The sequence below is a fragment of the Arachis stenosperma genome, chromosome 3, assembly GCF_014773155.1.
Source record: "Arachis stenosperma cultivar V10309 chromosome 3, arast.V10309.gnm1.PFL2, whole genome shotgun sequence".
NCBI lineage: Eukaryota > Viridiplantae > Streptophyta > Magnoliopsida > Fabales > Fabaceae > Arachis > Arachis stenosperma.
In genome coordinates, this window is record NC_080379.1 from 160,574,848 (window position 1) to 160,718,505 (window position 143,658).

The 143,658-nt window shown below is 35.3% G+C and overlaps 15 protein-coding genes and 1 non-coding gene across 16 annotated transcripts; 10 read left to right on the plus strand and 6 right to left on the minus strand.

Moving 5' to 3' along the window:
* Nucleotides 1-20,092: 20,092 nt before the first annotated feature.
* On the plus strand, nt 20,093-22,956 carry LOC130970195 (receptor-like cytosolic serine/threonine-protein kinase RBK1). The gene is made up of 8 exons (XM_057896191.1): nt 20,093-20,565; nt 20,661-21,206; nt 21,295-21,555; nt 21,629-21,780; nt 21,855-21,934; nt 22,021-22,159; nt 22,318-22,467; nt 22,542-22,956. Exons 1-8 carry the CDS (start codon nt 20,559-20,561, stop codon nt 22,698-22,700), a joined length of 1,494 nt encoding a protein of 497 aa, XP_057752174.1. The 5' UTR covers nt 20,093-20,558; the 3' UTR covers nt 22,701-22,956.
* Nucleotides 22,957-23,195: 239 nt separating this feature from the next.
* On the plus strand, nt 23,196-24,176 carry LOC130967888 (uncharacterized). The gene has a single exon (XM_057892927.1). The coding sequence runs from the start codon at nt 23,331-23,333 to the stop codon at nt 23,955-23,957; it is 627 nt and encodes a 208-aa protein (XP_057748910.1). The 5' UTR covers nt 23,196-23,330; the 3' UTR covers nt 23,958-24,176.
* Nucleotides 24,154-30,760, minus strand: LOC130967097 (AP2-like ethylene-responsive transcription factor AIL7). The gene is made up of 10 exons (XM_057891918.1): nt 30,497-30,760; nt 27,455-27,692; nt 26,979-27,363; nt 26,788-26,870; nt 25,444-25,452; nt 25,261-25,349; nt 25,061-25,134; nt 24,915-24,965; nt 24,760-24,836; nt 24,154-24,680 (listed from the first exon to the last, which is right to left on the minus strand). Exons 1-10 carry the CDS (start codon nt 30,758-30,760, stop codon nt 24,328-24,330), a joined length of 1,623 nt encoding a protein of 540 aa, XP_057747901.1. The 3' UTR covers nt 24,154-24,327.
* An 11,997-nt stretch (nt 30,761-42,757) lies between these two features.
* LOC130967099 (putative U-box domain-containing protein 50) lies at nt 42,758-44,682 on the plus strand. Its single transcript, XM_057891920.1, has 5 exons — nt 42,758-43,005; nt 44,041-44,153; nt 44,234-44,358; nt 44,437-44,629; nt 44,674-44,682. Exons 1-5 carry the CDS (start codon nt 42,837-42,839, stop codon nt 44,680-44,682), a joined length of 609 nt encoding a protein of 202 aa, XP_057747903.1. The 5' UTR covers nt 42,758-42,836.
* A 485-nt stretch (nt 44,683-45,167) lies between these two features.
* On the plus strand, nt 45,168-46,527 carry LOC130967100 (putative U-box domain-containing protein 50). The gene is made up of 2 exons (XM_057891922.1): nt 45,168-45,512; nt 45,949-46,527. Exons 1-2 carry the CDS (start codon nt 45,168-45,170, stop codon nt 46,525-46,527), a joined length of 924 nt encoding a protein of 307 aa, XP_057747905.1.
* Nucleotides 46,528-46,737: 210 nt separating this feature from the next.
* Nucleotides 46,738-51,563, minus strand: LOC130970175 (nucleobase-ascorbate transporter 11-like). The gene is made up of 10 exons (XM_057896168.1): nt 50,765-51,563; nt 50,352-50,449; nt 50,097-50,267; nt 48,941-49,041; nt 48,645-48,780; nt 48,490-48,540; nt 48,127-48,414; nt 47,782-48,016; nt 47,362-47,642; nt 46,738-47,265 (listed from the first exon to the last, which is right to left on the minus strand). Exons 1-10 carry the CDS (start codon nt 51,537-51,539, stop codon nt 47,041-47,043), a joined length of 2,361 nt encoding a protein of 786 aa, XP_057752151.1. The 5' UTR covers nt 51,540-51,563; the 3' UTR covers nt 46,738-47,040.
* Nucleotides 51,564-53,841: 2,278 nt separating this feature from the next.
* Nucleotides 53,842-54,519, minus strand: LOC130967909 (protein SKIP34). The gene has a single exon (XM_057892956.1). It carries the CDS (start codon nt 54,463-54,465, stop codon nt 54,163-54,165), a length of 303 nt encoding a protein of 100 aa, XP_057748939.1. The 5' UTR covers nt 54,466-54,519; the 3' UTR covers nt 53,842-54,162.
* Nucleotides 54,520-55,957: 1,438 nt separating this feature from the next.
* Nucleotides 55,958-58,231, plus strand: LOC130969442 (nicotinamidase 1). The gene is made up of 5 exons (XM_057895163.1): nt 55,958-56,211; nt 56,403-56,586; nt 56,813-56,946; nt 57,314-57,499; nt 57,935-58,231. The coding sequence occupies exons 1-5, from the start codon at nt 56,071-56,073 to the stop codon at nt 58,010-58,012; spliced, it is 723 nt and encodes a 240-aa protein (XP_057751146.1). The 5' UTR covers nt 55,958-56,070; the 3' UTR covers nt 58,013-58,231.
* A 2,601-nt stretch (nt 58,232-60,832) lies between these two features.
* Nucleotides 60,833-63,322, minus strand: LOC130967101 (protein NETWORKED 2D-like). The gene has a single exon (XM_057891923.1). The coding sequence runs from the start codon at nt 63,320-63,322 to the stop codon at nt 60,833-60,835; it is 2,490 nt and encodes an 829-aa protein (XP_057747906.1).
* Nucleotides 63,323-65,367: 2,045 nt separating this feature from the next.
* On the minus strand, nt 65,368-67,822 carry LOC130967932 (uncharacterized). The gene is made up of 2 exons (XM_057892984.1): nt 66,547-67,822; nt 65,368-66,028 (listed from the first exon to the last, which is right to left on the minus strand). Exons 1-2 carry the CDS (start codon nt 67,016-67,018, stop codon nt 65,973-65,975), a joined length of 528 nt encoding a protein of 175 aa, XP_057748967.1. The 5' UTR covers nt 67,019-67,822; the 3' UTR covers nt 65,368-65,972.
* A 26,128-nt stretch (nt 67,823-93,950) lies between these two features.
* Nucleotides 93,951-97,014, plus strand: LOC130970298 (uncharacterized protein At4g38062). The gene is made up of 2 exons (XM_057896335.1): nt 93,951-94,041; nt 94,526-97,014. The coding sequence occupies exon 2, from the start codon at nt 94,528-94,530 to the stop codon at nt 96,871-96,873; it is 2,346 nt and encodes a 781-aa protein (XP_057752318.1). The 5' UTR covers nt 93,951-94,041; nt 94,526-94,527; the 3' UTR covers nt 96,874-97,014.
* Nucleotides 97,015-99,576: 2,562 nt separating this feature from the next.
* LOC130969745 (kinesin-like protein KIN-14B) lies at nt 99,577-112,132 on the plus strand. The gene is made up of 23 exons (XM_057895613.1): nt 99,577-99,966; nt 101,133-101,256; nt 101,715-101,801; nt 102,021-102,191; nt 102,285-102,391; nt 102,971-103,102; nt 103,222-103,400; nt 103,724-103,885; nt 104,080-104,171; nt 104,486-104,637; nt 104,915-105,088; nt 105,653-105,799; nt 106,833-107,021; nt 107,170-107,241; nt 108,228-108,283; nt 108,379-108,604; nt 108,694-108,885; nt 109,339-109,530; nt 109,934-110,284; nt 110,574-110,672; nt 111,017-111,157; nt 111,246-111,404; nt 111,510-112,132. Exons 1-23 carry the CDS (start codon nt 99,754-99,756, stop codon nt 111,942-111,944), a joined length of 3,852 nt encoding a protein of 1,283 aa, XP_057751596.1. The 5' UTR covers nt 99,577-99,753; the 3' UTR covers nt 111,945-112,132.
* An 847-nt stretch (nt 112,133-112,979) lies between these two features.
* Nucleotides 112,980-114,223, plus strand: LOC130969746 (uncharacterized). Its single transcript, XM_057895614.1, has one exon. The coding sequence runs from the start codon at nt 113,074-113,076 to the stop codon at nt 113,938-113,940; it is 867 nt and encodes a 288-aa protein (XP_057751597.1). The 5' UTR covers nt 112,980-113,073; the 3' UTR covers nt 113,941-114,223.
* Nucleotides 114,224-114,386: 163 nt separating this feature from the next.
* Nucleotides 114,387-116,538, minus strand: LOC130969747 (uncharacterized). Its single transcript, XM_057895615.1, has 6 exons — nt 116,263-116,538; nt 116,132-116,173; nt 115,791-115,906; nt 115,526-115,631; nt 115,383-115,436; nt 114,387-114,975 (listed from the first exon to the last, which is right to left on the minus strand). The coding sequence occupies exons 1-6, from the start codon at nt 116,518-116,520 to the stop codon at nt 114,817-114,819; spliced, it is 735 nt and encodes a 244-aa protein (XP_057751598.1). The 5' UTR covers nt 116,521-116,538; the 3' UTR covers nt 114,387-114,816.
* A 16,399-nt stretch (nt 116,539-132,937) lies between these two features.
* Nucleotides 132,938-133,019, plus strand: TRNAS-GCU (transfer RNA serine (anticodon GCU)). The gene has a single exon. It is a non-coding gene; the product is annotated as a tRNA-Ser (tRNA).
* A 2,090-nt stretch (nt 133,020-135,109) lies between these two features.
* On the plus strand, nt 135,110-136,363 carry LOC130966652 (mitochondrial uncoupling protein 5-like). Its single transcript, XM_057891470.1, has one exon. The coding sequence runs from the start codon at nt 135,315-135,317 to the stop codon at nt 136,242-136,244; it is 930 nt and encodes a 309-aa protein (XP_057747453.1). The 5' UTR covers nt 135,110-135,314; the 3' UTR covers nt 136,245-136,363.
* Nucleotides 136,364-143,658: the final 7,295 nt, after the last annotated feature.

Below are 143,658 nucleotides of genomic sequence, written 5' to 3' on the forward strand. Positions count from 1 at the left end.
GAGTTATTTCCAACCTTATCATAATTTTCATACGTATTCTTATTTGACTTGGAACCTGGGTATTTTTCAAGACCAATACCTTATTTAAATTTTTCGTATTTCTTTTGGGAAGTGAATTCATTCCTTTTTCAGATTGGAATATTATGAGACTAAAAGCTAAGCGAACTAAAACAAGTATAGTTATTAATATTCAATTTTAAAGGTTTCATATTAACTAGGAAATTAGTTATGATTTTTTCAAAGTCGAATTATAAAATCTAATTTTCTGCACTACTCTTAAACAAAGTAAAAATTTGAAAATCTATAACTAATTCTGTGATGATCAAAATTGCATGGGACCAAGTCTAGATTAAACTTGGAAATATAAGGGGCTACATTGGTGAATTTGAAATCTTTCCGTTAAGTTTATGATTTATGGTGAATTTTAGAATTGTGGATTTCAAAATTGATTTTCTGCAGAAAGTTTAATACAATAGCAACTTGTTTCCTTTACTAGAAATTCTCCGGTTTGAATTTTGAAATGAAATTAGTTTTAAATGAAACTTTAGTCTTATTACTTTAATTTCATAAAATTTCGAAATTTTTGGAGTTGTGGTTTTAAAGGTATGGATTTTTAAAATAAGATGTATTATGCAGTAAAAATCGGGTTCTGTTTTCTAAGTCAGTAAATTCTAAACTTTATAATCTTTAAGTCTGGAGTGATATAGAGATGCAATCAATTGGTGGTGAAATTTGAGTATGTTTAGTATCTATGATTTAAATTTCAGGATTTTCCATGTTTCAATAAGTGAGTTATGGGACTTGGAAGGGGTTATGTTCAATAGTTTCTACAGAATTCTGCATAAAATTACTCAACTTCTAAGTTACATAACTCCTTCATTAAAAATGATATTGACCTGAAATCAACGGAAAAGGAAACCTGAATGAGTGAAGTTGAACTATATTAATTTTTAAGGTAATTGGATTTAACATGAATTTTATATTGAATTTTAAAGATCATATGCTACTGTTGTTTTCTGGTTTTTAAGCACTACAGAGTAGTCACGGTTTTTCTTCCATTCCCGAAGCTGGAGTAAGCAAAAAATTATGATTTTTGGTTTAGTAGAAAACTTAATCCGAGACGGTCGTATAGATATAAAGTTTGTGCAATTTCGAGTTTATTTGATATTTTAAAAACAAGGTTGTAATTTGGATGCCGATGATTATTTTGGTGACTGCCTTGGGTATGAGATTCAAGAATTGACTTCTAGGATTACAACTTGATTCCCGACCAACCTCACTCTTGTTTTTATGAAAATTCTTACTTCATTATGTAAAATGTCTTTCAAGGTTTTCGATGAAATATTTTACCATTAGTCTAACTAGTTTTCATTTCATAAATCTCGCATAATCTAGTTCGACTTAAAATTGTTTTAACATGACACAATATTTATAATTTTACTAATTCTCTTGAATTTTGTAAATAATCGCCCTGTTCCCTTTTATGGTTTCTATTGGAGTTCTTTGAAATCAAAATTCTTTCCTATTTGCATTTCGAATCTTTCTTCTAACATACTTCACGACCTGACCATTCTAGTTTGTTGGTGACATAAACCAATCCTTCATATTCTTGTGAATTTTATGCTTCTCTGATTTGGTTTCAGCTTATTTTGATCTAATTTATGATTACCCTTTTCTAGTTTGCTTTAGAATTCTTAAATTCAATATCTCTTGTTAAGATGCAAAATGACTCTTTTTGAAATATTTTCTCATACCCGTACATTGTTGTTTAGTTGTAATCCTACGTCTCCTTCTGAATTAATGTGAATCTTATCTTTGCCGCTTATTCTTCTTTTACTGAGATTCGTATCTCTTTGAACATACTTGCGCTTATTTCTTTGAGAATTGTTTGGGCACGACATAGGTCCTTAAATCTTTGAAAATGTTCAGTGCTCCTTTTAATTAGGCGGTATAGGCTTATGTGTTCTAATCGTGCCATGTAATTTAATACGTCGTTTGTTCTTCTTCTTTTCTTGAGATGTAATTTATATTTCTTTACTTCACAATCTGTACCTCATGCATCTCTTTATTTGTTTATATTTTCAACTGTGTTAAAATTCTTGCAACACAATTGTTGATTTTATATTCCTCCACGAGCTATGAAACCTTTGTGATTATTTGAAGTTGTTCCGCTACAATGTGTCACTATGGTTTTTAAGCATTTCTCTGCTATAAAATCTCATACTTTTTCAACTCAGCCTGAATCTGTTTCAAACTAATGCGCTATTTTTCTTAATAATTCTATCGAGTTTCTCTTATTCGAGAGTTATCCTCGTAGTTGTCAGTTGATTCTCTTTTCAGCATTCTTTATTGCTTGTACATCTTTGTTTACTTGTGATCTCAACAACTCATTCAAACTCCTGTGAATGTTGTCCTTCTTTTCTAAGGTTTTGTATCCTTCTGAATAAACTCGAGATTTGTTTTGGTGTTACGTGCGATCTCTAGGCATAGCGAGCAAATATGATAGTTCCTTAGGATACGGTTAGTGAACACGAAAAGTGAAGCTTGTAAGTATACGATGTTGCAGGGAGTTGTGGAACCTTCTTTCATGTGAAAGAGTTTTGTTGATATTAGGCTTGTGACCGGTTGTGGGTTTCCAAAGTGATTGATGAGATTGAGAACTTTCGGATGAGTCGTTCGATAAAGTGCAGTTGGGAGTTGTGATAGTAAGGCATTTTAAAGCCCTTGATATTGACACACTATAACCCCTTTATTATTGAACCTATCTAGTAACATTTGCTTTATACCACACTTTTTCCTTATATTTAAGTCTTATATATATATGCGCCAAGATTTCTTGCTTTTTGCCATCAATTCATTAGCTCACTTATCCAAATAGCCTTACCTTTTATCTTCCATTGTTAGCCAACTTTGAGCCTACGCTTAACCCACTTATTCTTATTTTAGCACATTACAAGCCTTAAAGCGGAAAATAATAAATGTCCTTAATTTGGATCTTTGATTGGCTTAGGCTAGTGTGTGTGAGTATCATTCAAGTGTGGGAATCTTGGGATATTGGGGGAATAAAAGGATAGTTTTGTATTTTATTGAAATTATTGGGAATTAGGTACATACTCATGTATTGATCAAATATAAAACCTTATGCATTGATATTCTTGTACATAGAAAGAAAAAAGAAAAAATGAGAAAAACAAAAAGAAAAAAAAGAAAAGAAAAAAAAAGAAAAAAAAGAAAAAAAACAATATGGAAAAGAAAAAAAATATAATATAGGAAAAGAAAGAAACAAAGAAAAAGAAAGAAATAAAAAGGGGACAACATGCCCCAAAGCAAAGTCCAATAAAAATCAATGCATAAGTATTGTGAATTGAAAAGAAAATGCATGAGTATGTGAAAAAGTGAAAAATGGATAGTTAGGTTAGAACTTAATTGTATAGGATGTCATAGGTTAGGTGGGAAGTTTAAGCTTATCAAATATTCAAATTTCAAGCTCACTTAACCAAATATGCATCCTACCTTGACCCTAGCCCCATTACAACCTAAAGAAAAGACCTCATGATATATGTATGCATGCATGAAATATTTGTTGATTGTTAGAAGAAAAACAAATCTTAGAAAGCATGATTAGGAGAGAATTGAGAGAATCAACCCTAAACACTTGAGCGAATAGAATGCAAACACATCCGGTGAGGGTTTGATGCTCAATTACATGTTTCCACCTATGATCATAATTTTCATGCAAGTTTGTAAAAATATTTAATAACTCAATTCAATTGCGAATTAGGCTTGCTAGTCCTTAGCCCTTGTGCATATATGCTTCTTGGGAATTGATTTATTTTGACCAAGCAATTGCATTCATCTAGATAGTTGCATATAGGTAGATTGCATTTAGTTAGTTTCCCTTGAATAAATGCCATACTCTTACTTCATTCTTGGTTTAAGCATGAGGACATGCTTGGTTTAAGTGTGGGGAGGTTGATAAATCCCGTTTTGACGGTTTATCTTGTATTGATTTTAAGAGATTTTAATACCTTTTACCCTCATTTATTCAATGAATTAGCATAGTTTTGTGATTGTCTCCTTATTTGTGCTTAGATGTGAAAACATGCTTTTTAGACCTTAAAGTAGCTAAATTCAATTCACCTTTGATTCCACTAGATGCCTTGATATGTTTGTTAGTGATTTCAGATTGAAAAGGTTAGGAATGGATCAAAGGAGTGAAGAGGAAAGCATGCAAAGTGGAGAAATCATGAAAAGTCAAAGAAGTTGAATTCGCCCATGGACGCGCGCGCGCACCTGGCGCTTGCGCGCACCTGCGAATCACCCCATGGATACGTACGCGTGCTGTGCGCGTACGCGTTGGTGCTGGTTTATGATTTTTTAATGAAAACGTGACCAACGAATTCTCAAGGGTTGTGGGGCCCAATTCCAACTAACTTTGGCGCCTAAACTGCTATTTAAAGCCAATGATTGAAGAGCAAAGGGGGATTCTAATCATTTTTACACTCATAAGGATTAGTTTAGAAGTAGTTTCTAGAGAGAGAAGCTCTCTCTTCTCTCTAGAATTAGGATTAGGATTAGGTTTAGTTCTTAGATCTAGGTTTTAATCTTTGCTTTCTTCTACTTCTACCTTTCAATTCTTTGTTGCTACATGCATCTTCTCCTATTCTTTTGTTATAATTTCCTTTATGTTGTTCTTATGTTTCGTTATAGATCTACTTTTGTTTCCTCTACTCTCTTTCAATTCAATCAAGGTAATTCATAATAAATGTGTTTCTTTTGATTGTTGTTATTAATTCTTTTCAATAATTGTTGTTAGATTCTACTCTTGTTATCAATTTACTATGCTTTTCTTTTGTGCCTTCCAAGTGTTTGATAAAATGCTTGGTTGGATTTTAGAGTAGAGTTTTATGTTCTTGGCTTGGAAAGGTAACTTAGAAACTCTTGAGTTACTAATGTCCAAGTAATTGATAATTGGGATCCATTAACTCTAGTTCTCACTAATTGAATTAGTGGAGAGTTAGGACTTATGGAATAGGATTGATATAGCTCATTTGACTTTTCTTTACTACTAGTTAGAGGATGATTTAATGAGATTAATCCTTGCCAATTCTCATATTGTGGTTAGTGATTAGGATAGAGATCCTTGACCACCAACCCTTGCCAAGACCTTTTTAGCCATTAGTTTACTTTCTTGCCATTTATCTTTCATGCCTCTTATCAAAACCCAAAAAATAACTCATAACCAATAACAAGACACTTTATTGTAAATCTTAGGGAGAACGACCCAAGGTTTAAATACTTCGGTTTATAGATTTTAGGGGTTTGTACTTGTGACAAACAAATTTTTGCATGAAAGGATTATTGTTGGTTTAGAGACTATACTTCAACGAGATTTCATTTGTGAAATTCTAAACCATCAAAAATCCAAATCATCAGAGAACCATCGCGAAAGAGAAGGTGGAGGACGCTGCCTCACCGTGCGCCGTCATTGCAGGAGCCTACCTCGCCGTCGCCGATGCAATCTCCTCCTCTGGCCTTGGTAGTTTTGGTTATGTTCTAGCCTTGGTTGTCGAGGAATACCGCTGTTGTCATTAAGGTTTTTCCGTCATCATTAGAACCGCTACGGATGTTACTGTCGCTTTATTTCCCACGATTTCCCTTTATTACAGTAAGCATCTTTATTCCGAAACCCTCACATCTAGTGTATATGTGTTATATTAAGAATTTGGTGAACTTCTGAGATGATGGTTACATAGGGTTGAGTTCCGGGTCTTGCATGTTGAGTTTTATGGTTGTCGCATGTAACACCTAGCTTATATGTCGCCATCGAAGCTCTCTGCCACTGTGCGGATCGTTGGGAGTTGTCACCAGAGCTGCTATGGTTCCATTCTCTTGTTCCTCTGGTAAGGCTAATTTAGTTGTACCTTGTGCCGCTATAATGTTTCATTAATTAACTCTGTTCCACATTGCAAAAATGTTCCTTCACATCCTTGCTCCGAACTCTTTCAGTTACTATTCTGTTATAGATTATTGAGTTTTAGGCGACAATAATATCTCAAGGTGGAGTTACTGTTGTTGGCTGGTGCCTTTGTGGTTGTTGCCGCTGCAAAATCTAGTTGGGGTTGACGCCGTTGTTTCCGAGCTGAGGGAAAGGAGTTCAATTGATGCGTTGGGTTCGGGTTTCGACTATTGAGGTAGGGTTTTTCTTAAAATTTCTTTATATTACAGAGTTGTTATAAATAGATATTCATGTGAAAAATACATTTCTGTGAATATGTTTGTCTTATGGATGTGGCTGTTTGTTGGATTGAATTACTGATTGCTGAGAGATGCGTGGTTGTTGATAAAAACTTGATTTGTAAAGTCATCTGGTTGAATATTACAAAAAGTGATTTTTCTTGATTTTGGAGTTAATTTAATAATTTAAATGGATAAGTTTTGGAAATAATTTGAGATATGAAAACGAATTAATTTTGAAAGCGGCTTGATTTTGAGTTAGTCTGATTTTACAAATGATTTAGTATTTGAGCTAGTTTGATTTTAAAAAGAGATTTATTATTGGCATTGATTCAATTTGAAAATAATTTGATATTGGAACTGGTTGAATTTTGGAAAATGATTGAGATTTGGAAATGGTTGAGAAAGAGTTTGAGTAATGTTTGGATGGGACCCGAAAAGGGTGGCAGAGTCCGAGTTTGAGGAAATGCTGTCGAAATTTTATAAAATTTGAAGTTTCGTTTGAAGTAATTATTTAAAGAGATTTTGGTTTTAAATTTTGTAAGATTTAAGATTGATTTATTTAGAAAATAAAGAATTATGTTTTGGATTGGGATTGTTGATGAACGAAATGGAAAGAAGGATGATGAGGATTGACTTTGAAATATGATTTTTGAATGAATTTGGAAATGAGATATGGATTGACGAATGATGATGATGATATTGAGAATGGCCTAGATATTGATGAATGTTGAAAGAATTATTCATATGGCTTATGAATTTGAATTATCTGAGACACGAGTTTCTTTGGATAGACGTAGTGGGTTGCCACCACTTGCTCCACGTTGAGACTCGATACTCTGTTGACCCTACGACGTAAGGATGACCGGACACTTGTAAATTCTTGGGAATGTTAACCCCCATTAAGAAATATTGATTATTTGAGAAAAATGTATGCATAGACACTACAAGAAAAAGCAATATTTGTAACCAAAAAAATTGTTACAAAAAATTGAAATTTTGAAACAAAAGAATTTTGTAACAAAAAAAGGGGCATTGCAGTATGTCTCGTTACAAAAAGTTTTTGTAACAAAAAACAGAACTGTTACCATTTAAAGTGATATTTTGTAACAAAATTTTCTAATACAAAAAACCAGAAGTTGTTACGAAAGTGGTAACAAATTTTGAACTTCAAGGTATTTTTTGTGACAATCTATTTTTTTCTATCATAAAATTTTGTTACAAAATGTAACTTGATTTTGTAACATTTTTTTTCTTTAGTTACAAAATACTATTTATTTTGTAATAATTTTTTTAATACAAATTACACACATAATTTATCAAATTATATTATTTTTAAATTAATTAATATATTAACTAATTTACTCAACAAGTCAATATTTATATAATATATAATAACATAGATAGTTCAAATATCTTTCATTAACTAAGATTGTTTTATAAATCTTCAACATATAAACTTTAAAGTACAAACTAACAAGACACATTGAGGAACCCTAATAAATTAAATAGATACATATGATAAGAAAAATAAGGAATTATAAATCTCCAAAATATAAACTACAAATTACAAACTCCATCATGTTCATACAGCTCCTTTCTCATTTTTCTTGGAGAAGTTCTAATAAATGGCACACACCTGAACAGACCACCAAACAAAAAACACTAACTTAAAAAACAAGATTTGTTTTTTCTTTAAAAATGCACAGGAAAAAACAAAAAACTATACTCGTATTATTCAACAATGAATACAAACTCTAAAATTTTTACCATGAATAACCTTTGGAGAGAAGTACAATAAAATAGGACATGTTGATACAATAATCATGACTCAGATCTAAACATGCATTTTAGTTTAAGAAATTTATTAAATATAATAAAAGTATAAAACAATGGAACAATAATCAAGACATTTAGAAACATCTTTGCTTTTTGCCTTTATTTATTACCTTATAGAAGTTAGTGAAGCGAGGACTACCAGTAAAGCAATACATAGGAGTAATATTCTAGCAGACAATCAAGTAGTTCAAAGAATAGCTGTAGGAGGAAAAAAAGAGGGTACAACCCTCTAAAGGGGGGACCGATAAGCACCATCCAACATGATTAATGAATAAAATTTATCTTAAACAACTGACAATAACCTCCATAAAATGTATACTAATATAGAACTCTCTAAAGGGAAAGACTTGACTTACCTAAAGAAAATAGGGAACAAAAATGTGTAATAACTTAATTCAATGAATAACTTGAAAGTGGTTTTTCATAAAAGTCAAAATTCTTATACATAATCCAGCTAAAATTTCACTTTATTTGGATGAATATGAAAGTTCATGTTAATATACATTCATGAGCTTCAAACAATTTTATAATTCATAAACCTCTCAAAGTGAATTCCAACAACAAACACAAGGATCATGAAGCAAGCTGGATGACGAAAATTACATACCTTTTTAGACTCTGCATAAAGTCCCATGCCGACAACAAAGAGGCAAATATCTTTGATGATTTCACTAACAATTTTTATTTTATGTTGTCTATTAGAATTCATCAACAGTTCATGGTGGTATGAACTCAATCATGGATAACAACTCAAGAGTAACAACTCAATCGATGGTATGAACATGTAAATAATTATTATTATTATGAATGAATTTTGTTGGGCATCAATCTAGCATAAACTAAATTAAGAACAAATTAAAAACAAAAACAAGTAATAATTTGAAGTTCCAATAATACTAAATTACTAATCAGAACAAGTAAAAAAACAAGTAAAAAATCAGAAAAAAAATACATAGAACAATAATTAACAGCCCTAATATTCACAAGTTCTGATAATCAAAAACAATATCCTTAATAAGAAGTTCTAATAAATTAAATCCTAGACTTTCATGACATTACAGTTAATGTCAAAATAAAATCCCATACCTCAATTAGCCGAAACTCGGTAATTAAACGCAACTCCGGCAATTCTTTATCACAACCAGCTAAACACAGAATTTTCTAGCATTCTCAAACATTTAACAAATCAAGCACATATTCATAATAGTTCACCAGCTACCAACCAAGTTTTCAAGCATGCCCTTATCATTATCAAATCACATAACCAATAAAAAACATCCTCAAACACAGCAACAAATCAATTTTATCACAATCAATCATATTTGCTATTACCAACAATTCTGACTTTCATCAATTAGCCATACATAACATTTATAAGTTATTTGCATTACTCAATAAAATCTTTGAGCATTCTTAATTTAAAAGCTTTCATTTTACAAACGAACCCCCTACTTTGATGTCGAAATAGCAAGATTTGACACAGAAATCCCCTTTATCCCCAAGGGCGGCAACGCCGAACAATGACAATAATGACTTTGAAAAACTAAATGAATCAGAAACAATTGCAGAGCAAGGTGATACAGGGCAGAAACAGAGCAATTTCTTCATAAGCTTACCAAAACGGAAGGTAATAGACACAGCGTCTCCAATTTGGTCATAGCTTGGTGGCTAGCTGGCGATGGAGGAACGCCTCTTTCCGCCTCTGGTTTGTGATTCCAATAACGATTAGGGACTTGGGCAGAATCAAAATCGACAATGTCATCTCCTCCTCCCACATGCAATGGTGACGGTAGGGGCTCCGGTGGCTAGGGCTCCGATCGGAGGCAGCAGTGGTGGCAGGACACCGCGGCGGTGAAACCTTTTTCCCTTCCCTTCATCGATCGCGTCTTCCCTCTCTCACGCACCTCTGGTTCTTGCGGCTGAGCCTTTCTCAGCTTCTCCCTCTCACCCACACGACAGCAGTGGTGGTGGCTGAACGGAACGGACGCGGTATGGACGGCGATGGCGCGGCGCAGGATGCGACGGAGCTGGCAGCGGCCGAGCGCGACAGCTCCTCTCATTCCTCGCGTCGTCCCTGGCTCGCAGCACTCTCTCCTCTCTGATCGCAACCTTCTTTCTCTCGTCTCCCTTAATCCTCGTTTTCTTTTCTTTCCTTTTTGGTTTGCTGAGGCTGTGTTGTGTGTATATGGGGAGAGGGGCTGGCAGTGTGAGTGAGTAACGAGGGCTAGGGTTAAATGAGTGGGGTTAGGGTTTAATTTGGTTAAATTTAGGGTTTGGATTTAATTTGGGAATTAGAGTTTAATTTGGGTCAAAAAATGAAATTAGCAATTTTGGGAAAATTGGGGTTTTGGATTTATCTGAAAACTAGTTAAATCTTTAAAATTATTCTAAAATATTATTTATTGTATCAAAATATTAATTGATTTGAAATCAAATACTCTAATTGAAATTATAAGATAATATAATTAATTTTTTATTTATAAAAATATTAGTATTAAATTTTAAAATCTCAATTATTTAAATCGAATAGTATAAAATTTTTATTATTTTACATTTGTTAAATTTTATAATTTAAATATAGAAAATAATTCGATAATTATAAAATCAGGTAAAACTTTAAATTATTTTAAACTTAATTAATCAAAATTTGATTTAATTATCTTTAATTAAATAATTTCAGGGATTAAAATACTTAATGATAAATAAATCTAAATTAGCTCTGAATAAGATCTTCTAAAATTTATAGATCTTACACAAAGTCTTACATTTAGTATGTTGAAACAAAATTTTTTATTAGTTACAAATAATCTTTGAATTTTGTGATAAATAAATAACTTATTACAAAAATATTGTATTTTATGACAAATTAATTTTTTGTTACAAAATATTTAGAGTTTTTGAAACAAATAGATATTTTATTACAAAATATTTTAAATTTTTGCAGCAATATAATTTTTTGTTACAAACATTATAACATTTTGTAACAAAACAACAATTCGATACGAAAGCCAACATAATTTGTAACAAAATAAATCAAGTTGTTACAAAATATTGAAATATTTTGTAACAAATTTTCTTATTGTTACAAAAAAACTATAATTTGTAACAATTTTAAATTTGATACAATTTTTTTTGTTACAAATGTTCCATTTTCTTGTAGTGAGACTCTTGGGAATACACGTCGAGGGACAGTCTAAAGTTTTCGGACTTGTCGGGTTGGCTAGATAACCGACAGATGAGCTCATTAGCCATAGGACAAGCATGCATCATATGCATTTGTATGCGTTGCTTGGGTTTGAACTTGTTTTGACTTGCCTAATTGCTAAACTCTTCTTAATTGCTACCTGAATTATTTGCTATAACTGCTACCAAAATCTGTGCTTTCTTTGTCTGTTTTGCATGTGTTTGTCCTGGTGTGCTACTTTTGAAAATAAGTTTTGTTGCTGAATTGATGATTGTGTAGGTTGATTGCGTGATTGGTTTCTAATTTAGATTTTTTTACAAGAAAAGAAAGGTTCTGGATTTCTGAAAGATTAAACATTGTTTCTTTGAAAAGGTTTTGAATGATTAGCTATTGGTTTCTAAAAGATTCATAAGGCAATGATAATCACTGAAGTTGAAAACAGTTTTCTTATTAAATATCTTCTTATGACAATTCTGAAATTCCGTGGTGAGACCGTGTAGTTAGGTTCTCACCCCCTACAGCTTTACTTTTTCAGGAATCGAATGAAGAAGCACTATAAAGAGTTATACTGCGTTTTGATTTATATGATGTTGTATTAATTAGATTATTTTTCTTCCCTCGTCTTTGTTATTATAATTTTGTAAGAGGGATAGGAGTTGTATGATTTGTATGCATATAATATGTATAGAGTACTTGAGTAAGAAGTTTTGTACATGTATATGCTTATTTTGTTTTTTTTTTTTAAAGTATTCTTTTTCCGATTTTCAAAAAGAATATTGATACGATTTCGAGTCAAAGGCTCCTATTTTATTATTAAGTATATGAAGTCGTCGTAATACTTCTTTCTATCAGAGTAGTGCAGCCGGAAGCGTGTCATTCTGATCGTGAGGGTGTTACAGTACCTGTATATTTTTTGAGACAATGATAATGGTTGCCATCGACCCAGAGAATTATAAAAGTTTGGGCAAAAATAATTATTTTTTGATAAAAAGAATTGTGGTTGTTTAATATAAATTGTTATTTTTTTTACAAATTTCTTATCTCTCACACAATTTTGGCAAAAGTTTAAAATTAGTTAATTCGAGTTATATTTCTTATAGATTCATTAATTATTGAATTATAACTTTTTGTTGTATTATATAAAAAATAATCAATAAAAATATAATTTGACAGATATGAGATACTGAATAAGGTACTGATATTAATAATAAATATATCACACAATAATGCTAAAACATTAAAATGAGAAAAAATATAGTTAATATAAATTAATATATTTTTAATGTGTTAATTATATTTATTAAAATTTGACTAACTATCATACTATAAGATTTAAATAACTAAATATATTGATATTATTTTTTTATTATTTTTATATATTATTTTTGTCTCTACTATTATAATTTTCCAGGATAAGCCATATGGCGAACTCTATAAAATTTATAAAGTTCGCCAAAAAATAAAGCATACTTGCTAATTTTTATAGAGTTGGCCGTGAATGGAGTGTGACGAACTTGTCTAAATACATAAAAAAAATCGCGCATTTCGATAAATAAAACTGAAAACTAGATTTGGTGAAAATAAATTTTTTTCATAATTTATTATGGAAAAAAATCCAAAGTCATTAACATAATTAGAACTCAAAACACAATTTATAATTAAACAAATTACCACTATAGTATATTAGCTTATGAATATAATATAAGTTGATGCTCTACACAGGAAACTGTTCATGACTTCATGTTATCATGCCAATCATTGAACTCAAATTATATTGCACGTTTAGGGATAAGTACTTTTTTCGTCCCCAAGGTCTGGGGTCGAAATCAAAATCGTCCCTAACCTTTTTTTCTTATTAAAATCATCCCCAACGTTCAAAAACGCTTTAAAATCATTCTTTTTCAAATTTTTGGACCAAAATACCCTTATCTTCATCATTCTCCTCTTCACCACCACCACACCACCACCACCACCATAACCACCACCACCACCACTACCACCACCACCACAACAACAACAACAATAGACACAAACACCACTCCCTCACCACCACCCCCTCACCCCCTCACCTCATCCCCACCCTCACCCCCACCCCTCACTGCCTCCCCCTCAACCACCCCTCACCCCCACCCTCACCCCCACCCTCACCGTAACCCCCCTCACTGCCTCCCCCCTCAACCACCCCCACCCTCACCGTAACCCCCCTCACCCCCACCCCCTCACTGCCTCCCCCCTCAACCCCCCCACCCTCACCGTAACCCCCCTCACTGCCTCCCCCACCCTCACCCCCACCCCCTCACTGCCTCCCCCCTCAACCACCCCCACCCTTACCGTAACCCCCCTCACCCCCACCCCCTCACTGCCTCCCCCACCCTCACCGTAACCCCCCTCACCCCCACCCCCTCACTGCCTCCCCCCTCAACCACCCCCACCCTCACCATAACCCACCCTCACCCCTCACTGCCTTCCCCTCAACCACCCCCTCACCCCTTATCAACAACAACAAATTTCATAAATTCAGAAATTCAGAAATTTCATCAACAGATTACAGAAGAAGAAAAAGAATAAGAAGAAACAGAAGGCAGAAAGCAAAAGCAGAAAAGCAGGGGCGGCGGGTTGGGCTGGACGCAGAGGCGGCGGGCTGGACGCAGAGGCGGCGGCGGCGGGCTGGACGCAGAGGCGGGGGTGGTTGGACGCGGGGCGGCGGGCTGGACGCAGAGGCGGCGGCGGGGGCTGAGGGAGAGGGACGAAGAAATGGGTGTGGGGAGGGGGAGGGAGACAGACGAAGAAATGGGTGTTTGGGGGGGGTTTAATTTTTTTTTAAATATTATATTTAATTTTTTTTAATAATTAAGGGTAATTTGGTCCAAAAAAATAGAAAATGACGATTTTTTAACGTTTTGTAACGTTGAGGATGATTTTAATAAAAAAAAAAGTTCGGAGACGATTTTGATTTTGACCCCAGACCTTGGGGACGAAAAAAGTACTTATCCCGCACGTTTACTATTCATTACTTTACAAATATAAAACAATTATTAAAAATGTATAAGATTATTGAAACTTACGTTCTCCACATGAATTAGCCATAACTGCTTCTTGCTTGGCCTTTTTCATATCTTCAAATCCAACAACCAGTCCACAATAGCATCTGGATGCAGAATAGAATAAATTAGTTCTTGCACATAAACCAGTATTAGCTTTTAAAGTTCAGACTAATACAAAAAAACAAAATGAAAGTGTTGAACGTATCTCATAAACCAAATTAGTTTAATATTTCTATTTTATAAAAAATGAATAATATAATATTAAATGTTAATATTTTATTTATGCATAATCATCATATCCTACTATCTGCACCTGCCTGCAATATATTCGATGTGTCTCTTATTGCATTACAAACAATTCATAGCCTTTGCCTTCGGTAAACAATCTCCATGCCTGCACATTTTTTATACATTTAGTTGATAATAAAACTTAGAAGTATATCAAGGTTGATTAATTATAATTCAAGTCCATGCTTACATGACCAAGAAGGTTAAAGTGGTGATCTTGATGATTGAAGTCTCTGTTTCTCTTCCCACTTATGATTTTCAATACCAACACACCAAAGTTAAATACATTGGATTTTGTCGAGTACACTCCATCGATTACATACTCTAGTGATAGATATCCACTGCACATTCATATTCCAAAAGTTATTTAGAAAAAAAGAAAGAACATAAACATAAAAAGCAAATGAAAAAAGAAAGAAAGCCTTCCAAAAATCTTGGAAAATGAAAAAGATTTGAAATAGGTCAAGGTTGTGCTCTGGTTTTTGTCTTTATGAGATACGCTCAGTACTTCCATTTTGTGTTGGTTGTTGATGTCAAATAAAGATTAAACAATAGAGCTTAGTTTAGCTAACTTAGCTGCCTATTTGCCTTTAGGGATCATAACTCTTTTTGAATTTGATAGGCAAAATTATGACATTTTGGCATGATACGAGAAGTAGAATCACTGAAAATGTATGATAAAAATAAGTTTGGTCAAAAATTGAACTGCAGCAACCTCCCAAATTCAAGACCTAGCCTCTTGATAGAGATGGTCACAAACAAATATTGGATCTTAGCAATAATGAAATATTTAGCACCATTGCAGACATCATAAGCATCATTGGTGTTCTAAATATTCTTATCTTGAAAGGGAAAAACTTATAGGAAACATACCCAATGAATTGTGCAATATTACTAGTGTGTTATCAATTATAGATTTCTCTCATAATAGTCTTTCTGGTCCAATACCTAAATGACTTGGAGATATCAATTTTGATAATCTAGATTTTTTTTCCTGCTGAATTGGTCAAAGGCGACCAACTTTGCTGTATATATGCCATTTGATATAATCTATCATACATTTCAACAAAGTTCCTTTAGTAGTAAATAGTGCTTATATAGTTATGTTAATCATATTACTTATCATCTCTTTTTTCTTCTTGTAGGAGTCAAATATCACTGCATCAGCAAGAAAAAATAACACAGAACAAGTCGTAACTTGGTGTAGACCCTAAACCTCATCCAATAGTCAAATATCATTGTATCAGCAAGAAAAAATAACACAGAACAAGTCGTAACTTGGTGTAGACCCTAAACCTCATCCAATAGAAAAGAAGGGTGAGTCAGTTCCTTTTATGCCAAAAAGAGTGAATACAAATATTATTACTAAAAAAACATAAAAATAGCCCATAAAACATTATTAATCACAAACTTACAATTAACTTCAGTCTCTCCATAAGCTTCATGACAAATTGATCACCCTGAAGCTTGAGATTTTCCAACTTATCATAGATTGAATGCAGCACCTTATCAAGAGTATTTTCCCCCAAATAAAAAACTTGGCAAATGAAAATCATATATATAAACTTAAGACTACAAACTTCAATTGAACATTTAACTAACAATTGTGAAATATTTTATATATACTTATTTTGTCTCGTATATAAAACTAATGAGACATTACAAATAACACAACTCAAAAAATTTACCTATGTTTCTCATTAAGAAGAGTTCTATATGTTTTCAAGAGTTCTCCTCTCAGAAACTACGGAGAATATCATTATTGAACAGAAAATTATGCATTTTATGAAAAACACTAAATCTAGAAATGAGATTATGACTTTCAAAATTGATTTAGAGAAAGATTATGACATGGTGGATTAAAGATTCCTTAAAGCTTATTATGGTCTGTGTGACGTTATCTTTCTTGACTATTTTGTAGAATAGTGAGAGACTTCAGAATTTCAACTCGAAGAGGAGTTTGAGGCAAGGGAATCCCATGTCCCAATATCTTTTTATATTTCGTATGGAGGCTCTTGCTTGTTTTATTACTCATCGGATTTTTCAAGGATTGTGGATACCTGTGTCGGTCTCCAGGCATGGCCCTAAAATCTTTTATTTGATATTTGCTGATGATCTCCTGATTTTCTATAAAGCTACGAAAGCTCAGGTAGGGAAGGTTATGCGAACTATGGAATTATTTTCCAAAGCATCAAAATTGAAGGTTAACCTTAGTAAATCTAAGGCTCAGTGCTCAAAAAATATTTCTAAGAAAAGAAAAGAGAAAGTTTCTACTATTCGTTTTTGTTAGGACTTGGAAAGATATCTAGGGGTGAATATTGGGCATAAAAGGTCTTCCAGAAGGACGGCTCACGATATTATTGAAAATATTCAAAAGAACCTTGCTAGTTAGAATGCTGAATAAGGTAGGAATATTTTGTTTGATTAAATCGGTAATGGCTTCTATTCAAGTTTACAACATGCAAATTTCTCTTTTTTCAAAGTATGCTTGTGAAAAGATAAATTCCTTAATGAGACAACTTTTATGGAGAGGCCAAACTAATGGGAGAAGGTTGCCGTTGGTTAAATGGAATGTTGCTATAACTCCTAAAAGGACAAGTGGTTTGGGTGTTAGGGATACCCACTCAGCTAACATGGCGCTTCTTGGCAAATTGGTTTGGGATTACTTTAATAATAAAGGCAAGTTGTGGGTTCGGATTATGATGCATAAATATTTTTGGAATTCAATTTTTCTTGGCAAAAGCAACAGTTAGAACGCTTCAGCCATTTGGAAAAACAATCACAAAACATTTAATTCTTTCAAGGATGGGTTTCAGATGAAATGATAGGAATGTGCATCAATCTATGTGGTATGATGAGTGGACTCCTTTTGAAAGGCTTTGTGATCTTATTCCTTATATTCACATATTTGAGTCTAATTTTATAGTGGCGGATTTATGACATGATGAATCTTGGGAAGTGGAGAGACTTACATCGACAATTCCTCACGAGGTCAAGCATTTCATTCACTATCTGTACTATCCAACTTTGGTTGACATGGAACCGGGGTGGAGTTGGTGGCCTGCAGGGACAAAAGGGTATAGTGTAAGAGACGGTTGTCGCTGGTTGTTAAAGAATAAATTGAATTGGAATGAAAATAGCAACAGAAACTGGTTTTGCTACTTGAATTTTCTGAAAAAGATCAAATTGACTCTGTGGTTTTGGGTTCATAACGCTCTCCTAACAGAGATCTTCTGCTTGAGACGGCATCTAGCTAATTTGGTTATGTGCCAGAGATGCAATGCGGTTTCGGAGACATTAGAACATTGCCTTAGAGATTGTGTATATTCCAAAGTTATTTGGTAGATGCTAGATCCTCGGATTATTGATTCGGTTGAAGGAATCTATGGAAGCCTCGTTTCGGAAGGTCATGTCTAGTAAGGAGGCTCTTTTAGGGGCCGGAATGTGGTAGTTGTGGAGGCATAAGTACAATGACATTTTCAATGCTGAAAATCATTGGACAGATCGTAAAATGGTTGCTCTCATCAAAAGCACAGTCTTAGATCTAAGGTTACATATGAACAGGTATACTTCTTTTAGTAATTTCAGGAACAGTTTGTCATGGAAACCTCCTGTAGAAAATAATTTTAAAGTTAATTGTGATGCTAGTTTATTTATTGATTTGAGTTGGGCTAGATTTGGTTATCTTACTAAAAATTTTAATGGGGTTGGAGTGCGGATTGTTCTGGTAGTTCTCTTTTCTGATCCATCATCAGATGTGCACTTTTTGCAGTTTGGAGGAGTCTTATTTTAACTTGGAATTGTGGCTTGAGAGATATAATGTGTGAAATGGATTATCTGAACATTCTTCATCTTATATATGACTTTTTTTATGAGCGTAAATTTAAAATTGTTGATTTATTAACAAGATTTAGAAACTGTTATTAAGATCCTGATACGTATAATTTGATTGGATATATAATGAAGCAAATAATGCTGCAAATTGATAGTTAGATATGAAACTAGAAATAATTTTTATTATATTATTTGATTTGAGCCATGTAAAATTTTTTAACAAATTATTATGTGTAATTTAAAATAAATATTTTATTTTGTATTTATTTTTATTGTTTAAATACAAAAAAAAACTAATTCAATCAATAAAAATACATAAATGTATAATAAGACCACTTTAATTTAAAGAGGACGCTGAATGTATTTGCCGAATAAAAAAAAACCGTGAATATAAAATTTTGTTTCCAGCCATCTGTAAAATTTAATACAATAAAATCATACCTCCCCAAAATCATACCTTTATTTGCCTATCTTGGTTTTGGACTTTCTTTAACTTGCTTCATGATAATTTTTTGTAGAGTTATATTACGTATACATTAAAATTAGCCATTAAAATTTAATATACAAATAGTATTTTTATTTTTGTTAATAACAACTATTAAATTTTAGATTTTTTACTTATAAATTTTTTTATAATATATTATAATATTATTTTAAAAAAAAATTAAATTAATAAAAAAATACATAAATAATTATATACCTAATCTAACTAAACTTGTTTGTTCTACTATTTTCATAAATGTAATAAGATATATATTTATCTTGGAATATGTTCGTTGAATAAAAAATTTAAATAATTTTTTATTTTGAGGTAAAAATGATTTTCTACGTCACACCACTTCTTCCTGTTTAATATATATAGGCATTTTTTGTACAAATATAAATCATTAGACCCGTGTAGTGATTTATGTACATTACTAATTTACACAAAAATGGTTAGACTTTTATGGCAATTTTTGACCATTTGCGAAATTAATGTAAACTGCGAGACCCTTATAACAGTTTACGTTCATTTGGAAATCGTGGGATCTCTGTTGCAATTTTCATAAAATAATGAAAAATCACATTTTTGATATGCAATTTGCAAAAGTTATATTTAGATAAATTTGAGGTCCAAATAATTTATTTTAATCATTTGCCCATTTTTATAAATGTACTAAGATATACATTTATCTTGAAGATATTGAATAAAAAATTTAAATACATTTTTTATTTTATTAAATATTTGTTTTTTTTTTTAGTTTTTTCCTTATATTCTAATAAAGTAAAATTTTAAAAATTTCTATTTTACTCTTAATAAATGTGTTATGTGAAGATTAACTATTGAATCAAAATAATAAGAAAACTAAAACAAAAATATTTTAAATTTTATTAGATGAAAATAAAAAAAATTATAATAACCAAAACAGGAAACAAATATTTTATAGATTAGTAAAAATAAAAAGTTTACAATAAATCATAATGGCCATAGCTGCAAGAGTGGTTTTAGTAACAGACCTTGTAAAATAGCAGATGAGAGAAATGAGTGTGTGTACAAATATGAATATATGAGATGGTCAACATTCCTATGACCCTTGAGGTGGTTTTGAACGGTCTTCCCTTCTCAAAGAATATACACCCTTCAAATTTTGCATGTCACCCTCCCCTCATTCATATCATCCTCTCCTTCTCCCCCTCTCTCCCTCTCTTCCTCTCTCTCTATCTTTCTCTACACTTTCTTTCATACCAACACCAAATGTGAAAAGAGGAACCTTTTTTCCTTTTTTTTCCCTTTCTTTTTTTTTTTTTTTTACGTTTTCCAACCAGGAAAATGCTTTGAACCCAAACAAGTTGTTCCTTCTTTTATGAGATTGGTGCTAGCATGGTGGAGTGACTGGGCTCACGAATCTTCTTTGGAATAAACTAAATACCAACAGCCATTATTATTTTCAAACACAGATCAGAGAAGATTCAAAAGCACCGCGTGCGTTATCTTCACAGCTCCATGCAAGTTACCATCCTATCTATCATCATTCGAGAAGAATAGCTAAAAACAAACACAATTGATTACACGTAGCTACCAAAAAAAAAATAATAAAAACAAGAAAAGAAAAGAAAGAAAGTGAAAGAGAAATAAGAGGAGGAAAGAAACCATGCAAGGTAGATTTTGTTGGTCGACTTGTTTCTGAAATTAAACCATGCAAAAGAACTAAGCGTTTTGAATCCTTCTTTGTTTTGTTTTGTTTGTGTTGCAGAATTTAGGGGTAAGTTGCAGAAGGTGATAAAGAAAGCGAATCCAGATATAGATTGGGGGGTTTTCAATAACTACAACAACTACTACTACAACAACAGAAAGGAGGAATCTAAATCAGGCTCCGATGAATTGCCATCGCCTCGGGGGATGTTCGAAGCTATGTCGACTGCTGACTCCGACTACAGCTCCCGCGGGAGCAGCAGCAACTACAGCAGCCTACATTCCCCGGGGAATCGCCCTCCCTCGCCGCCGGGTCCGGGTTTGCCAAAGGCGAACTCGACGAAGGGGGACGTGAACGGGCAGCAGCAGTGGAAGGTAATGATTGACGTGCTGAGGTTCAAGAACGTTAGAAGGTTCTCGAACATTCCCTTGTTAGCCGCTAGCTACGAGATCTCTAGGAAGAACCTAAGGAAGAAGGTGGCTCGCAAGAGAGATGGCGAAGACGATGACGATCTTCCCATTGATCTCGATAGCATCCCAACGAAGCCTTCTTGGCGAAATTTCCCTTACGCTGATCTCGCTGCTGCCACCGATAATTTCTCCCCTGGTAAATCCACGCATCATGCTTGCATTGGTGGTTACAAACTCGATCGATATTATTGGATTAGTATTTTGAACGTGTGATGATTGAACAGAGAACATGCTTGGAAAAGGTGGTCATGCTGAAGTGTATAGAGGATGTTTACCGGACGGTCAAATTGTAGCAGTGAAGAGGTTGATGATGAATGATGAGAAGGAAATTGAGGACCAAGTTGGTGATTTCTTGTCAGAGCTTGGAATCATAGCTCACATAAACCACCCAAATGCAGCACTCCTTCTCGGATTTGGCATTGAGAAGGGACTCTACTTTGTCCTCCAATACGCTCCTCGTGGCAGCCTCTCTTCTTTACTCTTTGGTACGCCACCGCCTCTCTTTCTTTCCCTTGCTTCTCAATTCATTATTCACAGCTTTTCCATCTCACATTTCAGGTTCTCAAGGCTTGGAGTGGAAGGCAAGGTTCAAGGTAGCTTTGGGGGTCGCCAAAGGATTGAAGTACCTCCATCATGATTGTCCAAGAAGAATCATTCACAGAGACATCAAAGCCTCAAACATATTACTCGACAATAACTATGAAGCTGAGGTATATCTACACTTGTAAATGACATTATTCTTAACTTACCTTCACATTTGAACCTTCATCTTTTCCTTCTCTAGATTTCGGATTTCGGATTGGCAAAGTGGCTTCCAGACCAGTGGGAACATCATGTTGTGTTCCCCATTGAAGGCACATTCGGGTTGCTTTAATTATTTCTGTGTCTTACTTAATTTGGTCTCTCTGTAAATCATTACCTCTAATAGCTGCTTGCATTCATGGCTGCAGGTATTTGGCTCCAGAATACTTTATGCATGGACTTGTGGATGAGAAGACTGATGTATTTGCATTCGGGGTTTTGTTATTGGAACTCATAACTGGCCGTCGCGCAGTCGATTCAAACAGCAGGGAAAGTCTTGTGATCTGGGTATGTCTTCATAGCAAGAAAAATACAAATTTAACGTTACATTATGGCATGAACAACTGAAATTTCCTTTTTTATCTCTGAGTAGTCTTGCACAGTAGCTAGGACTAGATTGAGAAATATTGAGAGGGACCGTGGCTTATATATATTGTATGGTTTAGGCAAAACCACTGTTGGATGCAAAGCAGATTAAGGAAATAGTGGACCCAAGATTAGGAGATCAGTATGATCTTATTGAAATGAAGAATGCTATGACAACGGCTTCCCTATGTGTCCACCACAAGCCCTCCATGCGGCCATACATGAACAAGGTAACAATATGAATCCTTTCACGCCATTGCAAATTAAAGACAAAATATTAAATGATGACTTAATTTGAATATAGGTTGTGAAGCTGCTCAAGGGCGAAGAGGTAGCAGTTGAGATCACTCAAAAAACAAAATCCCCAAGATCATTATTGTTAGATGCATGTGATCTTGAAGACTATACTTGCTCTAATTACTTAAATGATCTTAATCGCCACAAGCAATTAATAATGGAGTGATGATGCATTATTTGACCTGCCCTCTGATTTTTTTGTTTGCCTCTCTGTTGTATAATCTTGATATTCATTGGAACTTTGTAATATTTGTAGCTCTGTTGTGTGGGGTTGAAGTTAACAATTGAACTTGCAAGCTTGTCTCAATTTCAAATTTTGCAAGGTAATTTTAGGCTTGTAATTTGCCGTGAACTTCTTGTACTCTGCATTAGTCAAGAACCAAGCAATGTTAATAGTTTGTTTAGATGACTGACATTTTCTAACGGACATACATTTTCATGCAAAGATCTACTTTTTACAGATTTTGCATCACAAGTTGTTGCTACAATTCTTCAATCTTTACTTGCAAACATTTTTACATTCCAAGTTATTCGAACTCGATATTAGAGTAATCCAAAATCTTTGATACCGGTTATGTCTAAGTACATACAATAACAAGTTAACAGCACAAAATATATATATAGGAATTGATTTATTAAAAAACGAAAAGATACAATTTGATTTACTTTATACAAGGACGTGTCTATGTCTTATCTTAAAATCTACCATAGTCTATACAGTGTCTATACACTTGATTCCATCATCTCGCTCAGCAAAAAATAAATAAATCAAAAGCAAGTAGCACGCCATAACAGAATGGCAACGGAGGCGTTGCTCCAAGTAGGAATCTTAATCCTAACATTATCCCTCTTCTTAGTAATGACCTATCTCCGCAACCAAACACTTCACGCCAGAACCCGAGCCCGAAATAGAGACCCTAAGCCAGAGGCCAACCGCCACCTGGCCCAAGCATCCCGCCTTCTCGCTCTCGCTCGCCCCAGAGACGCCAGGGCTGCACTCACAGAAGCCGACCGGGCCCTCTCCCTCAACCCCAGGGAGCCCACGGCACACATACTCCGGGCCCGGGCGCTCCGAATCATGGGCCACCACGCCGCCGCCCTCAGATCCATGGATTCCGCACTTTGGCCTCCGGCGGTACGGCTGCTCTCCACGGAGGATCGCGCGGACGCGCTAGTGGAGAGAGCAGAGCTGAAATTGGCGGTGAACCGGAGGCGGCGAATTGACTCGGCGGTGGAGGACCTGATAGCGGCCGTGGAACTGAGTGAAGGAGAACGAGTTGACTCGGAGGCGCTGTGTTTGTTAGGGAAGTGTTATGAATCGAAGGGGATGAAAGAGAAGGCCAAGGAAGCTTTCCGGAAGGTTCTAGATGTTGAACCCGATTCTATTGAGGCTCGTAATGGATTGGACCGTTTAGGCCCATGAACTATTTTTTTGTTTTGGTTATCCATTTCAAGATGTAGTTCTCTTCCACAAATTCGAATTATATGGATTCTTTGGATAGATTATTTGTGCAATACCAATAAGTATTTAAGTTAATTATAAAAATGGAATGGAAGCACATTCCACGAAGTCACACAATGATGTACTTTGTGATTTTATACTAAAAAAATGTATATGATTTAACTGGGTTGATATGATTTGTGTTTGTTATGCTAGAGTTGCCACATTTTTGCAATTAGAAACTTGTTAAAAGCTATATATAAAATGCACGAGGCAACGCATTGCTCAATGCTCATCTCTGAGATGACAGGTTACTTGCATAATCCTAGTATAACTCCTGCTGGAGCTGCAGTTACATTGGCATGATGGCATCGTTAACGGCATCGGGGGAATGAAATTGGTAGCAATATGGTGTCACAGAATCAAAGTGTGCAGGAGGAGCCGGAATGGTTGACAATGTCATGATGCTACTCTCACTCTCAGTCTTAGGTGGCTGATGAGTATGAGTAGTAGTAGAAGTAGCAGCTTCTTCCTTCTCTGATTCTAGGGAAAGCCTCAACCGTTTGGCTACCCCGCCAACGGGAAGAGAATTATTCATTATGGCTTCCACGTTGTACCTACTCGTCTCAAAATTGGTTACTGCATTTAACCCTCTGAACTTTATTGCCGCAATATCGTATGCCTCCGCCGCTTCCTCTTCACTTGCTGTCACAAAAGTACCATAATTTGTAGATTGGAGATTTTAATATTACAAATTGGACAGAAAGGGCAGAAAGGAACTGACCAAATGTCCCTAGGTATAGATCTTTGTTCCCTGTAACGCGGCCTATTCTCGCTTGCCATCTACCTTGTTGATGATGCCTGCTGAATCCAAAAAAATAAAGGCATGTATGAGCATCAATAACATGTTGAATTGCTAATTCGAATATTGGAAATAACCTTGTAACACCCCTGTATATGGAAGCTCCCCTGGAGAAACCACTACTTCTCCTGCAACAAGGAGGAACAGCTACACAGGTTTAGTTGCTTGCTGCATTAAAATGCATTTAAATATGTATAACAGGCCAACTCAGGCATAGTAAAACCTTCGTAGTGATGCAATAAATTCAAGCTTCCCCACATCTTTCATCTCTTCCAGTTCCTTTATATAATTAGAAACCTGACAAATCAAATAACGTAAAATTGTCAAGTCATATTGATTATTATATGAAGTCTATGCCTTAACTTCTTATGCACACTGATTACTAACAATGATCTAAAAAGAATAGAAGCAAAAGATTATTACAGGGAAGTTAGTGGTAGCTGTGGGGCCCCAGTACTTTAGAGCTGCCAAATCATAGGCTCTTGCGGCCTTTTCTTCCTTGTCATATCCACCTGACAAACCATTTACAAAATCATAATTCAAATAAGTAGATACTATCAAGCTTAGAATGAGAAAAAAAATATTGGTTATAAAAATAATTCTTACCCAAATATACTGCAGTAGTAGTTAAAAGATATCGGTGACGTGCATCGAGCCATAATCCATGCAGGAAAAAAAAAACGAGTAAATCAAATTTGATCTAATAGAGTGGTCAATATATTCTGGCAAAAACTAAACTTTACTAACAGGAAAAAAGGGGGGTCAGAACAAAAGAAAAAGTTATCAAATGCATGCAACCACTTGCTTCCTTCTCTTCTTTTCACTGTGCCATATAGGAGTATATCCATCAATCCCCATTCCCCACCCTTTTCTCTTGTTTAAGACGAGTACAAAAGGGCCAATCAAATGTTGATTTAGAAAGGTTAATTAGCAATACCTAGCTTCCTAGAGGTTAAAATTCAATAATCCCACACTAGCTGTCACATTGTCAAAGTCTATACACCCTTAAGGCCTTAATTAAGACAGCACAGACCCATCCTCCTAAAACCCGGCGAAAAAATGGCCTACTTCTACTTAGCTAAAATGCTAGCTAATAGATTAGGATAAAACACTTTTTTTCTTTTCTTAAAAAAAGTTATCATTATAAGCATTTTTTGTTTTCTCCCTTGTGTTATTCATATTTTCTCAGTTAAAAACACCTATCTATGAATGGAAGAAATCCCGTGAATTTGTATCAGAATCACTAGTAGGATATCATTATGAGAGAGGGGCCACAGAGTCTCAGGAAAAGACAAAAGGACACTCCCACTACATTCATGTAAGTACAAAATTTCAATGTGCAGAGAGCCGAGGGGATTCATCGCATGTGGTCAAACCCAGCTTTTGTGGCGAATAGAAAGCAAAAGTTAAAGTGAAAGCTAAACTCAGCAACACAACACTTTGCATCATCATAATGCAGGGCATATGTATGTGATTGAGAATGTGAGAGAAGACAGAAACAGAGAAAGTGAAGTCTACCTTAGCTAGCTGACATATCTGATATAAAAATTTGTTGTTGAATAATTATCAATTTATTTTTATTGTTAACGGGCAGAGATTTATGACAAGGGAGTTTAAGAACAAAAATGGCGGCACATTGGATATACAAAATCAAGTGAAAGAAAGAAATGACATCTAACATTGAAGCAACAAATGACAGATGCTTTAATATGGTGTATGCATGCATGAGCATGATGTAATACATTGAGAAAGTGTGTGTATCCTACCTACCAACACCACCTGTAATCCATTGAAACACTGTTGAGTCTTGAGAAATAAACCCATCATAATTCATCAGGTGTCCTACCCTACCACCCCACATTCATATTATACTTTTCGCCTTTTATTATTATTATTTTCTTATTAGTTCTATTTAAAAAAAAAAATAGAGAGCGACAGAGAGGATCGGACCTTGACGGCCTTTCCTGGCTTGACCCTCTCGGCGGCAGCTATTATCCCACAGGTGAGCTTCATATCGTCCCGTCCATCGGTGTCTGAACAAAGACAACCAAACCAACAATAAAGAAATTTAAAATAGCAGCTGAAATCCATGACCTTCAAGATTGAGACAGAAGTGAATTGATTATTACCCATATCCGTACCTGGTAACACCTCTGTATATTGAAGTTCGCTGGCCAAATGTATCACCAACAACCTTCTTGGAGTTGGAGGAGTTACCGCCTTCACTAGCGGAGAACGCGAAGTCATCGTTCCGGGATGAGTGAGCATCCAGCACCTGAGAGACCGAATTGGCAGAGGAGAAAGCTAGGAAGGCAGCGTCAGCAGCAAGCACTTTCAGATCTTGGGTGAGGGAAGAGGAATCATCATCATCATTTGTGTCGGTTTGGAAGAAATATTCGAGCTTGGGCAGGAGGGGTTGTGGTGGCTGAAGGTTTGGGTTGATGAAGAAAGAAGGTTGTTGGGACATGATGTTATGATCCAGTTGGGAAGTACCGTCGAGTCCCTCAGGCTTGAGGTCAGTGGTCCCTGTGGAAGGAAGAAATTAAACTTGATTGTTAAATGAGTAGAAATGGAGAAATGAATAGGATATAGAAGTGATAGTAGAGTTATTAAGTACCGTTGGCGTAGAGGAAGTAGTAATGAGGAGGAGGAGTAGGAGGCAGAGATTGATGGTAGATGGAGGAGGAGGTGGTGAGTGTTTCCATTGAAAGGAGGGAGTGGGAGTGCATGGTGCAATGCAGGAGAAGAAGAGGTTGACTCGTTGAGTTTATATAAATGAATGGCAGAGTTTTAGCGGTTTCGCCTCCAACCGGCGTATAAACAAACGACACACGCCACACGCTATCACCGCCTCGCTTTTTTAATTCAAAAATATTATTTATATATTAAAATTAATATAAGTGAATTTTATAGGGTCTATAATTTTGGTGTCTAACTTTTACCTAACTTATTTTTTATGATAATTTTTAAATATTTAATAATTATTTATTTTTATATTTTTAAAATTAAATATTAATTTTTAACCCTTTTTAATAAATTAGACAAATACTTTTAGACACTATAGCAATAACCATAAATATATGTGTGGTTTAATTTATTTTTAATATATATTTATATTTTAACATATATTTTATACTAATAACTGATTTTAATGGCTAATTTTAATATACGTGTAATATTATTCATTTATAATTACTTCTTTCCTCTCCAAATTTTTATATTAAACAAAATAGATTCTAAAATTATTTTCAATTTTTAATTTATCTTTTCAATATTTAAAAGAATAAAAATGTAAATATTATTTTTAAATACATAAAAATTTAGAAAAAAAGTTTAACATTTTTATTTAAAAAATAAAAATATGAGTTAAGATCTTTATTATTTTTCAATGAATTATCTATATTCTATATTTAAATTCCATACATCACTTTTTTAATTAAAGAATAATATTTGATGTAACTTTTCTAAACACCCCCCAAAACAACCAAAAAAAAAGAGTAAACACCTAATCCGATTCCTATCCATTTTTAATTAGGATAACGCGATCCTTCACCAAAAAGTAATCCACGCCGGTCCCTATCTATGCAAAAAATAACTCATCGCGTTTCCTCCCGTGTATTTTCCGTCCATAGTTGACGAAAAAGTCTGATGTATCACTTACCGGCGTTGATCTGGCAGTTAGTCCAAAGTTAAGTGCCAACGTGGATAAGGGAGAATGGATATGGGTCTATTTATCCCCCTATCACATTAAAAAACGACGTCGTTATTAGGTTAAGAAGAAGTAAACGTTTATTTCATCTTTTCGTTCCCCAACCTCTGCACAAAGTATTCATAGTCTAAACAATAACGAAACCCTAGGGGACCATGGTTGAAAGTGGAGAACGTTGCACATCTTCCGACCTGCGAGCTGGTGATAGTTAGAGTTATAGCATGAATTTTAATGAGAGTATTGTAGGTAGAAGGAAGAAGAGATGGGTCTCTCCAAATTGCTGTTGTGGGTCTGATGCTGTTCTGTTCATGTCTGGGACCAAAAGTAATCCGAATAGGTTATTCTTACGTTGCCCTAAATTCAATGTATGTTCATAGAAAATTTTGTGTTGAATGTGTTTGATTCTATACTTAGTTCCAGGTCTGTTCATGGTTTTAACCCTTTTGAATTTATCTCTATGTAGACTGCAAAAGGATGTTGCTCGTTTTTTGTATGACTAGATGATTATATTTCTTCCTTTAATGAGCATGTTTCGAAGACAACATCAAAGGGGATATTGCCGTAGAACCAGCATCGATTTGAAGGCCTTAGTGATGCAGTGGATGACAAAGTAGAAGAGCTGAAAATTAGGTTGATTCGATTAGAAAATCAATTGGAAAAGAGCAAAAAAAATGGGTGAAAGTAGATGCTTGGGGTTAGGTTGTAGTATTTTTGCATTTTTGATTGGGGTTATGGTTGCCTGTTTATTTAGGACAACTATGTATGCAACCTAATGAATAATTTTAAGGTATCTAAGAACTATGTGGCAAGATGAGATTGGATATGTAAATATTGTGGATGTAAGTTATATGAAGATGAATTATTATAATGACTGTTTAAAGTTTGTTACCTGAACTTAATGCAAATTGGAGCAACAAATATTTGTGCATGTAACATACATAAATTGAAGTAAACCTTGTAAAGCATAGCAATTCATACCATTATATTTATATTGTCAAGAAACATGTAATTCATACGTTCACAGTGATAATATCATTGCAGAGGCAACATGGCCCTTATCAAAACTTACACATTTGTAAATATGAAAATACCAAAAGAACAGCAAGACATTTGTTGACATAACTGTATCCTTCAAACTAAAGTCTCAAAATACCAAAATAAAGTATCACATATCTCAGTATCACATATCTAAATCCCTATTATAAGTATCACCCCTGCTTAGGAGGCTTGAGTCCTGGAAGCCTGTAGTCGGGTGTTGGCACAAATTTCAAAAGTCGTGATGCAGTAGTTGAATTTGCAGCTGCCATCGTCTCTTCAGAAATCACATCATGACTGGTTCCTGGAGTAGTCTTCCCAGCTATTGAGTCATTTGATTAGAGCTGTGAGGTATCAGGTTTGGCGCTTGGGAAGGTTGAGATTTGAACCATAAGGTTGGCCCCAGTGTTAGTATGGGTGGAGGCACGAAACATGGAGCTGGAGGTCTAACAATCTGCTGCTCCTCCCTAAATGTTGTAGGGTTGTCATTGGAGTTTTCTCCTGCAGCTTGTAACAATGTAGGTTTAACAGTTATATGAATGAAAACTTTAAGGGATTGAGATGTAATAATTTTTTGGATGAAACAGGTTTTGTTTTTTTTAAACAACAGAAAAAAAAGTATCTTCTCAGCTGGTGGTGCAGATTGCGAAACTAAAATTTTTTCTCTCTGATTTTTGGGTAGTTTCTTCTTAGCTTTTCTGGCTTTGCTCTGTGACAAAATTCAATATATTATAGAAAGCAAGCAACAAAAGACAATTCTCAAGTACAACCATTGTACATAACACAGACATACTCAAGCAAGCAACATATAAACCTAATCAGTACATAACACAGCCATTGTACTCCAATTCTCAAACATAAAGTAAAGAAGTTATTATTTAGAACAAGTTAATTCTTAAAGCTAACACATTGTACCTGATCAGTGTTTGGGGCTGGAGTAATGTTTGTTGCTGGATCAGTGCTTGTTGCTGGATCAGTTGATGATTTGTGAGTTGTTGTCTTCTTCTGTGGTCGTCTCTCCTTTTTAGTCATAGGCTTCCAGTTAAGATCTTGTACTGCATTCGGACATGTCTTGTAGTAATGGCCCGTTTGGCCACACTTAGAGCAAGTAATGACAAATGTCTTCTTCGCCTTGGTGGTGCTCATCTCTCTCTCAACTGGATCGGCTCTTCTCTTCATCTTAGGTCTATGAGCAGCTCTCTTGATAGTGGGAGGCAGTAGCCTTGGTGCATTGGTAGGTGTCTAGTACTCTTCACTGTTGACTGGTTTAATGCAATGTGAATAAGTTGTTCTAATGGCTTCCATAGTTAGCCACTTATGCACAAAATTCTCAACCTTAAGACCCATTTTAGCTAGTGCTGTAACGGCATGTCTACAAGGCATTCCTATGTACAATAACAAATTGATGCAGAATCAAAAAAAGACAATGGACATATAGTGATAAACCAAAAATTATAACAACTAAATAATTATTCAATAACTATATAACCAGACTTACCAATCAACTGCCATACATTGCATGTACATGTCCTCTTGTGAAGATTCACACCCACTTTATGGTTTTGGAAATGAACCTCAAAGAGGACTCTTTCTGAATCACCAGCCTATATGGCTCTCCATTTATGACTCTTAGGTTTGATAAATTGATCTAATTTCTTATGTTGGACTGGTGCAAGTGATCCAATGTGAGCCTCCAACTTCTTCTTTGTGCGTTGCCATTTTTCTCATTATGTAGCACCGCAACCCTTCACACATGGTTAGAATAGGCTTTTTCCTATGCTCCACAATTTTTGCATTCCATACTTCGTCCATATTATTAGTTATGCTGTCCACTTTCGGTTCATGACTAAAGTACGCCTTACACCATATAGTCGGCTCAAATTTTTGCATATACTCCCATGCTGGTGCACTTACTCGCTTTAACTTCTCCATCGCAGCAGCTAATTCAGTGTGTGTGGTGCACCTTGCACATTTCCAAACCAATTGCTTCGTCTCTTCATATTTGAAGTGCTTGATGAAGTTTTTCCAAATATGTAGTACACAATTTCAGTAGTGAGCTCTCGAAAATATCTCCTTCAAGGCTAATGCCAACCCCTGTATCAGTCCAAGGACATGATATGATTAGAAAATTCTAATTAGCAATGATCCACACTTCAAATGCTAAGATTCAAATTAAAGTAACTCAAATTAAATACAATATCTAATCAGGGAGCTGGAATACAACATATTTAATTATCAATTGATGATGAATGAAACAGATTCTTAGCTAACATAAGAATTAATTCATCAACTAATAAACTGAAAAATAAAAAATTTTTATCTCAATGGAACAGAGATTACCAACCAAATCAGAGCGCAGAATTATATATAATTATGATCAAATTCATAGCAGAGTAGTACAAGTCTATGATACAAAACAGAGTATATCATACATAAGTATTCAACACAAGTAACTAAGACCATCTCCAGTAGGGAACTCATCCCAATCCCTGTTTATGACCCACCTGTCATAAAAAGTAATTTCACATCAGCTTTTGCGTCATAAATAGTAAATAGGAATTCAAAACATCTCTCTCTTCTCTATTAGAAGGAACTAACTTTAGTCCTTATTGTGGTCCTACTTAATTAATTAATTAAAATATTTAAAATTAATATAATCATTATTTTTTATAATAATATTATTTAAATTTATGATTTAAAATAATTTAGTATTATAAAATATTAAAATAGATAACTTAAATTTGATTAGTATTTTAAATTTTACAATAAAAATAAATAATCAAACTAAAAATTATTTTATAATATATAAAAATTAAATTTATTTTTTATGTAAATAAATTTAATTTATTATGATTCAATATAACAATATAAATAATATTTGATATTTAGTTAATATAATTATTTATATTAATTATGATTTAATATAATTAATTATTAAATAATTAATATAAATAATTAATTAAATAGATATATATATATATATATATATATATATATATATATATATATCTAATATGTTTTTAATTTTTTTTATTAACTTACCACATGGCATGATTTTATTGGCTGTTGTAAGTCCCTCTTTAGAGGGACTCTCAGTCTTGATCCACGTGAAGAGCCTTCCTTCCCTCTTTGCTCTAACGGCAATTGGGTCCATGTATGTCAGAGAGGAGACTCTATTTTTCAGCATTGGGGTTACTCTAATTAGCAGGGTTTAGAGTTGACCTTTTGTTGATCGGAGATAAAATTTAGTCCCAACTCAGTGCAATCCCCCAGATCCTACTTCAGTATTGACAAAAACCAGCCTCAGGTGTCTTTACATTCGTTCGGAACCACAGCATACGTAATGACAAAAAAGTGGTTGTTGGCATCTTGCCCCACTACAGATAATAGTTATCCACCATAGTAACCTTTGAGGAAGCACCCGTCCAACTCGATTAGAGGCTTGCACCCATCTTTATTACACGCATCCAAACTTATATACAATTTGTCGAACAGTGGCAGCGACTCTGGCTGAGGTATGACATCAATCATAGCTGTGCTCCCTGAATTACTCCTGTGTAGTTCCATCAAATAGTTGCGGAGCTTTTCATACTAAACTTGTTCGTTGCCTATAACTATCTCTCTGGCAACCTTCAGTCCCCTACTTATCATTTTCTTATTAAGATGTACATTGTACTCCTCAATCATATACTCCTTTGTCTATTTAGGCTTTTAACTCAGGCTGAGTCAGTAGCCTCTTCATCAACTTTGATGTCACCCATTTTCTGCTAGTTAGATTATTGCCAAAATCTCTAGTACAGTTGTGCTCATTAACCAGTGTCTTCTGATAACACCCCTAACACTGTTCCAAGAGGTCAGAATCAACCAAGGACAGTTCTCTCTTACACATGTAGCCCTCACCCTCTTCTTTTTATTCTTTAAATACATCACATCCTTCCCTTCATACACAAAGTAGTCCTTTAATGCTTTCTTAAAACTTTTCATTGTGATGAATGTTTGTCCCACCTTAAATTCAACTTTCCCATATTTTGTCTCCTCATTGAAAGCATCAAATGCAGTCCTATTTTCATCATCATCAGACACCGGGCTGTTGAATGCTTCACTCTCATATTCATAAGGTTTGTCATAATCTGAGTCTAGCTCTTCCCCAACAATATCAAAACTTGACGCCATTGTATTCCCAGCCAGTCCATGTCTAGCCTCCACACCACCACCTGCTTCAGGCCCATCAACTACTACACCTTCTGCCCCAGTTTTTTCATTCCTCATAATATGTTTCCTCATCCTATCTAAATACCTCTTGGAAGCCCGTTTCTTGGCTGTCTTTGGAGAATAACATGGACCACATTTACTTGGTCCAGGCTTATCCCTATTTTTTGGACCAGACTTCACCTCACCATCTGGTCCATCCTTCACCTCACCAGTTGGACCACTCTTCACCTCTCCAGCTGGACCCTGACTAGCTCTCTTCCTTGGTGACACCATGTTCTTCTTTTTCTTCAATCTCTCATTCCTTTTCTGTACGTCACTATCGTCACTGTTATGAGTCTCTTCATATTCCGGAGGAGGTGGCTTATATGACTCGTCTTCAGTTGTTTCATACCCATCACCTGAGAAAGATGAGTCACTCATAATAACCTCCTCAGCTTGCATCTCCTCATCCACAACTTTTGGCACACTAACCGGGTGATCAAAGTAGATAATCTCGTTTGTCCCCTTGTTTTTAATCTTATTATTCCTCATGTCATTTATCTTAGTATCACCCCCATTACATGTAAGCCAGATTCCAAGTCAGGTGCCATGCTATCCAACCAAAACATCGTCTTGTACTCCCTATAACCCAACTCATTCAGTAACATTTCAAAATCAAAGAAGTTCACCAAATCAATGTCTAAAAGTAGCCACTTCTTGACTTTTTCATCAACATATTCTAATTTACCTTGTGCATTCCTCTTAAAATTTCTCCCATGATGAAAAACAGGAACTTTTTCAAACTCATCCATCTAAAAATTATTTTTACTAATCAAAATCTAATTCATGACAGTTTAACATCACTGTGTCAATCATCTAAACTACTAACAATTAACATTAATTATTTAATAAATTAACTAAAAAACTTCAAAATTCATTCATGTCCACAACATTTATAAAAATAAACAACCAGGAAACCCATTTTAACCTACTAAACACTAAGACACCAACATGTAATTTAGGAACAAAGATTGGATTAGAATAATGTTTTAGATGCCCAAATTTGTTACTAACCTGAATGCCGACACAGGCTGCCTCCACTACACGACGTCAGTGACTCTGTCAAGTGTGGCATTAGAGGAGTCCTCCAAGTCCTTCCTGGCGGCCTTGTCAGCTCCCTTGTCAGCACCAACACTTGCTATTTTCACCACTCTCTGTCCTATCGCATAAAGAAGGTTGATGGGTTTTGGTTATTCTGTAAATATGAGTTAGGGCTTGGGGGTTATCAAGGAGAGAATGACGTTTGCTTCTTCTTAACCTAGCAACGACATCGTTTTTTAATATGACAGGGTAACAAATCGACCCCTGTCTATTCTCCCTTATCCACGTTGGCACTTAACTCTGGACTAACTGCCAGATCAACGCCAGTAAGTGACACATCAGACTTTTCCATCAACTATAGACGGGGGATACACGGGAGGGGACGCGATGAGTTATTTTTTGCATAGACAGGAACTGGCGTGGGTTACATTTTTGGTGATAGATCGCGTTGTCCTAATTAAAAATGGACAATAACCGGGTCAGGTGTTTACTCAAAAACAAAAGAAACACGAAGAATGTTTACTTCGCCCAAACTATCGCGGTTTGGAAAAATAATTAAAACCGTTACAATATGGATCTCTAATTAAGATAATTTTGGTCGGTACAAATATTAATGGTGAATAGTGCTCAATTTTTAAAATTAGAATCAATATTAATAAAATTTAAAAAGTAAATTTTGGAGGCAAATATAAATAAGTATAGTGTGAGACATACAGCAATAATAATTAAACACTTCTCTCTCTTTTATACAATTATACTACTACATATAATATTAGTAAATTTATATGAATAATAATCTCTATTATTATATTGAGATAATAATATTAATAAATATTAATATTAAAATTTTTTATTTATATTTTTTATTTTATATTTATTTTTTTTCCTTATTTATTTAATTTATAGCACATTATCAACATAAGACTCTTATCTAAATTTAGAAAGACTCAGGTAATAAATTTTTATTATGTCAAAATTTTCTCATCTTAAATATAATACTTTTAATATATTTAGAAACAACTACTTATCATGGATATTAGATGCCAAAATTCATCTTGATTCAATAGATTTTAGAGATATTGTTAACAGGGGCGGAACTATAAATTATTTTGGGAGGGGCTAACATGAAAAATATAAGTTAAAAAGAAAGAAAAATTAAAAATTAAAAAAGGGGTTAAACTAAAAAATAAAAAACTTATACATACACCTTATTAGTTTGGGGGGGCCATTGCCCCCTTGCTCATAACGTGGCTCCGCCACTGATTGTTAAAGTTAAAAATAATGCATTCTAGAATAATAAAATCAAAGCCATGATCTTTCTTTGTCGTTATCTTGACAAAGAATTGAAAAATGAATATCTCACACTAAAAGATCCTACAGATCTGTGGAAGAATCTTGAAGAAAAGTATAATTATCAAAAGACATTAATACTTCCTCAAGTCAAATATGAGTGGACACACTTGTGTCTATAGGATTTTAAATCCATAAATGAATATAATTCAGCAATGTTCTAAATTACCTCACGAATGAAATTATGTGAAAAAAGGATAACTGATAATGACATGCTAGAGAAAACTTTCTCAACCTTCCATATCTCGAATGTGCTCTTGCAGTTGCAGTATCGAGAAAAAGAATTTAAAAAGTATTCTGAGCTAATTTATTATTGCCTTTTTGTCATTGAACATAATAATGAAATGCTTTTAAGAATTCACGAAATGCGCTCAAATAGCGCCGCCCCATTTCTTGAAGCAAATGCGGCAAATTATAACCCCATAAGATGTAAATGGCAAGGATTTGGTAACAAGAAAATTTATGAAAGGAAAAAAATTATGTTCACAATAAAAAATTTTACCAGAAGTGAGATAAAAAAAGAAATAATAGACAAAATAAATCAACAGAGGATAAATGTTTCAGTTGTGGTAGAAAGGGTCATTGGGCACATACTTATCGTATCCCAAAGCACATATTTGATCTTTATCAAGTATCCTTGAAAAAGGATGACAAATAAAAGGAGACGAATTTTATTTCAACGAATATTGCTCAAAATTCACCATTTATTATGAAGTATCTGATTTTTTTAGGATTTTTTAAGGAAATATCAGTCATTTGAGAAATAATGAAAAAGTTTAATATTTAGGTTCGTTAAATATTTATGTAATTAAATAATGTCAAAAAATTTTTGTTAAATTTTATTTTCTATATATTTAAATATAATATATATAAATAATATTTAATAAAATATTAATATTTATGTTTAAGAATTTCAAAATCACTAAATATGTCAAGTTCTATTATAATAATAATAATAATAATAATAATAATAATAATAATAATAATAATAATAAATAGTATATGATACTATTTTTATATACAATATTTTTTAGAAAAGGTAATTTTAATTAGGAATATAATTTTACTGTGCATGTATTATTACTCATTTTATTATTATTATTTGTCTTTGAAAAAATGAGAAGGACATATAATGAAGATATTTGCCTTAGAATAGTGCAAGTTCATATACCATTCTAAAAAATAATATATATTTTACTCATCTTTAACCAAAAGAATGATGTATTAATACTACTATTGACTTAGGCAATGTGATCGAAAGCTCTGGAAGAGCGATAATTTTATTTTCTGGAGGAACAAAATTTATAATAAATAATGCACTATTGTCTACTAATTAAGTCTCTAAAGAACTTGTTAAGTTTTAAAGATATTTGTCAAAGTGGATATCATATTGAAGCAATGAATAAGGAAAATTATGAGTATTTATATATCATAACTCATAATTCAAATAAAAATGTTATATTAGAAAAGTTACCTTCACTTTTATTTGGGTTATATTATACTAAAATTAGTATAATTAAATCACATGCCTAAATGAATTTATAATTTGTCATGATTGATTGGGTTATCTTAGAACAACCATGATGTAAAGAATTATTGAAAACTCACATACACATTCACTAAAAAACCAAAAAATTCTTAAATCTAGTGAATTTTGTTATGCAACATATTTTCAAGGAAAACTAATTTTAAGACCATCTTGAATTTGAGGCTCTTGAATTTCTAGAAAGGATTTAAGGTGACATATGTAGACATATTCATTTACTATATGAATCTTTTAGATATTTTATACTCTTATTAGATGCATCTTTGAGATGATCACATGTGTGCTTATTGTCTTTTCGCAACTTGACGTTTGCAAGATTACTTGCTTAAATTATTCGATTAAAAGCACAGCTTTCAAAAAATTCAATCAAAACAATTCGCTTTGATAATGCTAGTGAATTCACTTTTCAAGTCTTTGATGCTTATTGTATGACTAATAGAATAAGCGTTGAGCATCCAGTAAATCATGTTTACACACAAAATAGATTAGCAGAATCACTTATTAAACGCCTCCAATTATTTGCTAGACCCTTACTTATGATAACAAATCTCCCAATCTCTGCTTGGAGAATGCAATTTTACATGCTATAACACTTATTCGTTTAAGGCCAACATGTTACCATTAATTCTCTCCTCTGCAATTAGTTTTTGGCCAGTAGTCAAATATTTTCCATTTAAGAATATTTGGGTGTGCGATATATATTCCAATTGTCCCGCCTTATCACACCAAAATGAGACCCAAAGAAAATTGAGGATATATGTTGGATATGATTCTCTCTATAGTGAAGTATATTGAGATACAAATTGGAGATATATTTAAAGTCTGATTTGCATATTGTCATTTTGATGAATCAAAATTTTCAACATTAGGAGGAGAGAATAAACTTCTTGAAAAGGAAATTAATTATAATGCATCATCCTTGATGCATTTAGATCTTTAATTAGGACAATGTGAACTAGAAGTTCAAAAGATTGTACATTTGCAAAGAATAGCAAATAAATTACTTGATGCATTTTCTGATACGCAAAAGATAACTAAATCATATACACCAGTTGAAAATGTTCCATTTTGAATTGATGTCCCAATTCGACAAATAGCTATCGAAACAAATTCACGTCAAAAGTTTGGTAGATCTGTCAGTTATAAAGACAAAAATTTTCGAAAAAGAAGAAAGGTAAATACTATTCCTGTTGAAAAGGATAAAGACATAGTAAAGATACTTACAGTTGTCCAAAATTCTGATATAGTTTTGATGCCAAAAGACGTTCAGGTGCTTGAAAATTGTGAAAATAATGAAATTCCGATAAATTATGTCTTTACAAGAGAAAAATAGAACCGAAATAAAGTAGTTGTCAATGAAATATTTGCATATAATATGGCATTACACATTATGCATGAAAGTAAGGATCTTGAACCAAGAACAGTCGAAGAATGTCGATAAAGGAATAATTGGACGAAATGGGAAGAAGTCATGAAGGCTAAGTTAGACTCACTTGCAAAGCGTAAAGTTTTTGAACCAGTAGTCCGTATACCAAAAGATGTAAAACCTGTTGGATACAAGTAGATTTTTATAAGAAAACAAAATGAAAAAAATGAAGTTATACGCTACAAAGCTTGACTTGTAGCACAAGGTTTTTCACAAAGTTTCGATATAGATTATGAAGAAACATATTCTCCTATAATAGAAGCAATAACATTGCATTATTTTGTCAGTTTATCCACATACCATAAACTACATATGCATCTAATGGATGTGGTGACAACTTATTTATATAAATAATTAGATCCTAATATCTATATGAAAGTTTCTGAAATACTAAAGGTATCCAAACCATCTAACAAATATTTGTAGGGGTTATACTCAGTAAAATTTCAAAGATTTTTATATGGTCTAAAGCAATATGGAAGAATGTTGTATAATCGTCTTACTGAATATCTGGCAAAAAACGGATTCAAGAATGATGATATTTATCCATGTGTTTTTATAAAGAAATCTGCATATAGATTTATTATAATTATTGCGTACGTTGATTATTTAAATATTATTGGAACTCCTAAAGAGATTCCAACAATTATAAAAGCTATAAAAAAAGAGTTTGAAATGAGAGATCTTAGAAAGACTAGATTTTGTCTCGGCCTACAGATCAAGTATACAAAAAATTGTATCTTTATTCATCAAACAAAATACATAGAAAAGATCTTGAAGAGATTTTATATGGATAAGTCACATCCATTAAGTACCCCAATGATCGTAAGGTCTTTAGATGTGAAAAATGATCAATTCTGCCCTAAAAAAGAAAATGAAGATATCATTGCTTTGAAGTACCATATCTTAGTGCCATTAGAGCACTAATGTATCTTGTTAATAATACACGACCTGACATATCATTTGTTGTAAATTTACTAGCAAGGTATAGTTCCTCTCCAACCAGAAAACATTGGAATGGAATCAAACAAATCTTTCGATATCTCCATGAAACAGTTTATATGGGACTATTTTTTGCACATGAATCCAAGTCACAATTAGTTGGCTATGCAGATACATGATACTTATCTGATCTACACAAAGGAAGATCTCAAACTAGGTACCTATTCACATATGGTGATACAGCTATATCATGAGGTCCACAAAACAGATGATAACAGCAATATCATCTAATCATGCTGATGAAATACTAGCGATAAATGAAGCAAGTCACGAATGTTTTTAGCTTAGAAGTTTAATCCAATATATTCTATCATCTTGTGGACTAACTGATAGAAAAATAGCTCCAACTGTTCTATTTGAAGATAATACAATATGTATTGCTCAACTTAAGAGTGGATACATTAAAGGTGATAGAACAAAACATATTTTTCATAAATTTTTCTTCACTAATGATCTTCAAAATCAAAGAACACTTGATGTCCAACAGACTCAAGCAATAATTTGACAAATTTATTTACAAAATCACTTTTAAAATCCTCATTTAAAAAATTGGTAAATCAGATTGGGATGCACCGATTTTAATCAAGCAGTTATCATCACAAAGAATATATTGTACTTTTTTTTATTAAAATCTTTTTCATTAGATTTTTGTTTAATAAAATTTCAATGAGACATTTTTTTAATGGACATACAAAAAGAAGTGTTACAATATAAATGTCCAATCAAAATAATTTTAGATGGTGCAAATATTAATGGTGAACGGTGCTAAATTTTCAAGGTTAGGCTCAATATTAATAAAATTTGAAAAGTGAACATTATTAATTTTATTTTTTATAAAATTTAATTTTAATATAATAATAATATAAATAAAGTTTACATACATAATTGTTCAGTTATATAAGCTAAGTATACCTTAATACACAAACATTTTGAATTAATACATGATTTGAAAACTGCATTATTCAAGATGTATTAATTATATAAAATTTATTAATTTTAAAATTATTATTTTAAAAATTTTTTAAATGCGACCGCAGTGTATCAATTTTTTTATTATTAATGTAAACTTGAGTGAATAAAAATATTTTAATGAATAAAAAATAAAAATTCAAATGTAATTATTTTTATATAAAATTGATAGTTAAAAATTATTAAATAATTTAATAAATTTAAATAAATTATTATTTCTAATAGATTTTAACTAATTAATTGTATATAAAATTATTTGTATGTAAATTTTTATTATTAAAAAAAAGTTATATTTGTGCTTATCAGCTTATGCATGCATGATGCATATATAGTATGAAAAATATTTTAAGTGCTCAGATATCAATTGTTTTAACTGTTGATTTTAATTAATATATATTATATATATATTTTATAATTTAGATCAACAGTTAAAATAACTAGTACATCAGTACTTCCGATGCATTTGAAATGTTTTCTATAGTATGAGATGATGAATTGAAGGAGAGGTGCAGCATGGTGCGACCTTTCCGCACGAACATGACTCTGAAAATTCCAACAAACTGCTTTTCTTCTCCTTTGTGTTCTGCATGCATGCTTCTCTACACGTAGCCGAACCTCAAACGTGGCCATGCATCATTTGCTCGTAGGTGTCACACCAGGCCAACACAAGCCCATTTTTCCAAATTTTGACAATAATAATTCGTTTGATTCAACCCAATATATATGGTTTATCTTAACATTACAAAAATAAAAAAGTTTTAATTAAAAATATAAAAAATTTAAATTTTTAATATATTTAATTTATATTTATTAAATAAAAATATTTAAATTTTTTAATAATAATAAATTTATCATGTATTTTAAAAACACATATTAACTAAATCCATATATATAATAAAAAAATACAATTAGTTTATCTTTTAATTAATTAAGACCTAATAAAAATAAAAGACGTATGGTTTCAAGTATATAAAACGAGAAATAATATATATATGTAGTACTTTTGTGTAAATTTTTTTTATATTTTTATTTTTTTTATATTAAAAGTGACTAATAAAAAATAAACAAATGAAAACATATTTTTATAAAAAGAAAAGTAAACATCATTTTTCATATAAAATTGATGGGGAAAATGATTTTCGACTTACTTGTTGGCGCCCGCCGCCCATGAGTCCATCTGTCCATGACACATGCATAGAGGTCGAAAAATAATAATCGTAGTGGAATCAATCATTTCTAAAGCTTTTTTCGAAAGAAAATATATTATATTAGAATTACAACCTAGCTGCATGTTGAGCTGTTGTTTTTCCTTTCTGCATTTGTCAATATATACTTAAGCTAAGTTTTATTTGTGAATATCATAAATTTATAATAAACATTTAATAATGAATGTATTGTTTATCTTTTAAAGTATTTTATAAACAGCATAGCAGTTTAAGATACGTGAATGAACACTATCATTGATAATAACTATATATAGTAAGTACATAGGACAAAAATTGGTTTCTTGTTAATTAGAGGCGTGGAAATTGCCGTCCAAATGCAGCAGATGGCTTGTTAATTTGACAAACGTGGAAATTAAAGCGACGAAGAGTGTCATATCTTGGGAATGATAAGAACTCTCCAAACCCAAACTTCAATTTCTTTTCCTCACATCAAAGCAGGTAAATATGGATGGTAGAGCAGAGAGAGAGAAAATCTATGTCGCCCTTGGAAATAATGTGCTTGAAGGAATTCACACTTTGGCTTGGACACTCAGTAAATGGCACTCTCACCCAATTTCCATAATCATTCTGCATGTCAAATACAATAACACTTGCAACCATCTTTCAACACTACGTAAGTTCTGATCCTCACACATTTCTGTATCATCAGTTTAATCAACATTTTACTTTCTAAAAATAGAGCTGATTGAAATTTGGGTTTTAAATATAGTTTCTTGAAGTTTTCGATGACTATAATCCATAAAAGTTATATTTTTAAATTATTTTAATCAAAATAAATATAATAAGAGTGGTAGATTTTTGGTGGCCAAGATTATAATGACTAAGAGTAGCTAAACTTTGACCGATTAATGTAGTGACTACTCCAGGACAAAAAAGTAAATAAATTGACCAAAATGATGTGTATATCATGTGAGCCTTTTATTTCAAATCGTTCTATTTAAGTTCAAATAAAAGGCCCACATGATATATACATCATTTTGGTCGGTTTATTTACTCTTTGGCCTTGCAGTAATAACTAATAATAAGAGTTTATCATTCTAACTAACAACTTGTACCAACTCTTCACGTCATGTGTTTATTGGTCAGTCAAAATTTGGCCACTCTTAGCCATTATAACCTTAGCCACCAAAGACTTATCCTAAGAAAAAATACAAAATGATTTTAATAATTAAAGGAAAAGTATAGATAACCAACAATATTTTTGAACAATGTGTGAATAATGTGAATTAATATGGTTAAAAAAGTAAATTAATCTTAAATTTAATTAGTAGCATTAAATTAGGATATAGCGTATTTTTATTTGATTGGTGATTGTTCATGTTGTTTAAAATAGTAATTGTTTACCTAACACTCCCCATAATTAAATATGGATTATGCTAAGAAATTAATAACTTTCTTGAATAACATGAACAACGAATTTTAAAATGTGTCCAATTCAAGTAAAACATACTACATTCCAAATTACTCACCTAAATCTTAATATTAGAATGACCATCTACATACATAATAAATTAAACATCCAATATATCTATTATTCATATTATTTAATATTTTTATTATCTACTTGTACTTTTCCATTAACATTATATTGAAGTGGAGTTCAATTGAGTTTTCGCTTATAGCTTATTGTTTTGAGATATTATTTCAGTTGGGAATTTTCCAGAAGGCATTGCATGTGATGTTAAAATGGAGAGAATCCGGAAAGGCGAGGAAGACAAAATCGACAAGATGCTTTCCAAGTATATATCCTTCTGTGACAATGTGAGGAAATTAAATTCAAATTGTAAATGAAATAAAATGATGGAATTATATTATAATATTATACTGAAGCATATTTCCAGGTACCAGCTGAAATACTTGACATAGAGCAATTTGATGAACCTGTTCAAAAGCGCACCATAGACTTAATTTATGGTCTTGGAATTACCAAATTGGTCATGGCATTCTCATTCATGAAGGCTTCATTGTACGTACTCTCTCCCTTGTTCATTCAAATATTGAAAACTTAATTGATATTATTTCCTTTTTGCTATGTATGATTTAGGAAACAAAAAGATGCGATGAACGCAATGTTGTATGTTCATAAGCAGAAGCCTGGGTTCTGTGAACTGTTCTTTGTGTGTGAAGGGATACAAGTGTTCCTCCGAGAGAAGGATAATGATGAGACAGTAATGGAGGATGATAATGGTGTCACAGTTGCAAGAATGAAAGATAATAATAATAATAATAATAAGTCAGTTGCCAAATGGTGCCTAGAAAGACTAATATTCAGTAACAGTAGAAGCATTGATTCCGATCCTACAAGTTCTTCTTCATCCTCCGAGTTCCCTCTTATTAACCAAAACCTCTGGGAATTTTATCTCCGAGAGATTGAAAATTATTATCAGGAATTGCTGTCTTTGAATTTGGAGGAAGAAAACCACAACTCAGATTTTCCACCTACTCAATATGAGAGCCTAGAAGAGGAACTGAATGAAGCATACAATAGGATCCAGACAAAGAGAAAGGAAGCCAAGCAGAATATAGAAAGACATGAAAAGGCTGAATGGGCTATTTGGTTCTGCAACCGTCGGGTATGTTATATATGTTCTATCAGTTTTGTACTTTGTAATTGTAGCACCTGATATTCAAAATTATTTCAATTCTCATCAGGAAGAAGAGCTTGAGAATCGAATCAAGGAAGAGGTTGCTGCAAGAGAAGAACTAAAGAAGGAACTGGAGAGAAAAAAGGAAGAAGTAGATGAAATAAGTGTTGAAGTTGAAGAGACTAAGAAAATGGTAATACAAGTGTCAGAAACAGAAAGACAACAAAGAAAGGTAATAGAAGTGAAAACACAGATTCTTGGGGAGATTGAAGAGTTGAGGAGACAAAGAATAATGGGGAGATCAAGGAGGGTGGTGGCAGAGGCAGTGAATAATAATGGTTGTTGTGTTTTCAGGGAGTATAGAGAGGAGGAGATCATGGTGGCCACACACAGCTTTTGGGATGAGTTGAGGATGAAAGGTGGCGTTGGAGGATGGAGTAATGTGTATAAAGGAAGGATCAATGGTTATACAGTTGCAATCAAGATGCTCAATTCTCTTCCTGCATTCTCCCAACTACATTATTTCTTAGCTAAGGTAACATAATATGAAGGCTTTGAAATGAAATGTAAATTTAGTTTTAGTTCAACCCTAATTGAGAAATCAGTTAGTTAGGTACTGGCTCCAGCTGGCAGTATTTGAAGTCAGTTGCATTAGTTATTTAGAGGTTTTCACCACAATTTCTAACTGCTACTACCAATGCCAAGAAAATAGATTTCTCTCGTGCTCTATCTTCTCTGCAATATTCTGTTGCTGTTTCTTCTCCTTTCATTTCTTGCATTGCAAGTCTTTGATACCATTTTACAGCATGTGATTGAAGCAAGGTGCCAAAAATATCTCTCTTTCAAGTCACTAATAAAAACTTATATCTTAAACCAAAAAGAAAAAAGTTAATAAATTAATTCAACATGGGCTTGGGATCTGGAAATTTAATTCCTTTCCTTTTGCATTTTGTTTCAATGAACATTTTCAGGTGAAGATTCTTGGCAGTATTCGGCACCCACATCTAGTTGATATGCTAGGCTTCTGCTCTGAGCCCAAATGCATAATTCTAGAATACATGGACAGTGGGTGCTTGGGAGACATTCTACATTGCAGGGTAAGAAGATGGTCCTTATGGTGGCATGATCGGATAAGAATAGCGATCGAAGTTTGCTCGGGCCTGGGCTTTCTCCATGAATCTCAGCCCAGGCCCATTATTCATTGTCGCATCGACCCATCCAATATCCTCCTAGACCACAACCTTGTTGCAAAGATCACAGGCTTTGGGCTTCATGGATGTGGTGAAGAATGCAATGTTGGGTCTGATGTAAAGGCGGTAGGGGTTTTGTTGATGCAACTTTTGACCGGAAAAAGAAATTTTCTGGGTATGGTTAGGGAGGATATTTTGGATGGAAGTGGTGGGAAATGGCCATTGGATGTAGCAAAGGAAGTTGAGGACTTAGCAAAGAGGAGCATGTCCAATGAAGACATGAGCATTGCAAGGGTCATGGAGGAACTCAATGAGATTAGAAGAAAGCATGATAGTATAGCTTGGACAAGAATTGATTAGTGGGACTGGGACTTATTCAAGATTTAGAGCCTTTAGAAGCTTCAATTTCATTGATAGGCATAGGTGCAATAAACTTTCTTGTGAATTTACTCATGAGTGCATAAATGGTATGCTCTTCTAAAGAAAAATCTAATGCATTTCTTTAAAGTCATTTTATGGTACTAAGCAAAAACCTTACTACTATAGCTTTACAACATTAAGCACCTGAAATTACAAAATTGAATTATTACTTTGCCCAAAAAAAAAAGTTATAAATGTACAAGTACAATGAATTTCTTCTTTTGTTATATCCACCTAACAATTTGACCTATATGTATTTGAAAGTATGTGTGATTTTACAATCAAAATTAGAGTTAAGCCTGTTCCTATCTAGTGAAATGTGGCTAAATCCATGTGTGTCATATCTTATTATCCATGAACTGCAATGTCTTCTATGTGCCAAGCCGTGACCTACTGTTTCAGTTTTTCTCCCACAAAAACTAATAGACAGATGAATCAGAAAAAAACTAGAATTCAGACTCCTCCTAAACATTTAGCCCAACACAAGCACCGAGCAACTTTCTTTGGCAGAGAATATGCAGATTTGAGTGAGGGATCAGTGGCAATGTCTTGTGTTTGTGACCATGTGTACACCCCTCTTTCTTGTGCACTTCCTGGGACTGTGTTGTCCAGAGTGAATGCCACCAACAGTGTGATCACCATGTTTAATGACATTAGAGCATTGATTGCAAAATCAAGCTGAAACATTTTAAACACTTAGTGATTAGCTCATATATATTCATATTTCCAAGTAAAGAAAGTGCATTCTTACTCATGTTTTGGAGAAGTGCTTACTTGTTTGATGCCTGAATGAAATGGTCCATCAGATGCAGCACCATAAGGGACTAGATAACCGGGAAGTATGAGAGTGGCTTGTGGCTGATATTGCTGAAAATAGTAAGGGATGGACAGACCAAGGAACAATGAAATGCCAACTATTGCCATGTTCCTAAAGCTTCCTGACTGACCATAGTGTAAGTTTGACAGACCCAATGCTGCAACAAGAGCCCACATAAAACACAGTACAGAAGCAGCCAAAGCCTGTGGAATGGAAGCAAGAAGGGCACCCACTTTTCCTACAAAAGTAAATGGAATAGATTAGGCCACTAAATATTTTTTCTATTGAAAATTGTACAAGACTATAGAAGTTGACATCCTATAATAACTTTGAATCTTGATACATTTGTTCTTTTTCACTAAATCTTGATGCTTTACCCATAAATGAGAAGAGGATCAGGAATGCTGCTCCAAGTTCAACTACCCTCCTACTCGCCACCTTGGTGGTTTCAATTGTGTGCACATTTTCTGTGAGAGTTGTTGAGCCAGTACCTGAACCCCAAAGACCAGCCAATATACTACACAAGCCCTCCAATGCTATTCCTCTACTCACAATTCCTGAACTTGGAGGCTTCAAATTAGCTCTCACAGACAACATGTGATAAGTCCCAACCTGCAAAAATAATAATTGATACTTTAAACTTGCGGTTTCATCTTTGGGTTTTAGACTTTTAGTACACTCATGATAATCACATTTCTGCAAGTATTGAGTAATGTACTTACTGAATCAACAGAAGCAACAAGTGACACTACGGCCATGATTATGCAAGTCCTAAGATGGAAAACAGGAAGACCCCATTGTAGAGGGTAGGGGATTCTGAGCCATGCAGAAGTTGACAATGCATTTGATATATCCGTCCTGCAATGCTTCATAGTATCTGCATGCTTTCTGCATGAATCATTCAGAATGTTTGAGCTTGGAATGTTGGGATTGCACCCTTTGTAGTTGTATGCTCCCCCAGCGGTTAAAAATGATGCATATATCCAAATTATTGTAACACTCAGGGGAACCTGTAAATATTAAAAATTATGTTAAACACCAGAATTTATTATATACATTTAATTATGGAAATTTAGTATACTTACAGCATAAATTCGAAATATGTGGTGTCCAAAGATAGATATTCCTCGAAGATGCTTCAATTAAGGAAACAAAGGAACAATGATGTGAGTGTAGGAAAACTATTGACATAATTTAATAATAAATAAATAAATAAATAATCCATGGCTTATAGACTCACCAGTGAGAACATTATAACCAATGCTATCTGTGGAATGCTAATTTCCAAGCAAGTGCCAGCTTCTGGAAAACCATAGCTGAAGAACGCTAAACCTACAGCAGCAACAGTTGGAGCCACCACAATGGGATTGATTATCCTATAACAAAACTTTTGTAAGTTGTTTAGAAAATTGAAACATTGTTATTATACTTTAATGTCCTCATATTTAATAAGGTAGCAGATTAGCAAAATAACAAAGTAAAATTCACTCAGTTCAACATAAACATAAAGGAGGATCATATGCAGCTTCTTGTTACCTGAGAAGAATAGACATTAAACCACTAAACCCCAGGATGAATTGGAATATTGAACCAACAATTATAGCTCCTTGGAGTTCCCTCATTATGTGCCTAAATTTCTGCATTTATCCACAAACAAACAGAATTATAATAACTAGATTTAGTCCCGTACAATATGCGAAATTAATACTATAATTTTTTTTGTACAAATTTTTTAGATGATTAAAATGATAATAGAGGAATTTTGAGTTTTATAATTAGTTATAAAACAATCTATATAGCTCTTAAAACAAATATAACAAATTTTATAGTATATTACACTTAATAATATAATAAAAAATAATTCGATCAATCTATACTTTATATATATTGAAGTATTTGTTTGTAGTATTTTTAACTCTTAAAAAAAAGAATTGTATTATAATAAATTTTGTAGTATAATAAAACCTAATTCTACCAATCTATTATATATAAAGTACTTGTTTAAGTATAATTTTTTATAAAGTATAAAAAAAAAGTCAATCTTTTTTTATTTGGTTTTAATAAATTCTAGTATTTTTGTAACAATTCTTCTTAATATCATTGAATATCAATTAACTTCACAACTTATAATTTTATCTTGAAAATTCAAAAGTTTATAATGAAAATATAATATATATATATATATATATATATATATATATATATATTATTTGATCTATAATGCAAAATATATAAAAATAGAGTAATATTTTAATAAATAGAATTAGTTAATAACAAATAAATAATATGACAGTTATTTTCTTAGAAAATAATCTAATTATAGTATTAAATTCATTATTAACTAGGAAATCATGCTAGTAAATGCCATTAGATGAGAAAAGATAATAAAGAGAATAAATTTAAAATTCTATAAAAATTATAACTTGGCAAAATAGAATAACTATAAGAGATGTCATTCTCTAATTGCAAGAAAACATGGGTATCAACCTTTGTATAGATAAGATAGATAGGTAGATGCATCAAAGGGCAAAGCAGTGCAACGGAAAAGGTTCTGTTGGCTCAAAAAGTAGCAATATTTTCCAACGCAATTGTAAATAACTTAGCATGATTTATATTATTTGATGTAAGACTGTAAAGCCTGAAAGATCTTAAGAATGATGAATCAAATTTTCCTGTTTGTCAGTAAACTCACATGTTCTGTAAGATTTCGAAACTCTTCAGCATTCATGATAACTAATGCTGGTGCCAGATACACAAATGAGCTCCCTTGAACAAGAGGCAATCTGGTACCAAAGTAGGAATGCAAAATTGTTGTGACGCCAGAAAGAAACAGCACCGTAGAAATCACATTAGCAGTATCCTTCTGTCATCATTTGTGTAAGAACAATGAAAATTAAATATTATTCCTTGTGCATAATAATCATTAGATATAACAGCAGATGCTTACATCTGATCCACCCATTGTTGGTACCATGATTAATGGGATTAATACTAGTGAGCCAGCCAATGATAAGTAGTGCTGCAGGGTGTAATATATAAGAGATACTGCAATTAAAGAGGCAAAGATGTAAGTCATATAACGAAGTACTGATTTTTTAGCTAATTAACCTTGCAACATATTAGTAATTACATGCCTAAACTATAGTGTAATAGTGTTATGTTCAAATATTTTCATATATGAAACTGATAGGAACAGAATACATTGAAATATTACTTAGGCATAAAGATTCATCATTAAATTTTCCACCAAAATTCAAGTTAAACAAAACCACAGTGTTTTCAGAATCCAAAATTGGTATCCTGACTATAATGCTTATAAGAGGCAAGCAATGACAAATAGAATGATGAATTTAAACTGACCTAGACCCGGGTTTTCTGTGACACCATACTTCAATTCTGATGGTTCCTGCCACCCTTGAACGGAATGTTCCTCACCCACAGGATACAAATTAACCTTAACATCTCCATCAGCTACACCATCCTCCTCCTTTTTATCCGCCACCAGAGCTACCGAAGAGGCTCCATGGCCATTTCTATCCCAATTCATATTCACCATTCCAATTCCATTAGCATTAGCATTAGCATCACCATCCCCTCTTAACTCAACTTTCTTCCCATCATCATCAGCAGCAGCTGAAACTGAAGCCAAAACAGGCTCATCCCCATTTCTCCTCTTCCTATTTTGGCTCCTCAAAGTTCCATCCCATCCATTAGCATCTTTTGGCCTCAGAACTCTTCCCTTGTCACTCTTCATGGCTCCATGCATTGAATTCGAACCAGAATCTGGTTCAATCTCATCACTGTCCCTAACAGGCCTTGCCAGCCCAAGAACCGGATCAATCTCAATCTTGGGAGAGGACCCTTCTCCTTTATGATCATCAACAACACCATTCTCCACATCAAACCCAACACTATCAAAATTTTCACTGGCACTAGTCCCAGCTTCCCCTGAGTAATCAGATACAGATACAAAGCCAGTTCTCTTTGCCCATGATCTTAACTCCTTTGGATTGTGCTCACTTCTTGGCACAAAGGGCTCAACTTTGATGCCGCTACTTGGACCATTCCTCTTGCCATTGCCACCCTTCATAATCTTTCCCCTGCCCAAGAATTCTGAGCTTGACTCAGTTTCCATTGAAACCTTTTTTTCTTATCTACCTCAAAACTTCCCCTAGACAATGCAAACAAATTCAACCCAATATACTACAAGGAACAAAGTTTGAAGCTTTTTAATGAACAGGAACAATAGGCATCACATCACAGCAAGTGAACAAACTCCATACAGTGAGAGTAGAAGCAAAGGTACAGTGAGATGAGTAAATGCCTAAATGGTGATGAATGAGACAAGAAGAAAGAGAGTACTTTGATGTAATTTTTGTGGAATAGATGTACGGTTAGTGTTGAAGGATGCAGAATGAACAATCTGACTATTGAGACATGAAAACATAGTTTATCTTAAATTAAACTCATTGCAGATCGCAAGTTGCATTCAGTAACCGTCAAGCGTGACATTAAACTTACCGATAAATTCTATGATACAGTCAAGTGTTGATGTTGACAGAGGAACCAGCTACCACAACTGCACAAGAATCCTCAAAATGGAAGAAGCCACCAAAGCTCTTCACTATTCCATCTTCACTTTGTCTTTATTTTATTATTTTAAATCTTATTCTCTTGTAGACATTTCTCTTTGGCTGCTTTTTGGAGGAGCTATGTGCGAGTCTTTACTTTAGATTGAAGTTTCATACTCCTATTCTTTTATCATAATTTATGCAGGATCTCAGGGAGACTCATCACCGAGTGGAAGAAGTGGAGTAGTTTAATTGCGGGGTGTGCAGTGCATGACAACGATGATGATTGTATGATGGGAAAATATAGAACTTAGTGGTGGTAGCATTGATGGTAAAAGAATATGGTAGCATTGCTGTGTCAAAATCACATTAGTTAATATTTTTAGTGATGGATTAGAATGGTCAAGTGGACCAATAAGAAAGTGGATATTTTGGACATGAATTGTTACATTTTTGAAGACTTTGAGCTTCAAAGATAAGTTTGTCTCTGTAAAGTGCTCATCCAAAAGAAGAAGAAAAGAGCATACTTTCCTTTTTCGTTTGAAATACTGCAAGTGTTTGTTTAAGTCTACAACTTTAAGAATCAGCCAACTGCATGTGAAACTTTAGCCTTCATTTATTATTATTGGTACTTGATAGTATAAGTTTATTGTTAAGTTATGATTAATGGGGGAAAAGTTTTTTTCTTTTTTTCTTGTTATAGTTTAACCGTTACGTTAAAGCAATGTATATTAGTATGTAATTAGAATGAGAATCCGGTACTCAAGGCCAAGGGTTCTGATTTCCACAAGAGAACCTTTTTCTTTTATTTTTTTGGGCTTAGCTTTCAAAATAAAAGAAAGAAAAGAAAAATTATAGTGAATATATTGCATCAAGCACGAAACTAACTTGTAGTATCACTCTTGGGGGGTGTTAAATTAACATTGTTATTCACTCCGATGATTGATTGATTAATAATGATGTTTAGAATGCAACGTAAGGTTGGTGATGCAGCTTTGATTATCATCCCTGCCCAAGATAAGCAAGCGCCGAAAGGATAAAACGATTAGAGAGCTATGAATACTGGAAACATGGTAGGCAGAAGTAGGGTTATTTGTCTTCATGATTTTGAGTGCACGATGGTTATAAATGCCATAATGATATGACATTTGTAAATTCATGTCCCGCACAAAACCACCTGCGACAGAAACATCTGCACGTTGTAGGTTGCCATGTTAGGATCCAGCACTTATGACAATAAATTCCCTGCTGATGATACTTTTGTCAACACCTAATTCCTGGTAGATTGAAAAATCAGTGTTTTCACTCTATCCAAAATTTTTTAGACTCTCTAATAATGACTATCTCGTAAAAATGCTTTATGCTTAAACAAACTTAACATAAAACAAGCGTTAAAAGATCCAAACAAACAAGCTAATTTGCTAGAGATGGTTCAACTTAAGGATGCAAAAGGAATGATATATACGCCCTTCAGATTAGACCAAAAAGCTTTCAGGTACTCAAAATGACAAGAAAAACATTTGAAAACGAGAAAGCAATACAAAATATGAATAATTATTTCCATCCAAAGGGGTCAGAAACTGTATATGGATATCATTCTTCTCCTTCGTATATGACTACTTGTGTAACACACAAGCCACTTGACAGATAGTTAAAAGGATTGAACTATAGTTGAGTTGTTTTACTAACTAAGATGCAGGCTGCAGCACAGGGTTGAATCATCAAGATCATATCCTATTTAAGCTAGCTAACTTTTCATCAATTCCGCTGCTGACCTAGTGTAACAAGAAACAAAAAAATTAGTCATGACCAATTGCAAAATTCTTATTCTGCTAAAATAGCACAACCAGAAACAAGACGACAAAGTGACACACCAAATCCCGTTGATATCTTTCTTCTAGTGATCCAACTCCAACTCAAATTCAAACACAGCAATTACAATTTAGTTTCAATTTCGGACTGAAATTCGCCGAATTGCTAACTTTCAAATTACGAAATTCAATACAATCTAAAACTAAGGAAACGAAGAGATTGCCAATACATGAAACATCCTGAGAGCTGGATTATCAACACGATGAAGATTGCAACAAGCATTTGTACAACAATTTTTCTTTTTCGATTACAAATTGAAGAAAGGAACACAATTTTGTAATAGGATATAGACATCTTGATCTTAGGGTTTTTGTTCTAGAATGCAGAAGCGGAAGGTGAAGGAGAGAAGAGGCGCTCGACGTGTTGCTGCTGCTCACGGAAGCGTCGCCTGAGGTAGTTTTCGAGTATCTCCATGACGGAGACGAAGCGCTTCATCTGCTCCAGCTGGCGGCTCAGCTCCGCTTCCCGAGCCCTGGCACGGGCAAGACGAGCCTCCGTCTCCGCCAACCGATCCCGCAGATCGTCCACCGCCGCCGATCCGTTGTGGCCGCCGGAACGGCGTGACGGCGGTGCGCTGAAGATGTCTCTGGATAAGGATCGCTGCTGCCCGCAACACATGGTGGAGGGTCAAGATTGTGAATTGGGAATTGACGATTGAGGGTATGACTTGATTGAACCCACGCTTTTTATTAATTAAAAAAATTTACGTAAAAAATTATAAAATTTAAATCAAATTTACAATGTATTTGTTGCTGTGAATTCTTTTAAATAATAAAACTACACAAATGGACCGAAAATTTGTTGCATTTTGTCAATATTTTAGAATAGGAAATAGGCTAATTTTTTTTTTATATTGGTTAAATAGATGTGTAATACATTGTTATTGGAAAATTAGGTGTTTTTTTTCATATGGTGTTTTATTCAAATCGGACGGTCCGAGTTGTTTGATGAAAAAAATAAATTACAACTCGGAGGGTCCGATTTGCTTAAAGAAAAAATTAAACTCCAAATCGGAAGGTACGATTTATATTTTTTATTTTTTTTATTTTTTAAAATAAAAATCGGATGGTCCGATTTTAACATAAAATTTTTTTTTATTTTCGAAATCACAAATCGGACCGTCCGATTTGTGATTGTTTGTTTAAAAAAACAAAACAATGCAAACAAATCGGTGCATCCGATTTGTGTCATCCCATAGCCAAATAAAACACTCCTCTGCTCACACCATATTGATATATACTCTTCTCTCTCCCACACCAAAAATCAAAAGCGAAAATATAGCGGGTGAAAACTCACATGGCAACATGTACTTTGTATTTAAGTATCTAATTCACCCAATTCGATTGAGGTACTCGACCCAATTCGATTAGGGTAGTTGACTTACTTTAGAGTTTAGATAGAATAAAGTATGGTGTGAATTTGTATGCAGTTAAGATTAAGTAATAATGGGTATTAAACATAATTTCTTTGTAAAATTTAGAATAACTATCAAGTTAATTATTTAAATTACTAACTTAGTATGTTTGTTTTTTTATAAAATTAACCTAAAATAAAATTTATATATGACAATTTCACAAACCACTAAGTGAATTTAGAAATTTTAAGTTAATGTGTTATTTTTCAAATTTTTTTCACTCAGAAATCATAAGTTTTTCTTCCTTCCTTATCGTCGCAACTCTATTTTATTAATACATATGAAATATATAATGATTGAATTTTATATTTATTTAAAAAAATTAATTTTTTTACAAATAGAATCAAATAGGATATGGTTGAAAATTTTAGAGTGAGAATAGAGTTAAGTTTGAGAAATTCTCAACCTACAAATAAGATAGAGTTGAATTTTTAAAAAAAAAATTAACTCACGGATAAAATTAAGATAGAATTTATATCCTACTCTATTGTACTTATTGTCAACTCTAATAAATATTCATAATTCTACCATATTTTATATTAAGTTATATTAGATTATTTGGAGAATGGATGCTTTTAAAAAAAATTAATTATTTTATAACTCATCTTTTATCTTAAATTTTTTAAGTGAAACAAATATATATAATATTAAATAATAAAAAATTACCCTTTACAAAATAATTAAAAAAATTAAAATGATTATTCTCCTTGAAATATTGAATAAGAGGGAATCAGGGAACAGAAATTTGAGTCCAGGCCAAGGTTTCCTTCATTCTTTTTAGTTATCCCTGCCTCCAAACACAAACAACAATGGTTTCTCAGACGGTTGACCTCTTGAGGGAGGAGCTCCCCGTCGAACAAGAACCTCTGCACTTGTCCTCTGACATCAAAACAGGTCTTGTGCTCGTCGACCTTGTCAATGGCTTCTGCACCGTTGGATCTGGCAATTTGGTACTTTCGTTTTCTCTCTCTTCTTCCTTGAAGCTTGGAACACCACATGTTTGTGATTTTGATCAACTCTTTCTTTTGTCTTTTTCTTGGCTTTTTGTTCTTGTCTCATTTTCTTATGTTGTTGCTGTGTCTTTTTATCTTATGTGTTTGTCTGTATGTAAAAGAATCATTTTTTCAATCTTGTCGTGTAGGCCCCAAGGCAACCGGATAAACAGATTTCTGGGATGGTGGATGCATCGGTGAGGCTTTCAAAAGTTTTTGCTCAGAAGAATTGGCCTATTTTGGCTTTCCTTGATAACCATCACCCGGACATTCCTGAGCCTCCCTATCCTCCTCACTGTATTGCGGGAACACATGAAGCAAATTTGGTTCCTGGTTAGTTGTTTGCTTTAGTTTTATAATGTGATTTTCTCTTGTCGCTACTTTGCTATTATTGCTCATGTTTAATGCAGTAATCGCATTAGTACTAGCGGTTAGTTATGTTATGTGCACATATAGTGTGTATGTACACATAACATGTTTATGGTTTGAATCCATAAAATTATTATTTGGTGTTGAAGACACATGCTGATTTGTTTGGCTGAATGAACCAAATGCAAAGAACTCCTGTGGTTGGAAAATGAACCAAATGCAACACTCAGGCGCAAAGATTGCATTGATGGATTCGTTGGCTCAATTGAGAAAGATGGCTCTAATGTCTTCGTTGATTGGGTGAAAAATAATCAGATAAAACAAGTAAGTATTTCCTAGAGTTTGAATTTGATTCTATCCTTTTTCTGGAAATTTTCTTACAGTAGAAGTAAGCAAGCAAGTGCCATGATATATCTACCAGAAAAATAAGTGCCACCGTATTTCACTAAGTTTAAGTTGCTACAGGAACTTCTAGTAGTTTTAAAACTGGTAACATCATGTAGTTCATTCGCATGGAAATTATTTCATTCCCAATAGTATCTTCACCAAACCTATCTAGTATCTACCCTTATCGAACACTCATGGTTGTCGAATCATTTCTTGAACCCACAATTTTTTTCCCTGGATATTACTTTTATCAATATTGAGGTTTTTGCTGAATCTATGAGGCTATGGCTTTTTCATGTAATAGGTCTTGGTTGTCGGGATATGCACGGATATATGCGTGATGGATTTTGTCAGTTCAGCTTTAGCTGCAAGGAACAGGGGTTTACTTCCTCCTCTGGAGAATGTGATTGTGTATTCCAAAGCTTGTGCAACTTATGATATTCCATTACATGTGGCCAAAACTAACAAGGATGTTATATCCCATCCACAGGTATTTTTTCCAGGCTTGCTTTGTTGCATATAGACAACTTCAAACATGCAAATCTAGGTTGCTTCTGGAATTCTGGATTACTTTCATAGTTTAATGCATTACGATGAGTCTACTAACCTAAAATGTGGCTATAGACGTCTAAGGCTGAAAGGATACTATTTCAGTTTGCACTTTCAATTGATAGATGACATCTATCTATTGTATACACCTATGGGTAAAAAAGGGGGGATAAACAATGCTTATTCTCTAGTTTACATGAAATGGAACAGAGACAGTGAATAATATTTGGCAGTGTATACATGGTTATCGACAATCAAGTTGCATTAAATATGATTAATTTGGTCTTGCAAAAAGTTTAGAAGATTGAAAGTGACACACTATTGTTATTACTTAAAAACGTTTCTGTAAAAGTTTTTCCCCCCTTTGATGTTGCAGGAGCTGATGCATCACATTGGCCTTTACATATCCAGGGGAAGAGGAGCCAAGATAGCATCAGAGGTCTTATTTGATTAACCGAAAGAGCATTAACTAAGTTTTAGTATGTTAACGCTGTTATTATAGTTTTAAAAGTGTTGGGACGAATGTTATTGTTCTAGACTTGTTTTCTTTTGTCCTTGACATAAAATTACTTGTATAAATCAGTCCTTGTTCAATCTTTGGCCTTATTAACATTTTAGAATATGAAGCTCTTTATAAGTGAGATTTATAAATAAATAATCTCTTACGAGTGGCGCAAGATTTTTCTTTTAGTACTCAAATGATTTAATGTCTTCTCATCTTATTTTTTATTTTTGATATTAGGTTAACAATAGTATTTTTTAGAAGTGTGGATTGTTGGGATGTTAATCTCAAATGTAGAATAGTTTAATTTGGGATGGAGAAATCGGATCCTCCAATTTTTGGGAGGTAGAGAAATTGAGCCCTTCGATTTTTGTACTACAAAAATCAAATCTTTTGATTTTGAAGTACACAAATCAAATCTTCTAATTTTGGTATCTTCTATAATTTAAAAAAAAAATACTAAAAATTACAATATTAAAATATATCATTTATCTTATTTTTAAAAAAAAAATTAACCCCTTTTCATCATATGTAAGTGATCAGTGATTACCTTATCCTCTTATAGTCTTATGCATCTAATCGATGCCCTAAATAGCACATTATTTATTCAAATCTTTTTAGGGTCCCTTTTGGTTCTGAAGTTATTTTTTAACTTTTAAATTATGGAATATCATAATATTATTTTCTATTTATAATTTATAGAGCTAAATATCTATTTTTTATATAATAAATTTTAATTATTTTATTTTTTTAATGATGTGACATCAATATTTCTAAATACATGATAACATATGAGAGTCAAACAATTATTAAAAGAAAATTTAAAAAAAAATTATCTATTATTATTATTCAATTAAAATACAAATTATTAATTAAATATAATAAATATATACATTAAAAATGTCATAATAATTAAGATTTTAAAAATTTTAGTTATAAATATTTAAATTTTATACTATTTAAGCTACTTATACATATTTCACTATTTGGTCTACTTATACATGTTGTATAAGATTTTTACTACTACACTATTTAGTCAATTTGTAAAACATGTTGCATATGACTGTTACTACTATTATTTTATTTTTTAATCTCTCATACCAATTACTGAGAACTCTTTTAAGTAAGTTTAAATTTGATCTCCTTAAATATTTGATGATTATAGAATTAATTCATAAATCAAAACCTTATATTACATTTTTGGTATTTTATTATATTTTTTTTCTAATTTTTACTTTAATTATTTGCAAATAATGAAAACAACAATTAAAAATATAAATTTTCACAACTCTAATATAAAAAATCTATATTTTTTTTAAAATAACCAAATTCAAATTCCTGAATAATAAACTATAATCCATTTCAAATTAAATTTTAGTTGAATAATTATATGAAATTATATACAATAAAATATTTTTAGTATAAAATACTTTAAATTTAACATTAGTTTACATATTATCTAATCAATAATCTCTAAACAATATTAAAATATAATATATAGTATAATTAATTTACATCCTACACATGACACAAGTCTTACTCTAGTTTGATGTAATACTATAATTTTCAAAACTAACTTGCAAACTCCTTAAAAAGTTATTTAAAGTGCTCATGAAAAGAAGTTTTAAAAAAGAACAATGCTACACATCCAAGTCTTTTTATGAATCAAGTTCAACCAAATTAAATAATAAGATTTAGAATAATGTTAGTCATAATTAATTTTTGTTATGTTAGACTAATTTAATTAAACTTAATTAATAAAAAAACTTGGATGTGGAGTATTATTTTAAAAAGAATAACTTCTCCTCTTCTCAAAGCTATCATATCATTGTCATATCATTGCAAATTTAAAATAAGCACTTTGTGATTAAAAAGCAAATACAAAATAATTTATTTATAAACTATTTTTAATATAAAACTCTCATGTTTTAAATTCTTTTTTCAAAAAATTTTAACTAAATTGTTTATCCAAAATTCCAAAGTCTCTATCGCTATCCATAATGCTTAGCTTGCAACGAGCAACTAGTCTAAAATTACACATAAAGTTCGCCTATGAAAATTTCTACCATTTTTATCCTCCAAACAAACATTGCTGAAGGTTACATGCTGGATTGATTCCACTTCTGATACTGCATAGTGCATACTTCTTCAGCTTTATCAACTAACTAACAAGATCCATTGTGCCATTGTGGCATTGTCCTTCTTTGAATAACCAAATAATAAAAGCCAAGTCTAATAGAGTTTCTCAAGAAACAAACATAATGATGCTGATGCATAAATAATTTTTTGGAGATTTCAATTTTTAAAGATGCACCAAACCAGTGGAGGACTCAGAAATATTGGCACACATATCCGCTGTTTCTGTCTCATTTCTGCTCAGTCTTTACAAGTGGTTTAGTGTTAATAATATGTCAAGAACATCACGTACGTTTAAGATTCATCTACAAGGTTGATTCCATGGTATGTGAACATTCAAGTGAAGGAAACTTTTTCTTGAGGAAAATGAGAATTTGTTTACTTCACTTTCAATGAGGATTTCAAAGTAGTACCATTGCACATAGCATTTTGGTGTTTAAAAGACATGCAGAAAATGTAATAGTTGAATATGTCAGAGATAAAGCACAGAATAAACAAGCACAAAATGAATATCTTCCTTTCAAGTGGAAAAGGCACTCTAATATCTCAACTCAGCTATCTAATGAAACCAGTCAAAGAATAATAAAAGAAGAGCCGAAAAGTAAAACAAAAGCAGTACAAAAATTGTACACATGGCTACTTATCTTTTGAACCACGGTGTTTTTTATGCATTCCAGGGGTCATTTTTGAGAAGATGTTTTTATTTTGTTTCTTTGGTTTGACGCCAAAGATAAATGACTTGAGAGGAATCCGGTTATGAGACTCGGAAGATTTAATTGGCTGGTTTTTATTGTGAGTTGATAGCCCAAATTTCTCAACCATCTTTAGAAGAACCTTCTCAACATCAATCTGGAGAGTTGTTATGATATCAAGACCTGTTTGGAGTCCATCAGAAATCTTGTTATTCCCTTGTTTCATGTTTAATAATTCGCCTTGAAACTTGGCTGCTTGATAGCTTGTGAACGTGATTTCATCATCTTCAGCACTGGATTTCAAGGCTGTTAGTATTTCTTCCTGCATATCACACAAGGACCTGAATCTCTGATCAAGTTCTTCTTTCAGCCCTACAATGCTTTCCATCCACGTTTGCATTTCGATTCGGATCGCTGCAAGGTGTTTGTAAAGTGGCCGTACATCTGATCTCAAAGAGTATCTTGTGCTGCTACTTCCCTCTGAAGATTTCCATTTTTCCTCAAGTTTTCTTTCCTCAATCAGCAAGTCTTTGACCTGGGTTTGATATCTCTGTATCTCAGTGATAGTAGCAGTGAATCTCATCCAGAAATCTAAATTCTCCTCCAGAAGTTCATCAATGCTCATTCGGAACTTCTCTTCAATGGCTGATATAGGCTCAGGCTCTTCCATATTTAACATTTCCTCAATGGGATAACCCCTTGAAAGGGTGGGTTCTCTTTGTAAAATCTCCTCAATGGCTTGAATCTCTGCTGTCTGCTCTGGAGGTAAGTCTTTCATAGCCTCGCTTCCCTTTAGGCTTTTCTGCAGGAGACTTAGTTTCTGACGCAGGAGTCTAATCTCTTCATCTTTCATGGCATTTGCACCCCTTAGTTCTTTAAGCTGCAAAGATGAATCAAAGAGAGCATCTTGAGTTTTCTTCTCTAACTCAGCAAGCTGGTTCTTCACCTCTTTGTAATTCCTAAGAGCATTGGTATACTCCGTCAGCAAAACCTTTTCTCTGCCTTCCAATCCCCTTGTGAACAACTGCTGCCAATCTGGGCTATCTCCTAGTGCTTGTGTCGAAGCAGTCTTCGAGTCTAATGGAGATTCGCTCACTGCCGGGGTTGCCTCTTCTTGTGCTGACATATTCTTAGCCTCAACCTCCTCCTCCTCCTCATCAGACTTCATCACATTCTGTACTTTCTCCGACAGAGTGTCAAGGTTACATTGTGCTTCCGTGAAATGAGTTTCAAGGTTGCTATTCTGGTCTTCAACCACTCTGTTTAGATTCTGTACTCCATGCAGCTTTTCTTCCATTTCTCTCAGTTGCTCATTCAACTTAATCTTGTCATTCATCATAGTTTCCTTATCACATTCAAGAACTTTAATAAGAGCATTAAGTTCATCAGTTTGTGCTTTCCATCTCGCTACAAGGGCTGACTGTGAGGAAACAGCGGATTCTAAGCTGACCACTTTGTTGACCAGCTCATCAATCTTCTCTGCCATTTCTGTCACAGTGAGAGTTGTATGGGAGCCAGCCTCAAAGTGTTCTTTAATCTTCTCCTGTAGTAACTGCACCTCCTGTTGATGCTGACTTATTTTATCAGCATCTTCTTCCAACTCCTTTGTTTCTGCATCATCTTTTGCATCCTCTGGATTGTCATGTAACTCATTCACCAGAGACATTAACTTCCCCCGGGTTTCCTTGACCCTTTTGGACTCAACCCTGGTTTCATCTTGAGATTCTGCCTGTTTCTGTTGCAAGTGAGCCAATGTCTCTTGGCAGGATTTAAGAGCAGCTTCTGCCATCAAACGGCGAGCTTCCTCGTCCTCAATAGCAACACCTTGGCCGCCAAGCTCATCTTGAAACTGAGAAACTTTCTCCTGAAGCTTCTTGATCTGCTCATCAGTGTCCTTGTACCTAGCAACGGAATTATCATAAGAGCTTTTCAGAAACTCTTTAACAGTTTGTAATGCCAGAATCTGTTTCTGGAGCTTGTCAACCTGCTCAATTAACTCGTCTTTGGTCAAACCAGATTTCTTAGGAGGAAGAGTGAATTTAACTTTTGTGGCTGGCTTCTTAGTAGGATTGAGCTTCTTTGTTGCCGTCTTTAAGAGATTCTTCAACTCTTTTGTTGGAGGCATTGGAATATTCCCCTGCATGAAGCCTTCAGGGGGGATCTTCTTATTGGGTCTTGGTGATCCACCATCATCTTCATCTTCATCAATGTATGTGACTTTATCCGGACAGTTAGCAGCTATGGTGTTGTTGGCATTTTGCAAATCTCTTGATAAGTGATCGTACCGATCAGCCAAAGATCGGTAGGCACGAAAACATTCTTCCACAAAGTTGATCAGCTCCGGTCTCCTTTTGTAGTACATTTCTGCTCTCTTTCCGAACGAGTCTCCCTCTTCCTGTAACAGCTTCAGAACAGCTTGCACTTTTTCCTCCATATCTGCACTTTTTCTTATATCTTTTAGCTTCACACAAAACCTATCATGTTCCGTTCAACCTTATAATATATATATATATATATATATATATATATATATACCATTTTATTTGCACACAAATCAAACTTAATTTGGTTATAAAAGACACGGAAACATTAACAAATGACACAACTTATTTTTTATTTTTTCTTTTATTATTCTTGTTAATTTTTTATAATTATATTTTTATTATTATATTTTTCATCTCAAATTTTTTGAATAAAAAAACGATAATAAATTAGATTTTCATAATTTGTTATAATTTATTATGATACAAAAACACAAAATTTTGTGTCTGCCTGTCCGATTCTAAAAAATAAACGCAGCCTTGATTCCGATCCTATTTATCAAACTGATGTAGCACATAATAATAATAATAATAATAATAATAATAATAATAATAATAATATAGTATTGAAATGAAAGCAGGAAAATAAAAGTGACCTTGGAGGTTCTGTTCCACCCATTTGGATTGCTTTGTTCTGATGTGACTGGCCCACCACCATGTATAAGCATTGCTTGCAGCTCTTTGCAACATATTGGTGTGTTACTTGGTGTTCTTTTCTTGTGTAAAAATGAGAATCAAGAACATGCAAACGTCACTCCATGTGTCTAGAGAGGAAACAGAGGACATTTGAGTTTCTTCTTAAGAGAAAATGAAAGATTGGTTTCAGCATAGAGGAAGAGAGAAAGTGTGATGAGTAAGTTGTAGTAATGAGAACATGGAAGAGAGCGATCCTCGCCCGAAGTTGATGTCCCAACCTTCCTCCTTTGACTGCAAAACATAGACTAAATCATCCATCCACGTCGCAACTCATGCCACTTCTCCATCTTCACTTCTTTTGCCAATTCAAAACATCAACTCATCATTATTCTAAAATATAAATATTCTATATACTTATTCTTTGCTAATTTATATATATGTTCAATAATTAATACTTTGGTTTCAGACAAATCTATAAGTTACTCCGTTTCTTCATACAAATTTTTATTCATATTATTCTCTAATAAAATAAAAGGACAAATTAATCGTTAATATTTTCTAAAATAACTAATTAGTCTTGAATTTTTTTTAAGAAGGATATGATTGAGAGATTAAATTATCTGAAATTTTTAAAATAAAAAAATTATTTATCTTCTTTATTATGGACAAATTTTTGTTTCAGATCAAATAATTTATCTAATTTTTTTTGTGAATAAAGGAACACACTCTTGATTTTATTTAGTTAACTTTTTAATAAAGTTAACCGAAATTATCCAAATGATCAAATTTTGGTTTGATAGTTAATCATTAAAAAAATTACATAAGCATAGTAAAATTTTAATATAATAACATAGTTAATTGTTAAAATAACCAAACCTTGATTTTATGGTTGATATTTGTATGGCATCCTTTTTTTTTTGTATTTTAAGATAATTCTACTCTATGATATTCTGAAGGGCGAGATATATTTTAATTTCTTGATTATTTATTCATGGTTGAAGAGATTTTGAATTTTTGTTGGATGATAAAGGGCAGAGTCTTATATTAGGAACATTGAGTTGAGAGGTGAATATAATTTAAAGAGAGGTTAAGAACGAACACTTTTTATTAATATTAGTCAATAGTTTAAGTTAATATATTATTTTTATTCTATTAAAAATTAGAATTTATAATTTAATTTGTAATGTTTAGAGTTAGTCAAGTGTTGATTAAAATAATAAAGAAAAATATCTATTGTTTGATAACTTTAAAAAACAACCTATACCAGAAAATAAGAAATGTTATAACCCAAATCATTGAGGGGTTTGAAATACCCTATTTCTTGCATGACACCCCATCCAGTTCCAAACTACTTAACTCATTCTCCTTGTAAAGCCTTGTGCTTAAAGAAAGTGTCATTTTCTCATCTCATCTAAAAGAAAAGTGTTTCTTCTATGGAAGTGTATAGATAATACATTTACCAAGAATGTGACAGAATGCCCAAGAATCAAACCACTCTAAGACACTTATGGAGATATGACAATAGTACCTAATGAACTTTCAGTTACAAATCATTTTCAGCCGGCAAATTGCCACCATTCTACATGTGATAGCCTTTGGTTTCACTTCAGCTTCATGTGCTCCACTACATCCATAGGCCATTATTTTGGTACAAAGAGTTTTAAATGATTGCATTGGACTCAAAAGAGAAATGAATGGCAAACTAAGCCATCAACGTTAAAGAACAAAATATATTTTGCACTTCACTAATTATAATCTCATAATTTATGTACTTTTTTTGCTATTTGATTCATTCGGCTAATCCATCCAAATAGAAAAGGCCGTGTTGTTGGCTTCTTTGAGTTGCAACCGTAGAAATCTACTCATAACACAGAAGCATATAAAGAAAAAAAAAAGTTTACCAATACAATAATATTGAATTAATAATATAAATTTTTTTAAATCATATTTTTGCTACCTTTTTATATTCATCTGTACATATAAATAAGACAATAGAAAACGGTATCTACAATGAAGGGACTAGGCAATAGGCATTCAAGCGTCTCTAGCACTTTTTTATTGTAGTCTTCATTATCTTTCTAGCTACCAATAGGGTTGAGAATCATAGAAGATGAGGTTGGTTTCTTCCTACGCTTCAAAATTCTGAAGACAAGCCAGCCATTGTTCCATGTAATTCTTCCCAGCTGCATATTTTCATAACTGTGTAAGCGACTAAATAAAGGAAAAATGCTCAAAATGATAAGAGAAGAAGAACCGAAATCAATAGAGGTTTGAACTTACAAAGAGATGTCTAACCCAAAATCAATGGCTTAAAAAGAAAATCATATATATTCAAAACAGTTCTAGGAAAAATGACCAAAGGAATGACTTTGACTTTGTGCACTTGGATTTGGCGAAACATAAGCCTCTAAACCCTTTCACTTGTATAACTAATTCCCAGGAATCAATATAACAGAAAATAACAAATCCAATTTTACAAAAGGGCCAAAAATATAAAAAAGGCAACATTCCAATAACTTTTGTGAAAATGGTACAAATTTCTTCATATAATCAATGAACAACAAGGCCAAACCAACCCCAAATATTAGAAAGATTACTCTCAACATAACAACAAGCTCCCTTTAACAAAATTAGTAAAAGTAATAAAACCAAAAGTATACGGGAAGAAATTAAAAAATGCGAAGCAAAAAAAAGAACTTACTTGAAGAAAACTCATAAGGGAGGTTCTGGATGGCACTCAAGAGCACGTTGTTTGAAGCTTCTTCCACCTCCTTGCAGCCATGTCTATAGCAAGGAACCAGGACTGCAAAACTATCATCGTCATCATCATCAACATCACTACTCTGAAAATCAGAACCAAGTGGCTCCAACCACCCAATGGACCAATCAGAATCATAATCATAATCAGAGTCAGAACCATCAGATGGAACCAACACAATATCCTCGTACTCATCCCTATCAACCCTCCTCCTCCTCTCTTCCCTTCTTTGCCATTTCCTTCTAACCCCCCTCTGAGCTGTTGGTGGGGCCATCTTTGTCTCCCTCACCAAAGGGAACTTCACCATCTCAGAAGAAGATATTGGTGAATTCACAGTGGTGCTATTATTACAAACTGGCTCCTTCTCCTTCCCACCCCACAAGGGCCATGAGAAACGGGTCAACGACAAAGCCATGATTTTTCAAACTCCAAATAGCAGCAATTCAAACCTGAAGCTAAGCTCTCTTTTCAAGCCAATATGTGAAAGAATGAAGGAAAAAGCCGCAAACTTTGAGGTCAACAAAAAATGGTTCCTTTTCAGTTGCAGCAGTTACTACTATATATTAGGAAATGATCAATATAACAAGAACAAAAATGGGGGAATGAATGAATCTAACCCAGCTGAGAACAAGCTCATTTCATATGAATAAACTAATAACTTTGGAGAACAGCTTCTGTAAAAAATTTTGCAAGGTCCTTCTTTTTCTCCCTCAAATATCAAAACCAATTCAGCAAGTTAATCAATTATACTTAATCTAGAATCACTGGTCCAATTAACAAAACCGAGACACAACGGGGGAAAAAACAAAGCCTTCAACTTTTTGAAGAATTTGCTAAACCAATTAAAAAAAAAGTGTATCTTCAGAGTTTAAAGATAGCAGAAAGCTAACTATCAAAATTCTAATACAAAAATTTTCATCATCTTTTTTGTTTATTGTGAAAACAAAATGATAAACAATAAACCAAAAGGAAGAGCTGAATCAAAGGCAATGGAGGAACAAGGTTTCTTTTTTTTTTCACTCACACAGCAGAGTTTTTCTTTTCCTTTTTCTTTTTTTGTTTTCTTAATTTATTGGGAGAAAGAAAGAGAGAAATTGTGGTGATAATGTTGAGAGTGACTCGGTGAGTTGGGAACCTTAACTCAGTAACTCAGTGTGACTCCATGGAGCAAAAAGGTCTCCCCAAAACCCTTGGGTTACGCTGAAGAAACAATTGAGACAAGAAGCTTTCTTTTCAAGTCATAGAAGATTAGAAGAAGATATTTATTTCTTTATTTCTTTTTTGTTTTTTGTTTTTTATTTTCTTGTCTTGTCATATCTGACGGTTGAGATTTCGTCGTTAATTGTGATCTTACGCGGGGAGCAGCAGGGTCTTACTGCAAACCCTCATTCAATTTCCGATGGCCCAATAGCGTGGTGAATTTGAGGCCCCGTTTTCCGACACGTGTAAACGAGTCTGCCTCTGTCTTGTTCACTTTTTAGTTTTCTTTTCTACTTTTTTTTTTAGGGCAAAACACTATAATAAATCAAGGAGAAGGAAATTTTACACAAATCAACCAAATAAAAAATTAATTCATAAATCCACCAACACACGTTATTATATAGTTCGAATCAATATGTTTCGAACTAGAATTTTATGTAAATCAATATGATTCGAATTACTCACACATGCAAACACACCATAATTCGAATCAAGCTGATTCGAATTACACCATAGTAATTTGAATCATGTTGATTCGAATTACACCCACACACGCTACACATGGTAATTCGAATTGGCCAGATTCGAATTACTCATGATTTAATTTTGCCCATTATTTTATTAAAAAATTAATAATTGATTAAAAAATTAATAATTAAAAAATTTAAAAAATATATTTTTATTTTATGCATTAAAAAAAAGTTAACAAAATATTTAATTATGAGACTTCTTTAAAATATTAATGAGCTATTAATTCAAATTTCATACAATACTCTTTTGCCCATTTTTAATAGCTCATGAAATTTTTTTAATAAATTTATTTAAATTATACCACAAAAAAATATTTTATTCTATACAAAATAATTTTAAAAAATGATTTAAAAATGTTAGGGGTACTATAAAAATTTATAATATCCTAATGACTTGGGACATTAAAGAAATACTCTACATAGCCAATAATAATTTAAAAATTAAAAAAATATAGTTATAACCAGTATTTACATAAATTACTAGAATATTACAAACTTTTATAGTACTCCTTATATTTTTTAAGCAATTTTTTAAAAATTATTTTGCATATAAAATGGCTAAAAATGGCTTAAAATGGCTTAAAATGCCCTTTATTCTATGCAAAATAATTTTAAAAAAATAGCTTAAAAAATATTAGGAGTACTATAAAAGTTTGTAATATTCTAGTAGTTTAGGTATATACTAGTTATAACTGTATTTTTTTAATTTTTAAATTATTATTGATTATGTAGAGTATTTTTTTAATGTCCCAAGTCATTAGGATATTACAAATTTTTATAGTACTCCTAACATCTTTTAAGCTATTTTTTTAAATTATTTTGTATAGAATAAAATATTTTTTGTGGTATAATTTAAATAAATTTATTAAAATTTTTTTCATGAACTATTAAAAATGGGCAAAAGAGTATTGTATGAAATTCGAATTGATAGCTCATTAATATTTTAAAGAAGTCTCGTAATTAAATATTTTGTTAGCATTTTTTTAATGCATAAAATAAAATATATATTTTTTTAATTTTTTAATTATTAATTTTTTTAATAAAAGAATGGTAAAATTAAATCATGAGTAATTCGAATCTGGCCAATTCAAATTACTATGTGCAGCGTGTGTGAGTGTAATTCGAATCAACTTGATTCGAATTACTGTGTGTCTGCATGTGTGAGTAATTCGAATCATATTGATTCGAATTACATGAAATTCTAGTTCGAAACATATTGATTCGAACTATATAATAATGTGCGTTGGTGGATTCATGAACCAATTTTCTATTTGGTTGATTTGTGTAAAATTTTCTTCTCCTTGACTTATTATAGTGTTTTGCCCTTTTTTTAATTTATTATTTTTTAATATTCTTTATAATTTAATTTTAATATATTTTATTAGATAAAAATTGTAATTTGTTTTATTAAAATAATAATGTAATTAATAACCAATTCTAATTATAACGAATTAAATATAATATCTGTTGCTCAATAAAACATAAAATGAATAAAATTTTAAATAATAAAATAAAAATATCTCGCTTTTTATAAAAGATAGAAAAATAAAATTATATTTAAAAAAAAATACATGATAAAAGAAGTAAGAACATTTGAATAATAATTTTTTTCTGTGTCGTCAATAAAAAAGTAAAACGGTAGAATAAAGGAGAGAAAAAACAGCCAAGAATAAAATTTATTGAAAAATTGTAAAATAGCTTAATGGATTAAAGTGTGTTGTACCTATAACACAAGAGTTATTACTTATTAGGACCGTATTTATTTTTAAAAATAGAATAAGATAATATATTGAGATAGAGATATAAATTTTTGTATTTTTATATTTTAGTTAATGATAAATTAAAATAAATTATAAAAATTTAATTTTTTTTTATTTTTTTATTAAAAAATTTAAAAAATATATAATAATAAAAAATATTTATAAAAAATTAAAAAAATAAAAAATAAATTATGTCTTTGTATCTTTTTTATTATGATAAATATAAAATATTTTTATCTATATCTTATTTATTAAATACAATTTTATATTCGTATATTCTTATTTTAGTATTTTATTTCTATAAATAAACGGAGCTTAAGAGTTAGGAACAATAAAATGTGGTGTACCAATAATCAACAGTTCCTTTGCTAGAAATAATTTTTGAATTAATTATAAAACAAAAGCTAACAAAAATGTGGTAAGAATTAATCAATAAAAATATAATAAAATTCTTCAATATACAATTTTGGATTACTTTTAATTGAAATTTTTTATTTTAAAAAGTAAAGTTAAAATTATAATCTCAATCTAAAAAAAATTTTCTAACTTTATTAATTCATGAGTCAAATTCTTTAACTTATTTTAGATCATTTTTACTTTACACAAATTATAAATTAAGAATAAAAATTTTGTTAACTATCGACAAAAACTTTCAAAAATATTTTTGTTATTTAGTTTGTGTTAATTTTTCTCTAATATTATTTTCTGAAATATTTTAATTTTATCTTTAGTATCAATTTTTGTTATAACCAATAATCAATAAATTTTTTATTCCAATTTCAAAAAAAATATTAAGGATGAAATGTAAACTTTACTTTTAAGAATAATACTACTAATTTAGAAAATTCAACTCGTTTTTCGAAGAATGGAAATACAAGGACAAAATTTTGAAAATGTTCTTCAAACATCTAAATATTCAATACATCATCATATAGCGTAAAGACATTGACTCTATATCTTTCGAATTGCTAACATATAAATTCCTTTTTCGCTCATAAAGTTTGTTAATATTCCATCAAACACCTAACTATAATGCTAACATAACATCACACTAATATTTTATAAACTACATAAATAATTAAATGTATGTCAGCTTCCTTTGATATTACCCTTAATAAACATCAACATTGATAAACTTAGATTGGCATGCCATTTTCAAAAGAAAGAAAGTGAGCCAAACGAGCAAAAGTCAACCAAAACAGGTTTCCTCAGGAAATTATCCGTCTTTAATTAGAATAACTTTTTTTTTTGTGCACTGTCTTTAATTAGAATATATGAATCCGATACTTCTACGTTATTTAACGTTGCTTTTTACAATTTGATTTATTTGACATAGTTTTTTTGATTGGCAAAATAAGTAGTTATCATTCATGAATAAAACTTATAATATCAAATAGGGCCAAATTACAGATATAGAGAGTTTCTTCGATCCACACTGAATTTAGATAGCTAAGAGCCAATTGAGTTCATTTATGTGTTACCTTATTACCAAATCTCTTGATATGAGAAAACGAAATCGATCTAAAAAGACTAGAATAATGGAAACAATCAATAATAAAGCTACTAAAATAATTTCTGCCATATTTTCTGTTTTTCAGAGCATTGATCATTTAAATATTATTATTTTTTAGGATTATTTCAAAAAAGCAATATTTATGAGCTAGTTTAAGACTCATTGCACACGCATACGCTTCAGCTTCAAAGAATAAGAGTGACAATTCCATGTTCTACGTGGCTGCTACAACAATTCTTCCACACCAATCCCAAATAATTGCCCCTATCATAATTGATCATTCTCCTCCTTTACCTGCATCAACAATAATTTTTCACAGGTTGGGTAGTGGGCATTCCCACTTCCCAGCACTTAAGGCCCCAAGAGGTGGTTGGTGAGTGAAATTGAGCTCTAACTTCTGATCCATACAAGTTTTTTGAAAATCTCCATTGCCTTTTGACATCCCTTCTACTATCTCTTGAGGAGTTCTCCACTTATCTTCGAATACTACTTCATTTCGGACTTTCCAGAGGGCAGCCAGGCTATGACAGAAGAGACTTTGATTTGCATGGCTGAGTTCGACGATGGATGATCCGATTCATTCCACGTAGGAATTGGCACGGATGGAAGATGTTTTCACCGTTAGGGGATTGCAGAACCAGAACGCACGGGTAAATTTATAGTCCAAAATCAGGTGAGTTTCATCTTCCTCTTTCCTCCAACGCCTGGGGGATAGGGGTGACACTTGAATTCCTCTCTTTTAAAGGTTGATCCTTGTCGGAGTTGAGCCGTTCAAAAGTCGCCAGACAAAATTGAGAGTGATGGGATGGGCTTTGATTTTCCAAAATTATTTCCAGATATCTTCTGTTTGGCTTACTGATGACTCTGTGCTGTTAAGATGGGCTTCGTGTTCTATTAACCGGTGGTATGCATCTCTGACTCTAAACTTACTATCTTATGAGTACTTCCAATAATATTTGTCTTGCTATCGGGTTAGAGGAATGAGAATTTTTTAAATCTGTTCTGATTCGAAAGGTACAAAGAGGTTTTTAATTTTCTGGACATCTCATCTAGTTCCATCATCACACATGAGGTCCCTTACCACTGTATCGTTTTGGATATTTGGTACTGTGCTCCAAATTTTGTATCCGTTTTGGTTTGGTAGCCATGGGGATCCCACTATTTTGATCGACATTCCATTTCCCACTTTCCATAAGCCTCTCAACTCTAGGACATCTATTGCACTCCTTATACTTCTCTAGGTATAGGTTGGGGCAAACCCCACTTTTGAATCTAAGAAGTTTGATCTTGGGTAGTATCTGGACTTGATTATCCTTGCTGTGAGGGACTCCAAGTTTTTTATTAACCTCCATTCTTGTATAGCCAGTAATGCTCGATTAAAAGCTTTGAAATCTCTAAAGCCAAGACCACATTCTACTTTCCTTTTGCTCAGTTTGTCCCATCCAATCCAATGTATTTTTTGTTCCCCATTCCTGCAGCCTTAATAGAATTTTCGCACCATTGTGTTTAAATGATGACAGTGTCCTTTCAGTATCAAAAAACAGTCCATTATATAGGTTGGAATGGATTGAACAACCACCTTGATTGTGAAAATTAGTAAAGCTAATTTTAGAAAATATATAAATAAATAATAACTAAATAAAATGAGAGGTAATAAATAATCTTAGTTTATAATCTTAGAATTTTAATGGTTGAAAAAGAGAAGAATTATATACCTCTAATGGACGGATGGTTCATATTGAAGAGACTCACCTATAAATTAAGTTTTTCTTTAATTCATTTCAATCAAGTCATCCAGATAGAATAACATAATATTTCTGAGTAGTTTTCTCCTATATATAGAGAGAGAAGTGTGTTTTCTTTTTGTCAAGAGAGAGTGTTATTGTAATCTCCTTGTGATAGAGAGAAGTTGTAATTCTCAAAGAAAATTATTCAATTGTTTCCATATTTTATACGAATTTCTAATTTGTCATCTCTATATTTTGTTGTGTCATTTATCTAGTACCTAACAGTGGTATCAGAGCCAAAGATTGCTGATTAAAATATTTTTTTTTCGCTGCGAGTTATCGTAAAAAAAAATGGCAGCAAAGTATGAAATTCCAAAATTCAGTGGGAGTAATTTTTTCATATAGAAATTGAAGATAAAAGCCATTATAAGAAAAGACAATTACGTGACAACAATTGAAGGTAGACCCACTGGAATTACAGATGAAAAATGAAAGGAGATAGACAACAATGCTGTTGCAAGCTTACACTTGGCACTAACTGATTCATTTTTATCAAGTGTAGCAGAGAAAAAGACAACAAAGAAAATTTGGGATGCTCTCACCAAATTATATGAAGTCAAGTCACTTCACAACAAGATATTCTTGAAGAGAAGACTTTATACTCTTCGAATGAGTGAGTCCACGTTGGCAACAGATCACATCAACAATCTAAATACGCTATTTTTCCAACTCTCATCGTTGAAATATACCATAGCAGAAAACGAACGTGCAGAGCTCTTACTTCAAAGTCTACCAGATTCATATGATCAGCTTATCATTAACTTAACTAATAATGTTTTGACTGGTTATCTTTCTTTTGATGACATGGCTGTTGCGGTTCTTGAAGAAGAATCTAAGAGAAAGAATAAGGAAGATAGATTAGTGAACTCAAAACAAGCAGATGCTTTGTTGATGACAAGAGGAATATCAATAGAGCGTGGTTCCAGTGGGAGTCAAAGTAGACCAAAGTCACAAAGTAAGAAGCAGGTCAAATGCTACAATTGTGGTAAGAAATGACACTTCAAGAAAGATTGTTGGAATAAGAAGAATATAGAGAAGGTTCAAGAAGGATCAAGTTCTCAAGGATGTGTTACGAGCACCTCTGATGATGGAGAAATCCTGTATGGCGAAGCAACAATCGGTTCTAAAGGCAAAAAACAGCTCACTGATGTTTGGATTGTTGATTCAAAAGCAACATGCCACATGACTCCTCATCGTGATTGGTTTTGTACATATGAACCTGTCTTGGAAGGATCGGTATTTATGGGAAACGATCATGCCTTAGAAATTGTTGGAATGGGTATTGTCAAAATAAAAATATTTAATGGTTCTATTCGTTCACTTCAAGGGGTAAGACACGTGAAAGGCTTGAAGAAGAATTTGTTGTCGATTGGGCAATTGGATGAACTTGGTTGTAAGATCCACATTGAAGGTAGGATATTGAAAGTTGTTAAAGGAGCTCTTGTAGTAATAAAAGAAGAAAAGATTGCAGTAAATCTATACATGCTTGTGGGAGAAACTTTGCAAGAGGCAGAGGTATCAGTTGCTTTAACAAGCCAAGAAGAAATGACGATGATATGGCATTGCAAACTAGGCCACATGTCAGAACGAGGCTTGAAGATTCTTGTAGAACGTAATCTCATTCCCGGGCTCAAATCGGTAAACTTACCATTTTGTAAGCACTGCGTTACAAGCAAACAACATAGATTGATATTTGGTATATCAACTACTCGGAGCAAGCACATATTAGAGTTGATTCATTCTTATGTGTGGGAATCGCCGGAGATGTCCTTAGGAGAAGTAAAATATCTTATATCATTTATTGATGATTACTCTAGGAGGCTATGAGTGTACCCGATCAAGAAGAAGTCAGACGTGTTTGCGATGTTCAAAGAGTTCAAAGCAAAATTAGAACTTGAATTTGGAAAGAAGATCAAGTGTTTAAGGACAGATAATGGAGGAGAATATGTTGATGGTGATTTTCTAACATTTTGCAAGCAAGCAGGTATTCAACGATAACTCACAGTTGCATATACGCCTCAGCAAAATGGTGTAGCAGAGCAAATGAATAGGACTCTCCTAGAAAGAGCACGAGCTATGTTACAAACTACAGGTTTAGCCAAGTCTTTTTGGGTAGAAGCTGTTAAAACCGCCTGTTATGTGATAAATCGGTCACCATCAACTGCAATTGGGTTAAAGACACCAATGGAGATGTGGCAAGATAAGCCACCTAATTATTCTTCTTTACATATATTTGGTTGTCCTGTGCACGTGATGTACAATTCCCAAGAAAGAACAAAGCTAGACCCAAAGTCTAGAAAATGTATATTCTTGGGTTATGCTGACGGAGTTAAGGGGTATTGCCTGTGGGATCCCACTGCCTGCAAGGTAGTTGTCAGTAGAGATGTGATATTTGCAGAAGATGAATTGCAAAAAGAACAAAAAAATAACAGCACTATTAAAGAGATAACCACTATTCAAATAGATGAAAAATGTAGAGAATGTGATATTTTTGAAGCAGAACCACAGCACGAAGAACAAGAAGTAGAGGCTAATGACATAGAAGTTCGTCGATCTACTCGACAAAGAAGAACAGCATCATGGCACTCAAATTATGTTTTGACAAACCATGATGCATATTGTCTTTTGACAGAAGATGGAGAGCCAACAACTTTTATGGAGGCTATGCGCAATCCAGACGCTTCTATGTGGATGACAGCGATGCAAGAAGAAATTTAGGCATTATATAGGAACTATACCCGGAAATTTGTTGAACTTCCAACAGGTCGAAAAGCCATTGGTAACAAATGGGTTTACAAGATCAAATGAGATAGTAATGATCAGGTGAAACGATATCGTGCAAGATTGGTTATCAAGGGATATGCTCAGAAAGAAGGTGTTGACTTCAATAAAATATTTTCTCCAGTGATGAGACTAACTACTATTAGAGTAGTTTTGCTATATGTGCTGCATTTGATTTACATCTAAAGTAATTAGATGTAAAGACTGCTTTTCTTCATGGAGAACTTGAAGAAGAGATATATATATGCTCCAACCAGAAGGTTTTGAAGAACAAAGAAAAGAAAACTTGGTTTGCAGGTTAACTAAATCTATGTACGGTCTAAAGCAGGCACCAAGATGTTGGTACAAGAGATTTGATTATTTCATTATTAGCCTTGGATACAACAGACTTAGTTCAGATCATTGTACCTATTACAAGAGGTCTGGTGATAATGATTTTATCATTTTGCTGTTGTATGTGAATGACATGTTGGTGGTAGGTCCCAACAAAGATCAAATCAAAGAATTGAAGGCTCAGTTGGCTAGGGAGTTTGATATGAAAGACTTGGGACCAGCAAATAAGATTTTAGGGATGCAAATTCACCGAGACAAAAAAGATAGGAAGATTTGGCTATCGCAAAAGAATTATTTGAAGAAGATCTTGCAACGCTTCAGCATGCAAGAATGTAAGCCAATTTCAACCCCGCTTCCTATGAATTTCAAATTATCCTCAAGTATGTGCCCTAGTAGTGAAGCAGAGAGGATGAAAATATATCGAGTACCGTATGCATCAGTGGTGGGAAGCCTTATGTATGCCATGATCTGTACAAGGCCAGATATTGCTCAAGCAGTTGCGGTGGTAAGTCGATTTATGGCAGATTCGGGTAAAGAGCATTGGAATGTTGTTAAGAGGATCTTGAGATACATCAAAGGGACCTCGAATGTTGCATTATGTTTTGGAGGATCGGAATTCATTGTCAATAGATATGTCGACTTAGACTTTGCAGGTGATCTTGATAAACGAAAATCTACTACAGGCTATGTGTTTACACTTGCAGGAGGAGCTGTGAGCTGGCTATCTAAAGTACAGACTGTTGTAGCTTTATCTACTACAAAAGTTAAATATATGGCAGCTACACAAGCATGCAAGGAAGCTATTTGGATCCAAAGGTTGATAGAAGAACTCGGGCACAAACAACATAAGATTTCTGTGTATTGTGACAGTCAGAGTGCCTTGCATATTGCAAGGAATCCTGTCTTTCATTCAAGAACAAAACACATTGGAGTGTAATATCACTTTATTCGAGAAGTATAGAAGAAGGAAGTGTTGATATGCAGAAGATTCATACTAAAGATAACCTAGCAGATGCCATGACAAAACCAATCAACACAGAAAAGTTTGAATGGTGTAGATCCTCATACGGCCTATGGAATACATGAGCAACATAAATTTTAAAAATTTATCAAAATTAGATTTTAAGTGGGAGATTGTGAAAATTAGTAAAGCTAATTTTAGAAAATATATAAATAAATAATAACTAAATAAAATGAAAGGTAATAAACAATCTTAGTTTATAACCTTAGAATTTTAATGGTTGAAAAAGAGAAGAATTATATACCTCTAATTGACAGATGGTTCATATTGAAGAGACTCACCTATAAATTGAGGTTTTCTTTAATTCATTTCAATCAAGTCATCCAGATAGAATAACATAATATTTTTTTGAGTAGTTTTCTTCTATATATAGAGAGAGAAGTGTGTTCTCTTTTTGTCAAGAGAGAGTGTTATTGTAATCTCCTTGTGATAGAAAGAAGTTGTAATTCTCAAAGAAAGTTATTCAATTGTTTCCATATTTTATACGAATTTCTAATTTTTTATCTCTATATTTTGCTGTGTCATTTATCTGGTACCTAACATTGATTAGGGTCTCCTTTTTCGCTCTAGATAGGTACCCTTCCTTCCAACCTTTCAACTTCTTTCAGACTCTATCCTGAACAAAATCAAATACTTCTCTTTTAGATTTTTCTACGAATGTAGGTAAGCCTAAGTATTTGGAGTGATGATTTACTGTCTTAATTCCAAGCCACTCTTGAATGAAGATCTGTATATTGGTCGGTATATTTCAGCTAAACGAAACCTCAAATTTGTACAGGTTTATTATCTGTCCCGAAAATAACCGTATTACGGTGCACTTATGTGTGAAATAAGTGAAAAAAAGATAACCGTTGAAATAAGTGAAAGCACACATAAGTGCACCGTAATACGGTTATTTTTTTCTAACTACCCATTATTAATACTATTACTTCTTCCATTCACTTATTTCCATCCATTGACAATTTTTTATTAGGATTTATATAAAAAAATTGAAATTTCGTTTATGGTATGGAAATAGATAAAAATTTCGTTTGTTGTATAGTGTACATAAAAATTTAAATAACCTTATCCCAGAAAGAACTCAAATGGAGATGGATTGATTGGTTGGATGATTTCCATTAAAAAATAAGAGTCCATCTTGTTCGATCGAAAGAAAGCTAACCGTGTTAATAGTGGACTTTTAACGGTGCACTTATGTGTGCTTTCATTTATTTCGAAGTAAATGTGTCAACGTGATTCTTTTAAATGGACAATCCATTTTTCCTATTATTTAAAATGGACTCTTTATTTTTCTATTATTTAAAATTGTTCATTTTTCCTATTATTTGAAACGTTCCATTTATAAGAATTTGATCCAATTTAAATTATTAATATTTTTTATTATTTTTAAAAATTATATTTAATTATTTATAAATACATATATCTCGTTTATGATATATAAAAATTGAAAAACTACACATATCTTGTTTACATTGTAAATGAGATACATGCAAAATTATCTCGTTTACAATGTAAACGAGATAAGGAAGAGGTATTTATTTTAGTAAATATTTTTTACATTATTTATTTTTTAGTAATTATTATAATTAATTTATTTATAAAATTCTTATAATAAGTGATTCCCCCAATAAGATAATTGCATAAAAAAATTTTAAATTCGAGATTTTATGTCAATAGGTGTTTGTATTTCTCATGCATTTTATCTTTTAGATTTGGAGGTGTTCATACCCTGACCCAATAATAAAGGCCCAGGATCAAGCAAAAGACCTAATCCAGAGGGTTGGGCCTCACCAGTACCAATCTTCATCCTATGAAGTCGGTACTCACCACGACCTGTTCTAAAGAAGTCGGGCACGAGATTAGCTGGCGGATAAACACTCATTCAAATGAGTAACTGCCCCTAGAATCTCTCTAACCACTTCCACGAGCCATATCTTAACCTCCCTAAGATAATGGGACGGTTAACACCCTAAAAATATGGCACTACTCCAACGGTGGTTATTGGTTCACCGCTATAAATACACTGACACCCCTCAGGTATCTCTAAGTCCAATACTCTCTAGACCTGCTCACACTCTTGCTAACTTAGGCATCGGAGTGTCTTTGCAGATCCATTCGGAATCCTTCTCCTTCACACATTTAGGCCAACCAATTTCATCCAGCCCATCAATCTCCGGTTACCCACCGTAACATTGGCGCCGTTGCCGGGGACCCGAGAGATCAACCACTGATGGCGGATAGATCCCACGAAGAAGGTCATGTGGAGACAGATTCTGAACAAGAGAATCTGGACACAGGCAATAACGATGCAGACTTCACCCTCCAACAGGAAATTAATGATCAATACAGGGAAGGTACCTCCAGAGTAAAAAACCCGAAGGTAAACTCTTCAGAAGGGCGCAAATCAGAGAAAGAGGGACCACCCCATGTAACTGAATTCATGGGATTAGTCCACAGTCGCCTGGAACAGTTAGAACAAGAATGGGAGCGACAAAAGGAAACTGAAAAGAACCTAAAAGAGGAGATGGAACGACGAAAAGAGTTAGAAAGAAAACTCTTAACGTTAGAATCCTCCCTCAAAGGTCGCAACTCCCGTGGCGAACAAGAAGAGCCGCCCTTAGGAGGGGAGGACCCTTTCAGCGAGGACATAATGAGGGCAAAAGTTCCAAGGAACTTCAAAAGCCCTGATATGGACCTCTATGACGGAACCACGGATCCAAAGCATCACCCGAGCAACTTCAAAAGTCGGATGTACCTAGCCGATGCTTCCGACGTCACGCGATGCAAAGCTTTCCCGACCACTCTATCAAAAGCAGCGATGAAGTGGTTCGATAGCCTCCCCCCGAGGTCGGTTACTAGCTTTGAAGACCTCTCAAGGAAGTTTTTGATGAGGTTCTCTATCCAGAAAGACAAAGTGAAACATGCACCGAGCCTCCTGGGAATAAAACAGGAGGTCGGAGAATCCTTACGAGCCTATATGGAAAGGTTCAATAAAGCGTGTTTAGAGATTCAAGACCTGCCCACAGAGGCAGTCATAATGGGGTTATTCAATGGACTTAGAGAAGGTCCCTTCTCACAATCCATATCTAAAAGACACCCCGTTTCTCTAAGTGATGTACAGGAAAGAGCTGAAAAGTACATCAATATGGAGGAAAACACTAAGTTGAGAGACCTGAGTTGGCGACCTGGGCCCCCTCCCTCAACAAAAGAGAGGGAAAGGGAAACCAAGAAAATGGAAGAACTCGGTCCCGAGAGACCAAGAAAATATCACTCTTATACTCCTCTGAAAGTTTCTATAGTGGATGTATACAGAGAGATTTGTAACACTGAAAGACTGCCACCCCCTAGACCTATTAAAAATAAAAAAGGGGGGAGCCGCAGCGATTACTGTGAGTACCATAAAATATATGGTCACTCCACAAACGACTGTTACGACCTTAAAAATGTGATAGAAAAGCTGGCTAGGGAAGGTCGGCTTGATAGATATCTCATAGAAAGGTCGGACGGTCATGGAAAGAGAAAGCGAGACGATATGGATAGAAGAGACCCACCGCCGCAGACTCCAGAGAGACATATCTATATGATCTCAGGAGGGTTCGCGGGAGGGGGACTCACCAAATCCTCTCGCAAAAGACATCTCAAAAGAGTCTACCAGGTCGGAGAAGAGTCATCCGACCTCCCTACCATTTCATTCACAAAAGAAGATGAGCAAGGAATAATCGCTGAACACGATGATCCAGTAGTAATAACTATGATCCTGGCGAATGCCCATCTCCACAGAACCCTAGTAGACCAAGGAAGCTCAACGGACATCCTTTTTAAGCCCGCTTTTGACAAGCTAGGGTTGGATGAGAAAGAGTTAAGAGCCTACCCCGACACCCTATACGGATTAGGGGACACGCCAATAAAACCACTTGGATTTTTGCCCCTCCACACCACTTTTGGAAAAGGGAAAAAATCAAAGACTCTAAGTATAGACTTCATAGTCATTGATGTAGGATCAGCATATAATGCTTTAATCGGCAGAGCTACCCTTAATCGACTCAGAGCCGTGGTATCCACTCCCTACCTTTGCATGAAATTTCCGACCTCAGCAGGGATAGCAACGGTAAGAGGGGATCAAAAGTTGGCAAGGAAATGCTACAATGAAAGCCTAAATCTGAGAGGAAAGGGCAGAGAAGTTCACACAATAGAGCTCGGCGGTGCAAGGGCCAGAGAAGAGCTGCGACCACAACCGGGAGGAAAAACCGAGGAGATACAGGTCGGTAAAGAGGAAGGGAAAAATACTCATATAGGAGCCAACCTGGGGGAAACCCTAAAACAAGAATTGACTAAGCTCCTAAGAGACAACTCCGACCTCTTCGCCTGGAAGGCCTCTGACATGTCTGGGATAGACCCCGAGCTCATGTCCCACAAGCTCTCGGTTTATCCTGGATCCCGACCAGTACAACAAAGAAGACGCAAGCTCGGCCCAGAACAAGCCCTAATAGTAGAAGAACAAGTGCAGGCGCTCCTGGAAGCTGGCTTCATCAGAGAAGTCAAGTACCCAACATGACTAGCCAATGTAGTGCTAGTCAAAAAACAGAATGGCAAATGGAGAATGTGTGTCAACTATACCGACTTAAATAAGGCATGTCCCAAGGACCCTTATCCACTGCCAAGTATTGATACCCTAGTGGACTCCAGCTCGGGGTATCAATACTTATCATTTATGGACGCCTACTCGGAATATAATCAAATCCCAATGTATGAGCCAGACCAGGAGAAAACATCATTCATCACACCCAGAGCTAATTTCTGCTACGTGGTCATGCCATTCGGATTGAAGAATGCAGGAGCCACATATCAAAGGTTGATGAATAAAGTGTTTTCCTCTCACCTTGGGAGTCTAATGGAAGTATACGTCGACGACATGCTGGTAAAGACCAAGAAAGAAGTCGACCTCCTGTCAGACCTCTCACAAGTCTTTGACACCATAAGGCTGCACGGGATGAGACTAAATCCCGCAAAGTGCGCCTTTGCGGTGGAGGCAGGGAAATTTCTAGGATTCATGCTAACACAAAGAGGGATCGAAGCCAATCCCGATAAGTGTAGAGCCATCCTAGAGATGAAAAGCCCGACTTGTTTGAGAGAAGTCCAGCAGCTGAATGGCCGACTTGCAGCCCTCTCCAGATTTTTGGCAGGATCGGCACTAAAATCCCTTCCACTGTTCTCCTTATTGAGAAAGGGATATCAGTTTGAATGGACTCCTGAATGCGAGGAGGCGTTCCAGGAGTTCAAAAAGTTTTTAAGCCAACCTCCTATTCTGACCCGACCAGTATCTGGAAAAGACCTCGTCTTGTACTTATCCGTAGCGGACAAGGCTGTCTCATCAGCCTTGATAAGAGAAGATGAGGTCGGACAACATCCAGTTTATTTCATCAGTAAAGTTCTACAAGGCCCTGAGCTAAGATACCACAAACTAGAGAAGTTTGCCTACTCCTTAGTAATAGCCTCGCGAAGGCTACGACCTTACTTTCAGGCTCACACAATAAGAGTCCGTACGAACCAACCCATGAAGCAAATCCTCCAAAAGACGGATGTTGTAGGGAGAATGGTTCAATGGGCAATAGAGCTCTCTGAGTTCGACTTAAGATATGAAACTCGGAGGGCGATCAAAGGCCAATGCCTCGCCGACTTCATTGCAGAATACGCAGGGGATCAGGAGGAAAAACCAACTATATGGGAACTCTATGTAGACGGATCCTCCAACAAAACAGGAAGCGGCGCAGGCATAATATTGGTAGATGAAAGAGGAACCCAGATAGAGGTTTCCCTAAAATTTGAATTTCCAGCTTCAAATAATCAGGCAGAATATGAAGCCTTGATTGCTGGATTAAAGCTGGCAGAAGAAGTCGGTGCTACAAAGGTGATGATATACAGCGACTCACAAGTGGTGACCTCCCAGATAAGCGGAGAGTATCAGGCAAAGGACCCAAATATGAAGAGGTACTTAGAGAAAACTCTGGAGCACCTTGGGCGCTTTGCAGAAACCGAGGTTAAATACATAACTCGGGATCTGAACAACAGAGCGGACGCCCTATCCAAGTTAGCAAGCACCAAGCCAGGAGGGAACAACAGAAGCCTGATCCAAGAAACCCTCCAGGAACCCTCAGTAGTAAAAATAGAAGACAAACAAGAAGTACTTGAGGTAGTCGGTTTAAACCTCGGATGGATGAACCCCTTGGTCGAATACATGAAATTCGACATCCTCCCTAAAGAGGAGAAAGAGGCTAAAAAGATCCGAAGGGAAGCACAACACTACACCTTGGTGAGAAATATTCTCTACAGAAGGGGGATATCAACACCATTATTAAAGTGTGTACCGACCTCAAGAACTGCCGAGGTATTGGAGGAAGTACATAGTGGGATCTGCGGAAACCATCTCGGAGCAAGGTCACTAGCCCGGAAAGTAATCCGAGCTGGATTCTACTGGCCGACCTTGCAGAAAGATGCCACAGAATTTGTGAAAAAGTGCCAACCATGTCAGATGCATGCAAATTTCCACGTGGCTCCACCAGAAGAGCTCATCAGTATCACTTCTCCATGGCAATTTGCAAAATGGGGAATGGATTTGTTAGGCCCTTTTCCCCAAGCGCCAGGACAAGTCAAATACCTGATCGTGGGAATAGATTACTTCATAAAGTGGATAGAAGCAGAACCATTGGCCACCATCACCGCTCAAAGAAGTCGGATGTTCCTCTACAAAAATATCATCACAAGATATGGGATACCTTATTCCATTACTACAGATAATGGAACCCAATTCACCAATTCTACCTTCAGAAGCTTAGTAGCCAGTATGAAAATCAAACACCAGTTCACCTCGGTGGAGCACCCGCAAGCCAATGGGCAAGCCGAGGCAGCCAACAAAGTCATACTGGCAGGGCTAAAGAAAAGATTACAAGAAGCAAAAGGAGCTTGGGCTGAAGAGCTCCCCCAAGTGCTATGGGCTTACAGGACAACGCCCCAATCCGCCACTGGAGAAACGCCCTTCCGACTAGTCTATGGCGTAGAAGCAATGATACCAATAGAAATCAATGAACAAAGCCCAAGGGTAATTCTCCATGACGAGATCGGAAACATACAGGGGCACAAAGAGGAGCTCGACTTGCTCCCCGAAGTCCGAGAAGATTCCCAGATAAGAGAAGCAGCATTGAATTAAAGGATGACTACAAGGTACAACAAAAAAGTCATTCGAAGAACACCCCGAATGACTTGGTCTTAATCAGAAACGACATTGGAGTCAACAAATCAGGGGAAGGAAAACTCGCTGCTAATTGGAAGGGACCATACAAAGTCAATGAAGTTTTAGGAAACGGTTATTATAAAGTAACCGACCTGAACGGCACTGAGTTCCCAAGGTCGTGGCATGCTTGTAATATGAAAAGGTACTACAGTTAAAAAGCGAACTCTACTCCCTGATGTACTCTTTTCCCAACTTCATGATTTTTTCCCAAAATCAAAGGGTTTTTTCTGGAGAAGGGTATTTAACGAGGCAACATAGTAGAGGCTAAGGGAAAAAAGGCTATTAAAAACCCTTAGTAGCAAGAAGGTACCTCCCCAATCAATAAAGATCTTTTTTCATTTACAATATCTCTTATAAACTCCTTTCTATTTTCTAAGTCTTTCTACGAAACGCGCCGACTTAAGCTCGACAAAACGTGAAAATCCCATGAACCGACCTAGATAGTCGTCAGGATAAAACGACGAGGTACAAGTCGGTGTAATGAGGTTATAAAAGTTGATCGTAAAGAACTCGGGAACATCCCGACTCATAAGTCAAAAGGAAAAAACCGAGTAGAAAAGAAAACAAATCGCAAAAATAACCTAAGTCATAAGAACTCAATAAAACAAAGTTGAGTATAAGGGATAACAAAAAAGAGATTAAAGGCTGTCAAAAAGTCCTTAAACAAAAGGGCTCAGAAAAACAGACAAGCCAAAGAGAAAGGTTTTCAGAAAAAGATCAAGGGGACTTCGAAAAATCAGAAAAGCATACACGCATAAGGTAACTTAAACCCTTATCCAAAAAAGGGTATTTATTTTGTTAAGTTAAAACCCTTATTAAAAATGTACTTTTAAAATATTTTGTTACGGCCTTAAAAGGCCAAAAGAAATCGTTTAAACGCCACCAACAAACAAAGAGTTTAAAAAAGGGGGGACTCACAGGCCGAGCCCCCATATATAGCCATAAAAAAGTTATTTCTGTAGAGGAGTAGACGGATCACCACCACCAGAGTCAGGAAGAGCGCCACCAGGATCAGGAAGAGAGGCAACCACGGGAGATGAAGAGGAAGTCGGAGGAACAACAGAAGAACTCGGAGCGTCCTTGGAACGAGGAGGGGACTCAATAATCCTCTGTCCCCGAGTCTTCAATTCTGACTCGGAAACGATTACGGGGGCAGGAGGATCTACAATAGCACCATCAATGACGAGCTTGTCTGGATCTAAAGGAGAAAGATCCAAGTCAGGAACAATAACTCCGACCTGCTCCTTGAAAATCCTCCAAGCCTCCTCGGCACCATCAGCGACAGAGTCCTCCAACTCGGCATACGCATTTCAAGAGTTCAGCAAATCCTTCTTCACAGACACAAAATCTTGAAATAAACTCTGATAACTCTCCTGTGCTGTCTTCCTCAAACTCGCCTCCATGTTGCATTGGGCTCGCAACTTACTCTCCTTCTCCCGAAGGCTATCTCTCTCCGCCCTCAGCTTGGCGACCTCCTCCTTCAACTCCCTCTCATGCTCCTGATAAGAAAGAAGCCTCCCCTCCAGCTCCTCAACCTTCGAGGTTAACCCTAAAGAGCTGAGAGGAGTCTTCTCAAAAATATCCAAAAGCTTGCCACAAACACCTGCCGCCCTAAAACTCTCCTCAGCCAGAGTGGTGAGGTGGTTTCGAACAGAAACATCATCCATACTTATATGAGGATAGATGTTCTTTCGGACGAATGCAAGAGCATCCGCCTTAACCCCACCATCGAAAGAAGAGCCAGACTCTAAAGTCTTACGCTTCTTCTTCTCTGGCTTAGAAAGAAGTCAGGCGGAGGGGAGCGGCCGAGATAAAGCTGAAGAAGAAATCACAATGGGCTGAGAGGGAGTCCCCACGTTCTGAGGAGGAGGAGGAGAGATGATTGCCCTGGTGCCACCAGCCCTGGCCCGGGACTTTGCTTTAGCCTCCTGAACTCTCTGGTAAGATTCTTGAGCATTCTTCCTTGCCATATCTGTAAAAGAAACAAATAGCAAAAACAACAAGTCGTCATTACCTCAAAAACGGCAGATATAAGTCGGAAGTAAGGGATATATATATATATATATAAGCTACCTAGTTGCGACCGAACAAAAGTCGGCGATCCCTGGAGGAATTTTCTAGTATCCAAGTATGGGGCTCTCCCCCACACTTCTCGGAAAAACCCTACAATGGCTGCCTCCACCTCATCCAGGTCGTCCGGACCGTAATTCTCACAGGGGGAGGCCTCCAACCAATAGAGGGGAAAGCGAGGGAAAGAATTCTCATCCAAGAAAAAGGGGTGGTGACCCTCTATAGCTTGCACTTTGAAAAAATAATTTTTGAAGTCGTGGAAGGATTCGTCAAAAAGCGTGAAAATTCTCCGACCTTGTATGGCTCGGAAAGACACCCATTGTTGCTTGTTATTTAGCCCACTGAAGGGCTTAGTCATGTGGAAAAGATAAAAGAAAATCCTCAAAGAGGTCGAAAAGTCCAAAGCGTGGCTTATAAATTGGTAAATTTTCAGAAAACCCCAAGAATTGGGGTGAAGCTGGGTAGGGGCAACTCGACAGTGGTGCAAAACAGACATCTCAAAATTCGAAAAAGGAAGAAAAACACCCAAACGGGTGATCATACATTCATACATAAAGAAAAAATGAGGGGCCGCCTCATTGGCCCTCCTAAAACAAACCCGGTCTTCTGGACCCGAGACTACCAACTCATACTTTGGCTCGTCCTCCTCAGAAGTACAAATTCTGTGGTAAGTACGAAGATGGGTAATAAACTCAGCATCAACCAAGGGTTCCTCCCCTAGGACCGTGACATCAACCCATTGAGAAAGAACATCTACGGAAGCCATTTCTTTTTCTTATAAAGGGTGACAAAAACCTACAAAAGAAAAAGAAAAGGAAAATAAAAAACACGGTCTCTAAAGGGAGGAGATACGAAACCAAAATCTACAAACCAACCTATCTATCTACAAAATAAAAGCATGCAAACACAAAGCATGTTACGAAAGAAGAAAACCTAACCTTTATCCAAAAATGAAGGTTGGAAGAAGCAGAAGTCTCCGAAACACAAGAATGCAGCACGAACGAAGAAAGAAGAAATTTGAAAAATTGCAGAAACGAAAAAATGAAAGAGAGGGAAAGTATTTCTAAACATGCCAAGGGGCATAATGGTGAAAGCGGGGCAGTCATTAATGAGAATGCACCGTTACCAAGACCTACGCACATCCCTAACGGACACGACGCTTGATTAGACGTAACTGTCAGAACCAAAAGGACACGGAAAGTCACGTCGGTTTCAGAAAATCACGTCGGTCCTCCAACAAGTCGGCTACGACCCCGAGCAGAATACTCGAACCCAAATCTTGAAAAAATTGGGCTCGAGTAGGGGCACTGTTCATACCCTGGCCCAATAATAAAGGCCCAGGATCAAGCAAAAGACCTAATCCAGAGGGTTGGGCCTCATCAGTACCAATCTTCATCCTATGAAGTCGGTACTCACCACGACCTGTTCTAAAGAAGTCGGGCACGAGATTAGCTGGCGGATAAACACTCATTCAAATGAGTAACTGCCCCTAGAATCTCTCTAACCACTTCCACGAGCCATATCTTAACCTCCCTAAGATAATGGGACGGTTAACACCCTAAAAATATGGCACTACTCCAACGGTGGTTATTGGTTCACCGCTATAAATACACTGACACCCCTCAGGTATCTCTAAGTCCAATACTCTCTAGACCTGCTCACACTCTTGCTAACTTAGGCATCGGAGTGTCTTTGCAGGTACCACCCCCATCTTCTCGCACAAACAAGTCGGACGGAGCCTCCCGAGTTGCAGATCCATTCAGAATCCTCCTCCTTCACACATTTGGGCCAACCAATTCCATCCAGCCCATCAATCTCCGGTTACCCCCCGTAACAGGAGGTATTAACCAAATTTATATCAATGATCTCAATTCGAAAAATAAATGGTTCTTTTTGATAGGTTACTCTTAAAATTTAAAAACCGTGCTCAACAAAAATATAAAAAATAATAATTATAAAAAACAATAAATAAGAAAGAATAAATATAAAATATAAAGAATTGAAAATTGTAAAATTTGTATTAAAATATGCAAAACGGATAAAAATTCGAATAAAAATAACATAATTTAAATAAAAAAAAAAGAATCTCTCAATACTTGCACGCACTCATGACTCATGTTTTCGTGTGACTAAAAATTTTTAGAGTGAGTATGAAAATAAATAAAAATTCACTAACTTATTGAAACTAATCCTATTTATAGAAAATAAAAATTCTATGCTAATTGGTATAATATTGGACTTCAAATAAACTTATACTTCAAGTAGTTTTGAATTTTAAGAAAATTTGGACTTCAAGTAGTCTTGGATCTCAAATAATGGTATATTCCAATGGTATAATACAATCGATTGAATTTTGTACGTGACTAACGGTATATTTCAATTCAATCAATTGGTATGATCATTCAATCGATTGAAATGTGACGTAAATAAGTTTTTTTTTTGCATTCAATCGATTGGTAGGATAATCCAATCGATTGAATTTTAAATCGCGCCGTTCTCAATTTTCTTATCGTTTTTATAAATTTTGAATCGCGCAGTGACTAATGGTTTATAAATCAATTGAGTTATGTGAAACTTGAAATTCAATCTATTATTTTGTTAATTCAATCAATTGATTTTCTAAGAAACACGATTTCAAAATTCTCGACGGATGTAATGTATCAAAGATAAACTTTTAATCGATTGAAATTACTAAAAAGTTATTATGATTAATGGAAGATCTAATTCATTATTGTTTTTTGTTTTTTATTATTAATAAACATAATAGATGAATGATTAAATAATAATTTATAAAATAAAAAATAATTTTTATAATTAAATAAAATATATGGAGTTAATTTGTAATTAAAATTAAAAATAGACTATTTAACCGTTATTGAAAAACTTAAAAAACATATTTTGTTATAAGATCATTTAATAGTCCAAACGTTATGGGACCATCAAATCCGATGTCATGCTAATTGGTATAATATTGGACTTCAAATAAACTTATACAGTTATACTTCAAGTAGTCTTAAATTCTAAGAAAATTTGGACTTCGAATAGTTTTAGACCTCAAATAAATTTGGATTTCAAATAGTCTTGTACTTCAAACAAATTTGGATTATTGGACACCAAACATAAAGTAACTAGACCATAAAACTTAACTCATTATTATTTTCTTCAACCATAATGTTGTTCATGTATATATGAATTTTGACTTTAATTGTTGAATTTGTTTCAACGTTAACCATTTATGCCAAATTTTGAGACAACAAGAAGTAATTAATATTTTTGTATTTGTCTAATATTTCAATAAATATTATCAATTTTTATTTTTTACTAAAAATACTAGTCCCTTATTTTTTTATGTAAATAATATTAAATTTATAGAAAGATTATGGCCTTTATTCCAATTTTCAAAGGATTTAGCTACAAATTTTTTTATAAAAAAATATACATTTTAAAAATTTAATATATTTATTATGTATTTATTAAAATAAATCTTTTTAAATTTTTTATTAATATGATTTAACTAACATGTGTCCTAAATATTGTTAATAATAAAAAATTTTAAATAAGCTATTTTAATAAATATACAATGAATACATTAAAAATTTAAATTTTGTATTTTTTTCTATAAAAAAATTTTAAGTCATAATTTTATCATGTAGACACATATTAACTAAAACGTTACTAATAATAAGCTTATGTATGTTAACTAAAAAAATTAAATACGTTATTCACATTCACTTTCCTTCCTCCACTAACATTGCTTCTTCTTGTATCATTCCCAGGTATTGGTCTTGCTGCAGTTTGCTTCTAATTGTTCAACCCTAAAATTTCTCTTCACCAAATCACATTGACGCATCTTTAATTTAGACTATTGCTCATTAGTAATTGGGTAAAAGAAAGAAAAACTATCGGTTAAAAAAGAAAAGAAAGGAAAAGTGGAAAACTATACGGCCACAAAATCCAACTAGTGCAAATTGTAATAATATTCACACAATATAAAGTTGCCAGGACTTTTGGCGAAAAAATAAAGGAAAATTTGAACGAAAGGAGAGGAAAATTTTTTTATCACGTATATCTAAAATTAAAAGGTGTTCAATAATGCTCATTTTAGTTCTCGGTTTTACCCTTGTTCGTCTTATAGGCTATGGCTGACATAATACATAGATCTGATATTTTTCTTTGAGATATCTATTTGATATTAGAGCAATTGGAGATTAATGAAAAACTTATCGTAGAAAAATCAAGTAAGACGGTTAGACCAATAGATTATAGTAGTGGTTTACACGTGATGAAGATAATCAAATTGGTCGCAAAGTGAAATGTTTACACTTTGTTTGGATAGAAGATGGAAAATGGAAGGAAAGAAAATAGGAGGAAAGAAAATGAAAGGAAAGAAAATAAGAAGAAAAGTTGATTTTTTTTATGTTGTTTGGATGAAGAGAAAATGAATGGAAAAAAGGAGAGAAAGAAAATCATAACCAAATGAAATTACATTAAAATCCTTCATTTTTCTTTTTTTTTTAACACTAGGGATAAATGAGTAATTTGACATTCATTTTGTGTATTATCATTCATTTTCATCGCAAGAGTGAGAAGAAAACTTGAGAGTGGGTCCCACGTCACTTTTTTTTCCTTTCCTTCCAATTTTCATTGTCATCCAATCAATGAAAAATGAAGTTTTCCATCTATTTTCCCTCCTTGCATTTTCCTTCCTTGCATTTTTTGTTGATCCAAACAGTGCGTTAATGTGGCCACTTGCATTTTCTAAAAGATGGATGCCGTTTTCTTTTTCTTTTTTTAACCCTTTGGTATGTTGGATGCTATTTTGTATGTTACCTTCCCCACTTGGGCACTCTCCATGGGCCTAGCTAAGACAATCAAATTAAACGACAATATAAGATGTTTAATAATGTCTTATAGTTTCCTTAACACTTCCACAAAGTGTTGAAAATCTCAATTGGAATTTTAGGCTCGTAGGCTTTGGCGTTGTCTGCGCCGTATTTTTATAGTTAAGATTTAAGATCAAGCAAATAAATCCTCTTCAAACGTATATAAATCAAAGACTTGCCTATAATATATCAAAGTGGAGTGCATATTCATCGAATCTACATATGCGAAATTAAACTATATATATGGTGTGTCTTGTGACAATGCCATGAGCGAGGAATGAAATAATTATGTCATTTGAAGATCCCACAATATATAATAATGACTTTAGAATTCACGTATAGCACCGATATTTCAAAGCAGTTGTCGATCAACATCTAATATGTATCTAATACAACACTTCATAGGTATTTTTAGACTTCGTTTTATATTATAGAATTCTTTGTTTTAAGTTTTTCAAATTTATATATGCATAAAAATGGAACGTTTATACATAATAATCAATATGACAAATAAACTTTAGTGTGTTTATACTGTTTTTTTAACCAAAATTAAAATCATTACTTCACCCATTTTAATTTGTGGTTTATATTGATCATGTTAATTTTACACTAAGTTAATATATTATACCACAGCCATATCATCATGTATTATGATTTTTAAACCATCTTATTTTCGTAGCAATACCGTATTGTATCCATTGTATCTCGTATTTGTGTTTGTGTATGTGATTCAAAGCATATAATGTAAGAAGAATATAAATTAACAAGCGGGAGAAATTTACAATTCATACACGCTAAATAATTCGATCAATCACATCACAGTTATCAACTAAACAAAAAAAAAAAAAAAACGAATATTATTTCTAAATGCCTCGACTAATTTCTTTTATAGAACTTGTGTAATATAATAAAGGATAAAATATATATATTTTTTAAAGTTTGATAAAAATTTTAAAAATATATTTAAGTTTTATTTTGTTTTAATTTTGTCTCAAAAATTTTTGATTTGCATTAAATATACTCCTGACAGCTAATTTTTTAAAAATTTAAAACTTATTCAATAATAATTTTATAAGAATAACCCTCAACACAAATAAATCAAGCATAATTTTTATATATTATTGTTAGATTAGTCTTAAATTTTTTAAAAATTTAGTCATTAAGAATATATTTAATACAAATAAAAAAATTTTAAAACAAAATAAAATTTATAAATATTTTTAAAATTTTTACCAAATTTTAGGGATAAAAAAAATACTTTACCGTATAATAAAACATTGTTCGCCATTATTTGGGTTGACATCAATGATTTCAGCTTATAAGGCATAGTTGATAATAATGTTCATATAGGATGGTGCATGTTATCTCTTGAAAAGGCGAAAAGTTAGACTAATTATTTTTTGTACGATATCTCTAATTTAATAGGTTAATCCGTTAGGCTGTGTTTGTTTATAGAAATAGGATATTAAAATAAAAATATAGAGACATAAAATTATGTTTGACAAAGAAGACATGGATAAAAATAATGTGTTCAGAAATATTAAATTAATGTATTTTGTGTAACAAAAAAGATATGAATACATTAATAAGAGACACAATTTATTTTTTATTTTTTTTATTATTCTTGTTAATTTTTTATAATTATATTTTTTATTATTATATTTTTTCATCTAAAAAATTTAAATAAAAAATGAGAATAAATCAGATTTTGATAATTTATTCTAGTTTATTACTAAACAGAATATAAAAATACAAAATTGTGTGTTTTTATCTATCAATATCTTATTCCATCATGTTCTTAATATTTTGTTCTATTCTATTCTAAAAAATAAATACAATCTTATAGTATTGTGGATTGGAGTTTCATTTAAATCGCTGACCAATGAGTTGGTGGGATAATTTGTGTGTGGGCTCACTATAGATGAGCTAGGCTATGCCCCGAACTTGAGTCCAATATATTGACCCAATTAAAAAAGATATGCCTAAGCACGACAAAAAAAAAAAAAAAACAAGACATGCCTAAGGTCGTAGAAGAAACGAGAGTGAGAGAGAACAAATCTTTGATCAACGGCTAGTTTTTCATTTGAAAAGCCGGATAATAGTGCTACCACAAACTAACTTTCTCTTTTTTTCTCCCATCAAAAGCGGTTAGTGTAGTGAAAGTAACGGTAACTTCTGATTTCTCTTCTGCTTCTCCAATTTCCGTTTCACTAACACAGCACTTTCTTCTGCCAATTTTTCAAATGCAGCATTATTCAGATCTATAATTCAGGTCAGTTTAAGTGTTCCGCTTCGTTTTTGCTCTTGAAACTTGTGTTCTGTAATCTTGAATTCTTGATCTTATTGTTCAATATTATCATAGTTGTTTTGCGTTTGTTATATGTATAGTCTTTTGTCATACTATGTTAGTAACTGCCTTGTGCTTATAGAAAAATGGCGACAGTTTGTTAGTCTTTATATAATGTAAGATTCTGAAATTGCTGTGAATTTGGGTATGCTTTTCCTTGTATTCCCATCTCACTAGGGTTTCTTGAAATAGATGCAGTCATATAGTAGATTTCCTGGGAAAAAATACTCTCAAATCACGATATTTACGGATAATAGTCATAATACAAAGAGAATACTTACGGAGAAAGATATTATATTTACAAAAAACTTGTATTGATTTTTGAGGGTTATATTCCTTTTGGTCTTGTTTATTTTTTGCACACTGCTACCATTACTAATCATACGTACAAATTAAATTAAATATATAGAAATGGACAAGGTTTATGAAGAGCTGGATGAAGTTAAAGCTGAAGTTGATAGACTCAAGGCAGAACTAAGAGCCAAGACAGATTCACTTGAGAACTTGAAGAAATCTCACAATGCACAGGTCAACCAGATTCAAGAAGCAAGGCTCAAAGCTGAGGAGCGGAAACATGAACTGCTTCGAAAGGAGGATGAGATTGCGGAGGCAAATCAGGCTTGCCAAGATCTCAAGGGGGATTTGAATAAAAAGGAGTCCATCATCAAACATCTCAGTGCTGCAAATGACAAGCTTCGAGCCGATTGTAATGAGAAGCTTAAGAAGTGGGAAGATGAGAAAAGGGATTTGTTATTGACCTTAGAGGAATCAAATGAGAAGGCGGAGAACCGTGAACAACAGGTTAATCTATGCAGGCAAGAGATTGAACGCCTGGAAGGCTATCTTGCAGTTTCAAACAAGAAGTGTTCTGAATCGCAGAAAGGCCTAAGAGCTTCCACAGAGCTAAGAGAAAGAAATGACATGTTACAGGAGTTAGAAGAGGAGAAGAGGAAGGTGGAAGATCAATTGAAGTGGAAGAAGGAACAGTTTAAGCATCTAGAAGAAGCACATCAAAAGCTCAAAGAAAACTTCAGGTCCAACAAGAAAGACTGGGACATGGAAAAATCCACATTGCTTGATGAGATTTCTTCACTGCAAGAAAAGTTAGATTCTCAGATCAGAATTTCTGATGATCTAAAACATCAGCTACAGACATGCCACCAAGCCCTTGCTCATGTAGAAAGCCAGAAAAAACGTCTGCAAGTTGAGGTTTCAGATTTAAAGGCACGGCTAGATGATGCTAGTAGTGAGTACCAGGATGCTAAGTCAGAGCTTGACTGCTTAAGCTCTCGACTTGAAAAAGATATTGGAGAGTTGAGATATGCACTGAAAACAAAAGATGCATATCTTAGAGAATCAAAGTACAGAATTGAGAAGCTCGAGCAAGAAAACCAAGAGTTAAGAATTCCCCTCAAGGAACTACAGGAAGCTCAAATTCAAGAAGCTGGAGCTACATATTCTCAGTCAAAGCTGCGGTCAAAGCTAAAAAACTTGGAACAAGCTCATAAAGAGTGTGCTTCAACTCTTCAGGTTAAAGAAGCAGAATGGAAATCTCAGCTAGAGAAACTGGCTAAGGACCTGAATAGCTACGAGTTTGAGTTGGAAACCAAAGTTGCAGCAACAGAAGAGCTGAAGAAGGAGTTGGAAAGATCTCAATCTCTGAATATTGAGATGGAGTTGCTGAATGAAGAGATGTCTGTGATGCTGCTAGTGTTAAGACAGGGAATTTCTGAGGCTCAATTGAACCTTGCCAACTATAAGGAAGAGATGGATGTAATGAACAGGAAGAGAGAAGAGAAGGTTCTGCAACTGATGAAGGAGTTGGAGATTAAAGAAGCTGCTTTAATCAGTGTCCAGAAAGCTATGAATGTAGAGCGCGAGAGAGCAGCGTGTCTAATGAAGCAGGTTGAGTCCTTTGGAGTCTCCAAGGAACTTCAGCATCCGCTTGAAGATGAACTTGATAGGCACATGGAAATGTTGGAGGAATCAAACATATGCCAGCTAATCCTCAAAGACAAGGTCATGGAGATGGAATGTGAATTGAAAGACCAGCTTAAAGAAGTTCATGATGCTTTAGACAGTGCAAATGTTGAATTGGATGAGACAATAAGTGTGAGAAATGAAATGGAATTCGAGTTGCAGATATGGATGTCGATCGTTGAACGTTTGAAGAATGATCTTGAAGAGAACCACATAGTGCGCAGGGAACTGGAAACTTCACTTCTCACACAAGTAGATGTTGCTGAAAGCCTCAAGCAAGAGAAATATATCTTGGTCTACAAGTTGGAGGAGCAAGAGATGAGAATAGACCAATTGAATCAAGAGCTGAAAGTAAGGAAGAAAATTACCTCAGAAATGGATGCTATACTACAGTTAGAACATGTGAAGGAATTGAATCATCAAATGGAGACAAAGGTGCAAAACTCAGATGATGTGATTCAGAAACTCATGATTGAGAATAGAAATCTGATGGAAAATGTCACAAGATTGTCATTAGAAAGGAAAAATCTGTTGCAATTTGTTCAGGGATTGGGGGATAAAATCAATGAGTTCTCCACTGTAGACTCTCAATTAATGGAAATGCTCAAGACCATGGCACAATCTTTTGAGAATGATGGTCAAGGAGGAATATTAATTTCAAAGAAGGATGATCGTTTCTTTGTAAATGAAAATATGTTGATTCATTCTCCTACAAGTAGAAAGAAACTTGAAGTCACTTCTGATATAAGATCACCCTTTAAGGAAGTCAACAATTAGCTACAATGCATGGCATGACTGCTTCTTTGAATTGCAAATGGAATTCACTATTCCACTGAGTATTTTGTGATGCTGCTAAACCTTTTATTTCTCTCTTCCACTAGATACCCATTTAACAAACTCAATATCTAACTTGTCCTGTATGAAAACAATGTTCTATCTCAATATGATTATATTTTTGTCATATTGAACTATGTTGTGAACAATGCAAACAATGAATTTGTTGGATTTGGTTCCTCTGAAGTTGTTCATTTACTTTAGAGAGAAAAGTAACGCAATCTAAACCATTGATAATATAAATGGTTTTGATCATCTTAAATAAATAAATGCATTAAAAGAAGTTAAAGTAGATTTTTTAATAAGATTCTTTGAAAATTGTGCGACAACTGCAATAGCTTCCAAGACCGCGTCATTTCTTCCTTTTTATTTTATCTTTTTTCTATTTTATTTTGTTTTTTCTTTCTTTTTCTTCAACAAAAAATTATTTTCGGTTCTATTTTTTCACAATATTTAATTCTATTTTTATGTTTTATTATCACGTTCTTCTATGATATTGTTAATGTTTTGGTTATCTTCTTTTTTATTTTTGTCTTCTGTAACTTACATTTAAAGTTTTGTTATGAAAGAGATTAATGGTGATCACTAATAATTTTTCATCTTTTATGAATCTTGAATAATTTTTTATAAAATCTTATAAAAAATAAAATTAATTTATTTAAATTAAGTCAAGAAATGTTTTTTATTTATTTTTTATTTTAATATAAAAAAAACTCATGTAAATGTACTCAATCTGTTTTACATAGAAATATAATTAAGAAGAGAAGATTTAATTATGCAGATATATCGGATCGGATCTAACAAAAAAAATGCTTATATCATATCCGATGAAAATTGTGTGGATCGGATTCGATCCGATCCGCCCCTAAAGTTACATCTCTCTCGCCCCCTCCCAATTCTGGAGGCATAAGTTGGCCTGATATACATTGTCTTGCCATTAATTAAGGTAAATAGTTTGAACAGCAAAGCTCCACAACGCTTCTAGGATTTTTTATAAAATCTAATGATGGTTTATCGCTGGTATAATAGATTGTCCTTTTGAATTTTGTTTCTAATATAAAAATATAAAAAAAAACAAAGACATAAAAACAAAAATGAATATCTTAATGTGTTACTTTTAGAAAGTACTGAACATTAAAATATTTTCCATCTCTATTTTTTTAAAATGTATTTATTATCTACTCTTTCTATAATTCCATGTTAAAGACAATAACCAAAAGCAGCCATAAAAGTTATGATTTGTGTTGCTGATGGTTAATTCTGGTAGAACTATGTTTCAGACATCTGAAAAGTATTGCATAAGGATGCCAAACAAATGAAACTCATCATTTGATTACTTTCATGCTGCAATTATTGCATTGTGAATCTATGTTCCAGCCTTCCAGGCATGACATTCAACATCATTCTTACAACTAATTAGTTTCATTTAAGATATCTTTCACTGATTGGATAGCATAATTTTTTATTCAGATTGTACTCACGTGTATACATACATGGTTGCACAGAGGAAAAAAGCTCTCTCAAAATCAAAGAAGGAATAATGTGCAGCTTCTATTTATTTTACGTTAAATCTAGGATATATATACATATAAAAGAAATGTCATGTTTGATTTTGGTCTACAAATATTTATAAGGAAAAGTAACTTCCTATAGTTGAGTTTTGTTTCTCAATTTTGCTGCTATGGTCTATGGCGCTCTCTGCATGAAATATCTATAGATCAAAATAATATATTACTAAAAGTATGATTTTAGCCTTAACCCAAACTATAGTATGGATATGGAGATTCTCTAACAGAAAATCAAGCATGATATACTGATTTTTTTAACCCCTCTAGATTTAACCCAAGAGGTGTTGAATATAAAAAGAAATATAATGCATTTTATATTTATGGTAAATTTAAGTTAAAGTAAATTAAAACTTGGACAATACTTTCCATAATACCAAGAGTTCAACAATGGCAGTATGGAGTATGGAAATTATGTTTTATGGCATGCTATCAGTCTAAGCTGTTAAAAGTTAAAACATAAAACAAATATGCTAAGTATCTCTTTCCGATGGCTAAGCAGCACTCTAGTCCAATTTTATACCATAAAATAGACACATTGTTGTACATAAAAAGGACAAAATATCCATGTCAAGAAACTTCTAACATATATGAGAGGCCGTTTCATTGATATTCCTTTTTCATTTTCATTTTGTCAAGTAAAATATTTAACGTGAAGGCGAAGGCGAAGGCAAGAAGGGAGCCCTTAACAACCCCCAAAACACGCAGCCATAAATCAATTCATCCAGCGCATTCAGTTCAGTTCAATATTGACACTTCACTCCTCACATGCTTTACTTTTAGTGCCTTAGGCTTATATCCTTCAAAAACAGAACAAAGAAACAGCGCGTAATAAATATACTTGAGAGCGAAGGGTGAACAAACATGAAGCGCAGAATATTTGTGACCCATAAAAGCCCAACACCCACAATTCCATCCCAAAACGACGCCGTTCTCCCTCCCAAACGAAACCAAACACACTCCCTCCATTTATTATCGCGCACACAACAAAAAACAAACAACAATCCAAAAAGCCATATATTAGTACTACGAACCAACACCATGTAATTATCATCATAAAATTAAAATTAGAATACAAATTTAATAAAAAGCTCTCCTTATTTAAATTTCTTTTTCTTTTTTCTTTTTCTTTTTCTTTTTCAATTAAAATTGTATACAGTGGTGTATTGTATTTTGTTCCACTTTATTGTTGGTTTCAAATTTGAAGCTTCGAAATCTGAGTCTGAGGGAAAAAGGCAAAAAGCAGAGGGAGGGAGCAATGGCGGAACACAAGAACCGCTGGAGCTGGGATGTCACCGGATTCGAGCCTTGGAAGTCCTCGCCGTCGTCCTCGCCGCCGGTCGATCAAGTCGATCGGAAACCTACTGCGCCACTTGTGAGACGCTACTCCGTTTCGCCCTCGTCTGTTCTTCCTCCGCAGTCAAAGCAGTCCACGGCATCCAAGGTTCAGCGCCTGCAGGAAAGGCTCAAGGTCATGCGTTTTTTCACTTTCATCTCTTACTGTTGCCAGCTGTTTTTTCTTCTTGTTCTGCTCATTCATTCCGGTCGCTGATATTTTAGCTTTTCTGGTTTGTTCTGCCGAGATGCGAGTGCTTGTAACGGCAGTGTTTTAGTTTAGGTCTGTGCTGTAATTCTAGCTTGTTTCAGTAGTTGCTTTGATTGTGCTTGAGGTGCATCATGTGATGTGAAGGTGCTGCATGTGCCTTTGTACGAATACTTTCATTTCGACAGGTGAGTTTGAATCGAAGAAACTAAGGAGGATGGGTTTAGTGTGTAAAGTAAGCTATAGTTCATGTACAACTTCCTTTACGGGTGCAGCATTTGAGGATTCTTGTAGAATTTGACAGTAGTATGGCAATTTGACATCAGAAATTGCAATTGGAGTTTGTAGTTAGTGGTAGGTGAATATATCTTCTCGGTAACATGAGGGGAGTGCGCTCATGACTCATTTATGTGTTTGATAGAGGATTTGGCTTTTCTTGATTATGTAAACATAGGTGTGGGAACAAATTCTCCGTTGTCAATGGGTGAACCTCAATTAACTTCCGGAAGGATGTTGCAAATTATGAATTTAGTCCTAGGGTGTGTTGATGTAGGAACAATATGGCCATGGAGAATTTCGGGGAAAGAAAGTTTAGATCCAACAAAGTGCTGGTTTGGACAATTTGAAGATGTAATAGTGCATTTTAATATTGTTATATAATAAGGATCATTGCTTGCCACCATTTAGAAAACTTTGTGGCACGGTGCTAGTGGTCTATGTTCTACAATTTAATCTGTTTCCTTTATATGATATGTAACAAATGTAAGCTAAACAACTGGGTTGTTATGTAGTCAAATACTTGTATCTTATAAAATGAATTATGAAGCTCTTTTCTGCTTAAGGACAGATCGTGTCAATGAAGTGTTTTGGACTTTTTGTGTTTTACATTAAATTTGAACCTTGGTACCACCATTCATACAAAAGAAAAAAAAATGGTTGCAAGAGATAATAATATCTAGAGTGTATTTTATACTATTTAAATAATGGTTCCTTATTTCAGGTCAGTCCTGCTGGTTGAATTATCCTTTTATGTTATATCCTTTGCAACTCTGTTCAAGTCATGTGCTAACAGTATCATCAGATACTTTGTGCAGCTTGCTAAAGAAGACCATTTGCAGCTCAGACATGAAGTGAGTGAACTTCAAGAATATTCAAATGCAAAACTTGATCGAGTTACACGATATCTTGGTGTTCTTGCTGAGAAAACCCGAAAGCTAGGTAAGAAACTGACTTGTGTTGACTAGACTAGAAAAACTTGACCGTTGGCTGGTTATGCTAGACTAGAAAAAGTTTTGGGATTTTACACCAACATGAACTTTTTTGCTTGATTGGATAACTTAATTTCTTTGACTATTGAGACTTATGCTCTAAATTCTTGTTGGGAATTGGGAATCTTGTTTTTACACACTCACAGGTTTGATCATAACATAATGAGAAATATGGCACCTTTTTATCTCAAAAATGCATTTAGTTTCTTGGAGTTGTGCAAAATTTGTCATACTTTAACATTTTATTTGGTAACTTATTTTATTTTATTTTTTTGTTTTCTTGGGGGTGGGGGAGTGCTGCCATGTTAAAATTTTGATATACTGATTGTACCATTTTTGAGACGTAATTTGTCTTTATGGTTTTCTATCGTCAATTTTTTAATTTCATTGTCCGCTTGTGAATTCCAGATCAAGTTGCGCTTGAAACTGAAGCAAGAATATCTCCAATAATCAATGAGAAAAGGAGATTGTTCAATGATTTATTGACATCTAAAGGTAATTGCTATCTGTAAGTTTTCATTTGGTCGTGGGTTGTTTCCTAATATGCACTTTGTTGTCACGTTATGTCCCAAATACATTGTTTATTTCAAATTTGCATATACGATAACTGGAATTCAAGATTAGTTGGATGCACAACCTCTTGTTATTTAAGCATAATTCAAATGTAAACTTTACTGAGCTGAAAACATTGATGTGGCTGTTAATGTTTTGCAGGAAATATTCGAGTATTTTGCCGGACAAGGCCGTCATTTGAAGATGAAGGTCCCTCAGTTGTTGAATTTCCAGATGACTACACAATTCGTGTAAATACTGGTGATGAATCCTTGTCCAATACAAAGAAAGATTTTGAATTTGACCGGGTCTATGGACCTCATGTTGGACAAGGTAAAATGGTTCCTTTTCCCCCTTTTGGAGTTCAAACCCTGGTAATGTCTGATATGCATCTTATTTATCTTACCTTTTATACTCTATTTGCAGCTGAATTATTCAATGATGTTCAACCACTGGTGCAGTCAGCTTTGGATGGATATAATGTTTCCATATTTGCATATGGACAAACCCATTCTGGAAAGACACATACTATGGTTGCTCTTTCTTTCTTTCTTTCTTTCTTTCTTTCTTTGTGTGTGCAGGTGCAGATCACCTCCCCTTAAAACTAAAAAAAATAAAAAAAGAATGGATTTGGACAAGTTTTTCCAAATTCAGAGTTGACTAAATATTGGAATGTGTCAAGTCTCACATTGGCTAGACATGGCAAAAGATAACCTTTATAATAAACTTGGATAAATTTTCCTATTAGGTAAGCTTTTGGTTGTAGAGTTAGGCTTTCAATTCAAAGATGGTATAAAAGCCTATTTTATGCTTTAGATTGGGCCACTTGCTGATGTGCAATCTGATAGACTTCTCAGTCCATGTGTAGTTCTAGATGTTAAGGATGTGTCCCACTGTCCCACACCAGCTAGGCATATGGTCACGATAGCTTTTGTAATAGCTTTGATAATCTTTCCCCCTTAAACTAGTTTTTGGAGTGGAGTGAGGCTCACCATTGTTACAAATGGAGATTCAATGGCTGAAATTATTTATATTACTACATGTCTGTTTACTTCAAATCAAAATGTTTGGCCTGCCCAGTTGCTTATTTGATCTTCATTGATTGTTCTTAGGAAGGATCAAGCTATGATCGAGGTTTATATGCGCGATGTTTTGAGGAGTTGTTTGATTTAGCCAATTCAGATACAACCTCTACTTCTCAATATAAATTTGGCGTTACAGTTTGTGAGCTCTACAATGAACAGGTCTCTTTCTGTTGACTTAGACAGGCACACATTTCTGTTGTTACTGGGATCCGCATCTTTGTTTTTTGTTTAATTAGGATTATTATGGTTTTCTTATAGTCTTCTTTATGTGCTTTCAGACAACAGACCTGCTTTTGGAGTCAGGAAAAAGTATGCCTAAACTCTGCTTTGGATCACCTGAATGTTTTGTAGAACTGGTGCAGGAAAAAGTTGACAACCCTCTGGAGTTCTCTAGGTCTTTGAAAGCCGCATTTCAGAGTCGAGGAAATGATTTATCAAAGATTAATGTATCTCATTTGTATGGTCTAAATTCCATGCTCACGCTTTGCATGATTATATTGTAGTCTGACTATATTTGTGCTGTTTTAACTTGCGTTACAAACTTCATTGCTAGCATAGCTTCACCCTAAATCCTTAGCATTATGTTTCATTGTCTATGCTTCGATATACTATGCTAAAGGTTTTAAGGACTGAACCTTGAAAGATTATATTTCTTTCAAATATATCACATTACAGACATCTACCCTATTGCATGCATACATTGTAATAGGATAGGATCAGGTCTTCTAAGCTTGCTATACGCTAATTCATCTCTATGGATTTTGTAATTTGCCGAATTAGGATTGTCACAATACACATATTTTACAACAATATGATCACTGGTGAAAATTCATATAGCAAACTCTCTTTGGTTGACTTGGCTGGAAGTGAAGGTTCAATAACAGAAGATGATAGTGGTGAGCGTGTCACAGATTTGCTGCATGTTATGAAATCACTTTCAGCGTATGTAATTTCAATACAGTACTTATTGGCAAAGTTACCTTTCTTTACAATTTTGCTTGATGCCTGCCCCCTTTTACATCAAATATATGTGTTTCCTTTGCTATTTATGTTTTTGGGCAAATTTAGCAAAAAGAATGTTGTGTGGCAAGATATTTCAGTGTCTAACTTCTTGTGGCATTAAACTTCTTTTTCAGATTGGGTGATGTTTTATCTTCTTTAACATCAAAGAAGGATGTCATTCCTTACGAAAATTCTGTGTTAACAAACCTCCTTGCTGATTCACTTGGTATTGATTTTTCCTTCCCACATTTTATTTATGATCTTGTGCTGCAATATATTTGATCTTAGGTTGTTACACTTCATAGAGATATCATGTAATAGTGATACGGAATTGTCTGCTGAGGTGTGAATAATATTTTACCAGCAGGATATGGTTTTATCATTCTTATGATCTATCTTGCCAAATACTTGAATATTTTACATGTTGCTGTAATTTGGCATTAATATTGGATTTTTTCATCATTGTAACTTGGAATCATTTCTTTATGATCAGTTTCAGGCACATGATATCTTTTGACAATTTTTTTTTTATGTTTGTAGGGGGGAGTTCAAAAACCTTGATGATTGTTAATGTGTGTCCAAATTTTTCAAACTTATCTGAGACATTATCATCGCTCAATTTCTCTACCAGAGCTCGAAATGCTGTATTAAGTCTTGGGAACCGAGATACAATAAAGAAGTGGAGAGACATTGTAAGTTTCCACTCCTTGGAAAATGATAATAAATTCTATTTTGATATTCTTTAACCAATAGTGGCTATTTATCAGAGACATCTTATAATTATCACAATAACTATGATATATTAATTCAGATTAAACTTTATGTGGACCGAGTCATTATGGTATTGCATTACATTTTTTTCACTTTATGATGAACATGTATAGGAAATCTAGTTGCTCAGTTGGAAGAGTAGATGATGGAGAGTGCATGTAGAACTTAACTAATAGTCTGCATCATGGTTTTTTATAGGCAAATGACGCCCGTAAGGAGTTGTATGATAATGAAAAAGAAATCCATGACCTGAAGCAAGAGGGTCTGCGGCTCAAGCAAGCACTTAAAGACGCAAATGATCAGTGTGTTTTACTCTTCAATGAAGTACAGAAGGCGTGGAAAGTTTCTTCTGCTTTGCAGACAGATTTGAAGGTTTGGCAATTTAATCTGTTAGTGTTTGTTTTCCAGTTCTGTGTGCTGACAGGTTATTTGGTGACAATTTTGTTTTCTCCATATTACATCTACATCTATTGACTAATTATATAATTTTCCTGCTGCAAGATGTTAGTAAACATGTGCAACATTAAATGAGTTTCTCGGGTACATAATAACAAAGATTCTATCAATTCCATCATTTTGAATTTTCTGATATCACTTCTGAGTTGGGTTTTTACCGAGGTCTGGTGAGTGTTTTTGCCAAATGTTTCTGTTCCTTTAAATGATAAGAATACCATAGTTTTACTGTTTTCAATTTTCTTATACCAACATAATGCCAGCTTTTTCTTCCTTTTTTTTTTGTCTTAAACTATTCTTTCAAATGTTCAAAAAGATTAATGACATGTACTTTCTTTCATTGAACGGCATAGATATCATGTTGCAATATGTGCTCTATATTTTACAAACATTCATACATTTTTTCAAGAATGGATTTTATGCTTTGAATATGAAGGCCTTAGGCTTGTCAAAGAATACATCCTTTATTTTTTGGGTTTGCAGTCAGAGCATATTTTGCTGTCGGATAAACATAAGATAGAGAAAGAACAAAATACTCAGCTTCGAAGTCAAGTTGCTCAACTGTTAGAGTTGGAGCAAGATCAGAAGTTGCAGATACAACAGCAAGATTCAACAATCCAAACTTTGCAGGTTTGTCATATATAATTCTAATATGCACAAAATATTCATTAGGAATTTCTTGAGTATAAGTCCTGTTTCTTAGTATTTTATTGACAGTTTCCTAATAGAAAGTTAAAATGGTCTAAATAATGCCAAAAAGGGATGGGATCCATTTACGTAGAATGAATGCAAATCCATGTTTTTTGGTTGGTGCTTTGCCTTTCATATTTATCTTTTGTAATTGAATTTTTTATTCTTGTGGTTTCTTCATTGAATTTCGCCTCCTTATGGGTTCTTTATTTTCTGTTGAGACGGGGGGAGATAATCTGAGAGATTATTTCTATTTGCAAAGCTATGAAAGCTAAGAAAATGATTTTCTGCTTGTAGGTTTTTTGCCCCTCTATTTTGTTATTTTCACTCTTATTTTGTCGATTAGGACAGTGCTTGAATATTGTGTGTCTTTTCTACGTTTCATTTACGAAGTTGTTAGACTTTAAATGGTAGAGAATTATGTTTTATTGATTATTTATTTTCCCTCAATAGTAAAACGTACACAGACTGTAATGGCCTTTTTGGAGACTTGATTATGATAGAATACAATAGTTTATTTGATATGTTTTCGGAATCTGACATGCTTTTGTTACTTTTTTATTTTATTTGCCTTTATTCTCATTCACTCTCTACTCTGCTGGAGTTTTGGTTTTCTTCTTTATGGTTGCTTCTATGGCATGCTGACAAGTGCTATGTTTAGTCAAAATCTCAATTATGTGGGTACTGGCTGTCTTTCGTAGCACGAAACTGTAGGACAGTAGGAGCATCACTTTTTGCCACGAATCAGTCACTGTGCATATTTAACGTCCTTATGTTACTTTGTTCACATTCAATTATGTCATTTTCTGGATTATCTGAATTTTCACACAAATAAGTTCAAGTTGAGTTAATCATTAGTCCCAAATGTATGTTACCATCTTCTTTTTCTCTTTTTCTTTTTTTCTTTTTTTCTAATTTCTTTTTTAAATGCTTGTGAGATAATTTATGGGTTATGTTTTCTTCCATGACATAGGATAAAATTAAAACCCTTGAAACTCAACTCAATGAGGCTGTTAAACTGAGCAAAACTAGGTCAACTTCTGCCTCAGAACCAGAATCTGAAGCTCTATCCGATACCAGGCCAACTGCAGATGCTGTGGATTCTTCTGCAGTAACTAAAAAACTAGAAGAGGAACTCAAGAAACGTGATGCTCTTATTGAGGTGTGCTATACCAGATAAATTGTGTCTGTTTTTCCTATTAATTTTTGGTTATTACTTGACTTCTTTGATCTTTGCTATCATTTTCTCTAGTCTCTTATACAATTGTGCCAGAAGTTTAGCACGAGGTTTGATGTTTGATGTTTTGCAGAGGTTGCATGAGGAAAATGAGAAACTGTTTGATAGATTAACTCAGAAAACATCTGCTGCTCAATCACCTCAGGTAGGAAGGTTCCATTTATTGACTGCATACCATCACAATGAAATGTTATTTAGTAAAGGGGACTTTCTTTTCAAACTTTTTGTCTTGAGCTATCTTTCCAAAAGTTTAAACTATCGAGTAAAAAACACATGAATGGTTTTATGTTATAACTCATCCCTTTTGGCTCTTGCAAGAGCTTCTTTAAAAGAATAGAGGAAAATAAGGATTGAATGACTGCTTAGTCATAGAAACTTTAATATCATGTCTTGAATAATCTAATCATCTCTCTCAGAAGCTTTGTTAAATATAAAATAACTCATATGTCTTTATGTAACAGCATAAGCTTTTAAGAAAGATTGTTCATAATAGAGTATTAGATTTTATCCTATTATTGTTATTGTGCCATACATGTCTTGTTAATCAAAGTTCATGCTTTTAAGTCCTCATTCAATCCTAAGCAGATGTATGAGTCTCATTGCCTAGGGAAAAGGTCTAGATAGACTTTCGAAGTCTTTGCCAACTCTCCACCCTTGATATAACATATGCGTTTGAATCAGAATCATTCAACTAAGAAGTTCAAATGGTTGGATAGAAACACGTGAATAATTGTATTTCTCAACACTTATAATTAGAATAACTTCCACAGTTCATTTTCACAAAATCCTGTTGTATTCTTTTGATTATTGTGCTTGAAATTATCGAGTTGCAACATAATAGCTGAACATGTCTGTGTGCACAAATAAATGTTTTTGATGGTGAAGAACTTTTGATATTTAATCTGGATTCTTTCTTCCAGCTAGAGAGGTTCTTGTGTTCCATCAGGGTTTGCTTTAGTTTGATTAATCACAAAATCAGCAACATATGGTAGTATGTAGATACGTACGAGGTATTATAGATAACACAACCACTCAATAACCCGACCATATTTGCATTGTTAATCAATGATCATGCTTCTGTGCTATCCATATGGTATTTTTGTCTCTCTGAAATTGGTACTTTATTTTCAGCTGTCAAGTCCATTATCTCGAGGATTGGTTAATGTTCAGCCTCAAGATATCGGGAGGTACAGTCTACTTTATATCTTCTAAGTTTTTCTGTTGTGGTTTGTTTGTTTGGCATGTGAATATTGGCTTGATTGTTCTCATTTGATTGAAATAGGAATGGAACCAGCAACAATACAAGATCTCGTTCTGTGGATGTCCCTCCTCCATCTTTGGCCACTGATAAGAATGATGGCACAGTTGCTTTGGTTAAATCTGGCTCCGAAGTAGTTAAGACTACCCCTGCTGGTGAATATCTTACTACCGCCCTGAATGACTTTGATCCAGATCAATATGATGGGCATGCTGCCATTTCTGATGGTGCAAACAAGCTTTTGATGCTGGTAAGCATGGATGATTTATGCATAACTTATTTGCTGAAAAAGACTGAACTTTAACATCTGCAGGTATGTTCTTTCCAAAATTATTGCAGGTGCTTGCTGCTGTCATCAAAGCTGGTGCCTCTCGAGAGCATGAGATACTTGCTGAAATTAGGGATGCTGTTTTCTCTTTTATCAGGAAAATGGAACCGAAGCGAGTAATGGACACTATGCTTGTTTCCCGTGTTAGAATCCTGTATATAAGATCTTTGCTTGCCAGATCTCCAGAGTTACAATCAATTAAGGTAACAAGAAGTTGAGATCAAACCCTAAAGCAAATCTTCACTGGTTCTCTTTTTTTATTAGGATAAAGTATATTTTTTGTCTTTAACGTTTGTGGTTTTTTTCAAAAATACTCTTAACATTTAATTTCATTCAATTTTGTTCCTAATGTTTTTTATTCATTCAATTTTGTCCCTGACGTTTTCGATTTGTATCAAAACTATCCCTGGAAGTTTTTAATTTTATTCCTAATATTTTACATGGAATTAATGACCAGGGATATTTTGACACAAATAAAAAAGTTAGGTATAAAATTGAATGCAACTAAACGTTAGGAGTATTTTTTAAAAAAATTGCTAAAGTTAAGGACAAAAAGTATAATTTACCATTATTATTATTATTATTATTTTATTATTTTAATCTAGTGGGGTAGCAACTTTTGTTCATTTGATAAGTGTTGCACATTCAATTGGAAGGTCTTGCCAGTTGAGTGCTTTCTTGAGAAGCCTAATACTGGACGCAGCAGAAGTTCCAGCCGGGCCAGTAGTCCTGGAAGGTCTCCTGTGCAATATGTTGATGAGCAGATCCAAGGATTTAAAGTGAATCTAAAGCCAGATAGGAAGTCCAAATTTTCATCTGTTGTGTTGAAGATACGTGGGATTGATGAGGTAGCCCCAGTTACCTATTATTATGCAATCTTGCTTTCTATTATTCTATTTGCACAAACAAGCAGAAGTGATTGGCTGCGGAGGAGCGGAAAACGTTTTTTTGAAAGGGAGTTTAATTGTTTCCATGACTTCCTTTCACACTTTGAACATTATAGAAGCATTTGCCATTTCTTGGTGTTCTTTTTTCTTTTCATTATAATAATTGGCTGATGAACAAAGGTTGAGAAAGTTGGCCTTTATCAGTTTCCATGAAGACGTATCATTTTTTCTTAAGTTTCTGGGTAGCTTGTCTTCCATTTCTTTTCTCGCACATACTGAACAGAATTATATCATTATTGAACTTAATTACACCCAAATTATTCTTTTGAGTTTATTCAGTCTCAATTTGAAATAAACTGCACAGGACATATGGAGACAGCAGGTAACTGGTGGAAAGCTTAGGGAAATTACCGAGGACGCCAAAGGTTTTGCTATTGGAAATAAGGCTCTTGCTGCGCTTTTTGTACATACCCCTGCAGGTGAGCTGCAGCGTCAAATTAGATCCTGGCTTGCAGAGAACTTTGACTTCCTATCTGTTACTGCAAATGATGCTTCGGGGGGATCAACTGGTCAGTTGGAACTTCTTTCAACTGCAATAATGGATGGTTGGACGGCTGGACTTGGTGCTGCTATGCCTCCCCAGACTGATGCCCTTGGTCAGCTATTATTTGAATATTCAAAACGTGTCTATTCTTCTCAACTACAACACTTGAAGGTATGCCTCATGTTGGATGTATGTAAAGTAACTAATGAAAAATGCATACCTGAAATATTCTTGATTACTTAGAATTTTGCAGCATTACTTTATCCAAGTTATTACATATTCACATGCACTCAAATGACTTGGGTAACCCCCCCCCCCCCCCCCCCCAAAAAAAAAAAAAAAAAAAAAACCACAAACAACACACACAAATTAACCACAAAAAGAAAATGATTTACTATGTTCATCTTCTGATATTGCACTTATTGTGTTGCTTCTGTGTTCATTGATATTTTGCTATCAGGATATTGCTGGTACCTTGGCAATGGAAGAGGCTGAAGATGCGGCACAAGTAGCGAAGCTGCGTTCGGCTCTAGAGTCTGTTGATCACAAAAGAAGAAAGGTGGTGCTTTCTCTTGTTCAACTGTTGTATTATTGCTTGCCTGTGGTCGAGTTAGATCAATTTATGCTTCTAGGTCTTAACTCTTAAAGAGATTTCTTGTGTTTGGTTTTCATTTTCATTTCTGTAGTTTTTTTTTCTAGGTTATTGGTTGATGTTCTATTTAGTTTGTACTCTTGGCTTTATGTCCATTGGTTGTTGATTTAGTCCAAGTGGATATTATTACATTGTTAGTGGTGGATAAGTTTATACACGCAATTAGAAATTGATCATGATGATTTATTGTTAAATGAATTTCTTCTCTTATGAGAAGCTGGCATTGATTTCATCATTCTTTTTGTCACCAGATTCTGCATCAAATGAGAAGTGATGTGGCTTTATTGACATTGGAAAAGGGCGGTTCATCTATTCAAAATCCTTCTACTGCAGCCGAGGATGCACGATTAGCATCTCTCATTTCTCTTGATGGCATAATAAAGCGAGTCAAGGTTGATATCTTCTTGTTCAAATTTATTTTTTGAAATTCAGTATACTGATTGGAAACTATTAATAATTCAAGCTACCATATTTGAACAGGATATAACGAAACTTTCTTCTGTGAATATCTTGAGCAAAAGTAAGAAAAGAACATTCCTGGCTTCTCTTGACGAACTAACAGAACAGATGCCTTCACTCCTTGAGATTGACCATCCATGTGCTCAGAGGAACATAGCAGAAGCTCGTCGAATGGTTGAGGTATGTAAAATATCCCGAGTGTTTTTAACCAATTTTATCGTAATTATCCAACCTGAGTGCATGAACTCATGAAAATTAATTTGGCTTGATGTCATATGAATACAGTCAATTCCAGAAGAAGATGACTCTGTTCAAGATCTACAACAGGCTCGTAGGTTATCAATGGATCCTGGCTCTGGATCTGAAATTGATGTAGCACAGTGGAATGTGCTACAATTCAATACAGGCACTTCCTCACCATTTATAATCAAATGTGGAGCAAACTCTAGTTCAGAACTAGTCATTAAAGCTGATGCACGAGTTCAGGAACCTAAAGGTGGTGAGATAGTGAGGGTTGCCCCTAGACCATCCATACTGGAAAATATGAGTTTGGATGAAATGAAACAGATATTTGCAGAACTACCCGAGTCTCTAAGCTTGCTTGCCCTAGCAAGAACAGCAGACGGTACGCGAGCCCGGTATTCTAGATTATATAAGACCTTGGCTTCAAAGGTTCCATCACTTAAGGATCTGGTCAATGAACTTGAAAAGGGGCGGTGAGAACATAACCTTCAAAGGGCTAAGGTGTTTTCATCTTCCTAGTTGTATACGTGCCTCCAATTAAGTTTGCATTGCATATTCGTTGTCTTGCGTTTGCTTTATTCTTTGGGAGGCCAAATGTAATGTATGTACCATATACTCGAACCTCTTGCAATTTATTAGTGGTAATTATCTTTCTATTTTTTTTACTTCGAGATTTTGAGTATCCGACCCAAGAAAAAGTAGAGACTGAATTAACATTTTATATCAGAGCAAAATAAGAAGTGAATGGTAATGACAAAGATTAAAATATTAAATGTACTGTTCACCTGTTAATCTTTTTGGACATATATTGAGAAAATGTTATGTCAAAACCAGGAACATAAATTGTTTAATGTTTCAATATAGTATAATCATTGGTTGACAAAATCAGTTCCTAAAAAAATACATCAATAAAAACGGGTGGAGCTAGACTGAATTGATAAGAGGGGCCAAACTTAATAGTTAGTTTTATGCAAAGGATAATATTTAGTTTTTAATTTTTAAATTACTGAACAATTTAACTAAAATTTATAAGACATAAAGCAAATGAAAATGAACATTTGACAATTAAAACTCCTTAACCCTTAGCAATTGGGGGCTCATGTGGCTATATAAATTTGGGAATGCTCACTAATTATTTAGAATCGAGATGGACACGAGTGTTATTCATGAGAAAAAAAAGTCAACAATATTTTTTCTACTATTTTACCGAAATAACAGAATCCTGAGTGTTAAAAAACAGAAAGTGAGTGAAACTCTTTAGAGTATATTTGGTGTGTGTTTTTATTTTTATTATTTGTTGTGTTTTAAATTTTGTGAAAGAAAAAATAGAAACAATAAAAATAATAAAATATTATTTTTATCTTTAAATCCTATTCTCAGTTTTTATCTCTTATTTTCATTTTTTTATAAAATTTTAAAAATAAAAATACTAAAAATAAAAATAAAAACCAAAAACACCTTTATTACTTGCATAAGCTTTACTTCCTCGGAGAAGAGAAATGAAGTCATGAAGAAATGCTGCTTCATTGTCTATTGTTGGCTATAAATAAAAAAGCGCTGTCTATGTCGCACTCATTAAGCCACAAACACAAACAACACTTTCAAAATGCAATCAACCTCAGGCGGGTCTGGATCCGGGTTCGAATCCGAAACCCTTATCCGCTCTTGCACGGAGCGCCTCTCACGCCGCGACTTCACCGGCGCCCGCGAGTTCGCCCACCGGATCAATAAGTCTGACCCGGACATCTCCCTCCGGGTCAACCAGATCCTCGCTGTCGCCGACGTCCTCAGCGCCGCCCAGCCCCGCCCCGGGAGCTGCCACCCTGACTGGCCCGCCATTCTCCAGCTCCGCCCCGCCGACGCCTCCAACCGTGACCTCGCGCGTCGGCAGTTCAAGTCACTCGTCCGCCTCCTTGACCAGAACGCCAACAAGCTCCCCTTCGCTGACGACGCGCTCATGCGCGTGCGCGAAGCCTGGCTCGTCCTCTCCAACATACACCGCAACGGCGCCGACGATAAAGGTCCGTCGCAGGATCGTGCTGGCGACGCGCCAAGGGAGAGCGTGGCGACTACGTTCTGGACCATGTGCCCTTACTGCTGGTATCTGCATGAGTACGAGAGGAAGTATGAGGGTTGCGCCTTCCGGTGTGAGACTTGCCGGCGGGCGTTTCACGGTGTGGCTGTGAAGCCGCCTTCGCCGGAGAGGATGGTGAACGGGAAAGAGCAGTACTACTGTTACAATGTGAGCTTGCCGTTGAGGTACCCAATGGGGGACGAACGGCGCCGTTTTGACACTGATGATGGAATTAGGGATTGGTGTGAAAGTGGGGTTCTTGAGAGGAATGGAATGAAAGGATTTCAGGGAAATGGGAAGAGAAGAATGAGAATAAAAACTACGGCAATGAGGGTAAAAATGAAGTCTTTTGATCCCATAAATAACTCTGGTTTGGATGCAGAAGAAGAGGTGTTGTAGTTTTGCATATGTTTAAGAAGAATGCACTTTCATGTTTTCGTTGCAATGATGTGGATATTGAGATGAAGGTTAATACTTTGCTGTTTCCTTTTGTTGGGAACGTTGTAGCATGGTGTAAGCAGTGTAGAATGTAGTAGTTGACTTATTTATTTTTTTACTGTGAGCTTGATCTATCTGTTGGGGAGAGGAGCGTGCATTGCTTATAGTATACAGTATTTTTCTGCAATGCCGCAACAAAATGTAATTTTTGTGCATATTATTATGAATGAAATGGTTTAGGTCTTTTTGTTTGTGGTGGATTATGTGGAGCCAACACTTTTTTCCTTTTGCTTAATAGACTTTAGATCTTTCTTCCTTAGTCTGTTCAACAGCTAACACTTTATTTAACACCCCTTGTAATTAGTGGCTAGATGTAATTACTTCGAAAGTAAAAAAGTAAAAGGAGATGAGTAACCAATGATAGATATATCAATATGACATGTTCAATTCACCATGAGAGAATCCAAATTCATTCTTCTGCTATCAGACATAAATATCAGTTTATCAATTACTAGAACTCTAGGTGCTGCCATCAATTATGCCAGCTAAGTGTCATAGCACTGCAAGGAAAATGTATTCTCTATGTAGACTTGTAAAACGCTCTACTGAATTTACAAATTATGTAACATAATTGCTAAATCACAAATACATTTCTAAATGATTGTTACACAAGCACACCTAGGGCGTGTCAGCAGATTAGTCCTATCATCAGCACGAATGTGGGTAGAGGTAACAAAAGAATTTTACTGGCCATAACTGTTACATGATCACATCATGTAGCGAAGATGTATCTACAATGTAAAAGAAAGTTACAATTGCAATCCTCATTTTCAAGTCTCATCGCTTAAAAAACTTCAACTCTCGGCTACAATTGGCTTTCACTGCTTCCTCCAATTTTTCAGCTTGGTCAAAATCAACTTTAAAAGTAACCATAGTTGTGCCATCCTTACCAGTATCATAATCCTGCTTGATACCTTCAACTTGAAAAGATTGCAGCTGAAAATGACACGAGGCGTGAGTATAAGATGCTGATTTGAAACACATGTATAGTTCATAAAATAAAAGCTGCATGTAGACATAATTGTAATTTTAAAAAAATAACCAAAAAGAAACCCGAACTAGCTTAATTTCACCAGCATCTCCAGCATACAGAAACATAAGCCAATTATGCTTTTTAGACATTACGGAAAGTGGCAACAATGCTAGAGACAAGGGACCACATAGCAAGGGAAGTATAAGTAGAAAAAGAAACCAAATATGCTCCTCAAAGCTTACATAAAATTCCATCATTCACAGGGCTAGTTATGACTTATGACTTATGACAAAACAATAAGCATTCTCCATATAAAATTTGATGAGAAATATTGTACAATATCAGTAAATAGATATCATCATGAACTAACCTGATGGTATAGAACTCCCAGAAGGTCAAAAGGGACCTCTACTCCCATCGGGACCTACATTTTTCATAAGAGTTAAAAATTGACCCTCCAGATGCATAATATGTTCTTAAAACTGGATGGATTAGAGTCTAAGAAAGAAGCACCTTTGTTTTCACAAGGCATCTTGGAGCATTTCGCAAGCATTCTGATGCAACTCCTCCATAAGCCCTAACCAATCCACCTGTGCCTAATTTGATACCTCCAAAGTATCTGAGACGATAAGATCATGAAACAAATTTTATTCCAATTTCCATATTCAACACCCAAATCAAAACAGCTCAATGCTTAAAGCATATATATAGTTATATACTGTGTCCTTTGTTAGATTGTCAAGGAAACAAAGATAGTAGAAGTTGTGAAAGTATTAACCTGATCACAACCACCATCACTCTATCTATTCCTGAAGAATCAATTGCAGATTGTATTGGTTTCCCAGCTGTACCTGAAGGTTCGCCATCATCATTGGACCGATACTGTTCCCCAACCTGTTACATAAGATGGCAAAACTGATGAACAAAAGATAGTAACACGCGTTCACAAGCTACAATCACCTGAATAATTTGATTATCCTTTGGGTGAAATTCTCATACAGAAAGCAATAAAAATAACCAAAATTGTGGTTAAACAAAACAGTGGCCAATAACAAGCTTTCCAATTTCCACTCAGTGTTTCATACAAGTGAAAAAATAAAATATCGACCTTTATTGTACCTTATAAGCCCAGCAATTATGGGTAGCACGCGGATCCCGAACCTAACAATCAATGAATGAAGTAAAACAAAATTCGCATGAAGAAATTTTAAGAGAACAAAGGGAAGTGCAGAATGGAGGAAGAAAAGAACCTGAGAGAGGAAAGACATGGCAGATTTCTCATCGGAGATGGGGCCAGCGATGGCGATGAACTTGCTCTTCTTAATCTCTTTATCGAAGGTGACCTTTTCTTGGATTGTGGTGAATTCCCCTGATTTGCTGGTGCTGGCCATGGTTGTATTCCTCCTCCTCCTGCTCGTGGCGGCGGCGGCGGAGACGAATGAAGTGTAGATGCGGTGGCAGTGGTAGCAGTGTTGGTGATAAGTCGGTAAAGTGATTGCCACACGCATCTGCGATTCTCTTATGGTGGTGCCTCAGCTTTTTTTACTAAAAGGTTCATTATTTACATTTTTATATTAAATTCTAAAAAAAGCATGCAAAAATATGTTAGTAGTACTGTAGTAGAAAATGGAAAAATAATTCACTTTTTTTTTTTCTTTGCTTTTTAGTCTTTACTAAACTTCAACGGAACTATGGCAGTAAACAATGTGGGGGTAAACTATATTTTAGAGATTTTCTTTTTTTTTTTCTACAGAAAATTGTATACATACTATCTGCGGCTGATTTTTTTGATATGATTTGGGGGTTTGAGTTGGGATATGATTATTACGGGTGATTTACACTGTTATGACAGCGTTGTTTTTTGAAATCTTGGAAAGAAAAAATCGGACCCACCGATTTCAAACAGAGAAGAAGTAACACAAATCGGACCCACTGATTTGTGTGAGGAAGACGTTGAGCAGCATGAAATCGGTGGCACCGATTTGTGTGAGGAAGACGTTGAGGCACCGATTTCTGGGTGGAGAAATATTTTACCCGAAGAGTGCAGTAATCGATGGGACCGATTACTGGTGACAAAAAATTTTATTTTAATCAGGGGTGAACTAATCGGACCCACCGATTTGGGAGTTCACGCGGTCGGCCCGTCGGATTTGCCCGTTAATGCATACAAAAACTGGAAAGAGCTCACAGAACCCCCATTTCTTTATCGTCGGTCTCAGCTAATGTTCTTCTTTTTCTCTTCTCTTCTCTGAATCTTCTCCCTCATTTTTGTAAAATAAATTTCTATGAGGTTGAGAATAGTTAAGTACGTGTAGTGTTATGGATGATAGAGTTGTATTGAAGATTTATTATTACGGACAGATCTTATTGCAAACATATGAGGGAGTTCAATTTGTGTGTGAAAATCCATTAGATGTTGTTATTCCGTTCACATTGTCATTTGAGGAATTGAAAGGTGTGATTTGTGAGAATATAGATTCTCAAAGATGTAGGAGAGTATCATGTATTTTGTATAGGTATCTGATGATTGGATTTTTGACGGTTTAGAATTTTACAAGTGAATTCTCGTTGCAAGTATAGTCTCTAAACCAATCGCTAATCCTTTCATACAAAAATTTGTTTGTCACAAGTACAAACCCCTAAAATTTATAAACCGAAGTATTTAAACCTCGGGTCGTTCTCCCTAGGATTTACAATAAAGTGTCTTGTTATTGGTTGTGAGTTATTTTGGGGTTTTTGAGATTTTAGACAAGAATTATAAATGGCAAAGGAAATAAACTAACAACTAACAAAGCTCTTGGCAAGATATGAGAACTAGAAGTCCTATCCTAGTTATCCTTCTCGATTGTGGTGAGAATTGTGTATTGCTCCCACTTAGTTAACCTCTAACCATGGAGGAAAGTCAAGTGGATGAATCAATTTGATTCCTCAAGTCCTAATCAACTCCTAAAGGAAAGACTAGCTTTAGAGGCATTCAAATCAATTAGCAACTTCTAATTATCAACCAACAAAAGAATTAGATAACTCAAGAGTCACTAATTACTCTACCTAGGCCAAGAGGAACAAAACCTACACTAAAATCCAACCAAGCATTTCATCAAATACTTGGAAGGCACAAAAGAAAAGCAAAGCAAATTGACAACAAGAATAGAATCTAACAACATTTATTGAAAGGAATTAACAACAACAATCAAAAGGAACACATTTATTATGAATTACCTTTTATTGAATTGGAAGAAAGTAGAAGGAACAATACTAGATCTACAACAAAATATAAGAACAACATAAAGGAAATTGCAATAAAAGAATGGAAGAAGAATGAATGTAACAACAAGGCATTGAGAAGATAGAAGTAGAAGAAGATGAATCTAAATCTAAATCTAAGAACTAAACCTAATCCTAATCCTAATTCTAGAGAGAAGTGAGAGCTTCTCTCTCTAGAAACTAACTCTAACTAATCCTAATGTTCCACTAAATGACTAAGTGATGATTCATCATTAAAGTGGTGCCTTCCCCTTAATCCTTCATCCTTTTATTCCTTTTCCTTAGCAATGGGCGCCAAAAATGGGTTCAGAAACCCTCTCAAATCGCCAGGCACGTGTTGCATTAGTGAGGTCATGTGCCGTCATCGACGCGTGCGCGCACGGTACGCGTGCGCGTCCTTGGCCTGTTTCGCAATGTGCGCGCGAGCGCCTTGTGCGCGTGCGCGTGCATGGCCTAGATCAATTCTTTGGCTTTTTGTGCTTCTCTCCACTTGCATGCTTTCTTCCTTGCTTCCTTTGATCCATGCCTAGCCTATTTCAACCTGAGATTACTAGCAAACACATCAAGGCATCTTATGGAATCAAAGAGAAACTAGAATTCATCAAAATAAGGCTTAAAAAGCATGTTTTTACACTTAAGCACAAATACGGGAGAGATAACAAAACCATGCTAATTCATTGAACAAATGTGGGTAAAAGGTGATAAAATCCCCTAAATTCAATACAAGATAAACCGTCAAATTGGGGTTTGTCAACCTCCCCACACTTAAACCTTAGCATGTCCTCATGCTAAAATAAGAAGGAACTAAGGGTTATGACATTTATTAAATGCAACTAAACTATATGAGTCCTATCTAAAGGCAACTATCTAAAGCAATTGGAAATGCTTAGTTCAAACAAATCAATTCCCAAGAGACATGCATGAGCACAAGAGCTAGGCATATAGGAACTAAGTCCAAACCACAATTGTATTGAATTGTCATAAAGAGTTCAAACTTGCAAGAATATAGATAATATAGGTGAACACATGTGATTGAACTTTTGAACCCTCACCGGATGTATATCCGCTCTATTCACTCAAGTGTTTAAGGGCTAATTCACTCAATTCTCTTCTATTCAAGCTTTCCAAAATTTGATTTTCTTCTAACAATCAACACTTATTCAATGCATGCATACATTCATCATGAGGTCTTTCATTTAGGTTGTAATGGGGTTAGGGTTAAGGTAGGATCATTATGGTTAAGTGGACTAGGATTTGAATCTTTGATTAGCATAGACTTCCCCACCTAACTATACAATGACCTATACAAGTTCAAACTATTCTAACTACCCAATCTTCACTTTTTCTCACATATTCATGCATTTCCTATTTGATTCACAACACCTATGCATTGATTCCTTTTTATTGACTTCACTTTGGGGCATTTTGTCCCTTTTTTATTATTTTCTTTCTTTTTTTCTATATACAATATTTTTTTTCTTTTCTCTTTTTTTTTCTTTCACTTTTATTTCCTTTTCTTTTCATCATTTTTTTTCTCTCTTTTTTTTTTCTTTTCAAACTATGTACAAGAACATCAATGCATAAGGTCTATACATTTAATCAATACATGAATATATACCCAATTCCTAAACATGAAAGTGTACTACCCCTTTTATCCCATCCAATGTTCCCAAGCCTCACCAACTTGAATAATAAACACTCTCACTAGCCTAGGCTAATCAAAGATATCCAAACAAGGACTTTTCATTGGTTTTTCGCCTTGGGCTTGTAATGTGCTAAAATGAGAATAAGTTGGTTAAGCATAGGCTCAAAATTGGCTAATAATGGAGAATAAAAGGTTGGCTATTTGGGTAAGTGGGCTAATGAAATAATGGCCTCAATCATATAAATGTATAAATACAAGAAATAAGTGGACATATAGAATCAAGCAAATCAAGGATCACAATCATAGAAAGAGAGCAGTTTCACACAAGAATGGAAAATAAGTGGTTATAAAATGTAACCACATCAATAGGCTCAAGTCTCACAAGCTTGTGTTCTCAATTCAATACATGCTTCACAAAGTATGAAATTCAAGCAAGTTTCACCAAAAAATTTTCTTTCAATCAATTGGGTCAATGCCCTCTATTTAAGCTTCTTGAAAAATCTCAATGTTTGACTAAGCATTGTTGTGATTGAAAAATTTAAAATTTTCTTAGTTCACCCTTTTCTTTTTCACTTAATACCAATTTCTTATGCAAAAAGGGTGACTAAATATTTGCAATTCAAAATATGATTTCTAATCACAACCACAAACTAATAACAAAGATAAACAAAAATGTATAAAGAAAAATCCAACTAAAAGTACGGATAAAAGTATCCAAAGCAAACTAGAAATGCATCAAAATATATACAAAGATGTGCAAAATAAGATACTAGGCCGAAAAGTTCACCGGTTCCCAAATAATGCTACCGGTGCCCTCCCCACACTTAAAACCAAGCATCGTCCTCGATGCTAAACCGGAGGATCAGTGGGAGGTACAACGATAGGCTCTGGCTCTGGCTGTGGGACCGGCTCCTCATGAGTCTGTGGTGACTTTGTAGTGTCAGGGGCATCCTGCTGAACTGGTGCCTCCACATCCTCCTCCTGATGATCCTGCTCATCGGAGGGCGGAGAATCGGGAAGTGGAGGTAGCTCAGCACCCAAAGAGATAAGTGCCTGGTCCATCCGATCTAAACGGCGTCTGACATGGCGTCGCTCTCGCTCTAAGAATCGGAAAAGACGCTGGACCAGGAGATAGGTAGGCTCAGGTGCTGCTGGAGGATCTGTGGATGATGAGGGAGCTGCGGCTGCAGAGGATGATGGGGCAGCTGTAGGGGCTGATGGTGAAGGCGTCCCCATGACAGCTCTAGCCCTAGAGCGGCGTCTAGCAGGTGGTCGCTCTGTCACCCAAGTGCCCCAAGGAATAGTGATCTCCTTGGCACCGTCCCCTGGTAGCGGTGGTAACACATCATCATCATGGCTAGGAACATCTGCCAGTGATGCCATGCTGGTAATCAGGACAGGGAAAGGCAGGAGGCCACGAATATGGGCTCGCCACATGCTCTGTCGAATCAATCGGGGAAAATAAACTTCCTTCCCCTCCATGACACAGCCAATCAAAAGTAACATCTCCATAGGGACCTCAGAAAAGTGGGTGGTAGGCAGGACGTAGTGGACGAAGATCATCTGCCAAGTCCTGGCCTCTCTGGTCAAGTGAGTAAATAGCATCCCCTTAGGCTTAGTGTTGCCCGCATCCATAACCCATGTAGCATCCGGTATCCCAATCACGCACCGAAGCGCCTCATAATCAAAAGTCATGGTATGGATGGCTATCTCTGCCTGCTGATGGGCACACAGGTCATCCGGAATGTGTCGGCAATGTAATGCCTCCTCAATGGCAGTCTCGGTGATCATAATCTCTCTACCCCGCACCTGAACCGAATCCAATGTAGGACGGAAGAAGTTGCAGTAGAATTCCTTCACCCAAGATATATTAATATCTCCCAAGTCCCGGTCAACGAAGTCAATGCCTAACTCAAGGATACGACCGGTAATGGACCGTCTCACATCATTAGGTAGAAGTAACTTCTTCTCAATGTTCAGCTTTGTAGTTCGATATCTAGAAAACCGGAGCTCACAGTAGAGATTGGGAAATTTGTCTGGATTGGTAGAAGGCAACTGCTGATTTTCCTTTTCCTCATCATTTAATGAATTCTTGGCATAGTGCTTGTAGATGGAAGGAATGGAAGGGGTAGAGTGTTTTCTCTTCTTGGAAGCGGTGGCTATGGCTTTGCCTTTATCCGACATCCTGAAAAATATGATTGAATATATAAAACATTTAGCATGTAACAAAGAAGGCATGTTCAGGATACAATTGGCAAAAACAAGCATGATGTTGCAATGAATATGCAAAAGTGAACAAGTAAACCAAGAATACAAGCTTCATTGAAGTCAACAACTTATATTCAAAAGGCAATAATATCATCATATAATTGAAAGAATTGTTAAAGATGGTTAAAGGTGAGTGAAAGTTAAACAGTTAAAGAAATTAGTAAGTAGATTAGTGATATGATGATATTAATGCGCAATGGAAGGAAACGTTGTGGTTCATGTTCACAGTGAATGATACAAATCCGGGAAATCAAAAAGAAACGGAAATTTGCCCAAAATTGAATTAAAAGACCAAAATGAAATATTTTCCTTGAAAATCGGGCAGCATTCCGGCTTAAAATTGGACGTTTCCGGATAGCAAAATAGCACAATTAACATAGAAACAACATCAATTAGGCACAGCAGCAGTGGAATAGTATTCAAGCAACACGAAATGCACAAAAACAGTCCAAAATCAGCATACAACATCCAGAGACACAGATAACAGAATATGCACGAACGGAGCACTTATCAGGCCTAGAATCCTCTATCCAGCCCTAACTACTTAACCGCAATTATATCTATCTAACCTATCATGGAAAATTTGAATTTAACTAACTAACATGCAATTATAGTCATTAACATAAACGAATAATAAAAAGGAAAAACAGAAAAGGATAACAGAAATGGAGCAGGAACCTGGGAGCAGCGAAGAACTAAGAATGAAAAGGAAACTGGGGAGGAAATAAGGCCAGGAGCCGCGTCGCCGTGGACGGTGGCCGGAAAAATGAGTGGCGGCGGTAGTGATCGGAAGAATGAGGGGCTGAGTGAGAGAAGGTCAGTGAGGATGTGTAACAATGAAAGAGAGGGAGGGTGCCGCCGAGTGTTGCCGCCGGCAGAGATGGTGGAACGACGGCGGTGGTGGCCGCGGACAACGGTGAGGCTGAGAGACGGAAGGGAGGAGGAGAGAGAGTCAGTGAGGACGAGTGGGGTGACGGTGAGAGAAGGGGCGGCCGTGTGGTGGTGGTCGGCGGAGCAGAGGTGGTGGTTATGGGGGGAAGAAGAAGAAGAAACGGAAATGGAGGTTGGGGGGAAGTGCGCGACTGCGCAGTGTGCGTCGCGCATTAGGGTTATCCCTATTTTTGAATCGGCGCGCGCGCGCACGTCAAGCGTCTGCGTACATCGAGAAAACTTGGGACCTACGCGTGCGCGTACAACGCGCTTAAGCGTGGATGAGCAAAATGGGAAAGGACGCGTGTGCGTACAATGCGCGCACGCGTGCATGGGGTTGGGCTAGGGGCTTAGAGTTGGCCCAACTCAGGCCTAACTCTCTGGAGAATGGCCTGGAAGTCGCGCTATCAGATCGGCGCGCACGCGGCATGTACGCGTCCGCGCGCAGTGAGGCGAATGGAGATCCACGCGTGAGCGTGCAGTGCACTCTAGCGTGGGATGGCAGAATAGGCAAGGGCGCGTGCGCGTACGGTGCGCGCACGCGTACATGAGATTGGGCCTGAGGCTTAGAATGGGCTTGAGGCGCGCCCAACTCTCGGGTTAGAAGCCTAGATTGGTGGCAGCATGCAAGGACACGCGCGCGGCAAGTGTGCATCCGCGTACATGGACGATTTGTGAAAAGGCGCGCACGCGGCAGGTGCGCGTCCGCGCAGATCGAGTTGGGCTAGGGGCCTAAAGTTGGCCCAGAGCCGGCTCAACTCTCTGGGGCTTGGCTCAAAATTTGCAGCAGCAAATCGACGCGGACGCGTCAAGTGCGCGTCCGCGCAAATTTCCATGTTCTCATAAACGGCGCGCACGCACGTAGTGCGCATCCGCGTGGGTCGTGTTGGGCTCAGGGCATAATGTTTGCCCAAGGGAGGCCCAACTCTCGGGAGTGTGGCTCGTGGTGCATCCACACAGGGACGCGTGCGCGTACATGGTGCGCGCGCGTCCAACCCCCCCTTTTTTTTTCAGTAAGAATTTTGCTCCCCATACTGTTCACAACTCTTTATTCAATCAACCATCATACAATTCACAAAAAATGCAAATTGATATTATTCATCTACTACTAAACACAACATATATGTGACTAAGCTAACAATTAAATTGTACAAACAAATTTGTATGAAACATCTACCTACGATGGTAACTCAAATCACTTATTGAGCAAATTTAAAGAGAATGGAAAGAGTTTACCATGGTGGGGTGCCTCCCACCTAGCACTTTTAGTTTAAGTCCTTAAGTTGGACATGTTGAGATGCTTATTGTCATGGTGGCTTATGTTTGTACTCATCCTTGAATCTCCAAGGGTCTTTGCTCCTCAATTGGTTGACAGAATTTCCAACCGTCTTTATCAAGCTTGGGCAAGGTCCTACCCAAGATATGAGTTCCCATATTTGGTCTTCACGTAGCGAACCGGGATCCCATATTTTATCTTCACACCCGTCTTCAGTTCGATCATCATACTTGTTCTTTCCGGGTGATTGACATAAGGGTGATTGACACATGGAATTCTCTTTATTCCACCACCGCTTCCTTCTAGACCCATACAAAGTGATTCTTGTCCCAACATCATCCCTATACCTTGGGGCCTTGACCTTGATAAGCTTAACATCTACTTTCCAACCACTACACAACTCATTCTTACTTTTAATTCCACAAAGAGTTCTAAGTTGACCATCATTTTCAATCAAACCATATTCAAGTGAGAAATTAAAGCTTAGAGATAGAGATTTTACCCACTTAAATGCTGTATTGGATGGTAACTTGGGAAGAGGGGCTTCCCCACACTTAGACAATGCAAAGTCCACTTCCTTGTGCTCTTCTTTGTGTATTTCCACCTCTTCACAAGCTTCTTCAATTTTAACCTTTTCCCTTTTTCTATTTGGCTTGGTGTTGTCTTCAAGAGCTTCATCTTGTCTAATGAGAGGTGATTCAATTTTGGATAGAAACTCATTAATGAATGAGTTCATCTCTTGATCAACCTCTTTATATTCTTCAATTTCGATATACACCATGCCATTTTCGCTTTCCTTGGGAGGTTGTGCACACTCTTCTATAATTTCATCTTCATGTCCAATGGGAGAGGATTCCATTATAGAGAGAAATTCATCCATGATTGAATCCATTTCTTGATAAGCCTCTTCCAAGTCTCCAACGATGATATGCCTTGGAGGTTGCGCACCCTCTTCAACATAAATTTCAAGCTTCTTGGAAGAGTTCTTCATGATGCTACATTCCCATGGACTTTCAACATCTCCTAAATCTTCAACCACCTCTTCCTTTTCTTCAATGATCATAGGCTCCTCCAATTGTTCCAACACAAAACTTGATTCTCCCTTCTTTTCCACCGAATTTTCCAATTTCTCCTTCATGCTTTGCTCTTCTTTTGACTTTTCACATGTGGTCACGGAAGTACCTTGAGTCTTCAAACATTGGTGGGTTAAAGTATGCACCACCTTGGTCAAATTGGTCACAAACTCAAGTGTATCCCGCTTCATGGCTTCTTGTCCTTGGAGTAACAAAGTGAGAGGATCGTCTATTGGGGCTTGGGGTTGGTAGGAAGGTTCATCATTTTGGAGAGAGGGTTCATAATAGGAAGGTGGTTCTTCTTGGTAGAGTTGTGGAGATTGTGTGTATTGAGATGGTTCTTGGGAGTAATCTTGATAGGGTTGTGGTGGTTCTAAGGATTCTTGCTCATAATGGTCATAAGAGTATGGTATAGGGGTTTGGTCATATGATGGATATGGATCATAGGGCGGTGTTTGGTAATGAAAGGCTTGTGAGAATGGTTGAGGTTCATGTTGAGAATAGGATTCATAGGCATATGATGGTGGTTCTTGGAAGTCACAAGGTAAATCACCGTAGCCATTGGATTGATATGCATCATAGAATGACTCTTCTTCATAATGCATTGGTGGAGGTTGTTGCCATGAGGATTGATCATATGCATATGGCTCCTTCCACCTTTGATTGTCCCATCCTTGATACACATCTTCATTGAAGTTCTCCTCACCTACAACATAATTAGAACCAAACTCATAGCCAAAGTGAGAATTCATAGTGAAAGAACAAAATAAAACTAACAAAAATTAAGAAACAAACAAAAGATAAACATATTCACAATATTCACATATATACAATAACCAATAACACAACACCATTGCAAATCCCCGGCAACGGCGCCATTTTGATGATTGGATTTTTGACGGTTTAGAATTTCACAAGTGAATTCTCGTTGCAAGTATAGTCTCTAAACCAATCGCTAATCCTTTCATACAAAAATTTGTTTGTCACAAGTACAAACCCCTAAAATCTATAAACCGAAGTATTTAAACCTCGGGTCGTTCTCCCTAGGATTTACAATAAAGTGTCTTGTTATTGGTTGTGAGTTATTTTGGGGTTTTTGAGATTTTAGACAAGAATTATAAATGGCAAAGGAAATAAACTAACAACTAACAAAGCTCTTGGCAAGATATGAGAACTAGAAGTCCTATCCTAGTTATCCTTCTCGATTGTGGTGAGAATTGTGTATTGCTCCCACTTAGTTAACCTCTAACCATGGAGGAAAGTCAAGTGGATGAATCAATTTGATTCCTCAAGTCCTAATCAACTCCTAAAGGAAAGACTAGCTTTAGAGGCATTCAAATCAATTAGCAACTTCTAATTATCAACCAACAAAAGAATTAGATAACTCAAGAGTCACTAATTACTCTACCTAGGCCAAGAGGAACAAAACCTACACTAAAATCCAACCAAGCATTTCATCAAACACTTGGAAGGCACAAAAGAAAAGCAAAGCAAATTGACAACAAGAATAGAATCTAACAACATTTATTGAAAGGAATTAACAACAACAATCAAAAGGAACACATTTATTATGAATTACCTTTTATTGAATTGGAAGAAAGTAGAAGGAACAATACTAGATCTACAACAAAATATAAGAACAACATAAAGGAAATTGCAATAAAAGAATGGAAGAAGAATAAATGTAACAACAAGGCATTGAGAAGATAGAAGTAGAAGAAGATGAATCTAAATCTAAATCTAAGAACTAAACCTAATCCTAATCCTAATTCTAGAGAAAAGTGAGAGCTTCTCTCTCTAGAAACTAACTCTAACTAATCCTAATGTTCCACTAAATGACTAAGTGATGATTCATCATTAAAGTGGTGCCTTCCCCTTAATCCTTCATCCTTTTATTCCTTTTCCTTAGCAATGGGCGCAAAAAATGGGTTCAGAAACCCTCTCAAATCGTCAGGCACGTGTTGCATTAGTGAGGTCATGTGCCGTCATCGACGCGTGCGCGCACGGTACGCGTGCGCGTCCTTGGCCTGTTTCGCAATGTGCGCGCGAGCGCCTTGTGCGCGTGCGCGTGCATGGCCTAGATCAATTCTTTGGCTTTTTGTGCTTCTCTCCACTTGCATGCTTTCTTCCTTGCTTCCTTTGATCCATGCCTAGCCTATTTCAACCTGAGATTACTAGCAAACACATCAAGGCATCTTATGGAATCAAAGAGAAACTAGAATTCATCAAAATAAGGCTTAAAAAGCATGTTTTTACACTTAAGCACAAATACGGGAGAGATAACAAAACCATGCTAATTCATTGAACAAATGTGGGTAAAAGGTGATAAAATCTCCTAAATTCAATACAAGATAAACCGTCAAATTGGGGTTTGTCAGTATCCTCTATTTGTGTTTGGTGGGTTTGTTCAATTTCATACCAAGTATGTGACGGACGAAGTGAGTATGCATGAAATGTTTTCAATGTACATGGAAAATCGCCACCAAATGTCGTGCATCGAGTTATATATTGAGTTTGAGCAATCTGAAGCGGACCGTAACATTGAATTGGAAGATTATAATAGTGAAAGCGAAGATGAATTTGAAAGTAACATGAGATCGTCGGTCCAGGTGAAGACGAAGATGAAGCTGGCGGCGCCATGAACACAGATGTGGCGGAAGTTGCAAATGCACTAGCAAACCCACATCCGTTTCAGGAGCCTTCTTTCATGCGATCGTTGGATTTGGAGGCTATGCACGCACCGGAGTTTCCGCAGTATATGAACACAGGTGCGTAAACCTAGGTAGCTATGTGAAATTCTAAAGTAGCAGATCAATAAGTCGGATGAGTAATGCATGTGATATGTGACTAGGCATTTGTGACCATAGCATTTGATTTTTTTATTAATTAATAGTTCTTTGTTATGAATTATATTTAGTTGTTCTTTACGTAGATGGAATAGCAAAAAAATAAGACTGAAATGATCTTACATGGTAAAGTGTGTTTATTAATTTTGATGTATGCAGCGCCTCCTGTTGTGGCGAATGGTGAGTTCACAGTGGGGATGTAATTCAGTTCAAGGGAGGCAGTAATCAAGGCAATGAAAGATTATACCATCCGGAGAGGTGTGGACTATAGGGTATATGAGTTAGAACCGACGATATTCTATGCCAAATGTACAAAATATGGGAATGGTTGTGACTGGTTGATCAGGGTTACCAAAATATAGAAGAAGTACTGTTGGGAGATAAGGAGGTACAATGGAAGTCACACTTGTACCAGGTCTACTATTTCTCAAGACCATTCGAAGTTGGATTCCAAGACAGTTGTAGAAGCAATTAAGCTGTTGGTAGAGGTTGACCCGTCTATAAAGGTGAAATCAGTAATTGCTGAAGTCTAGTCAAAGTTTAACTACACTATCAGTTATCGCAAGGCTTGGTTAGCGAAGCAGCAGGCGGTGGAATCAATTTTTGGAGGTTGGGAAGCATCATATGAAGCTTTGCCCATATGGTTTGAGGCCATGTGTCACAAGGAGCCATCAACAGTGATTCACTTTGAAACAATGCCTGCTTACCAGGGGGATGATTTGGTTCCTGATATACGTGTACTGCATAGAGTCTTCTGGAGTTATTACCCTTGTATAAGGGCCTTCAGACACTGCAAGCCAGTGGTGCAGGTGGACGGGACTCATTTGTATGGAAAATACAAGGGTTGTTTATTGGTTGCAGTCTCACAAGATGGTAATAACAACATCGTGCCTATTGCATTCGCCATAGTGGAGGGAGAGACTTCTGATGCATGGTACTTTTTCCTTAGTAACTTGCGTCAACATGTGGTGACACGTGATGGTGTGGGTCTTATCTCTGACCGATACGATTCTATTAGGTCAGCTATTGAGAGAAGTAATGGGGCTTGGTCTACTAGGTAGTTATCAGTCTCATCATCAACTGCCTTATTACTCTCATGAACCAGACTCATCGGAATACGTCTAGGGTTTTCACTTTGTATAATCCCTCCCGCCCCTTCAACACTTCTGCTTGAGTCAACAGACATTCTGGCACCAGAATTAGCAGAGGAAGTGCGAACCCGAGGTCTCGAATCCAATGACCTCCTACCGGGAGTAATCCCTCCCGAATGTGCTTGATGGTCGGTGGGAATGTCAACATAATTACCTTAACGTGAGTGTTGTGACCCCGATGCCATAAAACCAAGCAGCTGACTGAATGAAGTTTGCTCTCCATACTCAAACTGCCGACCACCCCAATACTGTTGATGTACCGGGACTGACGCTAAAAAATAATCAGACGGATGCGTCTCAGGAACATATGGTACAAAATACCCACCCCCTGTTGTGGCGGTGGTGGTGGAAGTACCAGTGCCGGTTCTGGTTCCGGTGCCGGTGGTGGTGGAGGACCTTCTGGATTCTCTTCGAATACAAGGTTCGACAATTGCAAGTGGTCACCAAATGCTTGTCGGTACCAATGCATATAAATTTCCAATGGATAATGTAAATGCACCAAGTCATCAGAGAGAGTGTGACTATACCGATTGGTCCATTGCATCACCCAAGAAGAGTGGGTATTGGCCCAATCTTGATTCTTAGGCCCAGTTAAAACTTCGTCGTGTGATGCACCTAGATCTCGCTCTTGATTAGGAACACCTTGACTCAATCCAAATTGCCTCCTGACTCTATCAGATGCATGCCACTCGATGCATTCAAAAGATATAAGTGGCACCGTGGCACTCCAGATAACCGAATTATGATGGATGTCTAAAGGAATCACGTCTGGGTCGATGTTTGCAATGTCATAAGCCTGCCAAACAAACTGGACACATCGAACCAGTCAGATGATTACACAACAATTAATTCACTAAACAAGTTACATACGGTACTTTAGTTTACCAACATACCTGTCCTTCTTGTAGATCATCCAACAACCTCCTGTAGTGCGCAAGTGAATTATATCGGTAGGCGTAGTTTTCACGGTCCCAGTTACGCCACCTGCCGTCGGACAATCCATTAGTTAACTTATCTTGTGGAAAACAAAAAACAATTTCTATCATTTCTTTCAATGCATACTTTAATCAAACTTATCTGTTTGCAATTGGAAACACTCGGGGATTGCCGGGAATCGGCCCTAGAAATGGTAGCTGGATCCAAGCCCAAGTGAGCAACAGTGTCAATGGACCGTCCATCTCCTTGCAGTGGACACGAGTTGCCCTACACAGTGATCTATACAAGTGTGCCAGGCATGCCGAACCCCAACTAAACTGTATGATCTGACCAAAGTTACGGAGCAAAGGTAAAAATTTTCAATGCACAGCTGCACTCGACTTATCTCCAAATAGAACTGTCCCAAATAACAACATTATGTGACACTTTACATGCATCTGAATGTGCACAACATCATTTAACACTATACGATCTCTCAAACCCCTAAACCATGTTAATTTTATAAAGCTCCCTCTACACTCCGTCTTCCTCGGTGCAACTTCAAATTGGTGCAAGCACGCGCCTTCTAAAGCCTCAAAACTACTCATGGTCGGTCTTGTAACCGGAAGACCATTTGTCGACAGACCTAGAATTATCGCCACATTCTCCAAGGTCACGGCACACTCACCATCCGGAAAATGAAACGTGTGAGTCACAGGCCGCCATCTCCCTATCAGAGCATTAATCATTGCTGACTGACATGGGATAAATCCAATTTGGGAAACATAATAAAATCCAGTCTCGCGTAAGTGTGACTCAACAATTTGGTTGTATGGATCTGGAGGCTTTAAATGATCACACATCAACATCCGTGAACCCTACAATATCACATTTCCGCTATAAGTACCAATATAATATAACTATATTCTCAAAAATACAATTATCGTTACATGTCCATTATAACTAATTCCAGCATAATTGCATTTCAAACATACACAGTAAATCTGTTATACAAAAATCCTTCAATCATATTCATTACCTTATAACAAAAATTATTTAACCTTAACTAACTAACCAGAATAATTTCACGACTGATAAACTATTTATTCGTAAAACAGCATACTAATTTTATTATTGTTATTATTATTCATAAAACAGCATACTATTATTATTATTATTATTATTATTATTATTATTATTATTATTATTATTATTATTATTATTATTATTCATAGCACATCATAATTTCCTAATCTAAGTTTAGTTACTACTAATTTATTGTCTAAATTTTAATGAATTAAAATTCAATTATTAATGATCATAAATAAAATAATTTATTAAATTTTTATTATTAATCATAATAAATTATTAAACTCAATTACTACTGCTAATAATAATAACAACAATATTATTCTACTCTAAGGGAGTATGTACAGATCTGATCTCATTCTCCTTCTTCTTTCATTCATTCATTAACTATAAAAAAATCCAATTATTCCGTAGAGCTTACCATACCATACCATATCATACATACATACATATATGATTAATTCCTATTTTAATTTCTATTTCTAACCACCTAATAATAAAATTATACACACATACATGATTAATCTCTACTTAGTGCCATTATAATATATATTGCTAAACAAATTTATTATTATTATTATTATTATTATTATTATTATTATTATTATTATTATTATTAAATCAGATTATTAAAAAATAAAAATTTACATAATTTGGATCTCCAAAATAATTAACAATATGAAGCTCTGGTTGATTTACTTTTTTAATTTTTGGTCTTCTTGGCATTTTCTTTGAATTGTTGTGGTCCAACAATGGTGATGCAGGAAGCAAGTGGTGGGATTGAGTGTGTGCAGGGAGACGAGAGTGAAAGAGAGTGAAAGGGATACGAGAGTGAAAGAGAGTGAAAGGGATACTACTGAATAGGGGGTTGCTCTTTTGGATGAGGGAGTCACGGACTTGGATGAGGGAGTCACGGGAGGCAATTGCATGCGTGACGCGTGGACAGGGAACACAAATCGATCCCACCGATTTGTGTACCATCCGCGTCCTGAAATCAGTGTCTCTGATTTGCTTCCTACCACTCGGTGCTACCGATTTTTTCTACCCAGCCGTCATAAATCCGTGAAACACCAATAACTTTTATATCGCTGCTATACTCTATCAACAGGTTCATATCAAAATTAAAAAATTCACTATCTACTTGATAAGCACTATTGTCTCCTGTTTTACAGTCTTTTATATTTCTTAAATTTAATTATTTTATACTGATAATTAAAAATATTATATTATTCAATTAGGTGTATATATTTGTTGATAATATAATTGAGTGATGTTAGAATTAGATATAGAAATAGAAATAATTTTTTTTTAAAATGAATATATGTATTTGGAAAAAAAATATAAGGAAAAAAAAAAGAGAAGAAAACATCATATAAAAAATGAACCAAGCAGTGAAGGAAATGTGAGTGCACTGGTGAATAACAATATTGTTTTTATATTTAGTAAAATATGGTTTAGAATATTAACCGACGCTTTGGCCGAGTGGTTAAGGCGTGTGCCTGCTAAGTACATGGGGTTTCCCCGCGAGAGTTCGAATCTCTCAGGCGTCGTATCTTGTGAACAAGACCACAAGTTGTCTAGTTAATCATTTTTATCAGTAAAAATCTGCAGAGGATTATTCTCATTTTTTTGTATTTATACTACAGTACGTACGAGAGGGGTGTTGGATGCGAGGAAATCTATATAGCATAATGGATGTTGGTGGTTAAATTGGGGGAAAATAAATCACGATATATATTGATCTTTTGTCAATATCAAATTATTGATGTATAATTTTTTAGCAATATTTAGGGTGAGATCTTTTATTATAAAGATATTCTAAATAATTCTCAAATAATAAGGAAAGGAAAGTAAATAATCTATTTTTTCTTGATTTTCTGTTACTTGTGTCTCTTTTCTCAACCTCTTTTCTATCACCCTTTTCCATAACTTCATAGTATGACTCATAAGCTTAATCCCTCTATAATTTCCGCAACTTTGTATATCCCCTTTATTCTTGTAGATAGGTACCAATGTGCTCTTTCTCCACTCAAAGAAGATGCCTGATGAGTGGAGAAAGAGCACATTGGTACCTATCTATAAGAATAAAGGGAATATACAAAGTTGCGGAAATTATAGAGGGATTAAGCTTATGAGTCATATTATGAAGTTATGGGAAATGGTGATAGAAAGGAGGTTGAGAAAAGAGACACAAGTAACAGAGAATCAATTTGGATTTATGCCAGGAAGATCTACCACCGAAGCGATATACCTATTAAGAAGGATGATGGAGAGGTATCGTAGTGGTAAAAAGGACCTACATATGGTGTTTATTGATTTGGAAAAAGCGTATGATAAGGTACCAAGGGAGGTCTTATGGAAGGTTTTAGAAAAGAGGAGAGTAAGGATCGCATATATTCGGGCAATTAAGGACATGTATGATGGTGCCACAACTAGTGTGAAGACTCAAGGTGGTGTGACGGAAGAATTCCCTATTGGTATAGGATTACACAAAGGATCATCCTTAAGCCCATACCTTTTCACATTAGTCTTGGAAGTACTCACAGAGCACATCCAAGAGTCTCTGCCATGGTGCATGCTTTTTGCCGATGATATCGTCCTTATGGGAGAGTCAAGGGAAGACCTAAATAAGAAGTTGGAATTATGGAGAGAAGCCTTAGAAGTGTATGGTCTGCGCATAAGTCGTAGCAAGACGGCATATATGGAATGCAAGTTCAGTTCGGGAAGGGAAAACCCCAATATAGAGGTGAAGGTTGGAGAAAACATCCTAGAAAAGGTTAAGAGTTTTAAGTATCTTGGGTGCATCATACAGGATAATGGAGAGATTGAACAGGATGTAAATCATAGGATCCAAGCAGGTTGGTCAAAATGGCGGAGTGCATCTGGTTTTATATGCGACAAAAAAGTGCCTTTAAAACTTAAAGGTAAATTCTATCGCACCGCTATAAGATCGGTTATGCTGTATGGTACGGAGTGTTGGGCGGCTAAAGGGGAGCACGAACATAAGCTAAGTGTGGCAGAGATGAAGATGTTGAGATGGATGAGTGGTCACACGCGATTGGATAAAATAAGGAATGAAGATATAAGGGAGAGAGTTGGAGTAGCACCCATTGTGGAAAAGATGGTTGAATCGCGTCTCAGGTGGTTTGGACATGTGAGAAGAAGACCGATAGAACATCCAGTCAGGAGGGTGGATGAGATGGAAGATGGACAAAGGGCGAAAGGCAGAGGAAGACCTAAGAAGACTATTCATGAGGTGGTCAAACGAGATCTACATGTAAACGGTCTCTCTGTAGACATGATACATGACAGAGCACAATGACATCATTTGATTCATGTAGCCGACCCAAATTAACGGGACAAGGCTTTGTTGTTGTTGTTGTTGTTGTTGTAAAAATTGCAAGCACATACGATTAAAAACTTTATTCGAACAAAGGTATATCCAGGATATGGATTAGTGTTCCCAAATTGTTGCATTCCGTGTGAGATCTGAGCGAGTGGTAGCTAGATGCCTAGATTCCACTTTCCATAACATAATATCCATCTTTCTCTGCCGTGTCCAAATATACAAACCTTTATATATTTATATTCTCAGTTTCTTTCCTCTTCACAGTTCTTTCAGAGTAGCTTATGTCTAAAAGACAAAGGCCCAACATTATATTCCTCACTATTCATCCATACCCTTGGTCTCTACAATCATCAATCCAAAGTTCCAAACTCCAATCGGTCCATTCCCTTACGCTAATATTTTCCCGGAAAATTCTCTGACAAAATCAAACACCACCCCCCACAAGCTCAATTTCTTTGATTCTCTCAAAGCTCGAAACTTTTGCGCATAACTCCAAATGGGTCTCAAAGGTTTCGTGGAAGGAGGCATTGCTTCCGTCGTTGCAGGATGCTCCACCCACCCTCTCGACCTCATCAAGGTCCGAATGCAGCTCCAGGGAGAGACCACCCAACCCGCCCTCGCCTTACACTCTACCTCAACCCACGCGCCGCCGCATCCTCCCGCTCCCAAAGCCGGTCCAATTGCCGTCGGCATCAAGCTTGTGCAACAAGAAGGCGTCGTCGCCCTTTTCTCAGGAGTATCCGCTACCGTCCTCCGGCAGCTCCTCTACTCCACCACCCGCATGGGCCTCTACGATATGTTCAAGAATAAGTGGTCCGATCCCAATGCCGGCGGCAGCATGCCACTATCACGGAAGATCGCGGCGGGGCTGATTGCTGGCGGAATCGGCGCCGCGGTTGGAAACCCCGCTGACGTGGCAATGGTCCGCATGCAAGCTGACGGAAGGCTCCCGCCCGCCCAACGACGGAACTATAATTCCGTGTTGGATGCCATCACAAGGATGGTTAGGAATGAGGGTGTGACTAGTCTCTGGCGCGGTTCATCGTTAACGGTGAATCGCGCCATGATAGTGACAGCCTCACAATTGGCCTCCTACGACGAGTTCAAGGAGATGATACTGAAAAAGGGATTGATGCGTGATGGGCTTGGGACCCACGTAACGGCGAGTTTTGCGGCGGGTTTCTTGGCGTCCGTGACCTCAAACCCCGTGGACGTGATCAAGACAAGGGTGATGAACATGAAGGTGGAGCCGGGGGCGGCGCCGCCGTATTCCGGAGCGTTGGATTGCGCCATGAAGACGGTGCGCGCGGAGGGGCCTATGGCCCTATACAAAGGATTCATTCCTACGATTACAAGGCAGGGACCCTTCACGGTTGTGCTGTTCGTCACGTTGGAACAAGTTCGAAAGTTGCTGAAAAATTTTTGAGGTGTACCATGGTGTCCAAGAACAAGCTTCCACACAAGATTTCTTTTTTGAAGACAAATTTTGTTTAGTCTTAAGATAGAATGTGTGTTATTTAATTTCTTCCTGTTATGCTCCTTTAATTGGTGATATTGTAGAACACTTTATGACTAAGATCAGAATTAAGATCATAGTTACTATTTCAGTGAAGCATGGATATTGGTTGCGGCAAAATAGTTCGCGTAAGGAGTAATAAATAATTATTTTGACATGCAAATGATTCTGATTTTAATAAACGAATTCTAATTTTTGTTTTAGACATAATAAACTTTTAACTATTAGTTCTGATTGATAAAATAACTTAAATGTTCAGGATCATAATTTAACAATTAGTCAAAATAACTATTTACTCTCACTTAAAGTTAGGCCATGTTGATTATGTTGAAAGCTAAGGTGCGAGCGAGAAAAAGACATATGGCGTGATGAACTTTTGTTTGTTCTAGAAGAAAGAGCAGTAATAACTTGGATGTTAGTATAGATGAGATTGCATGGACAAAATGAAATTTGATCCTTGACGTGGAATGTTGAGAGAGGAATGAAGAATACTTGTCATCGATACAGTTAATTTTAATTTCCTTATTATTTTGAATACAACTTCAATTCCGCAATCTTCCAACATAGCAAAAGAGACGTAAAAAACATGTGGCGAAAGATGTGTAACTTTCCACAACACGTCTTTCTTTGTTAAATATTAAAGGTTAACAAAATTTATTATTTTTTATTTTAATGTTTAAAAGTATAAATTAAAATATATTGTTAAATTATTAAACTAAAAATATAATTAGATATAAAATATATATAATTCTGGTAAAATCCTTTATCTATATGATATGATGAGACAAACTACTTTACGACCTATCAAAGTATATTTAAAGGATTTAATTTTGTTAAGGAAGCATTACAAACCGAAATAATATTTACTCCTTTTTTTTTTGGGTATGAGATTTGTAAGAAATGCTGAACCATATATATAAAGATTCTTCCAGTAACATGGGTAGCAATGGCATTTCCTCAGATTTTTTTTTTCTCTTTTGAGTAGAAAATTTCAGTTCGTTAATATTGCTAATGTGATCAGACCCTCAACAAAAAAAAAAAGCATCATAGTTACGTAAATGTTCAGCTCCAGTTGTTGGTAAGTATTGCTGTTGAAAGCAAGGGGAGCCCATATAACATGAAATTTTTTAGTTTTTAGTATGCTACATAAGAAAGATTAGTATCCTCTGTTCCAAAAACAATAACGAAGAAAAAAGAAAGATTAGTATCTCAAGTCCCAAAAATTGAATTTTTCTTTCAACTGCATATACTTCTCTTCTAATTTCTGTTTAGGGCTGCTATAAATATTAGTTAGGGATTTTAATATGTGTTAAAATTACCCATTTAACCTTTTAAGAAAAAAAAATTACCCATTTAACCAATATATTCTTTGCATCCATATATGCTTTGTCTTTTTTATTTTATTTTTTTGCATCGATATATTACTGTACGTAATATATTTTTGTATTTATGCTTTGTTCTAATGAATTTCAAATTTTCATTCAGAAAAAAAAAAAAAATTTTATTCTTCTCTTCTCAGAGATGTGAAAATAATATTTTTCTCCTTCTATTTATAAAATATGCACTTTTCTTTTTTATAATTTTTAAAAAATTTTATCTTTAATTCATTTTAAATTTTGTGTTAACCAATGTTAATTTTATCTATTTTTTCTAAAAAATTATATTATTTTTACAAAAAATATTTTTTAATAAAAATTTTATTTTTTGTTATTAAATTTTTTATTTTATGAAATATTTTTTAATAAATTATTTTTTATTTATTAAATTGTATTTATACCAAAATATATATTTTTTAAAAAAATTTAGGAAAATCTGAAAAGAAAGCCATATGAAGAAGGAAAAGTATGATCCTCTAAGACAATCTTCAGAAGCAAAGGTGACTATCATTTGTGTTCATACCCTGCCCCAATAATAAAGGTCCAGGATCAAGCAAAAGACCTAATCCAAAGGGTTGGGCCTCACCAGTACCAATCTTCATCTTATGAAGTCGGTACTCACCACGACCTGTTCTGAAGAAGTCGGGCACGAGATTAGCTGGCGGATAAACACTCATTCAAATGAGTAACTGCCCCTAGAATCTCTCTAACCACTTCCACGAGCCATATCTTAACCTCCCTAAGATAATGGGACGGTTAACACCCTAAAAATATGGCACTACTCCAACGGTGGTTATTGGTTCACCACTATAAATACACTGACACCCCTCAGGTATCTCTAAGTCCAATACTCTCTAGACCTGCTCACACTCTTGCTAACTTAGGCATCGGAGTGTCTTTGCAGGTACCACCCCCATCTCCTCGCACAAACAAGTCGAACGGAGCCTCCCGAGTTGCAGATCCATTCGGAATCCTCCTCCTTCACACATTTGGGCCAACCAACTCCATCCAGTCCATCAATCTCCGGTTACCCACCGTAACATTGGCGCCGTTGCCAGGGACCCGAGAGATCAACCACTGATGGCGGACAGATCCCACGAAGAAGGTCATGTGGAGACAGATTCTGAGCAAGAGAATCTGGACACAGGCAATAACGATGCGGAATTCACCCTCCACCAGGAAATTAATGATCAACACAGGGAAGGTACCTCCGGAGTAAAAAACCCGAAGGTAAACTCTTCAAAAGGGCGCGAATCAGAGAAAGAGGGACCATCCCATGTAACTGAACTCATGGGATTAGTCCACAGTCGCCTGGAACAGTTAGAACAAGAACGGGAGCGACAAAAGGAAACTGAAAAGAACCTAAAAGAGGAGATGGAGCGACGAAAAGAGTTAGAAAGAAAACTCTTAAAGTTAGAATCCTCCCTCAAAGGTCGCAACTCCCGTGACGAACGAGAAGAGCCGCCCTTAGGAGGGGAGGATCCTTTCAGCGAGGACATAATGAGGGCAAAAGTTCCGAGGAACTTCAAAAGTCCCGATATGGACCTCTATGATGAAACCACGGATCCAAAGCATCACCTGAGCAATTTCAAAAGTCGGATGTACCTAGCTGATGCTTCCGACGCTACGCGATGCAAAGCTTTCCCGACCACTCTATCGAAAGCAGCGATGAAGTGGTTCGATAGCCTCCCCCCGAGGTCGGTTACTAGTTTTGAAGACCTCTCAATGAAGTTTTTGATGAGGTTCTCTATCCAGAAAGACAAAGTGAACATGCACCGAGCCTCCTGGGAATAAAACAGGAGGTCGGAGAATCCTTACGAGCCTATATGGAAAGGTTCAATAAAGCATGTTTAGAGATTCAAGACCTGTCCACAGAGGCAGTCATAATGGGGTTAGTCAATGGACTCAGAGAAGGTCCCTTCTCATAATCCATATCTAAAAGACACCCCGTTTCTCTAAGCGATGTACAGGAAAGAGCTGAAAAGTACATCAATATGGAGGAAAACTCGCTGCTAATTGGAAGGGACCTTACAAAGTCAAGGAAGTCTTAGGAAAAGGTTATTACAAAGTGACCGACCTGAACGGCACTGAGTTTCCAAGGTCGTGGCATGCTTGTAATATGAAAAGGTACTACAGTTAAAAAGCGAACTCTACTCCCTGATGTACTCTTTTCCCAACTTCATGATTTTTTCCCAAAATCAAAGGGTTTTTTCTGGAGAAGGGTTTTTAACGAGGCATCATAGTAGAGGCTAAGGGAAAAAAGGCTATTAAAAACCCTTAGTAGCAAGAAGGTACCTCCCCAATTAATAAAGATCTTTTTTCATTTACAATATCTCTTATAAACTCCTTTCTATTTTCTAAGTCTTTCTACGAAACGCGCCGACTTAAGCTCGACAAAACGTGAAAATCCCATGAACCGACCTAGATGGTCGTCAGGATAAAACGACGAGGTACAAGTCGGTGTAATGAGGTTATAAAAGTTGATCGTAAAAAACTCGGAGACATCCCAACTCATAAGTCGAAAGGAAAAACCGAGTAGAAAAGAAAACGAATCGCAAAAATAACCTAAGTCATAAAGAACTCAATAAAACAAAGTTGAGTATAAGGAATAACAAAAAAGAGATCGAAAAAACCTAGGAAAAAGCTTAAAGGCTGTCCTAAAGTCCTTAAACAAAAAGGCTCAGAAAAACAGACAAGCCAAAGAGAAAGGTTTTCAGAAAAAAGATCAAGGAGACTTCGAAAAATCAAAATCAGAAAAGCATGCACGCATAAGGTAACTTAAATCCTTATCCAAAAAAGGGTATTTATTTTGTTAATTTAAAACCCTTATTAAAAAAGGGTATTTTTAAATATTTTGTTTATGGCCTTAAAAGGCCAAAAGAAATTATTCAACAAACACCACCAACAAACAAATATAAAGAGTTTAAAAAAGGGGGGACCCACATGCCGAACCCCCATATAGCCACATAAAGTTATTTCTGTAGAGGAGTAGACGGATCACCACTACCAGAGTCAGGAGGAGCGCCACCAGGACCGGGAAGAGAGACGTCCACAGGAGATGAAGAGGAAGTCGGAGGAACAACAGAAGAGCTCGGAGCATCCTTAGAACGAGGAGGGGACTCAATGATCCTCTGCCCCCGGGTCTTCAATTCTGATTCAAAAACGATCACGGGGGCAGGAGGATCCACAATTGCACCATCGATGACGACTTTGTCAGGATCCAAAGGAGAAAGATCCAAGTCGGGAGCAATGACTCCGACTTGCTCCTTAAAGATCCTCCAAGCCTCCTCGGCACCATCAGCAATAGAGTCCTCCAACTCGGTATATGCCTTCCGAGAATTCAGTAGATCATTCTTCACAGACACAAGATCTTCAAATAAACTTTGATAGCTAGCCTGCGCTGTCTTCCTCAAGTCCATCTCCATGTTGCATCGAGCTTGCAACTTCCTCTCCTTTTTCCGGAGGTTATCTCTCTCCCCCTTCAACTTGGCAACTTCCTCCTTCAACTCCCTCTCATGCTCTTGAAACATAAAAAGCCTCCCTTCCAGCTCTTCGACCTTCGAGGTCATTCCCAAAGAGCTGAGGGGAACCTTCTCAAAAATGTCTAAGAGTTTACCGCAAACACCCGCCACCTTAAGGCTCTCCTCAACCAGAGTGGTAAGGTGGCTCCGAACAGAAACATCATCCATGCTTATGCGAACATGGGGGTAGATGTTCTTTCGGACGAATGCAAGAGCATCCGCCTTAACCTCGGAAGAGCCAGACTCTAAAGTCTTGCGCTTCTTCTTCTCTGGCTCAGGGGAAGGTCGGGCGGAGGGGGGCGGCTGAGAGGAAACCGAAGAAGAAATCACAATGGGCTGGGAAGGAGTCCCAACGTTTCGAGGAGAAGGAGAAGGAGAGATAACTGCCTTAGCACCACCAGTCCTGGCGCGAGACCTTGCTCTAGCCTCCTGGACTCTCTGATAAGACTCCTGAGCATTTGTCTTCGCCATCTCTGAAAAAACAATAGAGGATAGATTAAGCCAAGTCGGAAAAGTCAGTCATACAAGTCAGAACCCTAAACAAACAAATGAAAACTACCTAGCTGTGCCTGAACAAAGGTCGGAGACCCCTGGAGAAACTTTTTAGTGTCCAAATATGGGGCCCTCCCCCACGCTTCTCGGAGGAACCCCACAATGGCTGCTTCTACCTCATCCAGGTCGTCCAGACCATATTTCTCGCAGGGGGAGGCCTCCAGCCAGTATAAAGGAAAACGGGGAGAAGAATTATCATCCAGGAAAAAGGGGTGGTGACCCTCTACAGCTTGCACTTTGAAGAAATAATTTTTGAAGTCATGGAAAGATTCATCAAAAAGGGTGAAAACTCTCCGACCTTGTATGGCTCGGAAAGACACCCACTGTTGCTTATTGTTTAGCCCACTAAAGGGTTTGGTCATATGAAAAAGATAGAAAAAATCTTCAAAGAGGTCGGGAACTCCAAAGCATGGCTAATAAATTGATAAATTTTCAAAAAACCCCAAGAGTTGGGGTGAAGCTGAGTAGGGACAACTCGACAGTGATGCAAAATAGACATCTCGAAATCTGAAAAAGGAAGAAAAACACCCAAACGGGTGATCATACACTCATACATAAAGAAAAAATGAGGGGCCGCCTCGTCGCCCCTCCCAAAACAAACCCGGTCTTCTGGACCCGGGACCACCAACTCATACTTCGGCTCGTCTTCCTCAGAGGTACAAATTCTGTGGCGAGTACGAAGATGAGTGATAAACTCGGTATCGACCAAAGGTTTCTCCCCTAGGACCGTGACATCAACCCACAGAGAAAGAACATCTACGGAAGCCATTTCTTTTCTTAAAAAAGGGTGACAAAAACCTACAAAGGAAAAGAAAAGAAAAATAAAAAACACGGTCTCTAAAAGGAGGGAATACGGAACTAAAGTCCACAAACCAACCTATCTATCTACAAATAAAAGCATGCAAATATAAGGCATGTTACGAAAGAAGAAAAGCTAACCTTTATCCAAAAATGAAGGTTGGAAGAAGCAAAAGTCTCCGAAACACAAGAGCGCAGCACGAAAGAAGGAAGAGAAAATTTGAAAAATCGCAGAAACGAAAAAATGAAATAGAGGAAAAGTATTTATAAACATGCTAAAGGGCATAATGGTAAAAGCGGGGCAGTCATTAATGAGAATGCACCGTTATCAAGACCTACGCACATCCCTAACGGATACGACGCTTGATTAGACGTAACTATCAGAACCAAAAGGACACGGAAAGTCACGTCGGTTTCAAACCATTACGTCGGTCCGCCGACAAGTTGGCTACGACCCCGAGCAGAATACTCGAACACAAATCTTGAAAAAATTGGGCTCGAGTAGGGGCATTGTTCATACCCTGGCCCAATAATAAAGGCCCAGGATCAAGCAAAAGACCTAATCCAAAGGGTTGGGACTTACCAGTACCAATCTTCATCCTATGAAGTCGGTACTCACCACGACCTGTTCTGAAGAAGTCGGGCACGAGATTAGCTGGCGGATAAATACTTATTCAAATGAGTAACTGCCCCTAGAATCTCTCTAACCACTTCCACGAGCCATATCTTAACCTCCCTAAGATAATGGGACGGTTAACACCCTAAAAATATGGCACTACTCCAACGGTGGTTATTGGTTCACCACTATAAATACACTGACACCCCTCAGGTATCTCTAAGTCCAATACTCTCTAGACCTGCTCACACTCTTGCTAACTTAGGCATCGGAGTGTCTTTGCAGGTACCACCCCCATCTCCTCGCACAAACAAGTCGGACAGAGCCTCCCGAGTTGCAGATCCATTCGGAATCCTCCTCCTTCACACATTTGGGCCAACCAATTCCATCCAGCCCATCAATCTCCGGTTACCCACCGTAACAATTTGTTTTTTTTTTTTAATAATTTGATCATTAAAAAA

Coding starts and splice junctions, on each gene's coding strand:
- LOC130970175 (XM_057896168.1), bottom strand. CDS start 51,539: ATGGAAACTGAGTCAAGCTCAGAATTCTTGGGCAGGGGAAAGATTATG. Junction 48,017..48,126: donor TTGTTGCTTCTGTTGATTCA/GTAAGTACATTA, acceptor TTATTTTTGCAG/GTTGGGACTTATCACATGTT. Junction 47,643..47,781: donor GATCCTCTTCTCATTTATGG/GTAAAGCATCAA, acceptor TTACTTTTGTAG/GAAAAGTGGGTGCCCTTCTT.
- LOC130969745 (XM_057895613.1), top strand. CDS start 99,754: ATGGCGGAACACAAGAACCGCTGGAGCTGGGATGTCACCGGATTCGAG. Junction 102,392..102,970: donor CTGGAAAGACACATACTATG/GTTGCTCTTTCT, acceptor GATTGTTCTTAG/GAAGGATCAAGCTATGATCG. Junction 104,638..104,914: donor TAAAGAAGTGGAGAGACATT/GTAAGTTTCCAC, acceptor GGTTTTTTATAG/GCAAATGACGCCCGTAAGGA.
- LOC130969746 (XM_057895614.1), top strand. CDS start 113,074: ATGCAATCAACCTCAGGCGGGTCTGGATCCGGGTTCGAATCCGAAACC.
- LOC130967101 (XM_057891923.1), bottom strand. CDS start 63,322: ATGGAGGAAAAAGTGCAAGCTGTTCTGAAGCTGTTACAGGAAGAGGGA.
- LOC130967100 (XM_057891922.1), top strand. CDS start 45,168: ATGGTAATACAAGTGTCAGAAACAGAAAGACAACAAAGAAAGGTAATA. Junction 45,513..45,948: donor TACATTATTTCTTAGCTAAG/GTAACATAATAT, acceptor GAACATTTTCAG/GTGAAGATTCTTGGCAGTAT.
- LOC130969442 (XM_057895163.1), top strand. CDS start 56,071: ATGGTTTCTCAGACGGTTGACCTCTTGAGGGAGGAGCTCCCCGTCGAA. Junction 56,947..57,313: donor AAAATAATCAGATAAAACAA/GTAAGTATTTCC, acceptor TTCATGTAATAG/GTCTTGGTTGTCGGGATATG. Junction 57,500..57,934: donor ATGTTATATCCCATCCACAG/GTATTTTTTCCA, acceptor TTGATGTTGCAG/GAGCTGATGCATCACATTGG.
- LOC130967888 (XM_057892927.1), top strand. CDS start 23,331: ATGGCAACGGAGGCGTTGCTCCAAGTAGGAATCTTAATCCTAACATTA.
- LOC130967932 (XM_057892984.1), bottom strand. CDS start 67,018: ATGGCTTTGTCGTTGACCCGTTTCTCATGGCCCTTGTGGGGTGGGAAG. Junction 66,029..66,546: donor CCCTTATGAGTTTTCTTCAA/GTAAGTTCTTTT, acceptor GAAAATATGCAG/CTGGGAAGAATTACATGGAA.
- LOC130970195 (XM_057896191.1), top strand. Junction 21,556..21,628: donor CCTCTCTTCTTTACTCTTTG/GTACGCCACCGC, acceptor CTCACATTTCAG/GTTCTCAAGGCTTGGAGTGG. Junction 22,160..22,317: donor GGGAAAGTCTTGTGATCTGG/GTATGTCTTCAT, acceptor TGTATGGTTTAG/GCAAAACCACTGTTGGATGC.
- LOC130966652 (XM_057891470.1), top strand. CDS start 135,315: ATGGGTCTCAAAGGTTTCGTGGAAGGAGGCATTGCTTCCGTCGTTGCA.
- LOC130970298 (XM_057896335.1), top strand. CDS start 94,528: ATGGACAAGGTTTATGAAGAGCTGGATGAAGTTAAAGCTGAAGTTGAT.
- LOC130967099 (XM_057891920.1), top strand. CDS start 42,837: ATGGATGGTAGAGCAGAGAGAGAGAAAATCTATGTCGCCCTTGGAAAT. Junction 44,154..44,233: donor ATATATCCTTCTGTGACAAT/GTGAGGAAATTA, acceptor GCATATTTCCAG/GTACCAGCTGAAATACTTGA. Junction 44,359..44,436: donor TCATTCATGAAGGCTTCATT/GTACGTACTCTC, acceptor TGTATGATTTAG/GAAACAAAAAGATGCGATGA.
- LOC130969747 (XM_057895615.1), bottom strand. CDS start 116,520: ATGCGTGTGGCAATCACTTTACCGACTTATCACCAACACTGCTACCAC. Junction 116,174..116,262: donor CCATGTCTTTCCTCTCTCAG/GTTCTTTTCTTC, acceptor ATTGATTGTTAG/GTTCGGGATCCGCGTGCTAC. Junction 115,907..116,131: donor ATAATTGCTGGGCTTATAAG/GTACAATAAAGG, acceptor CTTATGTAACAG/GTTGGGGAACAGTATCGGTC.
- LOC130967909 (XM_057892956.1), bottom strand. CDS start 54,465: ATGTGTTGCGGGCAGCAGCGATCCTTATCCAGAGACATCTTCAGCGCA.
- LOC130967097 (XM_057891918.1), bottom strand. CDS start 30,760: ATGAAGAGAAGAGCCGATCCAGTTGAGAGAGAGATGAGCACCACCAAG. Junction 27,364..27,454: donor CTACTTCCTCTACGCCAACG/GTACTTAATAAC, acceptor TTCCTTCCACAG/GGACCACTGACCTCAAGCCT. Junction 26,871..26,978: donor ATATACAGAGGTGTTACCAG/GTACGGATATGG, acceptor GTCTTTGTTCAG/ACACCGATGGACGGGACGAT.